The sequence below is a fragment of the Thalassophryne amazonica genome, chromosome 10 (assembly GCF_902500255.1).
Source record: "Thalassophryne amazonica chromosome 10, fThaAma1.1, whole genome shotgun sequence".
Lineage (NCBI taxonomy): Eukaryota > Metazoa > Chordata > Actinopteri > Batrachoidiformes > Batrachoididae > Thalassophryne > Thalassophryne amazonica.
This window is the reverse complement of record NC_047112.1, coordinates 108,660,330-108,804,508: the sequence shown is the minus strand read 5'-3', so window position 1 is coordinate 108,804,508 and position 144,179 is coordinate 108,660,330. Positions and strand designations below refer to the sequence as shown.

The 144,179-nt window shown below is 42.9% G+C and overlaps 1 protein-coding gene and 1 long non-coding RNA gene across 4 annotated transcripts; both read right to left on the bottom strand.

Moving 5' to 3' along the window:
* Positions 1-30,542: 30,542 nt before the first annotated feature.
* lmo4b (LIM domain only 4b) lies at positions 30,543-66,349 on the bottom strand. 3 transcript variants are annotated; one of them, XR_004563259.1, is made up of 6 exons: positions 66,069-66,349; positions 64,135-64,375; positions 56,470-56,566; positions 39,512-39,667; positions 38,104-38,193; positions 30,543-31,411 (listed from the first exon to the last, which is right to left on the bottom strand). XR_004563259.1 is itself a non-coding variant. In XM_034180713.1 (5 exons), exons 2-5 carry the CDS (start codon positions 64,368-64,370, stop codon positions 31,403-31,405), a joined length of 498 nt encoding a protein of 165 aa, XP_034036604.1. In that variant the 5' UTR covers positions 64,371-64,375; positions 66,069-66,346; the 3' UTR covers positions 30,543-31,402. The 3 variants fall into 3 exon arrangements, 1 of the variants encoding a protein (XP_034036604.1); XR_004563260.1 differs by lacking the exon at positions 66,069-66,349 and adding an exon at positions 65,474-65,495; XM_034180713.1 differs by lacking the exon at positions 38,104-38,193 and having other exon boundaries at positions 66,069-66,346.
* A 13,882-nt stretch (positions 66,350-80,231) lies between these two features.
* On the bottom strand, positions 80,232-93,263 carry LOC117518198. Its single transcript, XR_004562920.1, has 3 exons — positions 93,201-93,263; positions 90,887-90,895; positions 80,232-80,242 (listed from the first exon to the last, which is right to left on the bottom strand). It is a non-coding gene; the product is annotated as an uncharacterized LOC117518198 (long non-coding RNA).
* Positions 93,264-144,179: the final 50,916 nt, after the last annotated feature.

Below are 144,179 nucleotides of genomic sequence, written 5' to 3'. Positions count from 1 at the left end.
TGCTCTCAAAGCAGCAAAAGTAATTAAATGTTGTACAAATGTTCAAAAATGGAAGAAAATGTGTGAGGACAAAATAATGTGAGACGACATTATAAGAACAATGACTGTACTGTTTAAATGTAAGACAGTCATGTTACTGGTGATGTTTAACCTTGGTGACATAGCATATGGGTTCCACTGGGGTCTATCTTTGGCCCCCTGCTTTTCTCCCTTTATATAGCACCCCTCTGGCACATACTGCAGTGTTTTGGGATTACTTTTCATTGCTACACTGATGACACTCAGTTGTAAAGGCCGATAATTGCTGGCAATCTTGCACCCATGAAGTCCTTAGAGGATTGCCTTGCATCAGTGAAAAGATGGATATCCAGCAATGTCTTACTTTTAAACTCGGACAAGACTCAAAAACTCAGCCACATTGGGTGTGCAGCCAGTACATTCTGAGTGCCGGTCCCAAGTCCAGATAAATGAGGAGGTTGCGTCAGGAAGGGCATCCGGCGTAAAACAAGCCAACCCAACTATGCAGACTAAGAATCGAATTCCCATACCGGATCACTCGCGGCCCGGGTTAACAACGTCCGCCACCAGTGCTGTTGCCCAACAGGGTGCCGGTGGAAATTAAGCTACTGCTGGGCGAAGACGATGAAGAAGAGGAGGAGAACATTGCTACAAACAGCGGGAGAATAAGAAAACTAGAAGGGTGGAAATGAGAGTCGGGACTTTGAATGTTGGTAGTATGACTGGTAAAGGGAGAGAGCTGGCTGATATGATGGAGAGGAGAAAGGTAGACATATTGTGTGTGCAAGAGACCAAGTGGAAGGAAAGTAAGAGCAGGAGCATCGGCGGTGGGTACAAGTTGTTGTACCATGGTGAGGACAGGAAGAGATGGTGTTGGGGTCATTTTAAAAGAAGAGTATGTTAAAAGTGTGTTGGAGGTTAAGCGAGTGTCTGACAAGGTGATGAGTATGAAGTTGGAAATTGAAGGGTGATGATGAATATCATCAGTGCATATGCCCCACAGGTAGGTTGTGAGATGAAAGAGAAAGAAGATTTCTGGAGTGTGTTAGATGAGGTGGTAGAGAGTGTGCCCAAGCATGAAAGAGTGGTGAAAGGAGCGGACTTCAATGGGCATGTTGGTGAAGGGAACAGAGGTGATGATGAAGTAATGGGTAGATTTGGTACCAGGGATAGGAATGGGGAAGGACAGATGGTAGTTGATTTTGCAAAAAGGATGGAAATGGCTGTGGTGAATACCTACTTTAAGAAAAGGGAGGAGCACAGGGTAACATATAAGAGTGGAGGAAGGTGCACACAGGTGGACTACATTCTTTATAGGAGATGCAAGCTAAAAGAAATCAGAGACTGTAAGGTGGTGGCTGGAAAGAGTGTCGTTAGACAGCGTAGGATGGTTGTTTGTAGGATGACTTCAGAGGTTAAGAAGAAGAAGAGAGTGAGAGCTCAACAAAGGATCAGATGGTAGAAGCTGAAGGAGGAAGACTGTTGTGTAAAATTTAGCAAGCAGGGGAGAGAAGCACTGGTTGGAGGGGAAGCAATTTTGGACAACTGGAAAAGTACTGCAGATGTGGTGAGGGAGACAGCTAGGACAGTACTGGGTATGACATCTGGACAGTGGAAGGAAGACAAGGAGACTTCGTGGTGGAATGAAGAGGTCCAGGAAAGCATAAGGGGAAAGAGGTTGGCGAAAAAGTTTTGGGACAGTCGGAGAGATGAAGAAAGTAGACAGGAGTACAAGGAGATGCACCGTAAGGCGAAAACAGAAGTGGCAAAAGCGAAGGAAAAGGCATATTGCGAGCTGTACAAGAAGTTGAATAGTAAGGAAGGAGAAAAGGACTTGTATTGATTGGCCAGACAAAGGGACAGAGCGGGAAAGGATGAGCAGCAGGTTAGGGTGGTAAAAGATGCACATTGTAATGTGCTGACAAGTGAGTTGTGTGTGCTGAGAAGGTGGAGGGAATATTTTGAAGAGCTGATAAATAAAGAAAATGAGCGAGAGAAAAGGCTGGATGATGTGGTGAGAGTAAATCAGGACGTACAAGAGATTAGTAAAGCCCCTGTCACAGTGGCAGTGGATTGTCTGCAGCTAAAGAATGTATATTTGATATGCTCGGCCTTTAGCCCCTGTCACAGTGGCGTATGCATAGAGCTGGTCATTACAGCGTATCGTCTATGCTGTAATGAGCAGCTCTCCACCCAATTCATGTGGAGTTTTTTCTCAATACGCAGCAGTATGTTGAGGGCTACACGCATAGGACGGAAGAAATTAAACATGTTTAATTTTCTTCAGCGTACCGTACAGCATGGAGCCTTCACGCGAGTACACGCAGCACCGTGCTACTGTCCTCTATTGTGAGCCCGCCCACGCTGCAATATGGTACTGTACGCCATTTCACATCTCCCTGTTGTTCTTCTGGAGCTATAAATACTGCAAGATCGTTGCTTCACTTTATCATACTGGACTCATTATATGAGGACTGTTTCACTGTGTCGCATTGTTTCATAAAAGCGCTCTCTCGCGTGTGCTCTCTCGCGTGTGCTCTCTCTCTCTCTCTCTCTCTGTGACAGAGAGAGAGAGAGAGCGAGAGAGTGTCCTCTATCAGACTCCTTAAAATAAAAGCATTCTCTCTCCTTTATCAGACTCCTTAAAATAAAAGCGCTCTCTCTTCTCTATCAGACTCCTTAAAATAAAAGCGCTCTCTCGCGCGTGCATGCTCTCCCTCCCTCTCCCTCCCTCACTCTCTCTCTCTCTCTCTCTCTCTGTGTGTGTGTGTGTGTCTAATCCGAGCTGTGACTCTTTAAAATAAACACGCACTCCCTGCATAAAAATAAAAATTAAAAAAATAATAATAATGTTAAATGACTGTTTTTGAGCCACACCACACCATGCAGTAGAGAACAGAGCGCACTTCCACAGAGGCAGAAAATAGCACTGAAACTGGTGCGGCATGGCACACACAGCTGCAAGTATGAACGAACATTGTTAAAAGCTGATTATGCACATATTCGGGGTATTTATATGAAACACAACGCTGCAATGAGCAGCTCCTATGATATGCCACTGTGACAGCGCTTAAGGAAGAAGTGAGGGCTGCTATGAAGAGGATGAAGAGTGGAAAGGCAGTTGGTCCAGATGACATTCCAGTGGAGGCATGGAATGTCTAGGAGAGATGGCAGTAGAATTTCTAACCAGCTTGTTTAATAAAATCTTGGAAAGTGAAAGGATGCCTAAGGAGTGAAGATGAAGTGTGCTGGTTCCTATTTTCAAGAACAAGGGTGATGTGCAGACCTGCAGTAACTACAGAGGCATAAAGCTGATCAGCCACAGCATGAAGTTATGGGAAAGAGTAGTAGAAGCTAGGCTTAGAAAACAGGTGAAGATCTGTGAGCAGCAATATGGTTTCATGCCAAGAAGGAGCACTACAGATGCAATGTTTGCTCTGAGAATACTGTTGGAGAAGTACAGAGAAGGCCAGAAAGAGTTACATTATGTGTTTGTGGACTTAGAAAAAGCTTATGACAGGGTGACAAGAGCTGTGGTATTGTATGAGAAAGTCTGGAGTGGCAGAGAAGTATGTTAGGGTAGGCAGGACATGTACAAGAATAGTGTGACAGCGGTGAGATGCGCAGTCGGAATGACAGACTTATTCAAGGTGGAGGTGGGATTACACCAAGGATCAGCTCTGAGTCCTTTCTTGTTTGCAGTGGTGATGGACAGGTTGACGGACGAGATCAGACAGGAGTCCCCATGGATTATGATGTTTGCAGATGACATTGTGATCTGTAGTGAGAGTAGAGAGGAAGTTGAGTCTAGTCTGGAGAGGTGGAGATATGCTTTGGAGAGAAGGGGAATGAAAGTCAGTAGAAGTAAGACTGAGTACATGTGTGTGAAGAAGTGGTGAAAGTAGATGAGTTTAAATATTTGCGGTCAACTGTTCAAAGTAATGGAGAGTGTGGTAAAGAGGTGAAGAAGAGAGTGCAGGCAGGGTGGAGTCGGTGGAGAAAGGTGGCAGGAGTGATTTGTGACCGAAGAATATCAGCAAGAGTGAAGGGGAAAGTTTATAAGACAGTAGTGAGACCAGCTATGTTGTGCGGTTTAGAGACGGTGGCACTAACAAAAAGACAGGAGGCAGAGCTGGAGGTGGCAGAGCTGAAGATGTTGAGATTCTCTTTGGGCGTGACAAGAATGGACAAGATTAGGAATGAACATATCAGAGGGACAGCTCAGGTGGGACAGTTTGGAAACAAAGTCAGAGAGGCGAGATTGAGATGGTTTGGACATGTGCAGAGGAGGGACCCAAGGTATATAGGGAGAAGGATCAATCAATCAATCAATCAATTTTTTTTATATAGCGCCAAATCACAACAAACAGTTGCCCCAAGGCGCTTTATATTGTAAGGCAAGGCCATACAATAATTATGTAAAACCCCAACGGTCAAAACGACGGTCAAGGATGTCAAGGATGCTGAGGATGGAGCCACCAGGCAGGAGGAAAAGAGGGAGGCCAAAGAGGAGGTTCATGGATGTGCTGAGGGAGGACATGCAGGTGGTTGGTGTGACAGAGGAAGATAGAGAGGACAGGGTGAGATGGAAACGATTGATCTGCTGTGGCGACCCCTAACGGGAACACCCGAAAGACAAAGAAGAAGAAGAAGAAGAAGAAGAAGAAGAAGACAAGACTGAAATGATTGTTCTTTGTTCAGCAAGACATCAGTATCAGTTTGATCAGCTAATGCTTAACCTGGGTTTGTGTGTCATACATCACACTGACAAAGTGAAGAACCTTGGGGTGATTTTTGATCCCACGTTTTCCTTTGACCAACACATTAGAGATATTATGAGGACTGCTTTCTTCCAACTGCAAAACATAGGGAATATTCATCCCATCCTGTTTATGACTGATGCAGAGACCCTGATTCATGCATTTGTCTCTTTTAGACTGGACTACTACAATGTTCTATTTTATGGTTTACCGTAGTCCTGCATTAGGGGTTTCCAACTGGTTCAAAATGCTGCTGCCAGACTTTTGACAGGAACCAGAAAAGTTTGACCACATTACACCTATTTTGGCATCTCTTCATTGACTTCCTGTCCCTGTGAGGTCAGATTTTAAGGTTGTGTTACTAACCTATAAAATTATTCATGGACTAGCACCTTCCTACTTAGCTGTCCTAAATAAATTCTAGGTACCAGCCCAGGCTATGCGTTCTCAGGGTATAAGACTACTTTATGTCCCTAGGATGAATAAAAAGTGTTTATTATGCCCCTGTTTTGTGGAATGATCTCCCAATAGAGATAAAGCAGCGTGATTCTGTACAGACATTCCAGTCTAGATGTAAGATGGATGGATGGATGGATGGATGGATGGATGGATGGATGGATGGATGGATGGATGGATGGATGGATGGATGGATGGATGGATGGATGGATGGATGGATGGATGGATGGATGGATTTATAGATTTATTGTCATTGTCATTACACATGCAACAACAATTAGATTACGTCCACACTCAAATTGCCACAGACAAGATACAGCAATTAATCCACAATTATTACTTGTTTACCGTAATAATGGCACACATCAGAATTAAGGCAACACATACACATTTGACATTGTTTATGTGCTCTAAACTTGAAACAGTCCGTTTTCCAAATTGAGGAGATGTGAGTGTGTGGTAGCCACAGCAATAGGAGTTGTGCCGCCACCAGCTTGGGGGGAACGGGGACCTGCCGCAGCTAAAACTGCGCAGCCCCTGGAGGGGAAAAGGGGTGGCATGAGCGGTGGCCGGGTGGGGTTTGTGATGGGGGCAGGACGGGAGGTAGGGGGAGAGGTAGAGCATGCTTCAGTCTTTGTCCATGTGTGAGTCAGTCTCTGGCCTTGTGTACTGGAGTTAGAGAAATAAGGAGGCAGCCAATGTTCCCCAAGGCCATAGAGATTCTTCTGGAGGCAAACAACGGGGCATTTTATCTTCAGAGGCTGACAAGTCTGCCGTGTTTGTGGCTGAGCAGTGAAAAACACTTTTACAGTATCACATGAACAAACCAGATGCAAATTATGAATATTCCCCGGTCTCTGAAATCTTCATCTCCATCTGCAAGGTGCGAATTTAGAGCAAAAAGAGAAAGAAACAGTGCATCATGGGAACCCCCCAGCAGTCTACGTCTATAGCAGCATAACTAAGGGATGGTTCAGGGTCACCTGATCCAGCCCTAACTATAGGCTTTAGCAAAAACGAAAGTTTTAAGCCTAATCTTAAAAGTAGAGAGGGTGTCTGTCTCCCTGATCCGAATTGGGAGCTGGTTCCAGAAGAGAGGAGCCTCAAAGCTGAAGGCTCTGCCTCCCATTCTACTCTTACAAACCCTAGGAACTACAAGTAAGCCTGCAGTCTGAGAGCGAAGCACTCTACTGGGGTGATATGGTACTATGAGGTCCCTAAGATAAGATGGGACCTGATTATTCAAAACCTTATAAGTCTAGAGACTGCTGCTTTTTTCCTTGTATTTATTGCCCCTGGGCTCTATCCTGAAAAAGCATGGCATTTTTTTTTCATTGTTATGCAGACGGCATTTTTTTCTTCATTGTTATGCAGACAATATGTGCCACTGAAGAAAAAAAATGCTTTTCCCTCACGCCACTTCTGTCAGGTCTCGAAGACATCAAAGCCTGGATGGCCTTGAATTTTTGAAATTTTAATGGAAAAAAAAAAAACACAGAAGTGATGGTGTTTGGCCCCAGCAGCTCTCGTGGACTCTCACCCGTTGACTTCGGCCCTTTGGCAGACTATGTAAAGCCAGTAGTCACAAACGTGGGTTTTAAGATGGACAGTGATTTTAAATTGGATCGGCAAATTAGCTCTGTTTTGAAGTCTATCTTTTTTCATATTAGGCATCTGGCAAAAGTAAAAACAGATTGCACAAAAGTACTTTGAGACAGCTATCATCTATGCCTTCATAACATCTTGGCTGGATTACTGTAACGCACTCTGTTTTGGAGTCAGCCAGTCCTCCCGCACACGTCTCCAGCTGATGCAAAATGCAGACGCTCGCCTCCTCACTGGAGCACGTAAGAGGGAGCACATAACCCCCATCCTGGCCTCCCTCCACTGGCTGCCTGTGCATTTTAGAGTCCATTTTAAGATTCTTTTGTTTTTAATTCGTTAAATGGTTTTAGAGCAGGTAGATCCACTGCACTGGCTCTGCTCGATTCAGTAGAAGAGATCAGTAGTCATACGGACCAAAGGGAAATAGTAATAGGTTTATTTATTGATCTGAGAAAGGCTTTTGATACAATAGATCACAATATATTATTTCAAAAGATGGAACTGTATGGGATCAGAGGGGTGGCTTTGAGCTGGATTAAAAATTACTTACAAAACCGGAAACAGTTTGTTAAACTCTGGGATTGTTCTTCTTATCTGGACATCGTTTGTGGGCTTTCAGGGTTCTGTTCTAGGGGGAGGTGATGGTCTAGTGGTTAAGGTGTTGGGCTTGAGTCCAGAAGGTCATGGGTTCAAATCCCCCACCTGACTGGAAAATCACTAAGGGCCCTTGGGCAAGGCCTTTAATCCCCTATTGCTCCCGGTGTGTAGTGAGCGCCTTGTATGGCAGCACCCTGACATCGGGGTGAATGTGAGGCATAATTGTAAAGTGCTTTGAGCATCTGATGCAGATGGAAAAGCACTATATAAATGCTGTCCATTTACCATTTCTGTGTTGGGACCAAAATTATTTATTTTGTACATTAACAATTTATGTTAATGTACAAAATGTAAAGTTTTGGATCTGTTTAAGACAGTTCTGTTTGCAGATGATACCAACCTGTTTTGTTCAGGAGAAAATCTGCAGCAATGACTGTCCAATTTACATATTGGAATGATGAAGTTAAAGAGATGGTTTGATATTAATAAGGTATCACTAAATTGTCTAAAACCAAAATAATGTTATTTGGGAATTACAATAAAGACATACAAATTCAGTTAAATATACAAGGGGTAATCACAGAGCGTGTCAAAGAAAATAAATTCTTAGGTGTTATTATTAATGAAATAATTAATTGGAAAGCTCATATTCAAAGAAAGTGCCAAAAAGTATTGCATTACTAAATAAGGTAAGGCATGTACTTGATTGCAAAGCACTTCATACTTTGTATTGTTCATTGGGCAACAATTTTAAATCCACATTGCAATAATTATTCATTCTGCAAAAAAGAGCATTAAGAACAATTCACAATGTAGGTTATTGAGATCACACCAATTCATTGTTTATTAAATCTAAAATATTAAAACCTCACGATATGATTACATTTAAAAGTGTGCAATTAATGTATAACGTGAAAAATAAGCAACTGCCCCTCAGAATTCAAGAATTTTTTAAGGAGAAAGAGGGAAAATATAATTTAAGGGGCTTATATTAGTTTAAAATCGCTGGTGCTAGGATGACCAGGAAAGGCTTTTGTGTTTCTACTTAAATATAGAATAATTGTTGTGTGGGCCGCCAGAAGAGGAGGTACTGCTGGCCCACCAGCACCAGATGGCGCCCTGCTTGGAGTGCGGGCTTCAAGCACGAGAGGGCGTCGGAGCAACGGAGAGTGACAGCTGTCATTCATCATCAGCACCAGCTGTCACTCATTCACCACATCACCATAAAAGCCGGACTACAACTCCACCTCCCCGCCGAGAAATCAGCAACCAAGAGGTACTCTTCTCTGTGGTAATTTTCTCTGCTAACATAACATCTTCCTTGCAGCCGCTTGCCCTGTGGTGTTCTTATCGGAGCTGGAGAAGGGCATGACCGCAACGACTTCGCATCACGCTCCGTAGCAGATAAGTGGTTACACAGGAGCTGCACGAGTGTGTGATTGGAGGTGGAGGTGCTCCCTCCCAAAAAGAACATTGACTGTGAGTGGACTACTGAGTGTGCGGATTCACACTCACCTGGATTTTCTCTGTTCTCTGCCAGCAGTACCAGGGTCGACAGCCGAAGGCAGAGGCCACCTGGGGACTCGGGACTTGGCGGCTCCGGTGTTCTTCAGGCCCGCTGGTGGTGGAAGCTGTGTGGGAATCGGCTCTTCTCTCGCCAGAGGTCTTCTATCTTCGAGCCTGCCCACACGTCACCTGGTGTCTCGTTGGCAATCCATATCTCTGTCTGTATTCCGTTGTGTGTTTTCACAACATTAAATTGTTACTGGTTGGCTTATCCATTGTCCGTTCCTTAGCGCCCCCTGTTGTGGGTCCGTGTCACGACACCTTCCCAACAATAATCTGTCAAAGGAACTCAAGCGATGTCCAAATGTCAATCACTTTAAACGCCAATATAAGGAACTGATGTTCTCTGAGTATGTGAAAACTGTCTAAATTCTTTGAAAATTCAATTTATGGTTGAAGGACTATATAGCTGTTCATTAAAGTATGGACAATTAAGTTATTAATTTGTTTTTTTTGGGGGGGGGGGGGTTATGCGGTGTGTGCTATTATTGGTGTGGATATGATGAGGAATTTGAGTTTACTGATTATTTTAAGATGTCTGTGTTTGCTGTTCTGCTCACTTTGTTTTGTTTTGTTTTGGTTTTGCTGTGATAAGTAAAGTTGCTGAAGTAAAAGGGGTAGGTGTATATGAGCTTTGCTTCAGCCTACACCCTTTCGGTTGCATGGGTTGACTGGCTGAGAAATCAGTTTTGTTTTATTTTATTGCAAAGTGCCAAATAAACTTGAACTTGAAATTAAATATCTTGTCTTTGTGTTGTATTCAATTGAATATAGGTTGAAGAGGATTTGCAAATCATTGTATTCTGTTTTTATTTACATTTTACACAACGTCCCAACTTCATTGGAATTGGGGTTGTAGACAGAACACACAGAACATATTAATGTAAAAAAAAAAAACAAGTCCTGTGTACTGACCATTTCTGGGTTAGCATTTTGGAAACTAGACAAGAAGAAGAAGAAGAAACTTTTAATCAGAGTATAGTATCAAGTCAGTTCTATGTCTGTGATATTGATTTGGTCATTTAAGTAGCAGAGGGGGTTGTTAATCAGTTTCAGCTTGTGTGGTGTTAATGACGTTAACAACAGGTGCACTACAGAGGTAACAATGAGATGACACCCAAAACAGGAATGATTTTACAGGTGAAGCCGAATGACATTTTCCCTCCTTATCTTTTCTGACGGATTTTTCACTTGTTTTGCATTTAGCTGAGGTCAGTGCCACTACTGGTAGCATGATGGAGTACCTGGACCCTACAAAGGTTGTACAGGTAGTCCAACTCCTCCAGGATGGCACATGAATATGTCCCATTGCCAGAAGGGGTGCTGTGTCTCCCAGCACAGTCTCAAGAGCATGGTGGAGAGTCCAGGAGACAGGCAGTTTCTCTGGGAGAGCTGGACAGGAAGTTAGAAGGTCCTTAACCCATCTGCAGGACTGGTATCTGCTCCAACGTGCAAGGATGAACAGGATGAGCACTGCCAGAGCCCTACAAAATGACCTCCAGCAGGCCACTGATGCAAATGTCTCTGACCAAACAATCAAAAACAGACTTCATGAGGGTGGCCTGAGGGCCTGACATCCTGTGGTGGGAGCTTGGGCTCACTGCTGGCACGTGAAGCTCAATTGGTATTTGCCATAGAACACACAGAATTGGCAAGTCCACTACTGGTACCCTGTGCTTTCACAGAAGGTTCAACCTGGAGCACATGTGACAGATGTGAAAGGGTTTGGAGATGCCGTGGAGAAGAGTATGGTGCCTGCAAACATCATCAGTATGAGCAGTTTGGTTGTGGGTCAGTAATGGACTGGCAAGTAATATCCCTGGAAGGATGCATAGACCTCTACAGGCTAGACAATGGCACCCTGACAGCTATTAGGTATTAGGATGAAATCCGTGGAACCACTGTCAAGACTGTATGCTGGCATAGTGGGTCCGGAGTTCCTTTAGGTGCACAACAGTGGCAGGCAGTTCTTGGAGAATGAAGAAATTGATATCATTGACTGGTCCCCACTCTTGCCTGACCTAAATCCAACAGAACAACTCTGGGATATTATGTTTTGGTCCATCCAGTGCTGCCAGGTTGCACCTCAGACAGTTCAGGAGGTAAGTGATGCCCTGGTCCAGATCTCAACCTCAACTAAACTCAACTCAATTTATTTATGGAGCACTTTTCAAACAGCCAACTGAAAAAAGTGCTGTACATGGGGGTCATAAAAACAACAACAAAGCAACCCAATAACAATAAAAAAACAGCAATGAACAAATAAAAAGATTACACAGAGCAAAGTCAAAATGGATTTTTAAGATGGTTTTAAAAACAGACAATGAAGAGGCCTTCCTAATGTGTACAGGAGAGCATTTCAAATTTTGGGAGCTGCAACAGAAAATGCTCGGTCCCCCTGAGCATTCACATGGACCTCGGTACCTCAAGAAGCAAACTGATCAGCTGAGCGGGCGGTACGTGCAGGAGCGGTAGGGTGAAGAAGCTCAGAGAGGTAGGGTGGGAAAAGGCCATTAAAGATTAAAAACAAATTAAAGAATCAGTTCAATCCACACCGCCGTCCCAGCCACAAAGGTCCTACGGTCACAATTGGCATGTTGGCAGGATTCGACTCTAAGGCATTCAGGCATAATCTCACAGATGGTAGCTTCGCACCATTGGATCCTCAGCCAAGCACAACACCAATGTCTGAATCTGCGGTTCCTCTCGTAGCTGAGCAGGATTGCTATTGAAACAACACATCATCAGCAGGGTAAAACTAGTCTCACAATGGTCTAAACCCAGCTCACGTTCCCTTATCGCTTCATTGTGACCTTTGTAGCCGGGACGGTGGTGGGATCGAACCCTGGACTGCTCACACTAAAGACCAGAACTCTACCAGGTCAGCCAAAGGGGGAATTCCCCATTAGCCAAACTAGCGGGGACATCTTTTCAATCCGGACTTCATCTTGCTACATTATAATGAACCTTAAAGTGCACAGGCAGCCAGTGGAAGGAGGCCAGGATAGGTGTATTGTGCTCCCTTTTTCATACTCCAGTTAGCAGATGAGCGGCAACATTTTGTACTAATTGGGGAAGTGCAAGGAGGACTGGCTAACTCCAAAATAAAGTGCATTACAGTATCCATCTGATGAGTAATGGGAGCATGGATTACTGTTTCAAAGTGCTGATGTGTGAGAAAATGCTTCACCTTACCAAGGTGAAAGAAACTAGACCTAACTACTGTACTAATTTGGTGATCCAATTTGAAATTGCTGTCCATCTTAAAACCCAAATTATTAATAGTGTTCTTTGCATAAGCTGCCAATGGACCCAAATCAACAGGGGAGGGTATACAGGAGCTACTAGGGCCAAACACCTCTGTTTTCTTAGCATTAAAATTTAGGAAGTTTAGGGCCATCCAGGCCTTACTATTTTCAAGATATGACAGCAAGAGTTTGAGAGAAAAGGCAACACTTTTCCTCATGGGGACAACTATCTGGTTGACATCAGCATAACATTGAAAAGCCACACCATGTTTTCTGAGGCCAGATCTTAAGGCAGTGGTGCCCAAACTATTCCAGGTTTTCTTTGCAGCCACTGACTCCAGCAGGTGATTTCACTGATGAACTCATCCCACCTGCTCAAAGTGATGTTAATTAGTGAAATCACCTGCTGGAGTCAGTGGATGCAAAGAAAACCTGCACCCTCTTGGCCTTTTCTGGAATAGTTTGCACACCACTGTCCTAAGGAAAGCCTGTACAGGGTACAGGGAGAAAAGCAAAGTTCCTAACTTTGAACCCTGTGGGATCCCATGTAAAACTGCAGAAGAGGGAGGATTCCCAAACCCCACGACCAATGCTGATAGTCCTGTCTGTTAAGTAGGACCTAAACCAGCCCAGGGCACTACCGCCAATGGCCCATTAGCTGCTGCAAACAATTTAATAAAATACTGGATCTGGGAAAAGATACCCAGGACACCATCCAATTGTCCTCAATAAGCGAAATGTGCAACGCATCTGTGCATGCGTTGGTCAAACAGGGGCAAAAATTCCAACTACCAAACTCACACTGCTCTCATTGAATTTCATATACGGTAGCATTAGCAGACTGTAAAAGTTAAGGCTTACAGGGATTGTTTCAAAGGCTTTAAGCCTTAAGCGACGCATACAATAATGAAAGGTGCGCATTGTGCTGTTTTCAAATGCTCGAACGGACTTTATAGCTTGAAAAGTTGGGTGAAAACACATGATTGCAAAGCTCCACCGAGTACACGGAAAGATGGAAAGAAGAAGAAATGTGGTTGTAAACCTCCGTTCATTCTACACAATTTCCCCACAGAAAAGAAAGATCCAGACGGACGTAAAAGACGGACTAAAATTGTAAGTTTCTTGCACACATTTATTTTCTCAATATCCTGGAACTGCCAAATTGTAATGTGGCTGATGACACCGTTTTTGTGCATCGGCTTATGACTGTAATGTCGCGCCATGAATGACGTGGTGCGTAATATTGTAAAATTGACATATTCTATAAACGAACTGCATGCATGCACATATTGTATGTCTGTCAACTTATCAAAACAAACATGACACCAAAGAGGTTATATGTGAGACCCACCTTCCTTGTAGTCATTACGAAGCTGGCGGAGTAGCGATTTCTAATCCCTGCTAAGCAAATATTCTGCAATATTCACAGTTTCAGACTCTGGACTTCATCTAACCATCCGTCAGTTGCCTTCAAGGGGTCAGAAATTTGTTTGTCTCCAACTATCAACAAGCACTGGTCATTTTCAACAGCAGCGCTCTGTTCCTCCTTTGTCAACACCAGCGGTAGTTTCTGTACCAATGCAGCACATGCAAGCACAGCACTCCTCACTGCTTTCCGCTGTCATAGCTTTTGGATTGGTAGTCGAAAAATTTAGCGTACCCATAATGCACCGTGCGGCCTGAGATGTGCGCTTTGCTTATAGCAGCATGTGGGGGCCATACAAACTACTGAGTACCATTTTGAGTTGATGCAATCAAATTTTGGCTAAATGGACAAGCCTGCCGCATCATTCTTCTTTGTGTATTTGAATTCAGCCCTAGGTTATAGGTTAAGAATTTTAATTTCCATCAAACAATGTAGTGTCCTTTTGCTCACATTACAGCATGAGAACAGCATGATTTTTTTCTCATTGAGATTGGAAGTGTTTTCAAAGTGTTTCTTTGAGCAGTATTATGTATGGGTTTTTTTTTTTTTTTTGTATTTATAGGTTTGAATTTTTGAACTTTTGAACTGAATTTTTGGAATGTGATTGGATTTCATATGGCATATGGCCTGCTGCTTTGTGTAGTTTCTTTTGTCAGAAGTCAGCACTGCAGATAACAATTTGCACTTTAAGTATATGTGGCATTAAAGAACCAAAGAGTTCTGAAGGCAGGCAGTGCTTTGTTTCTCGCATTGCATTACGAGTGCATTTCCACCGTGAAGGACATGCGAGAGTAAAATGAGCCTCTTTTTGGCAGAAGGTAATCCTTTTAACAGTAAAAAGCTCTGCTTTAGCAGCTCTCCTTGCACCAGAGTTCACAACATACATAATGGGGTAGATAGAGTTACTTTCTACTTTGGTCCAACAATGACTGCCAATAATTGCCTCGCTAATATTTGCATGGCCCTCTCCGTGTTGCTGAATACCTCACTAAGTAACTGAGCACTGTGCTCATGCACTATTTTAAGTTGTTTGCTGATTCCAAGGTGGGCTGAAACAAGACAATTATGAGCCATATTCTGAACCATTACGGGTGTTTTAAAGGTCTCTAAGTTTCACTCGAGGCCAGACTGAGAGAGAGCCAACTGAAATAGAAATTATTTTAGTTTATTATGAGAATATGTATTTTTACATGCAAGAACATGTCCTTTGTTTTGTGTAAGAAAGAAACAAAAGAACCTCTTTTTTAAATTGAGAAAGTATTTGTTACATGTGATTTTGATATTGTTGGAATAATAAATTTCAGAACATGTTTTTTATATTACTTTTCAAACTTCCTTTTTCAAATCCCAGATTTAGCATATCAAAGTCAGTCTAGCAGTGTGACTGGCTGTAGGAAAAAGCAATATGGATATCCAAAATGTTATCTTGGCGTTAAAAGATAGCCTGTATAATTAACAAGAATGCAGAGAATTCATATTCCCACCCTGAGCCATCTCCCACAAACTTGTTGCAAACACAGTGGCAGTGATGGAAAATTATTATTGAGTTGATCACAACAAATCACAATCAAAAGAAGTGAGTAAAGTTTGTAATATAAATAGATTTGTACATATGATCATGCAGAAAAGGCTTACTGGTTTGTTGTCACAACAAACCCTAAAGCCCCCATCACACATAGCAACAATGTGCAGGAACCAGGCCCAACCAGCAAAACTTGCCATAATCGGATGCTATCGGGAGGGAAAGAGGCGTGGTCAGCCGTGTCAAAATGCATCCAGATTACCTTGTCCACACCTACACGATTGCATCCAAACCATATGTGGACAACAGGTAGAGGACACAGACTGCCATCAGATGGCAGTAAAAGGTGCTGAAGACTGGCCGCTGTCCAAATGTCTGGATGGAAAACAGGAGAGGGGCTGGAGTGGGAGGGAGCGCTCTGTTCTTCCCTTTGTACAGTCCCTGCTGGTACTAGACACCAGAGTACAACCAACATATGGACCGGACTCATGTCATATGTATCAAAGCTGCATCAGACACACAGTGTGATGGCTTGGCCCAATGACAGCAAACTTTCAACAAAGATGTCCAGTGGCACACGTGCAAGTGCGCTCTGCGTGCACACTTAGTGACTCCTGCAGCTGTCATGAACACACATGCACAGAGCTGTGTGTGTGTGTGAGTGACTGAACACCTTTGCTGAAAGTTTGCAGCAGTCACACCATGCGTCAGACGCAGCCTTCCCACTGAACTTTAATTTCTTTTTTGCTCACTTCAGGAGCACAATGCAAGTCTGTACACCGTGATGTCAGTTGGATTATCACATGGGATTTAATATTTGCCGTAGTTATTTACAGCACACAGCAGCCTGGTGAGAGGCTTTTCACCACAGGCTGTGGTTTGGATCCTCTGTGCTCTGTGCTGTCCTGGAGGTGAGATTCATGTTTAATAATCTTGTCATGGCCTGGCGACACAGTTCCACATCACACCTCCTACAGAATTTAGATGGTGATCAGGTAATAATATGTATATTTTGGCTTGGGACTCCGACGAGGGCGGTCGCATCTCCTCCACTCTCCCTTATCTCTGCTTTCTGCTTTAACCATCAAGTCCCTACTTTACCAGACTGTGAATTCCTCAAATTAGATTGGATACTGGATCTATTGGACTACTGTTGGATTTACCATGGAATTGATCAGCTGGTCTCTGAATGCTATTGACACCATTTTTTCTACAAGAAGGTAAGGACCAGGGGATCCTACCTGCCCAGATGGAACATATTCTGCGGGTTATGTTCTCGACTCCTGGGGGTCTTGGCGTGTTGCATGCTTGGCGCCTTTCTCCGTTGAGGACGTCGAGGATTTATTCATTTTTGGTCTTATGGTAGCAGGGCTGGTACTTTCTTGCTTATGTGCTGCCCTGATCTCATCAAGAACCACGGCCCTTCACTTATCCGTCATGATTAACGAGGTTGGCAAGGTAGTGCATTCTCAGACTGCGATGACTCTTGAACTCAGACACAAATTGGATGACATCTTGGAGCAGATGCGTGCCTTGCAGATGAAAATGAAGATGAAGATTTTGGAGGCCGGGGAATATTCTTAATTCATTATTGGGAATATTCTTAATTCATAATTGGGATTTGGGTGTTCTAGTGAAGCTGTAAAAAGTGTTTTTTCACTGCTCAAATCACAACACAGCAAGCTTATCAAGCCTGAAGGACAAAGTGCCCGACTGTTTTCCTCCAGAGGAAGGTCTTCAGGCCTTGGTGATAATTTGGCTCTTTTCTTATCTCAACTCACAAAGACAATAAACTGTTTTCATAGGACTGAAGCATGCTCCACTCCCTCCCCCCACCCAAATCACACACCCCCCACTCCGGCTTCTGCTCACGTCACCCTTTTCCCTTCTGCGGGGGCAGTGCGGTTTTAGCTGCTGCTGGTCCCCATTCCTCCCCCGAAAGCTGACGGTGGCGCATCTCAGGGTTGCTGCATGACCTTCACCCACTTGCCTCAATTTGGATAATGGACTTCTTCAAATTTAGTGCACATAAACAATGTCAAATGTATATCTGCTATCTTTAATTCTGATGTGTGCCATTATTACTGTAAACAAGTAATAATTGTGGACTAATTGCTGTCTGAGGTAACTGGAGTGTAAACATAATTTCTCCACTGTGAGATCAATAAAGTATATCTCATTTACAGCAGTGAGATCCATTCAGCTCCATGCCTGACATGTGCTATGACGCATTGCTGCACATGAGACCACAGAGAGGTGTAGTGGCACACGGTACTTTCGGTTTGATTGTGTGTTGTTCACATTCACTGTATGTGGTGAATGTGTGCCACATACATGTTATTATATATCAACATTTCCTTTGCCCTCCCTGGCCGGGGTCCAGTGGAGGTGGACATTCTGTGGCACAACATGCCGTCAGGCTTTGCTGTGACCAGTTCATCTCAGAGCTCAATCAACCGCGATCAGATCGTTTCAGATGCTGTTTTGATGCCGTTAGAATATGTAGACTGTGATCAGATGACGCAAAAACTGCATACAGACAGCTGTCAGATGTACGTCGCATCTCGATAGCGCCAAGGGTGTTTTGAACACGTTCAACACACTCGGTACAGCTGAGCGAATGGGAACAAATATGTTGACTGCTGTCCGTTGGTCTTCAATATTTCCCAATTGTGGCTGGATGTGTCATTCTGATGCATTTCAGCCTCAATCAGCATATGTGTGATGGGGGTATAAACATACAAGTTGTGTATCATAGACAAAAATGTGCAATGACAAGAAAAATAAAGTGAAAGTTTTATTATTAATAACTAGCAGTGGTGGGCACAGCTAACCAAAAAATTTGCTTCGCTAACAGATAACAGTTATCTTTAATAAAGGTAAACCGATAAACCACCAAAAATTTATCGGAAGCTACAGATAACCAATAACTTCCAGTGTTATCTTCAGTATACTTGCAATTACTAACAAGCTGATTTTTATTTTTACTACAGAACCAAACAATGAGTCAGCACTTCTGTCAGTGTGCACCCTGCCCACTGCTTAAAGCTCATGTTTATTGCATAGCTTCCAGCAGTGAAACAGTTGAGAGGAGCAGCCAAGCTCAACTCTCTGTTCAATAACAGCATTGCCGTGAGGCGGAGGTGTGGAAAATAAAGCAGTGCTGACTTATGGTTTGGTTTATCAATAAAATTCATACTGATAGAATAACTCCATTAATGTCAATTCTGTCATTTGTAAAAAGTTATAATATAACATATATCTTTTAATGTTGAATAATGCACTAATTCTGAAGTTTTGTAATAAACACAGACAGATGCCAAAAGGATTATGGGTAAATGTGTCTCTGCTAACACTGATTGGTTGACTCATTCATTCAATGTAAAAACCAACACGTTAATGTGACGTGACGTGTGTGTTGGTATTTACATATAAATGTGCTTTTGAAAAATAAGCCATTTTTTTATTTGTAAAAAAAAAAGCATTTTGAAAAAAAAAAAGGCAAGTTGTAATTAGTTGTGTATAACTGGTGTCAAAATAAAGAGAACACTGCCATGATCTACTGGTGCCCAGACGCTCAGTACTTAAGGTGGGCTTACACTGTACGAGGTATGGCCCTTTTTCAGCCAATTTTTCACTTGTGCAAGAATTTTTTGGATCGCGCCAAGTTTCAGCTTTTTTTTAATACTTTGATGTCTCCCATCGAGAGTTTTTGTAAAAATAAGAAATGTAAATAAAGTTTGAAAGAAAAAGCTTCTGATTACATTTTGCTTCTGGAAACACAAGTCCGACGTGTGGTTTTTGAACGTACAATGTGAGTAGTCAGATCACATCAGAGCATCGGGCCGTATAGTGTGAGAACATAAATCGTGTGCTCTGAACTTTTACACCGTGCAGTTTTGTCATACAGTTTGAGCTGGAGCCCAGTACAATGATTGAAAATATTGTACAGTGTCTGCCCAGCTTTAGGGCGAATACTGCCATGAACACTACTGCCCAGTAGATGGCAGTAGAGACCGTGAACACTTACCAAAACAAAAGTCCAGATAATCCGTGTCTGCTGCGTTTAAGATGCATGAAATTTAATAAACGCAAACTGAATTTCAAACATCTTATATATAACCGGAACAAAGACGACAGACAGTGTTTGATATAAGCAGGACACTAACGAGCAAACAGGAATCGATTGCAATGATTCCAATTGAAAATAATGTAGAAGCAACCTGAGCTTCTTCTGGGATTTTTACATAAAACAAACACAATAAAGTCGATGAACCCAGAGAATTTTTTCACAAAGGTTTTAGGCACAATATACAAAGAGTTTCATGCTGTTGTCTGTGTGGAGCCTGATCAGAGCGTCTCAAATGCATTTCTTCTGTCATGAATGTACTGAGATTACCCATAATGCACTGCAGGGCACAGCATGTATATAGTGCTGCCAAATGGACTGGAGAACAAGGTAAGCGGCTAACTGTACAATTGACTGTTTTAAAAAAGGTTTGTTGCATTTACAGAAGTAAAGGTGCACATTTAACCTTCATAGTGACCCTCTTCATGCTACCACACACTTTCCGTGACATCTTCACCTGTTCCATGGCAACAAGAAGCAGTTTATTGTGAGTGTTTTATGCTTGCCCCGTGCCATTATAATATTCAGCTGGTTATCTCAGAACAGTGTTTGCATGTTAAATCAATACGGCACAGAATAAAATAAATTTTGTCCGGAGTGAAAAAATGAACTTAAAAACATCTAAAAACAGAGCACAGGTTGAAAAATACCAGAGTTCCCCTTTAAAGGTGTGAGAAGATCTTATAAAGAATACAGTTCTTTTATAGAACTGTGTAAAGAAAGAACTATATAAAGAATTTCTTTATGTAGGATATTCTAAAACTGACATAAAGAAGCAAATGGATGAACCAGAAAACTGAACAGTGAATAAAACTGAAAAAATCTACAGTAGTGTTCAGAATAATAGTAGTGCTATGTGACTAAAAAGATGAATCCAGGTTTTGAGTATATTTCTTATTGTTACATAGGAAACAAGGTACCAGTAGATTCAGTAGATTCTCACAAATCCAACAAGACCAAGCATTCATGATATGGACACTCTTAAGGCTATGAAATTGGGCTGTTAGTAAAAAAAGTAGAAAAGGGGGTGTCCACAATAATAGTAGTGTGGCATTCAGTCAGTGAGTTTGTCAGTTTTGTGGAACAAACAGGTGTGAATCAGGTGTCCCCTATTTAAGGATGAAGCCAGCACCTGTTGAACATGCTTTTCTCTTTGAAAGCCTGAGGAAAATGGGACGTTCAAGACATTGTTCAGAAGAACAGCGTAGTTTGATTAAAACGTTGATTGGAGAGGGGAAAACCTATATGCAGGTGCAAACAATTATAGGCTGTTCATCTACAATGATCTCCAATGCTTTAAAATGGACAAAAAAAACAGAGACGCGTGGAAGAAAATTGAAAACAACCATCAAAATGGATAGAAGAATAACCAGAATGGCAAAGGCTCACCCACTGATCAGCTCCAGGATGATCAAAGACAGTCTGGAGTTACTTGTAAGTGCTGTGACAGTTAGAAGATGCCTATGTGAAGCTAATTTATTTGCAAGAATCCCCCGCAAAGTCCCTCTGTTAAGTAAAAGACATGTGCAGAAGAGGTTACAATTTGCCAAAGAACACATCAACTGGCCTAAAGAGAAATGAAGGAATATTTTGCAGACTGATGAGAGCAAAATTGTTCTTTTTGGGTCCAAGGGCTGCAGACAGTTTGTGAGACGACCCCCAAACTCTGAATTCAAGCCACAGTTCACAGTGAAGACAGTGAAGCATGGTGGTGCAAGCGTCATGATATGGGCATGTTTCTCCTACTATGGGTGTTGGGCCTATATATCGCATACCAGTATCATGGATCAGTTTGGATATGTCAAAATACTTGAAGAGGTCATGTTGCCTTATGCTGAAGAGGACATGCCCTTGAAATGGGTGTTTCAACAAGACAATGACCCCAAGCACACTAGTAAACAAGCAAAATCTTGGTTCCAAACCAACAAAATTAATGCCTCGCAGATGTGAAGAAATCATGAAAACTGTGGTTATACAACTAAATACTAGTTTAGTGATTCACAGGATTGCTAAAAAAGCAGTTTGAACATAATAGTTTTGAGTTTGTAGCGTCAACAGCAGATGCTGCTATTATTGTAAACACCCCCTTTTCTATTTTTTTTTTACTAATAACCCAATTTCATAGCCTTAAGAGTGTGCATATCATGAATGCTTGGTCTTGTTGGATTTGTGAGAATCTACTGAATCTACTGGTACCTTGTTTCCCATGTAACAATAAGAAATATACTCAAAACCTGGATTAATCTTGTTAGTCACATAGCACTACTATTATTCTGAACACTACTGTATCTTGTGTTTTATTTTTGTAGTTAAGTAGTTTTAGACATTCTTACCGACTATCCTGACATCTTGCTTGAAATACTATCATGCAGTATAATAGAGTTTGTATGTAAACTTATATTCACATTGTTGGTCATAAATTCATCCTGGGAGAATTTTAACACAATCTGAACAGGGCATTTGTCATTTCACTGCCTCTTGTTTTTAATCAGGGTTTGTTTGTTTTTTTTAACCCTGGCGATTTGAGTGAATATGAAACACAAGCCAAACCTGATATGAAGCTATGTGCCAAATCTAAAGATGAATCCACCAGATTGAAAGCAGTAATCCTGAAACCTCAGTGTTGCAGACATCATCTGGTATTACTGCTTAGATTTCTGAGCTCTCTTTGGGTCATTGTGTAACACTGGGCCACAATGATTTGGAACAAACTCTCTGTTGTACACAAACAAAATACATTGATTAACTGCATTCTCGTTATTATCACAAATCATCTGGAAGGTGCACAAATATTATTTCTGGAAAAAAAGGTGAAATTAATTAGCTGTTACTTTTGAAAATGAAACCAGTTTCATCTAATCTGTCATAAAAAAAAACAAAAACAAAAAATCAGAACCGTGCAGGATGAAACTGTAAAGTAATTAAGAATGAAACACAAAGTGAGTAATTAGATATAATGAAGTTGTGGTGCAGCAGCAGATTCCCCGTGTGGAACAGGGATGCAGTGATCTCCCTCAGACTGACGTGGTTGAATTCTGGTTTGGCCCATCAAGGCTTAGTCACATGTGGATTATCTGTTAGCAGGTTGATAGTTTTTCAAATGAATCATTTAAGCGAGAGTGAACCTGTGCAGCTGGACTTGTTCAAAACCTTGATTTTTGAAAGGCATCTGAATGTGTGCAAATGTGCACGCACACGGACATGCTTGCCTTGTGTATATTTCTGTGCATTCACGTGCATGGTGTTGACGTGCACAGACGTGTGTGAGTAAACAGCTTAATGGAAGAAAGCGGATTTTGCAATGGAAATGGTGGAGGCACTGCAGAATGTTGCTACCATGTGCATTAGTGAAGTCACTTTAAAGCAAAATCAAATTAAAGGATTTTTTTTTCTCCCCAATCTGATGTTGGTAAGTTTCTCTTCCTGATCAGTGTGTAAGAAGCAGGAGACAGTGCATGTCGTGGTCTGGTTTCTCATGTCAAACCTTTCACCCTGACTCAGTCTGTTTCATAATCATTCTGTTGAGCTCAAACAGGATGATGGCTTTCAAACCTTTTACAGTCATCAAAAAATTAATACGGATTACATTTTGTTGTTTACATTTCCTTCAAAGGCACTCGTTCCTTTGAGTTTTGGATGCTTTCTTTGTTTTATGCAAAATGTATTAAGAAAAAAAAATTGATTCTTATATTACCTCTCATAAATCTCTATATGGCAGAATTTAAATAAAACATGATGCTGAAATTCTTACATTAATTTCAAATGATGGATTGTCTCTTTTCCTTTTTGTGCATGGGTGCAATTTGGTGGGGGATAGGGGGGACATGTCCCCCCACCTTTTCAACCAGGGGGGACAGAATATGGTATGTCCCCCCCACCTTCTGACATATACGAGGTCTATTAGAAAAGTATCAGACCTTATTATTTTTTTCAAAAACCATATGGATTTGAATCACGTATGATTGCGTCAGACAAGCTTGAACCCTCGTGCGCATGCGTGAGTTTTTCCACGCCTGGCGGTTGCATCATTCGCCTGTGAGCAGGCTTTGAGTGAGGAGTGGTCCACCCCCACGGCGGATTTTCTTTGCCAGGAAATGGCGGAATGATTTGGGCTTTTTTTCCATCAGAATTTTTTCAGAAACTGTTAGAGACAGGCAGCTGGAAACCATTAGAAAAATTTATCTGGCTTTCGGTGAAAATGTTACGGGCTTGGTAGAGAATAAGGAGTGTTACTGTTGCTTTAAGGATGGCCCCCAGCGGCTGATGGCGCCCCGCGCTCCGAAGCCGCCATCAACAGGCTGAACGACCATTTCATTTCTAAATGGATGGCTGTCTGGATCTGTGGCCATCGTGTGCCATTTCTCTGGTTATCACAAGAGCTGGACATCAACCATTTTCTGGCAGATTTCACTTTTAACAAGAGATTTTGTCATGGAAAGCCGAGCGGAGGCTTCGCACGTCACGATGGATTCACTACTGGAGCAAGACAAAACCACCTCCGTTTTGGTCTCATAGGACGGCTTTGAGATGGCGTTCAGACAGCTGTCGGTGGTTTTTCCATCGAGTGATTATCCGAGAAATTGTGGATGTGCCTGGACATGCCAGATCATGTCCCGTGAGGCTTCATCACGGCGTTGCTTTGCGCCATGCGGCACTGCGCAATGCGCGAGGCCTCTGCTCCTCTTTCCATGACAAAAACTCCTGTAACAGTGGAATGTGCCGTTCATTTCCAAACTGGACGCTGTGTTTTATCCGGGACGTCATCTAACTAGCACAGGAATTGTGAAAAGACGTGGACATCAGCACTTTTTCGGCACATTGAGACAGACGTGCAGAGAAATTCCGCGCGTCGCGGCGGTGCCGCATGGCACAAAGCAACGCCGTGATGAAGCCTCACGGGACATGTTCTGGCATGTCCAGGCACATCCACAATTTCTCGGATAATCACTTGATGGAAAAACCACCGACAGCTGTCTGAACGCCATCTCAAAGCCGTCCTGTGAGACCAAAACGGAGGTGGTTTTGTCTCGCTTCAGTAGCGAATCCATCGTGACGCGCGAAGCCTCCGCTCGGCTTTCCATGACAAAATCTCTTTTTAAAAGTGAAATCTGCCAGAAAATGGTTGATGTCCAGCTCTTGTGATAACCAGAGAAATGGCACACGATGGTCACGGATCCAGACAGCCATCCGTTTAGAAATGAAATGGTCGTTCAGCCTGTCGATGGCGGCTTCAGAGTGCGGCGCGCCCCACAGCCGCTGGGGGCCGTCCTTAAAGCGACAGTAACACTCCTTATTCTCTACCAAGCAAGTAACATTTTCACCGAAAGCCAGATACATTTTTCTAATGGTTTCCAGCTGCCAGTCTCTAACAGTTTCTGAAAAAATTCTGATGGAAAAAAAGCCCAAATCATTCCGCCATTTCCTGACAATGAAAATCCGACGAGGGGGCTGGACCACTCCTCACTCAAAGCCTTCTCACAGGCGAATGACGCAACCGACAGGCGTGGAAAAACTCATGCATGCGCACGAGGGTTCAAGCTTGTCTGACGCAATCACACGTGATTCAAATCCATATGGTTTTTGAAAAAAATAATAAGGTCGGATACTTTTCTAATAGACCTCGTATGTGTGTACTTGAAACATGCTATGTGCAAACCATGTCAGAATAGTATCTTTGTTTCTGCAAGTTTGTATTTTTTAGCAGCATTGACTTGTTTACAACAGCTGTTTCTTGTTTGTCACATTGGGAATTTTCTGGGACTGCATTTGCCCAGATAGTTGCCTCTAGGGACTAGTGTCTACACATAAGTATCAAGGACCATATGCTAATTTACTAAATTCTGAAAGTTAGAAAAGGAAATCAGAAAAGCTATCTGGGACCTCAGAAAGTCCATCTGCTATTATTGCTTGATCTCCAAAATCAGTGTTGTCATTAGTGCCACTTCGAAAATTAAATTCATGATAAGTAATTTATCCTAAACTTCTGTTGTTTTTTCAAACTTATGCAAAAACAAATCTTGAGAAAAAAAATACAGTATGCGATAGTTAATAATTATTAAGAGCCTGTTCTTTCATATTTATGAATACATTTTACCACATTGCAGTTGTTTTTTTTAATGAAAACTCAACCTATCATTCTTTTGAGTTCTACACATGTGGTGATACCTTATTTACACCAGGATGTTAATAAAATCAGTGCTGGCCTATTCTCAGAATAAAGTACTTACTCAACAAAAATATAACGCAACACTTTTGGTTTTGCTCCCATTTTGTATGAGATGAACATCAAAGATCTAAAACTTTTTCCACATACACAATATCACCATTTCCCTCAAATATTGTTCACAAACCAGTCGAAATCTGTGATAGTGAGCACTTCTCCTTTGCTGAGATAATCCATCCCACCTCACAGGTGTGTCATATCAAGATGCTGATTAGACACCATGATTAGTGCACAGGTGTGCCTTAGACTGCCCACAATAAAAGGCCACTCTGAAAGGTGCAGTTTTATCACACAGCACAATGCCACAGATGTTGCAAGATTTGATGGAGTGTGCAATTGGCATGCTGACAGCAGGAATGTCAACCAGAGCTGTTGCTCGTGTATTGAATGTTCATTTCTCTACCATAAGCCGTCTCCAAAGGTGTTTCAGAGAATTTGTCAGTACATCCAACCAGCCTCACAACCGCAGACCACGTGTAACCACACCAGCCCAGGACCTCCACATCCAGCATGTTCACCTCCAAGATCGTCTGAGACCAGCCACTCGGACAGCTGCTGGAACAATCGGTTTGCATAACCAAAGAATTTCTGCACAAATTGTCAGAAACCGTCTCAGGGAAGCTCATCTGCATGCTCGTCGTCCTCATCGGGGTCTCGACCTGACTCCAGTTCATCGTCGTAACCGACTTGAGTGGGCAAATGCTCACATTTGCTGCCGTTTGGCACGTTGGAGAGGTGTTCTCTTCACGGATGATGCGAAGGAGATGTGTTGCACTGCATAAGTCAAATGGTGTCCACTTTATGGTCTTCTCAAAACATTAAAATTACTGTTTTGGATGCTCAGAATGCATCTGAGCTTATCTAGAAACCGCTGGCTTCTGGGCGCTGCTTTAGGCCTATGGGCTTCGGCCCTGCGGGCCTCGCACTTTGTCCCCCCAATTTCTAGTTCTAAATTGCGCCCTTGTTTTTGTGTATGTTAAAAAAAAAAAATCCAGAATGTTTGTATTGATTTGATGTAATAAATAAAAGATCAACATGTGTAAAGCTTTTGTAAAAACCTTGTGTAGTTATTCTGTAATTTATAGGAGAGGCTTTCTCAGGTAGTACACTGAAAATTTTTTAAATAAGTGAATCCTTAGACAGTCAATTTACACTGTATATTAACAAATGAATCCCAACATACAACCAAGACAAAAACAAATTCCACACTGAAAACAGCCTTTTTTGCTTTCTACAAAATTGTGCAGTAATGGCTTATTGTCCTTTCTGTTCCAATAGATTTACATGGCCATGGATATATCTGATTACTGGCTTATTGTAAATAATATGTTTACATGAGTTGTGTAAAGAATATTGCAATCATATCCCTGTTTACATGTTACAGTGTAAAGTCTGATCAACTCACAGCTGCAGTACATCTCCTCTGTCTTATGTGCTACTAAATGCTGGTAAAACTCCAGTGAACCTTTTAGTGAAGCGAGTCACAGCTTTGACACCAAACCTCGCTCCTCCTTTGGTCAGCTGTTACTACAAACAATAATGTTTCATGAAGTTAGCAGCTCCTGACTGCGATTTGAAGCACTGTTTCACAAATGCACACTTCAAATGTACAAATGTTGGGCTGCAACATGATGTGCAACTGCAGACTGGATATTTATTTAAAGCACAAACAGTTTGACACACGGCTAACCGAATAACATCAACACAAACTGAAAACGCTTCTTCTCCCAACAGATCTGGATCACAATGCTAAGGTCTGGATGCACTGTTGCACACTCGTCTGCTTGAACCATTGATTTCCATGTAATCCCCTAGATGGCAGATGCAACCTGTGAGCTGGTGCCAGGCAGCCTCCATCTTGCTTAGCGTTATTATGCGTAGTCAGGCATTAGATTAAATAGAAATAGATTGTTTGCTGACTTAAACTTGGGTTGAAGTGATCTGAAAATGGTGTTTTGTGCAGCGTTCGGGTGCAGCACCCAGCTGACAAAGGAGTATCAGCTGGTTAAATAAAGGTCCAATAAATAAAAATAAATATTAATAAATTGTGGAGTGAGCTTTCATAAGTGTGTATTATATGTAATATTAATGATGGGGGAAATTACTAAAATTTAGTTAGAAGTTTCACTTTCAAAAGTCTCAGTTTAGCCCTTTTTAAAGGTTTTCCATTCTGAGGTATTCTACGTATAAGTGTAAATTTATAGAATGGAAATGCTTTTTCTCTCAATTTGGTAGGTCACATGACAGTTGCTTTGACATTATATATTCTATTAATGCAAGAATATACGCAAATGACATTAATTTATCCATGATATAGTCTGTAGTGTTTTCAGATTTCTTTCAACTTGGTCTAGAAATGATTGAATAATCGTACTTTCACCCTGGCTGGCGTGGCCGTTTCATTTTAGGCAAAGGCTATTCGCCCAACCATTGGGCAGATAAGTCATACATTAAACATTACACGCCCAACCGTTGGGCAGATAAATATAATGTCTTACCTTATTCGCTCAATCGTGATCGTACATTTGACACATTTTGTGCATCTAAACTGTGTTTTACACCACTGTTTAAAGGCTCTATTGCAGCGTTCAAAGCGGTGTACGTTTGACACATTTAACGGCACCGTCTTCAGTTACTGCGAAGAAAAAAAAAAAAAAACACAGCAAGCAAACTTCATAAACATTTGAACGGAAGCCTGTTAACGACGACAAAACAGTTTTGATGAACAAAATGCTGCTTGTTGCCTGTAAGATGGTGTTAGTGTGACACAGTTCCCTGGGATTGATAAGCCAAACAGCACCATTTTAGATCACAGCCCCTCCACGGGCTGCGATCCCTCCTGCAGCCGGCGAGAAAACATCCATGCTTTTTCCCCCTCATCAAAACCGAAAGCGAACTTACAAGCGCGCTCATTGGTCAGTTGTGGTTGGGTGTATATGCTCGCATATTTACTTTATTGAGCTAATGGTTGGGTGTATAGTCACTCCGTTCATTTTATTTATTTTCGCCGAGAAGCACTCAAAAGGGGCGCTGCCGGTGTACTAACGGCAGTCTTTAATATTATCTTTAATATGATGCGAGCATGTGAAGTTACCTTCATCCATGCTTATGATTATTTCCCATCTTTAATTCAACTTCATAACGAAATTAATTAAGGATCAGACTAGTATCTTGTGTTGTAGCAGACATAGTGTGTTTGACAAACTGATGGTATTATTTTCTATCTGGACTATAACTTGTCTGATCCTCTTCTGTATTTGACAAATATTGGCAACCAAATTACATATCTGCTTTGTTTACAGCTTGACCAAATGATAAAAGGCTGAAACCATTCAATTTTAATCTTTCACATTTAGTAGATTGTATTTATATCCTCAAAGGCCACTTGATAAAACTTCCCGTTAAACGTTTTACATTCAAGTATTTTTCTATGTTCTCCACTCAGACTGCAATGGCTAATCACAGATTAGCCTTTCTGTCCATCATTTACCTGTATTTTGGCATGCTTGGCACCAGAATGTTATGTTGGATCCAAAAAGGCTAGGACCAAAAGTTATATTGGATCGGTTCCCACTGACCAATAGCAGAGCTTACCGCCAACAGCTAGGCAATCAGAGTGCGGCATACGAAAGTCGGGAACTAGCTGACAAACATGTCAACAACAGCAGAAAATCGTCTGCCAGTGAGGTTTGCTGAGTTCACAGAGGAGGAACAGGTGGAAAACACTAAGTTAGACAAGCACACTACTGACGTTTTAGAAGCATTCATCACATCAGAATCAATCATATGCTGTTCACAACAAAATAAATTGATCTACTTGACTCGTTTAATTTGGGTGGAGGGTGGAGAACATAATTGATGGATGGCAAGTTGTTCAATATAGAGAAATATTGGATGAAAAAAAGTTATAATGGACAAGGCATAAAATTACTCTCCACATGGTTTTTCCTCATTGCTTCTGTATCTTACCTGTGATGACATCAGCGTGTGCTGGTCTTTACAGTTGCAGAAATGTACCAGGTGAGTCACAGTACCTTTTGTTTTGGACGGGGAATAATAATTTATAGTCATTTTACACACGCAGCATGTTTGAGTATTTGCAGTAGGAGTTGCACACAAGGCAGAAGGGATCTGCAACGTCTGCCACTAAATGAGTGAGGTATTTGTGATAAAAATCTGACATTTTATTGAAATGGTGATGGATAGGTGGATGGATAGGTGTTCCAACAAACTCAATACTGGCAGCACATTTGTGCATTTGCCCACCCACATTTTCAGGCAGAATTTTGCCGCGAACACGCTGTGCATTCGGGAATTCAAATACCATAAAAAAAAAAATCTGCACTTCAATGAAACAAAGGGCTTACGACTAAAAATGTGAGCTGCACACCAAACACTCCAGATGTACAGGATATAGGCATGCTTGCTTCTTTCGGGATGTTTAGTTTAAAGGTTTGTTGTGTCCAGCGGCATTACTTCTGGGACAGCAGCAGGCTCATGAGAGGCCTGGACCCACAGATAAGTCCATCAGCCATTACTGGGTTCTTCCTTCAGACCTATTAGGTCTTACAAGGATTTCAAACAGCAATTTATTCTGCAAATAGCCCATTCAATTTGTGCCTGCCAAAGAGAGACACCTCTCTCCTAGTGTGCAGTAATTGAATCTTCAAAGGGACATTTTCCTCCATTTCTGTCAGGTATTAGAGCGATGAATAGCAACTGGTCAGTTGAACAGAAAGATGGGATGCATGTTTATCCATTTCCACTTAGACGCTCATCGTGCACCATAATGATTTCTTAGCTGGAAACTGAATGGCACTGTGCATCACCATTTTCACCACTGTTAAGTAACTACACAATTCAGAGTAAAAAACAAACACTAAAATAAGTCATTGGTAAAAACAAGAAACACACACAGGCTTTGTTATTATAATTATAATAATAATAATAAGTGAACTACAGCCTATCTCAGACACATTAAAACAAATATGCTTTTAAATCTTCAATATTTTTATTAATTAAATACACCATACTGGAGCAAATGTCTTGGAAAATATCACAAATAAATTTCTCTTTCATTCAGCATTTACATGTTGGTGATGAGCTCTACATTACTGACTATAAGCAAAATTCTTCTGTTTAGCATGAACTGGTTTGAAAAGGGGAGGAGAAAGGACCGGAGCAGAGTGCGGAGGGTCCAACGTACGGTAGCCACACCTGGACGACATTCACATGCATACTGTACATACATGGTAGTTTTACAAATACACCAAGAGTGTTCATGATTTGTTTTCCACAAAAAGCCACAATTTCTTTTTAAATCCCCATTTTTAATATACCACCAAAGGAGGGAGGGGAAGAGTATTTCCCTTCAACAACACTTAAAATATAGAAAGTGGGAACACTGTGTTGCTGGGAAATGAGGATACTAAAGAAAGACAGAAAATTAAAAAGGTTCCCAGTTTCCCCAAAATGTCTTTAACCAAAGAAAAGTAGACCGTATTTCCTCGACCTCATTTATATTTTACCATTCGTCTCGCTTCAGTTGCAACATCATTTCATTTTCTCTTCTTGAAGAGTCTCTCAGATTCTGATCAGTCTCCTTTAATTCCAAGGTCACCAAGTCCTCAGCATCTCAAATCAGGTGCATTAAGTGCAAGTATCCTCTCTTGTTAGGGGAAAGTCGTGGTTGTGGGCTGAGCGTTGGGCATGGGCTGCAAAAATCATGTTACAGGGGAAACGGGTGAGGGTTCCTGGGAGCAACGCTAAGCGGCTGAGCTGCTGATCCGCTCAGTTTCAGGTGATGATGAGTAAGGGCTAAAATGAAGGCACACATCCTGCATAGCTTCCACCTAGCACACCTGAAGAGTAGAAGATTAAAAAAATAAAATTTTTTAATTAGGAGTAGAGATGACAGATTGTTAATGACACAAAAAACAAGACAGCGTCCTTTGATAAATCAACGTTCTCCCAGCGCCAGTAAGGCCCTCATTTAATTTATTGATTAGACAGGCTTTGAAAGCCATCTGGTGTCCCATTTACTTTGCATTAACTTAAAAGTGCATTCATGAAGCGGCTCTCTTTGGTATAATTATAAGCGCGTGCATGCTAACATAGCTGCAGGAGGTGTTCAGTCCTGAGAAACTGAAAAATGCAGAGGAGTAAAGACAATTATCTGTCTGGTTTTTGCTCCAACTTTTATTTTGTTTAATCTTGTTCTACTTTTTTTGATGATTCAAAGAAATGATTTACTCTGTTCCCTTCATCCTTCAAACCACTAGGAGGGCTGCAGTCTATTAGTGATTGCAAACACCTACTCAGGGGCTAATTAAAGTGACTGACGCTGGGAGGGTCTCACTCCCCTGGGTCAAAGCGGCTCTGTAAGAGAGGTAATTTGCCAGTTGTGAACAAAGAGATTAGGAAGAAGCACCAAAGGAAGCTTAGTAAATGAGTATCAAATGTGTGATGGTGTGAATTCAGCAATGAAATCTGTCACGCCAAACATGCACACCATCTAAATGGTGGTCAGCAGGTAAGTCGCAGGATCTGACATCAACACTTGTCCCAGACAAATGTGAAACCTTCTTTGAGTTTGGGTTTTAAAGTGGTAAAATCTTTTATTTTGTAAAAAATAAATAAATAAATAAATCCCCAGTGGAAGCCATTGTACTTCTTATCTTATAACAATGCAACGTCAGACGGGGGGTGAAAAATGTGACCGAAATCTATATCATATTTTATATAACGGCTGAGTGGATCCTTGTCATTTGATTGGTCCCTTGTATGTCACATGACATGGATTAATTCATTCTATTTGTGTTGCATTGCATTTAGAGTGCAGCTTTGTTCCATTTAGAGTGCAAATTTGGTTTCATACGTTTGGTACCATTGTACTCTGCACACACACACACTCATTGTTCTGTCTGGAGGCTGTTAGCAGGAAGAAATAAGAAAAGCTGGACTAATTTTTGCCGTGAATTTTTTTTCCCCCCCTCGCTGCACTGAAGATGTACACAGGCTTTTTTTGGTACTACGCGCACGCACAAGCGCCAACCAGGTTGCGTGTGAGCGCGGTGGATAACAGCTCTACCGAGACGACGATTTGATTGAGCTAACTAACGCTGCTAATTCTTGTAAGATACACACTCACATCTACTGTGCTGTCTAGAGGCTGTTAGCAGGAAGAAAGAAAGACAAGCTGGACTCATTTCTGATGTGATTCAGATCAGGGAGACAGACACCCTCTCTACTTTTAAGATTAGGCTTAAAACTTTCCTTTTTGCTAAAGCTTATAGTTAGGGCTGGATCAGGTGACCCTGAACCATCCCCTAGTTATGCTGCTATAGACGTAGACTGCTGGGGGGTTCCCATGATGCACTGTTTCTTTCTCTTTTTGCTCTGTATGCACCACTCTGCATTTAATCATTAGTGATCGATCTCTGCTCCCCTCCACAGCATGTCTTTTTCCTGGTTCTCTGCCTCAGCCCCAACCAGTCCCAGCAGAAGACTGCCCCTCCCTGAGCCTGGTTCTGCTGGAGATTTCTTCCTGTTAAAAGGGAGTTTTTCCTTCCCACTGTAGCCAAGTGCTTGCTCACAGGGGGTCGTTTTGACCCTTGGGGTTTTACATAATTATTGTATGGCCTTGCCTTACAATATAAAGCGCCTTGGGGCAACTGTTTGTTGTGATTTGGCGCTATATAAAAAAATTGATTGATTGATTGATTGATGTGTTTTTTTTTTTTGCTGCACTGAGGACGTACACAGTTGACCAAGTCGATTGCGTGCGTGTGGGGGGGGGACAACGACACGATGATTTGATTGAGCTAACTGACGCTGCACACACAAAATCCACTCCACTGTAAGCCGTCTGGATGCATGAAGACCTGTTCACATGAAACGCTGACGTGATTTTTGGCTGGACTGAGGAACTACACAAAGTCTGTTTTTTTTTTTTTTTAAATGGAAGCCCGAAGTCAGTGCACAGCATCACTGGACTACACATTACAGTGGAACACCTAAATGTAAGTCCCTTTTCTGTTTATAAATTAATAAAATATCAAATGACAATTATCTATTTTAGCAGTTATATCAAACAAATTAATGTTTTTACATTCTTTCAATGGAACGAGTATTTAATTCAGTGAAAGCTGGAACAAACCATTCAACGAAGTGAAGCCGAGTTGAATGGTTTGTTCCAGCTTTCACCTCATGAAATATTTGTACCATTTAACTCATAAACATTCATTTGGATTTTATACATAAAATCCTTAGAAGATTGCCTTGCAGCAGTGAGAAGTTGGATGTCTAGAAACTTCCTACTTTTAAACTAAGACTGAAATGATGGTTCTTGGTCCAGTGAGACATCGGCATCTATTTGACCAGTTAACGCTCAGCCTCGGCTGGTGTGTCATACATCACACTGACAAAGTGAGGAACCTTGGGGTAATTTTTGATCCTTCGTTGTCCTTTGGCCTCCACATTAGAAATATTACTAGGACTGCTTTCTTCCACCTGCGAAATATAGCGAAGATTCACCCCATCCTGTCTATGGCTGATGCTGAGACCCTGATCCATGCATTTATCTCTTCTAGATTGGACTACTGCAATGTTCTATTTTCTGGTTTACCACAGTCTAGCATTAGGGCTCTCCAATTGGTTCAAAATGCTGCAGCCAGACTTTTGACACGAAGCAGAAAGTACAACCACATTACACCCATTTTGGCATCCCTTCACTGGCTTCCTGTCTCAGTGAGATCAGATTTTAAGGTTCTGCTACTAACCTATAAAATTATTCATGAACTGGCACCTCCCTAGCTAGCTGACCTAATTAAACCTTACGTACCGGCCCAGGCTTTACGTTCTCAGGGTGCAGGACTACTTTGTGTCCCTAGGGTGAATAAGAAGTCGGCGGGTCCCAGAGCTTTCTCTTATCATGCCCCTGTTCTGTAGAATGATCTCCCTGTGTCAATAAAACAGATTCTGTGGAGATTTTCAAGTCCAGACTTAAGACGCGCTTATTTTCCCTTTCTTATGGCTAACATACTGGTGCAGTTTTGTTTTACGCTTTTTACTCTTAATTCATTTATTAGTAATTGGCGTGGGCCGCGGCCTCAACTTTACTTAAATTCTGGATCTTTTAGTGAAGTTTAGGGCTAGTGGCCAGCGATCACCTTAGTATTTCTGTTTTTCTTGTTGTTTAATGCTGGCAAATTATACAGTATTTTTTGTCTTTCTGATGCCTGATTCTATTTTACTCTGTTTAAGGTGCAGCTCCATCCAGAAATGGGAGTTGTATTTGTGTTGGCGACCCTCCTGTCCTGTGCTCCAATAGTATTTCTTGTATATTCGCCCGTGAATTGTAATTTATGTTTGTAGCATGGCCCAAGCAGAGGGTCACCCCTTTGAGTCTGGTCTGCTTGAGGTTTCTTCCTCAGAGGGAGTTTTTTCCTTACCACTGTTGCTCTGGGGGTTGGTAAGGTTAGACCTTACCTGTGTGAAGCGCTTTGAGGCAACTCTGTTGTGATTTGGCACTATATAAATGAAAATAAATTGAAACTGAAATAATATTTCACTGTGACTGTATTCTATCGCTGTAGTCCTAGTTTTATACTATATTTCTTTATTTTTTTGAGCAAATATTTAACCTGAACGATTTTCAGATCTACTCCTTCCAAGGTTTAAATCTGGGTGAAAAACTTAAAATCAAAAAGGTTTTTACATTTCATGTTTAAAAAAGGTCAGTGGCTGTGATAATTAAATATTAACACTTAAACGAAGTGCTGGCTCTTTAACCCATTGTGCACCTATGGTAAGTATTCACAGCGCTTCACTTTTTCCAAGTCATGTTACAGGCGTATTCCAAAATGGAGAAAATTTATTTTTTCGCATCAAAATTCTACTCCCAACCCCCCATAATAATATGTAAAAAGTATTTTTGAAAATTTAGCAAATTTATTAAAAAAAAATAATAATAAAAAATCTAAGAAGTCACATGTACATAAATATTCGCTCAATACTTTGCTGATGCACCATTGGCAGCAATTACAGTCTCAATTCTTCTCAAATATTATACCAGAAACTTTGTGCACTTGTCTTTGGGCAGTTTTGCCCATTCCTCTTTGCAGCACCTCTCAAGCATCATCATTTTGGATGGGGCGTGTTGGTGCACAGCCATTTTCAGATTTCTCCAGAGATGTTCACTCTGATTCAGGTCTGGGCTCTGGTTGGGCCACTCAACGACATTCACAGAGTTGTCCTGAAACCACTGCTTTGATGTCTTGGCTGTGTGCTTAGGGCCACTGTCCTGCTGAAAGATCCTAGTCTGAGGTCAAGAGCGCTGTAGAGCAGGTTTTCATCCAGGTGGTCTCTGTACATTGCTGCATTTATCTTCCCCTCAATCTTAACTAGTTTCCCAGTTCCTTCTGTTGAAAAATATCCCAAAAGCATGATGCTGCCACCACCCTGATGCTGCCACCACCCTGCTTCACTGTAGGGATGGTACCTGGTTTCCTCCAAACATAACACCTGGCAGTCACACCAAAGACTTCCATGTCTGTCTCATTAGACCAGACAATTTTGTTTCTCATTGTCTGAGAGTCCTTCAGGTGCCTTTTGACAAACTCCAGGCAGGCTGCCATGTGCCCTCCGTCTGGCCACTCTGACATACAGGCCTGAATGTTGGATTGCTGTACAGATGGTTGTCCTTCTGGAAGGTTCTCCTCTCTCCACAGAGGAAAGATGGCACTCTGACAAAATGACCTTCAGGTTCTTAGTTACTGTTTAAGGACCTTTTCCCCGATTGCTCAGTTTAAATGTACAGCCAGCTCTAGGACAAGTCCTGGTGAATCCGAACTTCTTTCATTTACGGGTGATGGAGGCCACTGTGCTCAATGGTCTGGACAACAGAGATCCCAGACTTTTGAACAACTGAAGTCGTACATCAAGCATGAATGGGAAAGAATTCCACCTACAAAGCTTCAACAATTAGTGTCCTCAGTTCCCAAACGCTTACTGAGTGTTGTTAGAAGGAAAGGTGATGTAACACAGTGGTAAACATAACACTGTCCCAGCTTTTTTGAAAGGTCTTGTCTTTGTGGTGTATTCAATTGAATATAGGTTGAAGAGGATTTGCAAATCATTGTATTCTGTTTTATTTACATTTTACACAACACCCCAACTTCATTGGAATTGGGATTGTAAATCTCAAGGGTGATCAGTGGAAACAGGATGCACCTGAACTCAATTTCGAGCTTCATGGCAAAGGCTGTGAAAACATATGTACATGTGGTTTCTTTGTTTTTTGTTTGTTTGTTTTTTTTAAAACAAATTTGCAAAAGTCTAAAAACACACACACACAAAAAAACTTCACATCATCATTATGGGGTATTGAGTACACAATTTTGAGGGGAAAAAAAAAATAAATTTCATCCATTTTGGAATAAGGCTGTAACATAAAATGTGGAAAAAGCGACATGCTGTGAATACTTCCCGTATGCACCTTATACGGCATATAAAGTCTAATGGTATAAATTTAATTACAACGTGGTAACCGGCTGATTTTCTTGTCAAGTCTACACAAGAGAATCATCTTGAAAATGTGAGACCAACCAGCACTGTTTTTAAACTTGTCTCCAGTCTGAAAGCTCTACTGCCGAGTTTTGCTGCCTGTGCCACATTACAATGAGAACGTGTCATGAAAATGAGTGAGACGCAGCAGCGCTCGAACGAGCTACAGTGTGAATAACAAGCGTAACAACCTTCAGATAAAACATTGTGAATCAGAAATAAACGTTTTGTTCTTATTTCAAGGTGTGTGGGTGGGGGGGGGGGGGGGGGGGGCGCGCACAAATAAATATGGCTGCCTGATTGTGTGTGTGTACAGCTGCCCAATGTGGGGCCCACAATCGGCCACCTTCTTTGTTTTGGCCCTCCGTGGCAATTAACAAGCTCCATGGAATTGCAAAGTTACTTCAAAGGAAATTACAGAGAAGTGTTTATTACTTTGAAATTCTATTTTAGATTTCAAATGTTAGTTTTCTATAAAATATATAATACATTTCATCGTAATTACAAAAGCATGTAACTCACACCAGATCAACATTTACTTTTGGCCTGTGGCTCTCTATCGAGATCAATTTCTAGCTCTACAAAGTAATGAGTTTGAGTAACTTTTTAATAAAGATAGAGAGACTACCTCAATGATCCATTAGAAGAGCTTTCATTTTCTCACTTCACAGGCTGATTACTTTAACTGAAAAACAGCATTTTGTGTAGGAGTTTGAGAAGTGTTACATTGTGTAGCTGGAAAGTTTATTATGGCAGATGAAAGGTTTTGTATTTTTTCCTCATTTCCCTTAATCGCAGTTTTGCAAAACCAATGTTTGGAAATAATTGTGTACTACACCAGAAGTGTCCTAGTAATTAATTAATTAAATTAATTAATAATTAAAACTGCTACAATTTTAGGCCATAGTGGGCAAATCTAGGATGTTCCCCCAAGGGGGAAGTAATATTTTTCCACTTAACCACAAAATTTTTAATGCCGAAGCCTGACCTTGTGTTTGGGTTTGAACACTGCGTGCTGCTCTTGGGCAAACCATCGTTCTCTTCATCTGAACCAGTCTGTGTATTCACCTTTGTGCTGCTGAAAATACATGAGGTATATTGATTTTGAGAGGCCCTCAGCACCAGCTGTTATCCTGCTGTAACTCTGTTATTCAAGGAGGCCGTCTGCGTTCTGCTTTTGTAACGTCAAAAAGAAATGAGACTTTTTATGTGATAAAGTGCTTCACCAGCAGGATAATACCCCTTAATTCACTCATGGAGAGAACTAAGGCATCCTGAAACCATTGCCACTAAGGGATATGTCTGTTTATTTAATAATTCTCTCTCTGCTATAATTAAAGTACCATTCAGATTGCATTTTAGCATCAATAATTCAGCAGTTTTCACTACAATTGATGTTAGTGCATAAATAAACAATGAGGCTTCATATTTACTACACCAGTCATGGTACAAGAGACATGGTGGGGGTACGGACTAAGACATTTAAAATTAAGCTCCATAATGCAACAGCTTTCAATTTAGATGTGAGGAGCTCTAAGAGCTGATTTGTAAAAGTGACAAGCCCTTAAAAGGTCCATGACGTGAAGTAAGGGAGGCTTAATGGAGTTCTCGCTCTGTTCTACTCACAAAACCACTCAAGGTGAAATGCATGCTCCCTACAATGTAATTCCTCTTTCAGTCAGTCTCTGACACAAACCAAACACCTCCCATATCTGTGTGCACACAACATGCCAATAAAGCCCCTTGCTGTGCAGCAAAATATGATTCCAGCTTCTTGAAGATTGAGTTATGCTTTGTCTACGATTAGGCCTTCTGTTTCGTTTTCACTGAAGGCGTCAAGAAGCCGGAATTACACTGTTCGTGATCAACAAGCTGCTGCAGTGTTCAAACTGAGGGACGATTTCAATGTTTGTGGGCAACGAAGTAACAACTTTACACAGGTGGTCCAACCATGGGCAGCGAGAACTCAAATACTGTTTTACACATTCTGAGCTGAACAAAAGCCATTTTTCAACACAAATGTATGACAAAAAATGAATCCAACATGTATCCACAGCACCACAAATAATAATAGTCTCACTTTTTTCTTTTTAGGTGACTGTTATAGGTGATACAGACTGAGAAAACATTGTACAAGAATGATGGAAAAATCTATTGCAATCTAAAATTTAATTAATCTGTTCTGTATCTTCACTATGGTTTGCACTAAAGTCGAATCAATGACAAAACTCAAGAGAATGAAAAAAACTGAAAGTGTAATTTTCTTTTTTCCCACTCACGACTCTAGCTTTTAGCAATTCTACACCACCGCAGGCTACTTAGAAGTTATCAGGCACTCCTTTAAATACTCTGCAGTGAGACCACAATGAATTGTTCCACCAGAGAGAAGCTTTTACCTTCTGGTCAGGCAGTAGTGAGTTTGTCTGCAGTGAACTCAAATGGCCATTGATGAGCGCTGTGGGTCTGTCGTGTTCACAGAACAGGCTGCCGTTGATGTAGTGGAACCGATCCCCAGGAACAAGTCTGTTGCGGCAAGTGGAACATGTGAAACACTACAAAGGGACAAGACGGACAACTTAATATTAATATAAAACATGAACCTGGGCACAAATGCACAACGCTTCAGTTAAACCTACAAAAAACACACAGATGAAACCAAATTTTACTATATTTAGAAAATATGCCATCCATTTTACAGCTACAACTGATGTAAAAACAAATACAACACCAGTCAAGTTTGGATACAATGTCCCAAAAATATATAAAAAAAAGTTAATTGTCATTTTTCATTGGCATACCTGCTGTGAAGCTTGACATATGCAGACTTTATTCAGTTTCATTTCTCAATTATTAGAGTTACTTCACACAGTACCAGTCAAAGGTTTGGACACACTTTTCCATTCAGTTCAATGGAAAAGCATGTTCAAATCTTTGACTGGTAGTCTATATTAAACTAATTTTGTGAGCTAAAGAATTTAGTAAACTCATTTATAGCACCAAAACAGTTAATCCACAAGACTAAAGGTCTATTTTCAACAAAGACTTGGGAAGGGCCTTTATTGTCATTGTACATATATACACTCACTCACTCATCTTCAACCACTTAGTCCAATTAAGGGTTGCGGTGACTGGAGCCTATGTCAGCAGTCTGGCATCCTATCCAGGGTGTACCCTGGATAGGATGCTCTGTCTGTCGCAGGGCCACATATAGACAAACACCTATAGACAATTTAAAGTGTCCAGTCCACCTAACCTGAATGTCTGGATGTGGGAGGAAGCTGGCGCACCTGGAGAGAACCCACACAAACAGAGGGAGGACACCAAAACTCCACACAGAAAGGCCAGGTGGGAATCATACCAATGACCTTCTCGCTGTGAGGTAACAGTGCTAACCACTAAGCCACCATGCTGCCTTGTACATATATAGATACAACAAAAATTTGTCCCCTGCATTTAACCCATCCTAATGAGTTAGACACAATCCAACTACTACTAGCAGTAGGGAGCCACAGTCAGGCAGCTGGGGACCAACTCCAGATGTAGAGACGTTGGCTTGGTGAGGGACAGAGGAAGCAGCAGACCCTAAATAAGCTTGTTTTTGATTGCGGGAGGAAACTGGAGTGCCCGGAGGAAATCCACAAAGACACAGGGAAAATATGCAAACTCAACACAGAAAGGGCACGAAGTGATCCCACAGCCTTCTTGCTGTGAAGCATCAGTGCTAACCACTAAACTGCTGTTCCACCCACTTGAACTTGCTAAAACATTTGTTTTTTCCAGATTTAGAGCCAAGTTACTTCTCTATAGAGTGTTCAACAATATGTCACACATATTCAGAAGGCTGAGATTGTTCTGAACATTTTGATATGCACCACATGTGTATTATACAAAAAAAAAGGAAAAGTACCTTAATGGGGGATTACTGTGAGTGGGGGGGGGGGGGGGGGGGTATATATGTATAAAAAAAAAAAACCAAACAAACAAGAAGAAATACCACTGGACCCCAAAATGTTAAAATCAGTTCATCAGTACAAACAACCCAGCTCACAAAATGTAGCTCACCTGCCTTGACCAGAGATTTTATGGTCCAACATTTAAAATAGTTAATGTAAATGGATTCAAACAGAGCATATCCACAATTTTAAAAAATAAAATGAAACTAGAGATCTGTGATCAAGCTCACAAAATGATAGTAGCATGCTCTACCATACATTTCTTGAATGCATATCAATGGTATAATAATAACTAGTGCATTGCCCATGGGGATCCAGGGGCTCTAGATTGGGTAGTGTTTATAAACTAGGTAACTGACATTTTTCAAGGGTGTTAATAAATTATGCAAAGTTTCTGTAATGAGTTGAAATGGTGGGCTAGTCCAAAATGTTTTTACAACCCCAATTCCAATGAAGTTGGGACATTATGTCAAACGTAAATAAAAACAGAACACAATGCAAATCCTCTTCAACCAATATTCAATTGAATACACCACAAAGACAAGATATGTAACATTCAAACTGATAAACGTTTTTGAGCAAATATTTTCTCATTTTGAAATGGATTCCTGCAACACGTTTCAAAAAAGTTGGGACGGGGCAACAAAAGACTGGGAAAGTTGACAAATGCTCAAAGGACAACTAATTGGAAACAGGTGAGTATAATGATTGGGTATAAACGGAGCATCCCCAAAAGGCTCAGCCATTAACAAGCAAAGATGGGGCGAGGATCATCACGTTGTGAACAAATGCGTGAAAAAAAACAAAAAAAAAACAGTCCAATAGTTTTGAGCAGTTTCTCAACGTTAAATTGCAAGGAATTTGGGGATTCCATCATCTATAGTCCATAATAAAATCAGAAGATTGAGATCTGGAGAACATTCTACACGTAAGTGCAAGGGACGAAAACCAACACTGAATGCCCGTGACCTTTGATCCCTCAAGCGGCACTGCATTAAAAACCAACATTATTGTGTATAAAGGATCTTACCGTGTGGGCTCAGCAACACTTCAGAAAACCATTGTCAGTTAACATAGTTCATCGCTACACCTACAAGTGCAAGTTAAAACTCTACCATGCAAAGCGAAAGCCATACATCAACAACATCCAGAAACGCCACCGCCTTCTCTGGGCCCGAGCTAATTTGAAATGGACAGATGCAAAGTGGAAAAGTGTGCTGTGGTCAGATGAGTCCACATTTCAAATTGTTTTTGGAAATCATGGACGTTGTGTCCTCCGGACAAAGGAGGAAAAAGACGATCCAGACTGTTACCAGGGCAAAGTTCAAAAGCCAGCATCTGTGATGGTATGGGGGTATGTTAGTGCCCATGACATGGGCAACTTACACATCTGTGATGGCACCATCAATGCTGAAAGGTACATCCAGGTTTTGGAGCAACACATGCTGCCATCCAAGCAACGTCTTTTTCAGGGATGTCCCTGTTTATTTCAGCAAGACAATGAAAAGCCACATTCTGTACGTGTTACAGCGTGGCTTCATAGTAAAAGAGTGCAGGTACTAGACTGGCCTGCCTGCAGTCCAGACCTACTGCCCATTGAAAATGTGTGGTGCATTATGAAGCGCAAAATACGACAACAAAGACCCTGGACTGTTGAACAACTGAAGTTGTACATCAAGTAAGAATGGGAAAGAATTCCACCTACAAAGCTTCAACAATCAGTGTCCTCAGTTCCCAAACGCTTATTGAGTGTTGTTAGAAGGAAAGGTGATGTAATACAGTGTTAAATATACCACTGTCCCAGCTTTTTTGAAACGTGTTGCAGGCATCCATTTCAAAATGAGCAAATATTTACACAAAAACAATAAAGTTTATCCCTTTGAACATTAAATATCTTGTCTTTGTGGTGTATTCAACTGAATATAGGTTGAAGAGGATTTGCAAATCACTGTATTCTGTTTTTATGTACATTTTACACAACGTCCCAACCCAATGGTATTAAAAAGCTGACACACAAACGCCATACAGTATAATATATAAATGAATTTAAATTAAAAAAAGACATACAAGTGGTATTAAGCACATAAATGTACCGATATCATGATACATATAATCAGACATCCAATGATGCATACAGTAACACGTACGCACGACACACACACACACACACACACACACACACACACACACACACACACACACACAGTGTTCTTTCAACACACCTTGTTCAGCTCAATTTATTAGTTCTTCTCTGTAACTCCTGTAACCCATTCTATAAATCTACCCCACATAGTTCATACTCTTCATAGTTAGGGATGGGTATTGATAAGATTTTATCGACATCGGTCCATTATCGATTCTGCTTATTGATCTGAAGATTAGAGCATGCCACAGGTATTAAAGGCACTGCGCTGCGGTGGTTTGAATCATATTTATCTAATACATTACAATTTGTTCATGTAAATGGGGAGTCTTTTTCACAGACTAAGGTTAATTATGGAGTTCCATAAGGTTGTGTGCTAGAACCAATTTTATTCACTTTATACATGTTTCCCTTAGGCAGTATTATTAGAAAGCATTGCTTAAATTTTCATAGTTACGCAGATGACACCCAGCTTTATCTATCCATGAAGCCAGAGGACACACACCAATTACTTAAACTGCAGGAATGTCTTACAGACATAAAGACATGTATGACCTCTAATTTCCTGCTTTTAAATTCAGATAAAACTGAAGTTATTGTACTTGGCCCCACAAATCTTAGAAACATGGTGACTAACCAGATCCTTACTCTGGATGGCATTACCCTGACCTCTAGTAATACTGTGAGAAATCTTGGAGTCATTTTTGATTAGGATATGTCATTCAATGCGCATATTAAGCAAATATGTAGGAATGCTTTTTGCATTTGCACAATATCTCTAAAATTAGAAAGGTCTTGTCTCAGAGTGATGCTGAAAAACTAATTCATGCATTTATTTCCCCTAGGCTGGACTATTGTAATTCATTATTATCAGGTTGTCCTAAAAGTTCCCTGAAAAGCCTTCAGTTAATTCAAAATGCTGCAGCTAGAGTACTGAAGGGGACTAGAAGGAGAGAGCATATCTCACCCATATTGGCCTCTCTTCATTGGCTTCCTGTTAATTCTAGAATAGAATTTAAAATTCTTCTTCTTACTTATAAGGTTTTGAATAATCAGGTCCCATCTTATCTTAGGAACCTCATAGTACCATATCACTCCAATAGTGTGCTTCGCTCTCAGACTGCAGGCTTACTTGTAGTTCCTAGGGTTTTTAAGAGTAGAATGGGAGGCAGAGCCTTCAGCTTTCAGGCTCCTCTCCTGTGGAACCAGCTCCCAATTCAGATCAGGGAGACAGACACCCTCTCTACTTTTAAGATTAGGCTTAAAACTTTCCTTTTTGCTAAAGCTTACAGTTAGGGCTGGATCGGGTGACCCTGAACCATCCCTTAGTTATGTTGCTATAGACTTAGACTGCTGGGGGGTTCCCATGATGCACTGAGTGTTTCTTTCTCTTTTTGCTCTGTATGCACCACTCTGCATTTAATCATTAGTGATTGATCTCTGCTCTCTTCCACAGCATGTCTTTTTCCTGATCCTCTCCAATCAGCCCCAACCAGTCCCAGCAGAAGACTGCCCCTCCCTGAGCCTGGTTCTGCTGGAGGTTTCTTCCTGTTAAAAGGGAGTTTTTCTTTACCACTGTCGCCAAGTGCTTGCTCACAGGGGGTCGTTTTGACCGTTGGGGTTTTTCTGTAATTATTGTATGGCTTTCGCCTTACAATATAAAGCACCTTGGGGCAACTGTTTGTTGTGATTTGGCGCTATATAAATAAAATTGATTTGATTCCTTAGCGATTCCCTTATCAATACCTCTTGTGAATTTTCTGTGTACTAAAAGTTGGCTTTACATGTTTTCTATGTCAACAACATTTTAAATTGGTCACTGGATACTTGATCTCTGAACATAAATCAATCAATCAATTTTTTTTACACATTAGCAAACAGTTGCCCCAAGACGCTGCGTAACATGCATCTGCATAACAATGAAAATTTAAGCAATGCTTTCTAATAACACTGCCTAAGGGAAGCATGTATAAAGTGAATAAAATTGGTCCTAGCACAGAACCTTATGGAACTCCATAATTAACCTTAGTCTGTGAAGAAGACTCCCCATTTACATGAACAAATTGTAATCTATTAGACAAATATGATTCAAACCACCGCAGCGCAGTGCCTTTAATGCCTATGGCATGCTCTAATCTCTGTAATAAAATTTTATGGTCAACAGTATCAAAAGCAGCACTGAGGTCTAACAGAACAAGCACAGAGATGAGTCCACTGTCCGAGGCCATAAGAAGATCATTTGTAACCTTCACTAATGCTGTTTCTGTACTATGATGAATTCTAAAACCTGACTGAAACTCTTCAAATAGACCATTCCTCTGCAGATGATCAGTTAGCTGTTTTACAACTACCCTTTCAAGAATTTTTGAGAGAAAAGGAAGGTTGGAGATTGGCCTATAATTAGCTAAGATAGCTGGGTCAAGTGATGGCTTTTTAAGTAATGGTTTAATTACTGCCACCTTAAAAGCCTGTGGTACATAGCCAACTAATAAAGATAGATTGATCATATTTAAGATCGAAGCATTAACTAATGGTAGGGCTTCCTTGAGCAGCCTGGTAGGAATGGGGTCTAATAGACATGTTGATGGTTTGGAGGAAGTAACTAATGAAAATAACTCAGACAGAACGATCGGAGAGAAAGAGTCTAGCCAAATACCAGCATTACTGAAGGCAGCCGAACATAAAGATATGTCTTTGGGATGGTTATGAATATTTTTTTCTCTAATAGTTAAAATTTTATTTGCAAAGAAAGTCATGAAGTCATTACTAGTTAAAGTTAAAGGAATATTCGGCTCAAAAGAGCTCTGACTCTTTGTCAGCCTGGCTACAGTGCTGAAAATAAACCTGGGGTTGTTCTTATTTTCTTCAATTAGTGATGAATAGTAAGATGTCCTAGCTTTACGAAGGGCTTTTTTTTTTTATAGAGCAACAGACTTTTTCCAGGCTAAGTGAAGATCTTCTAAATTAGTGAGATGCCATTTCCTCTCCAGCTTAGCAAGCATTTCTGATTTAAGGCTCTCTTTTTCAGAGGAGCTACAACATCCAAAGTTGTGCTCAATGAGGATGTAAAGCTATTGACGAGATAATCTATCTCACTCACAGAGTTTAGGTAGCTACTCTGCACTGTGTTGGTATATGGCATTGAAGAACATAAAGAAGGAATCATATCCTTAAACCTAGTTACAGCGCTTTCAGAAAGACTTCTACTGTAATGAAACTTATTCCCCACTGCTGGGTAGTCCATTAAAGGGGATAGAGAATCAAAATCATCTTTTTCATGTTTTTGGTGTTAGTTCAGAGTCTCCCCGCTGTGGCGAATACACACGAAGTGCCAGCAAGTTTCAGAACCTTTGTTTCAAGTAATTCTCCTTTTTTGAATTGCCCCTAGAAAACAGGCCAATACATTTTTGAGAGAAAACTTACGTCACTTTTTCACCAATAGCCCACCCCCTTTCACACACGCCCCTTCGAAATTAATTATTCATAAGGTAGTGCCCACCCATTTGTAACACTCGAAGAGAAGCAATGGCGAGCTACAGGTGTGCTTTCCCAGGCTGTTTTAGCAGACTACGATCTTCCCACGGAAAGCAATGTACGCGATCAATGGCTTTTATTCATTTTTAACCGCTTCCCCAGTACATACAACCGCTGACTATTTCTTTGCTCTGCGCATTTCACGGAGGACTGTTTCACAAACCTTGCACGATTTCGAGCTGGCTTCAGTCAGCATTTAATACTCAGTAGAGGGTCAGTTCCGACTCTGCGACAAAATCAACCCCAGCAATCAGTACAGCCTGTGAGTATCACATTTTCTTTTGTTTTAAATTTGTGTTGGGCCATATTCCTGTTGTAAGAATTGCACGTTAGAATGGCACGTTAGCTCTGGTTTGTTCCTCTAAAGAGAATGAGCTAACCCCTTAGCAGCTAGGGATGTGTATCGAGAACCGGTTCCTTTTGGGTATCGTTAAGAAATGACTCGATCCACCGACATCAATAAGCTTTGTGCTTAACGATTATGTTATCGGTCCTTCAGAGTGGCCGTTGTTTTGGGGGGTGTTTGTCAGGAAAATGGTAATTTCTGTATTGATTACAGACCCTGCAGTGGGTCCGTAAACAACTTTTCTGCAGAGCGGCTTTGCTTTGAACCTTGAACCAATCGAAGCAGTGCTTCGCAGATTGAAGCAATGCTTCGATTATTCTTTCTTTTGCTTAATTTTCTCCTGCTAAAACCCTAAAGAGCATACATCTGTGAGTATTTACCTTTTCTATGTTAAGCCGACCTGTTATGTTCTTCTGAAACAGTTGATAGATGTATTTTATAACTTAAAAACAGGAGCGATGCTAACACATTAGCATGTCTATGGCAATTTCAATGTTAAAAGTTAGCATTGCAGCTGTCATCACGTACGGGTGCATTTGTTTTCAAATTGTAATATTTCTTAAATTTATTTTTGTTTATATATTAATAATCTAATGATTATTATATACAATTTTAGAGAAAGAGGCAAAAAAAAAAAACCCTGAATACAAACACAACAGAAAATATAAAAGCAATGAAAATAAATAAATAATGCTTTCTTTTCAGTGAGAGCAAGGGCAGCCAATCAAACAAAGGCAACCGATCAGCGCCACCTACTTGCATTTCATGATGAGGTTGCCAACGAAGCTCCGAAACGACACCATTAAAGGCAAATGAGGCATTCTAAACCCAGCATAGTAACATAGCTGTTTCAGAGAGCCTTTTAGGAAGGTTCTGAGCCATTACAGACCCAGCTAATGTTTTGGGGGCTACATATCACATCACAGAACAAGGATTAATGCCCCATTCAACCTCTCTCTATCACCTTTAAAGTAAATGTAAATGTTAAGAAATGATCAGACAACAGGGGGTTTTCAGGGAATACTGTTAAGTCTTCAATTTCTATGCCATATGTCAGAACAAGATCTAACGTGCGGTTAAAATGGTGGGTGGGCTCATTTACATTTTGAGCGAAGCTAACTGAGTCTAATAATAGATTAAATGCAGTGTTGAGGCTGTCATTCTCAGCATCTATGTGGATGTTAAAATCACCCACTATAATTATCTTATCTGAGCTAAGCACTAAGTCAGACAAAAGGTCTGAAAATTCACAGAGAAACTCACAGTAACGACCAGGTGGACGATAGATAATAACAAATAAAACTGGTTTTTGGGACTTCCAATTTGGATGGACAAGACTAAGAGTCAAGCTTTCAAATGAATTAAAGCTCTGTCTGGGTTTTTGATTAATTAATAAGCTGGAATGGAAGATTGCTGCTAATCCTCCGCCCCGGCCCGTGCTACGAGCATTCTGGCAGTTAGTGTGACTCGGGGGTGTTGACTCATTTAAACTAACATATTCATCCTGCTGTAACCAGGTTTCTGTAAGGCAGAATAAATCAATATGTTGATCAATTATTATATCATTTACCAACAGGTACTTAGAAGAGAGAGACCTAATGTTTAATAGACCACATTTAACTGTTTTAGTCTGTGGTGCAGTTGAAGGTGCTATATTATTTTTTCTTTTTGAATTTTTATGCTTAAATAGATTTTTGCTGGTTATTGGTGGTATGGGAGCAGACACCGTCTCTACGGGGATGGGGTAATGAGGGGATGGCAGGGGGAGAGAAGCTGCAGAGAGGTGTGTAAGACTACAGCTCTGCTTCCTGGTCCCAACCCTGGATAGTCACGGTTTGGAGGATTTAAGAAAATTGGCCAGATTTCTAGAAATGAGAGCTGCTCCATCCAAAGTGGGATGGATGCCGTCTCTCCTAACAAGACCAGGTTTTCCCCAGAAGCTTTGCCAATTATCTATGAAGCCCACCTCATTTTTTGGACACCACTCAGACAGCCAGCAATTCAAGGAGAACATGCGGCTAAATATGTCACTCCCGGTCTGATTGGGGAGGGGCCCAGAGAAAACTACAGAGTCCGACATTGTTTTTGCAAAGTTACACACCGATTCAATGTTAATTTTAGTGACCTCCGATTGGCGTAACCGGGTGTCATTACTGCCGACGTGAATTACAATCTTACCAAATTTACGCTTAGCCTTAGCCAGCAGTTTCAAATTTCCTTCAATGTCGCCTGCTCTGGCCCCCGGAAGACAATTGACTATGGTTGCTGGTGTCGCTAACTTCACATTTCTCAAAACAGAGTCGCCAATAACCAGAGTTTGATCCTCGGCGGGTGTGTCGTCGAGTGGGGAAAAACGGTTAGAAATGTGAACGGGTTGGCGGTGTACACGGGGCTTCTGTTTAGAACTACGCTTCCTCCTCACAGTCACCCAGTCGGCCTGCTTTCCCGGCTGCTCGGAATCTGCCAGAGGGTAACTAACGGCGGCTAAGCTACCTTGGTCCGCACCGACTACAGGGGCCTGGCTAGCTGAAGAATTTTCCACGGTGCAGAGCCGAGTCTCCAATTCGCCCAGCCTGGCCTCCAAAGCTACGAATAAGCTACACTTATTACAAGTACCGTTACTGCTAAAGGAGGCCGAGGAATAACTAAACATTTCACACCCAGAGCAGAAAAGTGCGGGAGAGACAGGAGAAGCCGCCATGCTAAATCGGCTAAGAGCTAGTAGCTACGCTAAGCTAGCGGATTCCTAAAAACACGCAAAGTGAATAATGTGTAAATAATTTAGAGGTGATTCAGCAGAGGGAGTGCTTTAGTTAAGGCACGTAAAGATTACACTGGGAAACAAATCGTAATCTAGATAACTAGATCAATCTAACTGCGCAGATTAAACAGCTAACAGATACAGAAAAACACCGCTGTGCTCCGGAACAGGAAGTGATACAATACCGCAGTGAGAGCCAACCACCAGTAGAGGCTCCAAATGCAATGCTTACTTGCTCATTACAGGTCTTTCTGCTCTCCACAAATGACCCTTCTGATAATTCTTTTCACTTTTCAGAAATCTTGTCAGGAACACCTGGACGTGGTCAGTTTATGGTGAAGTGATGTTCTTTCCACTTCCAGAATGTAGCCTCAAGAATGCTCACTGATCCAGAACTTTAGAAATCCTTCTGTAATAATGCCATCAATATGTTTTGCAACAATAAGGTTGCAGGGATCTTGAGAGAGCCCTTTGCTTTTACCAATCATGAGATGTTTGTTATTTGACACAGTTGTAATGAGGCTGTTTTTTTTTTATAGTTGGGACTGAACCAGCTGATGCTAATTTGCACTGACAAGGGGCAGGATTGCTTTCCAATTACTGATATTTCAGCGGGTGTCTTTGCTTTCAATGTTTTTTGTACCTCCCTTTCTTCAGGTGCTCAATACTTTTTCACTGTGGCATCTCACAATATTACACATGACATAATTTATGGACATGGGCAATTACAGCGTTACTCACATTACATTTAAAACAACAGATGCTTGAATAAAGGTGTCCCCCTCTTATGATTGGACTGAACATTCATATTTTTTCCACTGTAAATACTAAAGACCAGTCTACATCCACATAGCACAACATGAGAAAAATCTTTCTTCATTGTCCTTGCTGGGCACATTTTGTCACCGTTACTCATGTTATGCAAAAATCACATTGCTTTTTTTTTTAACTTAAGTTTGTAGTTTAACACTTTCTTGTTAAACTACAGAGGACAGAGCAAAATGATCTGTTATAGTTTGACCCTTTATTATTAAACTCTTCAAAAGAACAAACAAATTGAAACAGACATTTTTCTTTATAGACATTAAAAGAATAAAAGTTGTGTTACTTAACACACTGCAGTGCATTAAAACCTTGTGGTGTCAGATTTCTGAAGTGAAGACTGCCGAGTAAGCAATTAGTAAGTTACTATAAGTTTGTTATTTTACAACCTGATTTCCTGCACAGCAGTCAAATTTTAACTAGACAGGTCACTCAAAGCGTGCAAACCCCGCTGCTCGCAGGATGCTATACAATTAGGGATAATGAATTATCCTCATACAGGGTAGGAGTTATCAGAATTTGCATGACCTTGATCGTGACCTTCAGGGTGACCAAAGGTGAAATGCAATGGTATAGTCAGAAAGCCCATATATGACTTCCTATTCAGGTCCAATAGAAGTCATGGGTCTATTTGGCACCGTTTGGCTGTAAAAAGTGAGCAATGATTTTGTGACTTTGATTGTGACCTTCAGGGTAACCCAAGGTCAAAGCCGATAGTATATTTTGAAAGCCCATATATATGACTTCCCACTCATATTCAATAGTAACCATGGGTCTGTCTGGCACCGTTTAGCCATAATAAACAGGGCTCGAAATAGTACATGCATGTGCTAGTTTGTGCATGTATTATTCAAGCGGTGCACGTAATTTTATACTGCACTTGCACAAGTAACTTTATCCAAGTTTTATCAACTATAAGCACCAGTAAAATGAACCAATAAAGGAATAAATGAGGAAAAAAAACAAAACAATTTGCAGTGTGTTGTCTTCGTCTTCCCTGCGTTTTATGACACACGAAGCGAGTTGCTGTGTTCCATTTGTTGTGTTCGCGCACGCACATATAAAAGAAAAACTGGCTGGCTGCGGTTCCCTCTCTCTCTCTGTCCTCAAATTCTGTCATTGTGTTATGAACCAGTCACCATTTGTTTTATTATACATCTGTGTAGTTAATAAAATGATCATGGATGATTAGTTTGCGCACGCGAAAAAAAAAAGTGGCTGCCACTGCGGTTCCTTATGAAACCCAGGAGACATCACTTAAAGTGATCTTTTTTTCTGGCCATGATAATTCGTGCGCACGTTTTCCTTGAATTGAGCACACAAATTAATAAAACGTGCTCTCAAATTAATAGAACTTGCGCCGGTTTTCCTCGCCAGGATAATTCGTGCGCATGTTTTCCTTTAATTGAGCCCGCAAATTAATAAAACGTGTTCTCAAATTAATAGAACGTGTTCTCAAATTAATAGAACGTGCGCACGAATTATCACGTCCATGAAAACGTGCGCACATTCTATTAATTTGAGAGCACGTTTTATTAATTTGTGTTCTCAATTCAAGGAAAACGTGCGCACGAATTATCATGGCCAGAAAAAAAAAGATCACTTTAAGTGATGACGTTTTCTTTTAATCGAGCCCTCGAATTAATAAAACGTGTGCACGTTTTCCTTTCGTTCAAAATGAACTTCATAATATGACCTAAATTGTCATACTCACGACGCTTCGCCCTCAGCATCCTTTTTAATGTGCTTAAACTCCAGATGATGTCATGCTGGGCAGCTGGAGTTCTCTGTATGTCCTTGTGCGCCAAAACCATGATGATACACTCTGATCAGATCCATTTCTAACGGGGAAATGTATTACACTGTCTCCTGGTTTGTTGACTAATAGCCAACATTTATGTGTCAAGACAATATTGAGTGCACGTTTTACAAATTGTGGTCACGTTTAAGTAGATCGTACCCTTATTTTACTCAAAGGATGCTTAAAACAAGCGCACATTCTCTCCACATGCAAAGCATTTTGCGATGACACTTCCAGGGCTCTGTAGTTCCTCGCTCTCTCTCCCCTGAAACTCCGTCATAACTGTGTTATAAACCAGTCACCATTTGTTTTATTATACATCTGTGCAGTTAATAAAGAAATAAGATAATCTTCACGGACGATTCGTTCGCCCGCATGTGGGGGAAAAAAAAAAAAAAACTAAAAAAAAAAAAAACTGAGGGGAGAGCGGCAAACCCTCCCCAGAGAGGAAGTAAGAGTCTGACACATCAGAGGAGGAGTTTTAAGGTTGATATAAGACTGACTTTTGGCTGTGCAAGTAACTTTTTTTTGGTGAAGTAATTTTTTTTGTTACTAGCATCAGTGCAAGTAGGTTAGAAAATGTATTTCGACCCCTGATAAATGATCAAAAAACTGGATGACCTTGATCATGACCTTCAGGGGAGCCAAGGTCAAATGGAATGGTATATTTTGAAAGCCCATATATGACTTCCTATTCATGTTCAGTAGCAGCCATGGGTCTCTCTGGCACCGTTTGAGATATTTTGTACACACACACACACAGACGCAGGTGAAAGTAATAACCCCTCCGATGACTGTCGGCGGGGTTAATCAGATGCTGACAATTCATTTGAACTTAATTTCTTTAAACATGCATTTTAAATAAAAACCTAACTACCTGTTTGATGTTGCTGGATTCAAATTTGTTAGTGCATGACACATCAGATTTGATTCTGCCTCCATACAGGAAATGAAATGTATCACCTATTGCATTGTGGGACAACAACCTGCCACCTATATCTCAAAGTTAAAACAATAACTAATTAGCTGCCACCTAACAATAACTAGTTGGCTGACAGAGTAACTTAGTGGTTCAGTGTGTTTTGGCCTTGAAAGTTGCCGTTTTGTTGGGGCAAAAATGAGATGTACAGCACTTGGGTACCCAAAGGACATAACCAAGTGGTATCTGATGCGATATTTACATTGTGAAATTCTACTTGTCATGTTACCTTTTTGTTGGACTTGCCTACATCTATAGTTTGATTTCTTTGTATGTATGGATTAAGGCATTGCGCTGCGGTGGTTTGAATCATATTTGTCTAATAGATTACAGTTTGTTCATGTAAATGGGGAATCTTCTTCACAGACTAAAGTTAATTATGGAGTTCCACAAGGTTCTGTGCTAGGACCAATTTTATTCACTTTATACATGCTTCCCTTGGGCAGTATTATTAGACGGTATTGCTTAAATTTTCATTGTTACGCAGATGATACCCAGCTTTATCTATCCATGAAGCCAGAGGACACACACCAATTAGCTAAACTGCAGGATTGTCTTACAGACATAAAGACATGGATGACCTCTAATTTCCTGCTTTTAAACTCAGATAAAACTGAAGTTATTGTACTTGGCCCCACAAATCTTAGAAGCATGGTGTCTAACCAGATCGTTACTCTGGATGGCATTTCCCTGATCTCTAGTAATACTGTGAGAAATCTTGGAGTTATTTTTGATCAGGATATGTCATTCAAAGCGCATATTAAACAAATATGTAGGACTGCCTTTTTGCATTTACGCAATATCTCTAAAATCAGAAAGGTCTTGTCTCAGAGTGATGCTGAAAAACTAATTCATGCATTTGTTTCCTCTAGGCTGGACTATTGTAATTCATTATTATCAGGTTGTCCTAAAAGTTCCCTAAAAAGCCTTCAGTTGGTTCAGAATGCTGCAGCTAGAGTACTGACGGGGACTAGCAGGAGAGAGCATATCTCACCCGTGTTGGCCTCCCTTCATTGGCTTCCTGTTAATGCTAGAATAGAATTTAAAATTCTTCTTCTTACTTATAAGGTTTTGAATAATCAGGTCCCATCTTATCTTAGGGACCTCGTAGTACCATATTACCCCATTAGAGCGCTTCGCTCTCAGACTGCGGGCTTACTTGTAGTTCCTAGGGTTTGTAAGAGTAGAATGGGAGGCAGAGCCTTCAGCTTTCAGGCTCCTCTCCTGTGGAACCAGCTCCCAATTCAGATCAGGGAGACAGATACCCTCTCTACTTTTAAGATTAGGCTTAAAACTTTCCTTTTCGCTAAGGCTTATAGTTAGGGCTGGATCGGGTGACCCTGGACCATCCCTTGGTTATGTTGCTTTAGACGTAGACTGTGTTTCATAATTATTGTATGGCCTTGCCTTGCAATGTGGAGCGCCTTGGGGCAACTGTTTGTTGTGATTTGGCGCTATACAAGAAAAAAGTTGATTGATTGATTGATTGAATTGAGTCGTTACTGACACCTGGTGAAAATGTCAACACAGGGCTCGAAATAGTACGTGCATGTGCTAGTTTGTGCACATATTATTCGAGCAGTGCACATAATTTTATACCCCACTAACACTGGTGCAAGTAACTTTAGTTTTATCAACTACAAAACCAGTAGAATGAACCAATAAAGGAATAAATAAGGGAAAAAAAAAAATTCCAGTGTGTGTCTTCGTCTTCCCTGCGTGTGTTTTATGACTCGAGTTGCTGTGATGATTCATTCATGCGCACACGTGAAAAAAAAAAAAAAAAAAAACTGTCTGGCTGCAGGCTGTTAGTTCCTTGCTCTCCGCTCAAACTCTCTCACTGTGTTTAAAAAAAAAAAAAGGACGCAAGTCCTGCTCACAGACTACCAGACACAGGACATCTCCACACTTACTCACGGACGGTTCGTTCACACGCACGCATCTCGCTGTCACAGGAGGAAAGATAAACTATAACAGAACTCAGAGCGCAGACCTGCAGCTCAGCACAAGAACAAATATAAACTAGAAGAGAAGTCAGAGTGCACAGTCTGTCTGCAGCCAAACTGCACACTCTGATTCCTCTGTGCAGAGAACCTGCAGGCTGCATTCTCACCTCCTCTCCGCCCCCTGCTGCGCACACCTGATGCAGAAATTCCTGCGTCGTCATGATGCCACAGGAAGAAGCAACACGAAGTGGGCCCGGTGTGAAAGTGACTAAAGTGACTTTTGGTTGTGCAAGTAACTTATTTTTTGGTGCAAGTAATTATTTTGTTACTAGCACCAGTGCAAAACACCCCCCTTTCTACTTTTTTTTTTTATTAATAGCCTAATTTCATAGCCTTAAGAGTGTGCATATCATGAATGCTTGGTCTTGATGGATTTGTGAGAATCTACTGAATCAGATTAGAGTGATTTGAGAAATATTTGGTGTGTTTACAGTGTGTATAATTTTGGTGGAGTATTTAGCATGTGTGGTGGTTTTTTGTTTTTTTTTTGTAAAAATGAGGCGTCTTATGAATGTTGAGCAAGCGCTTCAGTTTATTTATTTATTTTTAAATCGGAGCAAGATGGAGCATGCAGCGTGTCGTCAGAGTCTGACCCAGACAGTGAGGATTCTGATGAAGGAGATGATCCCTCTTTTGTTCTGGAAGAGGAACCAAAGCAAGTGGATCCACAGACGTGCGCACAGATCTCCACAGTGGGTCAGATCACGCGCTTCTGTTTGCAGCTGAGCTCCATCCAGCACCAAGTCCAGATGCAGATGCACAATGCTCCAGCAGTGCCTCCAAGTGCGTTTTGTTTAAAGCGTCAAGATCAACGTTAGCTTCGGTTTTGTTTCTCTTTTGTTCCTTTTGCGCTCTTGATTTGCAGGCTATTTAGCGGTAAAGCTCGTTCATCTACCGTTTCGCAACGATTTGTGACTTTTTTTTTTACTTTTTCCCTTCGTTCAGGAATCATCGTATGCCGTGTGACCGGGCTATAAGATTTTCAATTAGGACACCTTGGTAGGGTTACCTTCAGATGGTACACATTGCCCTGCGCCCTCATCACCAGTTCGCTAGCTGGAATGGACTGACCGCAAGCACTGCAGGCGCCACTGTTTCCAAATAATCTGAAGAAGAAGAAAGAAAGAGCAAGTGTTATTGTGGAACCACCATGAAACAGACTGAGGTATCCAGACTGCCATGGCTGCTGGGTGCAGGACTGCAAGCAAACTATATACTGAATCCTGAAATCCATTGCAAAAGTGCTTCAATGTGGTATTAAATGAACGCAATGCATAGATTAAAACAAAATCAGGGGGAATGCATTTCATGGGGCAGGGGGGGAAAAAAAAACAAAAACAAAATGTGTGTACATGCACGCACAAAAAAATTCCACGTGATAGCAACAAGAAAATGAAATGTCCTCTGGTCTCTAGAAGCATCCAGCACTGCATATTACTTTTGGTGCATATTTTCTGCAACCTAATAATAACGTGGAACATAAGCAATCAGGACGAAAGAGGATTTCATTGTACTTCCAGGCGGAGACATAGTGCTTTTGCCATTAGGACTCTTGTGAATGCTCTGTCAGTGCCGTGTTTCCATTAGAAGCCTGTAGCTACTCGGGTTGATATATAATGTGCATCGGTTAACCTTTTCAATCATGGTGTCAACACTTTAGATTTGCTTCTGCTCATCTCTTTCGTCCCTAACCTTCTCCCTCTTTCTCCCCCCTCTGCCTCTTGATAATGAAATGCTGGCTCCAGCTTCCCTTCTATCTTCCTTCTGAGTCCACAATTTAGATTACTTCATCTCAGTGAGCAGCAAACTGAATGAAATTTCGATTTGAGCAGAAAGTAATTTACTGGGATCTGGACCCATTTGTCATCATATCTCACCGGGTGTTTGCTCTATCACTGCACTTTTCCTAAGCAATCAAATAAGACCACGGCATCTGACATGCTCCGGAGAGAGGGATGGAAAAAGAATAGGAGAAGGGGGAGTGGTTAAAACCAGTGCGTGAATCAGATAAAGTTGTTGGACTTAAAAATAACAAGGAAACAAGAGGAAAGCATTACAGCAATGACATTTTTGCCTTCATATCTTGTAGCAGACAATTTTTGAGAAGTATTTAACAAATTCACACAAAGAAAGAGGAAGCGAACACGCCGTACATTCCAGCTTAAACTGGAATTGCAAGACATATTGACAAACAAGTGAGAGCTCTTTGCAGACAGCCACAAAAATGGCTTTCAATGAGACAGCTGAGGCGGAAGCAAATTTTGTCTTGGCATCATTTGGAAAGGCTCCATCAAAACTCAATTTCAGAAACTAATTAACTGGAGACAGTCGTCACAACGCTGCCAAGTCTGCTCTTTCACTGGGACAAACACGATGGCAGAATCAACATATAGCTTTTGCTTAGACATTGTTGTGTTCATGAAATTTGGGTAAGGAAGCAAGCATCCTTCTCCCACCAAAGAAATCTACGTGCATCAAAGCTGCCTTCTCACCCATTTTAGAATTTAAAATTTAGAAAAGACAGAAGAGAGAGAAATAGTATAAATATATTACAGGATACCGTAAACATGGGCTTTCAATAGAAGGTGTCAGACATTCGTATCTGATAACTACAGATGTAGACACTTTTTTCACTAAATAAATATAACCTCCCCACTCTTCACTCCTGGAATACAGACTTCTTTTCTCGTACACTGTATCCTCCATGATCACATGACACGAGGTGCTGTTTGAATGGGTGAACCACTTGTTAAAACAGAGCAACACGAGTAAAGCCGAGTGCACAGCAGATCCGCTGTCTGTGTGCGTCGGCTGTCAAGTGTCTTGATATTTATTTCAGTGCACGTGCAACCAGGTCCAACCTTGCACAGTACTTCCACAAGACATGCATTTCAGGTGAGGGTCGTATCGGCCGTTACACACCATATGCGCTTGCGCACATGTAACGGCTGTGGAATGTCTATTTTTATGTTAGCACACATGTGACCAGGTTGCGACTTTCACACTGCATGCAAGAAAAGATATGCATCACAGGAGCAGCTCCAGCATGCAACTGCAGCAAGTCATGTCACCTGTTGCCGAGCGAATGCACCGGATGTGGGTGTATTCATGCAGGAAGCATTTCTGCTGCGGTGCTTGTTTATTCTCATTCAGACACAGAGCACCAGCCTGACTCAGATTTGATTAAGCTGGAGTTAAATATTCAAGACAAAAAGGAAGGCAACTTCTTCAGCTCCGAGATCCGTGATGTGATGAGTGGAGATATTCTGTCACTAAATAAGCACATTCAATTTTGCTTATACTGAAACACGTTGAGCCTGTGCAGCGTGTGTTTGGTTTTTTGTGGGTGGGTGGGTGATAGTTTTGCTGAAATCAAGTACTCCCACTCTTTGAATATTCTGTGATAAGCTCATGGGCTTTTTCTATGGGATATACATACATTTTAATTTCTGTGATCAATCAATCAATTTTATTTATATAGCGCCAAATCACAACAAACAGTTGCCCCAAGGCGCTTTATATTGTAAGGCAAGGCCATACAATAATTATGGAAAAACCCCAACGGTCAAAACGACCCCCTGTGAGCAAGCACTTGGCGACAGTGGAAAGGAAAAACTCCATTTTAACAGGAAGAAACCTCCAGCAGAACCAGGCTCAGGGAGGGGCAGTCTTCTGCTGGGACTGGTTGGGGCTGAGGGAGAGAACCAGGAAAAAGACATGCTGTGGAGGGGAGCAGAGATCAATCACTAATGATTAAATGCAGAGTGGTGCATACAGAGCAAAAAGAGAAAGAAACACTCAGTGCATCATGGGAACCCCCCAGCAGTCTAAGTCTATAGCAGCATAACTAAGGGATGGTTCAGGGTCACCTGATCCAGCCCTAACTATAAGCTTTAGCAAAAAGGAAAGTTTTAAGCCTAATCTTAAAAGTAGAGAGGGTGTCTGTCTCCCTGATCCGAATTGGGAGCTGGTTCCACAGGAGAGGAGCCTGAAAGCTGAAGGCTCTGCCTCCCATTCTACTCTTACAAACCCTAGGAACTACAAGTAAGCCTGCAGTCTGAGAGCGAAGCGCTCTATTGGGGTGATATGGTACTATGAGGTCCCTAAGATAAGATGGGACCTGATTATTCAAAACCTTATAAGTAAGAAGAAGAATTTTAAATTTTATTCTAGAATTAACAGGAAGCCAATGAAGAGAGGCCAATATGGGTGAGATATGCTCTCTCCTACTAGTCCTCGTTAGTACTCTAGCTGCAGCATTTTGAATTAACTGAAGGCTTATCAGGGAACTTTTAGGACAACCTGATAATAATGAATTACAATAGTCCAGCCTAGAGGAAATAAATGCATGAATTAGTTTTTCAGCGTCACTCTGAGACAAGACCTTTCTAATTTTAGAGATATTGCGCAAATGCAAAAAAGCAGTCCTACATATTTGTTTAATATGCGCATTGAATGACATATCCTGATCAAAAATGACTCCAAGATTTCTCACAGTATTACTAGAGGTCAGGGTAATGCCATCCAGAGTAAGGATCTGGTTAGACACCATGTTTCTAAGATTTGTGGGGCCAAGTACAATAACTTCAGTTTTATCTGAGTTTAAAAGCAGGAAATTAGAGGTCATCCATGTCTTTATGTCTGTAAGACAATCCTGCAGTTTAGCTAATTGGTGTGTGTCCTCTGGCTTCATGGATAGATAAAGCTGGGTATCATCTGCGTAACAATGAAAATTTAAGCAATGCCGTCTAATAATACTGCCTAAGGGAAGCATGTATAAAGTGAATAAAATTGGTCCTAGCACAGAACCTTGTGGAACTCCATAATTAACCTTAGTCTGTGAAGAAGATTCCCCATTTACATGAACAAATTGTAATCTATTAGATAAATATGATTCAAACCACCGCAGCGCCTTTAATACCTATGGCATAGGTGATAGGCATCTTTTTTAGCCAATGATCAAGCCTTACACAGTGATCATAGGATTGCACAAAGAATGACTGCATCAACTTAATAGGAAATGCTTTTTTTTGTTTAAAAAACAAAACAAAAAAACAAACAAACATTGAATTATGATCTTCAGTTAAAGCCAAAAGTGCAGGAAATGCCTTTCTTCACTTTTAAATAAATGCACCTCATGCTTAGACTAGCAACCTCACACCAAATTTAATTTACATCTTTGACCATTTGAGTGCTTACTTTTGTGGTGGTGGTGTGGAGGATTTGAGTTATTTTATTTATTATTAAAACTGAGCCGTGTTATTACTGCAAAGCTGCACTGATGTCATGTGTCGCTCACCCTTTGTTTGCCAAAGGTGGCAGAACCACAAAGACTACTGCTAAGTGCTGCACAGAAGACACCAGGAGTTTTCAGTCCATTAGCATAGCATCTTATTTCTATGTGCTATAATTCAAAGTTTTGAGATGTATAAATCCAACTCCACAGTTTACCCATAATTCTCTAATTTGTATCAGATAGAAGTGACACATATGACCAGTGAAGGAATAAAAATGGGACTCTCACTATGAAGGTACTGACACATTTCAAAACGTGTAAATTTCCATATTCCAAATTTCCATCACTATACTGCTCACCAGTAGTGGAAGTGTGTTACTTGTGTACATGTTTAATAACATAGGAATTTTTCCCCAATATGCCTGTGCATGAATGCTTCTGAAAGACACTGAAACAAAGAGTGCAGTTCACTTTTACCACTGTAATCACACCACATTACTTTACCAGAGGACAGCCCTTCACCTTTAGGCGCTCAATTAAGTTGCTGTATCAGTTGAACTTGGACACTAATGGGCTCTTCTGTCAGTGAACTGGAACACTGAGGTGAAAGACACACCCCAGGTCACTGTAATTAAGGCCAAGAGACTCCTTAAATACAATGACATCTGGTTTCAGCTTTTCCTCGCTTACAAAAAAAAAGAAAAAAGTTTGTCTCTTCCATGTTGTTCATACTTCAGACAGGATAGTGTTTTATCCCGATTAGTCTGTCTCTGTGAAAACCTCCAACTTGCATCTTTGCATTAATTAAATCAGAAACACAAACGTACATTTGGAAATTTCTAGTGTCGACAGACAATGACTATTGGATTTCATTTCAGTGCTGACTGCCACGTGAAATATAGCATGGTTTGCTGCGAGACTGTGTGGTAAATGCAGAGCTCATTCACCAAGGCCTTTGAGTAGGGTAAAATTACCCCACAACAATGATTTCTGCAACACAGTCCATTAAAAATGCCTCTCTACATCAGCAGCCAAAGCACCTTAAAAGCACAAGGCCATATTGATACTGAAGCGGGGCTTTGCATAATGGCAAGCGCTGCATTAGGGACAGGATGGGGGTGGGGGGGGAGCAAGGATGAGAGAGGGCGTGTGTGGAGCTGTGTTCATTATATACACACGTGTTTTCTGAGGAGGGGGATGGGTGGTTTGTGTAAGGGGTGGGGGGGCTCAGCCAAATTACACTTGGTTAATTCAGAGTAACAGATCTGGCCCCGAGTGAATTGAAGGCCTTGAATTAATTCCGTTATGACAAATCAAGATAAACGTTTCCCCTAAATTGCATGCGATTTAATTAATTTCTGAGATCCCGGGTTCTCCAAGCCTAATAGTTCACATTCTCTTGTGCTGTCATAGTGCTTGAGTGGGCAGACTTCAAAGTGATATTAAATAACCAACTATTAGATTTACCTCACACATTCTATTGGAAAAGTTCCATTTAATTACCTAGGCTTATTCAATTAAGGAGACAGCATTCTCCCTGAATCCAGCTGCCACAAGTAAATTAATTCCCCCTCTACTAGCAGCCCACAGAAATAATATCACCTCCAGCTTAAAACAACATGACCCCGACACCAAAAGCAACTTCGGCATTAAGTCTGACATTAAAGCTGGGGAAAGCTTTCGGTTGCTGGAGAGATGGTTCTTGCCCTGTGATGTTTGTGGCATGTGAATTTTCCTACTAGATTGATGAGAGATGGGTATCATCCCAGGCCAGGCATACATCCAATTACAGGCGTGATGTGATGCATTCCTACTCATCTGAACGGATCAATCAGATTAGCATTTTCTTATCACTTGCATTAATATCAGTGTGGAGCTATAGCTGTATATCTAGTCCTATGTTATGTGAGGAGTTTATAATCTATTACAAAAATGAGTCTGCCTCTTTAAAATGACGGGGGGGGGGGGGGGACTCCAGCAGCAAATGGCCTTTGCAATAATCCCTCTTCTCTATCTCTCCTGTTGTCTCTCAAAAGCCAATTTGGTTAATTAAATGTTTTGTTTGCAGTGTGGCTCTTTTTCATTTCGGACACGTCATTGGGTGCAGATACAAGCCAGGGACCAGATCTCATTAGATAAAACCCATCAGGACTAAAGGAAATGGAGGGGGACTATAATTAAAGCATTTAATTGTGTAAGCTCACTGTCACATGTTTCGCTGCCCCCCCCCCCCCACACACACCCCCACTCAACTCTTTATCTCTACAAAGATCGCATGGTTCCATAATATGCGTTTTAACTCTTCCACCAAGTGTGCTCTCATTACAAGTGGAAAGGTGTACCACATTTTCTTCCCCTTCCAGTTTTAATTACGTTACAGTCCCATTATGAATGAAGTACCCCATTGACTTCCTCATCCTTTTTATGAGGTGGGTGTGAGAGCGCACAGGCACACTTTAGATTCTAAATTATCCATGCACATTTAGTAACAGTGCTGCATGTTTGTGCAGATTTGCAATGAAGTTTTACAAATGCAAAAGAAATGAATTGTTCCTGTGTTAAAAACAAACATACATGGGTTCAATTACTAAATACTGAAAATGTGTTAGAAAAACTACACTGAAATAACTTATTCCTATACCTCTGGATGATTCAGTACAGCATCTCAACTCTTGCTTTCAGCCTTTTGTTTAGTAAACGGTGCAATGTCCTTCTACATATCAGAATAGCAAACAATCGAGCCGCCACATCAGACCGCTCCACATTACCAGAATGAGTGTTATCCATAAGATCTGCTTGGGTGTCTGGCACACCTACTAGAATATTTAAACAGGCTCACTCTGCTAATTAAACACAGACTTTTCTTCCCTGTTACAAAAATGACAAACATTACTAATTAGATGAAATAATAATAATAATAAAAATAAAAAAAAAAGACTCCTAATTCAGCGCATGTGCACCCTTACAGAGCAACTGTTACTCCTCACCTCACTCCTGGAGTTGACAAACAACAACAACATGCACACTACACATGCAGATGGCCTGCAGAAGAACCATTCTGCACTGTGCTGAGTCACCACGCCAGCATGTTTGACCTCTTCCAGCATAATCCTGACATGATAATGAGCCCCAATTATGTCCATGCAATTTGAGATGTGTTCATCAGAAACATGTTGTTGTGTAAGCAACAAAAAAAGTTTAAGAATTTTATCTGGAATGTGTAATTCAATGTGATACGCAGTAAAATCATGGCACATTTTAAACAAAACCAAGTAAATATGTTTTTTCTTAGCAATTCATTGAACATAATTAAACATAAAAACCAACATTATAACAGAGTGATTTAACATAATGTCTGATTATAACACAAATTACCATTGTCTGTAACCAGAAGTAACTCAAGCAACACATGGATTTAAGAGGAGGCCTCTCTCTTACCTGATATAGTCAGTTCGACAAAGGATCATGCCACTTTTTGTGTAGCACGATGTGCCTATTTCACCCAGTTGGGCCTGGCAGCATGAGCACTTGAGACATCGGCTGTGCCAGTAGCTGTCCATGGTGTAAAGGAGGAAGCGGTCTGCGATTTTACCTCCGCATCCTGCACATCGCTTCCAGGACAGCGAAGCTGTGCTCACTGGTGGTGGCTGGTTGCTGCCTCCAGGATTCACCATTGTCCCTGATAAAACAAACACACATACTAAAAACATCGCGTTGACAATTTGACTCTTGCAAATGTCACACCTACAAGACTGTAGTACATATGACAAATCTATTCATTTAAATATGGTGGAGACAAGACTCAAGATAGATTGAATCATGCATTTGTGTGAATAATAATAATAATAATACCAGTTAGTGAGTCAAACAGAATCCTAAACACTTTGACAATCAATTAGCCAGGTATAATCATCTTGTATCTCTGGGCCACCACAATAGACCATGTATGGGTCCACATTTTGATTTAAAAAGTTGTACATCAGATGCCCGTCCAGACATATCAGGAGAACAGACCACAGGTAGTCTTGAACCAAGGACCTTCTTTGACCATCATGCTGCTCAACATTTATATAAACAAAACTGCTTTCCAGATTGATGTGCAGACAAAAAAAGTAACTTTAAGCTGTCATGTTAGACTGTGCCCAACTACAAAACAATTAACCATAATAATAGTTGCAGAGCTGGAAAAATTAATCCATTATGTAAGTTTATGGACAACTACTTATGATAATATATTAATCATGCTGCATTTTTTTTTTTTTTTAAGTATTCAAATTTCATGATTTCACCTTCTACAATGTTGAAATTTCCTGGTTTATTTCACAAGCTGTTTTAAAGCCTGTCTGACAGTAACCTGAATATCTTCAGTCTGGACAACTAATCTAGAAAATAAGTGTTTATGAAAACCCTAGAATTCTCAGATTACTTAATGTACTCTAGCTCTTCAGGACAAAAAAACCAGGTAAACAAACTTCTTGCTTCGCCAGGAGGATCTACAAACAGTTCTACAAACTGCACCAAAAGCCGATCTCATTAGTGGAACCAGTTCGGAGTCTTGTTCTGCTAAAAGCCAGCAGTGGAATAATCTGCCCTTGATCTCTGTCTGTGAGCTGTTGCTTCATTGGTCCTCTCATGATTGACGCCTGTTAACTGATAGCAGGAACAATAATGCATCACAGGCTTTTGTGGAGCTGCACGGAGAATTTCTTAACAGAACAACAGTGCATTTGAAAGAGGTTAATGCAGTGAAGCACAATGCGAACAAGGGTCGAATTGCTTGTTGCTGTTGTGTTTCCCCAACACTTGGTACTGGACAGGCCTGTGTGATCTGCAGGATTTAGCTGCACCACATGAGGACAGGCAGAACGCAATGATGATCTCTAATCTTCCTCCCCAATTTGGTCAGGCAGACATGGCTGGATAAAACCGAATCTTTGTTGAAAGGCAGGTAGGCTAATTAGAGCTGGAGTTGGTTGGGGGGGGGGGAGTGCAGACACACAGAGGCGCATTCAGTCAGCCCATTAGTGATGCTCTGAGGGACAAACCACAGCCTGATTACAGCGAGCAGCCAGCAGGCCAATCAAAGAGGAGACCTGCTGAAAGCGACTCCTGGATAAACAACACTGACCGTCGTCAAGTTTCACAGGGAGGAGGCTTTCAATTTCGGCGGGCTAAGTCCGCTAATTACACAAGTCATGGACACGCAGAATACACACAAGCTTTTATTTTGAAAGAAAAAAAATGAACGCAGCGTCATATTTACGAGAGGCTATCAAATATCACAGCTGGTATTCAAAAAAAAAAAAAAAAAAAAAAAAAAAAAAGTGCAATAAATCAGCTTTAACGGCACAGAACAAAGCAGCGAAACCCACCTCTGTGTCTGTGAACTGACACGGAACCAAACGGCGACTCGGTCCCAGAAAAGTGCAGGTGAAGAAAACAAACACAACGCGGCTCCGTCAGGACGGAGCGCCGAATAGAGACTCTTCAGAGCGTATTTCCACCGCGAGGTCCCCGCTTTAGCGCGAGCCGAGCGAGTCCATGACGAATACACACGCCGAAATGTCCTCAGAAAGAGCCGAGAGCCTGCTAAATAAGACCGCTGCCGTCCTCAACTCTGCTCCTTCTACATGTGTCGTTGACAGGAAGAGACTTCCAGTTAAAAAAAGCTCTTCGGCCGCGTGACGTCAGCGCCAACACAGCCAATCTCCGCGGAGGATTTTTAAGCGGAATAGCAAGTCCAGCCAATCAGAGGCCGCAGAAATTGACTGGACTCGCACAGAGAGACTGTCCAAAGAGGTACAAAGACACACAAAAAGACAAACATTCTCCCCTTTGAAATCACCGAGGACCAGACGAAAAGTGCCAAAAAAAGAGCACATTAATTAGACTAATACAGTTTTATTAATCCTATAGGAATCGGCTGTTACTGATAAGGTGATGATGTTGATGAAGTCAGTTTGATTTGATAAGTTTGATTGATAAAGTTTGATTTTGTAGTTTCCTACAAAATCAAACTGTATTTTTTTTAAGGTGTTGCCTGGTGACATCTAGTAGTTTAATTAGTTAGAACTGGGAAAACAACTTAGTTTAATGAGGGTGACGTCGAGGGGAAAAACATGAGTTGTCAAATAGCTACGCAGTGGCGCCATCGTCTGTCGGTGGATATAATAGCAGGTGTCATGAAGATGCTCAGGTCACTGCTTTCAACATTCAACACTTACTGAAGATCAACTGTACGAAGGTGTATCACCCCATCCTTTCTTTAGCTGATGGGGAAGACCTCCAGTCAGACATAGATAGTCTCATGGCTTTGTCTGAAGAATGGTTACTTGGGTTTAATGAAGGAAAATGTAAAGCTCTCCGTATTGGTATAAAAACTCCATGTTACGATTATTTTATGAATGAAAAACAATTAGAAGCGGTTTCAGAAGAAAGAGAGTGGACTTATCCTTTTCCCGCCACATTGCTCTTTCGGCGGCTAAGGCCAATAGAATTCTTGGGATGATAAAAAGGGCGTTTTTGTTTATTGACAAAGACTCCTTTCTTCTTTTATACAAACGTTCGTTCGTCCTCACCTTGAATATTGTGTGCAGGCATGGTCACCATATTTGCAGAAAGACAAAAATATTTTAGAGAAAGTACAGAGAAGGGCCACTAAGTTGGTTCCAGAATTTAAAAATTTGCCTTATGAGGATAGGCCTCACAAGTCTTGAAGACAGATGAACCAGGTGATTTTATTGAAATATATACATTTTTTTATTGTATATATATATATATATATATATATATATATATATATATATATATATATATATATATATATATACATACACACACACAATTTATATATATATTATTTTATTTTTTAAAATGAGAAGGTATACTGGCCTTAGAGGTCATGAATTGTGCTTGGAAGTTAATAGATCTAGATTGAATGTGAGAAAAAAATTCTTTAGTAACCGAGCAGTGAAGATCTAGAATAGTTTGCCACCTCAAGTGGTCTTATCCTCGAGTACAGATATTTTTAAAGCAAATTATGATCTGTTTTACAGTATAATGAATGCCACCACATGTTAAAATTTTTAATAGCTGTTTTTATTGTTATGTTATGATTTGTTATGATGTGTCGTTATATACAATCATGTATAATATTTTACACAATAAAATAAATTCTGACTTATAATATAGCCAGGCCTGGGACTCTCCTTCAGGTTTGTGAAAAAGCACATAAAGACAATTCAGGGGCCGTATCCTTCTGCATCCTACGAAGATCTGGTCTTCCCAAACCACAGAGACCAGTGGTGTCCAAAGACATTCCAGAAAGGGCCAAGAGGGTGCAGGTTTTCTTTGCAGCCACTGACTCCAGCAGGTGATTTCACTAAGGAACTCATCTGCTCAAAGTGATGTTAATCAGTGAAATTACATCCCACTGAGATGTAGCCTTCTGAGACTGTGGAAGCAGAACCAACCATTCTGAAATGAGAGTATCAGTTTTTTTCAGTATCAGTTTTGATTATTCAGGATTGAGAAATTACAGTAACTTATTCTCAAAGATCCAAATATTTTTACATGTAATTCACACACTAGATAGTCACTAACTGACTTCACGGGCTGTCAAGGTGTGTGCCACCTCTCAGGTTAGCGTTTCCGATTTCAGTGTCAACTGTCCACTGAATTCGCACAAGCTCTATTAGCATGAGATCTCCTCTATTATCACTCCAGGAAAAGTTCAACATTTGGCATTTACAGTTTTAGTTTCAACTCAACATGTGGCATTTCCGGTTTCAGTATCGCTCTACCATAGATCGAACTTGCACCGGAGCTGCAGGCACCATTACTTCACTCATATTATCACTCCAGGAAGAGTTCAACATTTGGCATTTCCAGTTTCAGTGTTCAATGTCCACTGAATTTGCATGAGATCTCCGCTTTTATCACTCCAGAAAGAGTTCAACATTTGGCATTTCCGGTTTCAGCGTCGTCTGTCCACTGAATTTGTGTGAGATCTCTTCTATTATTGCTCCAGAAAGAGTTCAACATGTGGCATTTCCGGTTTCAGTATCGTTCTACCATAGATCGAACTTGCACTGGAGCTGCAGGCACCGTTACCTCGCCTAATGTCCACTGAATTCGCATGAGATCTCCTCTATTATCACTCCAGGAAGAGTTCAACATTTGCCATTTCCGGTTTCAGCGCCTAATGTCCACTGAATTTGCATGAGATCTCCTCTATTATCACTCCAGGAAGAGTTCAACATTTGGCATCTCCGGTTTCAGCGTCGACTGTCCACTGAATTCACGTGAGATCTCCTCTAGTATCACTCCAAGAAGAGTTTAACATTTGCCATTTCCAGTTTCAGCGCCTAATGTCCACTGAATGTGCGTGAGATCTCCTCTATTATCGCTCCAGGAAGAGTTTAACATTTGCCATTTCCAGTTTCAGCGCCTAATGTCCACTGAATGTGCATGATAGATAATTGGCAAAGCTTCTGGGGAAAACCTGGTCTTGTTGGGAGAGACGGCATCCATCCCACTTTGGATGGAGCAGCTCTCATTTCTAGAAATCTGGCCAATTTTCTTAAATCCTCCAAACCGTGACTATCCAGGGTTGGGACCAGGAAGCAGAGTTGTAGTCTTACACACCTCTCTGCAGCTTCTCTCCCCCTGCCATCCCCTCATTACCCCATCCCCGTAGAGACAGTGTCTGCTCCCAGACCACCAATAACCAGCAAAAATCTATTTAAGCATAAAAATTCAAAAAGAAAAAATAATATAGCACCTTCAACTGCACCACAGACTAAAACAGTTAAATGTGGTCTATTAAACATTAGGTCTCTCTCTTCTAAGTACCTGTTAGTAAATGATATAATAATTGATCAACATATTGATTTATTCTGCCTTACAGAAACCTGGATACAGCAGGATGAATATGTTAGTTTAAATGAGTCAACACCCCCGAGTCACACTAACTGTCAGAATGCTCGTAGCACGGGCCGAGGAGGAGGATTAGCAGCAATCTTCCATTCCAGCTTATTAATTAATCAAAAACCCAGACAGAGCTTTAATTCATTTGAAAGCTTGTCTCTTAGTCTTGTCCATCCAAATTGGAAGTCCCAAAAACCAGTTTTATTTGTTATTATCTATCGTCCACCTGGTCGTTACTGTGAGTTTCTCTGTGAATTTTCAGACCTTTTGTCTGACTTGGTGCTTAGCTCAGATAAGATAATTATAGTGGGCGATTTTAACATCCACACAGATGCTGAGAATGACAGCCTCAACACTGCATTTAATCTATTATTAGACTCTATTGGCTTTGCTCAAAATGTAAATGAGTCCACCCACCACTTTAATCATATCTTAGATCTTGTTCTGACTTATGGTATGGAAATAGAAGACTTAACAGTATTCCCTGAAAACTCCCTTCTGTCTGATCATTTCTTAATAACATTTACATTTACTCTGATGGACTACCCAGCAGTGGGGAATAAGTTTCATTACACTAGAAGTCTTTCAGAAAGCGCTGTAACTAGGTTTAAGGATATGATTCCTTCTTTATGTTCTCTAATGCCATATACCACACAGTGCAGAGTAGCTACCTAAACTCTGTAAGTGAGATAGAGTATCTCGTCAATAGTTTTACATCCTCATTGAAGACAACTTTGGATGCTGTAGCTCCTCTGAAAAAGAGAGCTTTAAATCAGAAGTGCCTGACTCCATGGTATAACTCACAAACTCGTAGCTTAAAGCAGATAACCCGTAAGTTGGAGAGGAAATGGCATCTCACTAATTTAGAAGATCTTCACTTAGCCTGGAAAAAGAGTCTGTTGCTCTATAAAAAAGCCCTCTGTAAAGCTAGGACATCTTTCTACTCATCACTAATTGAAGAAAATAAGAACATCCCCAGGTTTCTTTTCAGCACTGTAGCCAGGCTGACAAAGAGTCAGAGCTCTATTGAGCTGAGTATTCCATTAACTTTAACTAGTAATGACTTCATGACTTTCTTTGCTAACAAAATTTTAACTATTAGAGAAAAAATTACTCATAACCATCCCAAAGACGTATCGTTATCTTTGGCTGCTTTCAGTGATGCCGGTATTTGGTTAGACTCTTTCTCTCCGATTGTCCTGTCTGAGTTATTTTCATTAGTTACTTCATCCAAACCATCAACATGTTTATTAGACCCCATTCCTACCAGGCTGCTCAAGGAAGCCCTACCATTATTTAATGCTTCGATCTTAAATATGATCAATCTATCTTTGTTAGTTGGCTATGTACCACAGGCTTTTAAGGTGGCAGTAATTAAACCATTACTTAAAAAGCCATCACTTGACCCAGCTATCTTAGCTAATTATAGGCCAATCTCCAACCTTCCTTTTCTCTCAAAAATTCTTGAAAGGGTAGTTGTAAAACAGCTAACTGATCATCTGCAGTGGAATGGTCTATTTGAAGAGTTTCAGTCAGGTTTTAGAATTCATCATAGTACAGAAACAACATTAGTGAAGGTTGCAAATGATCTTCTTATGGCCTCGGACAGTGACTCATCTCTGTGCTTGTTCTGTTAGACCTCAGTGCTGCTTTTGATACTGTTGACCATAAAATTTTATTACAGAGATTAGAGCATGCCATAGGTATTAAAGGCACTGCGCTGCGGTGGTTTGAATCATATTTGTCTAATAGATTACAATTTGTTCATGTAAATGGGGAATCTTCTTCACAGACTAAAGTTAATTTTGGAGTTCCACAAGGTTCTGTGCTAGGACCAATTTTATTCACTTTATACATGCTTCCCTTAGGCAGTATTATTAGACGGTATTGCTTAAATTTTCATTGTTACGCAGATGATACCCAGCTTTATCTATCCATGAAGCCAGAGGACACACACCAATTAGCTAAACTGCAGGATTGTCTTACAGACATAAAGACATGGATGACCTCTAATTTCCTGCTTTTAAACTCAGATAAAACTGAAGTTATTGTACTTGGCCCCACAAATCTTAGAAACATGGTGTCTAACCAGATCCTTACTCTGGATGGCATTACCCTGACCTCTAGTAATACTGTGAGAAATCTTGGAGTCATTTTTGATCAGGATATGTCATTCAAAGCGCATATTAAACAAATATGTAGGACTGCTTTTTTGCATTTACGCAATATCTCTAAAATTAGAAAGGTCTTGTCTCAGAGTGATGCTGAAAAACTAATTCATGCATTTATTTCCTATAGGCTGGACTATTGTAATTCATTATTATCAGGTTGTCCTAAAAGTTCCCTAAAAAGCCTTCAGTTAATTCAAAATGCTGCAGCTAGAGTACTAACAGGGACTAGAAGGAGAGAGCATATCTCACCCATATTGGCCTCTCTTCATTGGCTTCCTGTTAATTCTAGAATAGAATTTAAAATTCTTCTTCTTACTTATAAGGTTTTGAATAATCAGGTCCCATCTTATCTTAGGGACCTCGTAGTACCATATCACCCCAATAGAGTGCTTCTCTCTCAGACTGCAGGCTTACTTGTAGTTCCTAGGGTTTGTAAGAGTAGAATGGGAGGCAGAGCCTTCAGCTTTCAGGCTCCTCTCCTGTGGAACCAGCTCCCAATTCAGATCAGGGAGACAGACACCCTCTCTACTTTTAAGATTAGGCTTAAAACTTTCCTTTTTGCTAAAGCTTATAGTTAGGGCTGGATCAGGTGACCCTGAACCATCCCTTAGTTATGCTGCTATAGACGTAGACTGCTGGGGGGGTTCCCATGATGCACTGTTTCTTTCTCTTTTTGCTCTGTATGCACCACTCTGCATTTAATCATTAGTGATCGATCTCTGCTCCCCTCCACAGCATGTCTTTTTCCTGGTTCTCTCCCTCAGCCCCAACCAGTCCCAGCAGAAGACTGCCCCTCCCTGAGCCTGGTTCTGCTGGAGGTTTCTTCCTGTTAAAAGGGAGTTTTTCCTTCCCACTGTAGCCAAGTGCTTGCTCACAGGGGGTCGTTTTGACCGTTGGGGTTTTACATAATTATTGTATGGCCTTGCCTTACAATATAAAGCACCTTGGGGCAACTGTTTGTTGTGATTTGGCGCTATATAAAAATTGATTGATTGATTGAATGTGCATGAGATCTCCTCTATTATCACTCCAGGAAGAGTTCAACCTTTGGCATTTCCGGTTTCAGCGTTGACTGAGTTTAACATTTGCCATTTCCAGTTTCAGCGCCTAATGTCCACTGAATGTGCGTGAGATCTCCTCTATTATCACTCCAGGAAAAGTTCAACATTTGGCATTTCCGGTTTCAGCGTCGACTGTTCACTGAATTTGCAAGGGATCTCCTCTATTATCACTCCAGGAAGAGTTCAACATTTGCCATTTTCAGTTTCAGCACCTAATGTCCACTGAATTTGCATGAGACCTCCTCTATTATCACTCCAGGAAGAGTTCAACATTCGGCATTTCCAGTTTCAGCGTCGACTGTTCACTGAATTTGCAAGGGATCTCCTCTATTATCACTCCAGGAAGAGTTCAACCTTTGGCATTTCCGGTTTCAGCGTTGACTGAGTTTAACATTTGCCATTTCCAGTTTCAGCGCCTAATGTCCACTGAATGTGCGTGAGATCTCCTCTATTATCACTCCAGGAAAAGTTCAACATTTGGCATTTCCGGTTTCAGCGTCGACTGTTCACTGAATTTGCAAGGGATCTCCTCTATTATCACTCCAGGAAGAGTTCAACATTTGCCATTTTCAGTTTCAGCACCTAATGTCCACTGAATTTGCATGAGACCTCCTCTATTATCACTCCAGGAAGAGTTCAACATTCGGCATTTCCAGTTTCAGCATCAACTCAACATTTGACATTTTCTGGTTTCGGCTTCGACTGTGCAGTGAATTCACGTGAGAGCTCCTCTAGTATCACTCCAAGAAGAGTTCACTATTTTACCGTTACAGTGCTGTCAACAGTTAAATATGAGGTCAAGAAAGATTACTTCATTTTATTTTGTATAAAACAAATGTTTATGTTCACTGAAGTCAAGAAAGGGTGACTATAAAGTGAGCATTTGCAAAACAGGTTATCATATTCATGTTGAGGTGGCGGGGGATGTTGTCAGCAGCTACTGAAAGTAGCTAATAAAGTAATGAGTAATCTAACTTAGTTACTTTTAAAATTGAGTAATCAGTAATCTGTAATTGGATTACTTTTTCAAAACGGAGACAACACTGCTCAGAATACAAGTGATACTCTTTATCTTAGTCTCTCTTTGATGCAACATCATTCCAGTGGTACCCAAGGATCCTCCAAAGAGACCAAGTACTAAAGACATCCATTTGAGTGCAGTGACAAAAATGAATAAATTGAGTTTATCACTGTAAAATGAAAAAGACAAATTTCTACAAATGGCACAGAAAAGTTGAGGTGAATGAACTTTTTTTTTCAGTGATTACAACCCAAAACTCGAATGTTTTCTGTTTGGTCTTAAAGTGAAATGAGACATCCTAGACGAGCCACTTATGAGGCTCACAAATGCATCTTTAGAAGGGTGCAGCCCCTGAATTGGGACAGCTTGAGACTGGAGTAATTTGTTACGGTAATTGTGGTGTTTGTGGTCTTTACCATGGTAACACTTCAGTTTCTGTCAAAGGCTGTGTATCAATTCAGCAGATGCACGCTTCTAAGGCTGTAATTGTCAGCAATTTATGTCATTTATGTGGTACAACTGGTTTGCTTGTGAAGCAGCCAACATTCACAGCTTCTTTCTCCCCAAAAATATTAGGATAAATCAGGTGGATCCTTCATGGCCCAAATACATTGCGTAATTTTTTTTTCAAGACCAAATGGCTGGTAAAATTTAAAAAAAGGGACACTATTAGGCTCTGTATGTATACTTGTAAATAATATTAGTATTATTTGTAAGTAAAGCATAAATATCTCTTAAAAATGATTATTAAACTACAGGTTTCTCCCACTGTACTAGCTTGACACGTGCAGCTCTCAAGGTTGCCAGAAGATAGGAGGTAGGGGCGGGGAAATATAATAACACAACAGGTGTAGACGTCTCATTTCAGAACAGTTTGTTCCGGCCTCTGCTCTGAAGGGCTGAAGCCTAAAGACTTTGAGGGATAGCTGCAGACCTTAGAAAGTTCCAGACCCTGAACTGGGACACAGCTAAAGTCTGCCATTAGAACCACTCATCCACTGTCAACCAGGGGGGGGCTGTAGCCCTTTCCAGCAGTCATAGGTCATGGGGCAGGGTACACCCTGGACAGGAAGCCAGAACAAAGGCAAAACAAAAAACAGTGTCATACAAACCCAATCCCATGGGTGGGACTCGATCCCATGACCTTCTTGCTTTGAGGCAACAGTGCTAACCACTAAGTCACCATGCTGCCCCCATTAGAACCAATAGAAACCAATATCTCGCAAATAATTTGACACATACATTTAGACTGTACCATCAGTGATTACTGAGATATGAAATAACAACTCTGTATTCACCACATGTATTTTCATTATTTTTTTCAGTCTAATTAGTCGGGTCTGAGTACTTTCTGTTCTTTTTTAGTTATTTCAATGCCAAATGCACATAATACTGAAACATCAACAACTTTTTACCCCACTAGCTTTCATTGGAAGCTCCAGCGAGGCTGATCTGTTTTTCCATTTCCAGTAACTCTCTAATTCATCAACAATTTTACATGTTTGTCTTTGTGTGCAGTGCATGATTTGTCATGTATATGTATTTATGTGTGCTTTGTAAGGAGGGTAATGCATCATAAGGTGAAGAGAGAGAAGTTTAGGGCTAGTGGCCGGCAATCACCTTAGTACTTCTCTGTTTTCTTGTTGTTTAATGCTGGCAAATTATACAGTATTTTTTTGTCTTTCTGATGCCTGATTCTGTTTTTTCTCTCTGTTTAAGGTGCAGCTCAATCCAGAGATGGGAGTTGTATTTGTGCTGGTGACCCTCCTGTCCTGTGCGCCAATAGCATTTCTTGAATATTCGTCCGTGGATTGTTCTGTGAATTGTTCTGTGAATTGTTCTGTAACTTATGTTGTAGCATGGCCCAAGCAGAGGGTCACCCCTTTGAGTCTGGTCTGCTTGAGGTTTCTTCCTTAGAGGGAGTTTTTCCTTACCACTGTTGCTCTGGCAGTTGGTAAGGTTAGACCTTACCTGTGTGAAGCGCTTTGAGGCAACTCTGTTGTGATTTGGCACTATATAAATGAAAATAAATTGAATTGAATTGAATTGCCAAAGCCTATGTAAAGTGTGTACAGCACACATGAATTTGAACACTAAAGGAGAAAATAACTTGTAGCAATTGACCAGACATAGAGACAAAGCTGGAAAGGATTTGCAGCAGGTTAGGGTGAAAAGTATCCAGACAGAAATTTGCTAACAAGTGAGGAAAGAGTGTTGAGAAGGTAGAGGGAGTGATTTGAGGAGCTGCTAAATGTGCCACATGCTCCAAACGTCATGTTAGCCATGTCCATAAACAGTTTGGGACTCATGTAAAAATTGTCCATGTAAATATGGTACCCAGTACCAAGCAAGGATGGCTGGATCAGGTTCATGACCACATCATATGACAGCCCGTGCTCACTTGTGGTCACAGTCTTGCCAGTGTAAATGGTGAACTTGAGTGTGTAGCCATTACTTGAAACAACCAACACAAAAACTTTCATGCCCCATTTGTTGGCTAGTCCTTCAAATATTGAGTCATTCCAGTTTTTGCCTTCATCACCACCATCTTTTCATTCATTGCCATCTCCCTCCTCAGGTGGTAATAAGCCTGGAAGGCACTGAGGATGTCATCATAAAGAGGCCTGACTCAAAACGGTTTGTCATGACCTGATGTTCTCTTTTTTCTATCATTTTCTACATCCTTCTGGATCACTTAGGTGGATGTTCAAGAATATCGATCTAAATCTGTCTCTAGACATTACTTTTGCTGGAAAGGGTGTAGACAAAATATGACTTTGTTTCCAGTAGTCCTGGAGACTTGGCAGTGACACCAATGACATGTATATCAGAAGTCCAAAAAATTGTACAGATCTTCCATTTCAATGTCTGTCCAGTTGTATTTTTTCTAGTATGCCTTCTTTTTTGCAGCAATTTTATTGGTGTTGGTGCAAATTGTTCTAATTGTGTCAGTTGCAAAAAACAAAAGAAAAAGGTCTTTTGGACTTTGGGTGGGAAATGTATCAACCTGGACTCCTGGTTCTCTGAGGCTGAAATCTGCTTACTGCTGGAGCGGTGTCTGCATCCTCCTCCATATTCCAGCAGTCAGTGCTGGGGTGTGTCTCTGCTGCATGTCCGAGCAGAGATCTGGATCTGGAAACAGAAGCGCAGGCTCCAACCCTCTCTTCAGATCTCCGTGTGCATGTTGGTGGATCCACCTGCTTTGGTTGCTCCTCCAGAACAGAAGAGGGAACATCTCTTTCAGCACCAGAATCCTCACTTTCAGACTCTGACGACGCGCTGCATGCTCCGTCTTCCTCCAGTTCAAAAATAACTGAAGTGCTTGCTCCACATTCATAAAATACCTCATTTCTACAAAAAACCCCCCAAACAACAACAAAACACTAACCACACATGCTTCCCACCAGTAACAAAGAGAAAACACACACACAATCAGATCCACGTGGGGTGGGTGGGCTGTGATCAAACACACGTGGGGTTAGTAACCACACGTGGGGTTAGTGACTTCTGATTGGTGGAAAATTTCAAGAGCCAACCAGTAAGGAAGCAGAAGTCATATTTCCTCCCACCGCTGTTGCTGCTGCAGTAGAGAAGGAAATGATGCTTTTGTCTGCGTGTGTGTACATAAATGCACAGTGAAAAATGACAATAATATTCATGAAAATGCATGGCGTAAAAAATACTCATAATTCAAATTATACTAGGCCCGTTAACAAAATTTAAAAAGTGCTATAAAGGTTGAAGTCTCCATGTTCAACACACACTTAAAGGGAGCCTCAGAGTGCAGCAGATTGAGTGTTATGTCCGCTTAATTAGGTCATGTGTGTCATTCGACTCCAGAGGGTTAAACATGAGCCTCGGGTGACTGCACTGCTGTTCAAGGTGCTGAAAGAGTCGAGTGAAATGTTGTGAGTCTGCGTTAATATGTGCACACATTAACCCTCTGGGGCCGACGCCGTCGTATACGATGACTAAGACCAAGCTTTACTAAATTATAAATAACTTTTGAATGATATGAGATAGAAACTTACTTTTTTTTTTTTTGCTGAAAAGTTAACTCAGCGGACTTTCAAGCCAGCCATTGGCCATCTTTGTACTCCTCATAGAGGCTGCGTCATGACGTGCGCAGTGTGAGTGTCCAATCAGAATTGGTTCACCGTCACATGGTTTTCCAAAATCCAATCGTAGGGCAGATTTACCTCACATGAAAAGCGAAAGATCGTTTTCAGGAGTGATGTGTTACTAGTTGGCCCGTTTGAATAGCCCCCTGGGTGCTCCAATGAGTACATACTATTCCAGTGTGCCCTGCGCCATTAGGCACAGCGATCAGTGAAAGCAGGAGCAGACAGAGAGCCTCTGATGACAATATCACGTGTAACACGAGTGTGTTACTATCAGGATTGCTTCACTAGTTTGCATGTTAATGTTACTGGATAACTCTGTGGCTTTCTCGGCGTAAAGCACTGTTTACATATCAAAATAACAAAATGCATAGACCATTTTGTATATATTGTTCAAAATGTGCATTTGTGTTTATTGTTTGAACCTTTTTCTTGTACAGTCTTTCACACAAGACCTCAAATTACCTTTATAAAGTGTCAAAACAGTTGTTTATTATAGTTTGCTGTGTGTTTTGAATAAATGTGTGTGGAAAATTATTTTTTGCTTTATTTTTTCCTTGCCTATTTTTGATTGTAAATCTTTATTACACTTATAAAACACAACAAAAACATATATATTCTGAGACATAAAACATAAAACTTGATTGTGGGATGCAGGGAGAGCTGTTAACAGCAACAATAAAACATTTATGCCAGGCGAGTGAACTGTCCAAAAAACGCCCTGTGACCCCAGAGGGTTAATGTATGCGCTCCAGAACACATCATCACGGATGTCACTCACATCTGATCATGTCTCCTCTTGTTAAAAAAACAAGAAAAAAAACATGTGTCATTAACTCATCCACTGTTACTGAATTTCTACTTTACTGAATTTCGCTGGCCATTGCATTCGCCTGTGGTAACCTGTATTGTTAATACAGCAACAACAGTACTTTATAATAAACTTCATTCATAAAAATGATGGCAAACAGCCCTGATCATTGTGCGCTCATTCAACATCCATTGGCCAACCAATGGCATTGTCTGTGTAGTCTTTGTGCTTTGTTTGTGCCTCCTTTGATCATCCTCCACAGTAAATTTTACAGAATAAAATTTGCTCTGCTGGGATAACATTTGGTCCCAGTCCAAATAGAGTTAAATATACTCTATCACAGTGCTAAATCAACTCTATCACAGTGTAAAATCAACTCTTATTGGAGTAGAAACACTTGATTTGACCGGATGGTACAGCTGATTTCACTCTGTAATAGAGTGTATTTTACTCTATTTAGACTGGGACCAAATGTTATCCCAACAGAGTATATTTTACTCAGCAAAATTTACTGTGTGCAGACTCTGCATCTCTTCTGTGTTTGTTTTGAACATGCTCAAAAATTCTGTGGCATCCTCCCCATGTTTCTGGCCGCAGAAAGGACGTAGAAGGGGCTTCATCCCCATGTAAGGGGGTTTTAAAAGTCTCTGACTTTTCACACCCATGACCAATGAAGAGGATAAATCTAAGCCATTTGTGGCCAGTACCAAACTTTGTACTCAGATTACATGCCTCTTAAGTTGCAAAAATGAGTGTAAGACACCCAAATGGATTGTGTGTTGCTCGCCTACTTCAAGCCCTAACAGCCCCACACTACTACAGAAAAGTTGTGTTATGGAAAAGTTGAAGATTGACTCAGTTGTGTGGTTTTACATGACAAAACAGCTTTATTATGTGATGCCCCTAGCTTCATTAGAAAGACATCGGATGTATAAAGATGATCTTTTTCTCAACTTTAATTGTTTAATTATTCCTGTAGCTCCAAAGAGATTGTGCTGCATGAAGCTGATTTCCCTTTGGCAAAGCCGCTGCTGCTCCGCTTTGGTTTGAGCCACATTCTCCTGACAGTCTCATCAAGCCTCTCACTCATCAGAACAAAAACACAAAAGATTGCACAGAATATCTTTTACACCAAGGAATAATTAATTGATATCAATGATTAAAAGTGAGGGAAATTATGAAATGAATTTGAAAAGGGGCCTCACAGGGAAAGCTTTGTTTGTTCTAGGCCTTTTTTTAATGAGATTTTCATAACTGGGCAAGAGAAACTACCCTACGTGTTCATTTTCTGGAGCTCTTTTGCAAAATAATTATGACTCCTTGAAGTCGGGGAGGAGGAGGGGTCAGGGAGATGGGGTGCAAGGTGCAGGGGGGGAGTGCTCCCCTTAGAAATTGATCATCTCCTTTCAACACTGGATTGAGATCTTTCAGGTCTGTGGCACTTTCCTGCATTATGAAGCAGGATGGAAAAAAATGTCCGGGAGGTGGGGAGGGAGCATTTCAACAATATGGTGGAACACTATTTCAGTGTTTAAACAGAGCGTCAGACGTGGCTCACAGTGTTGATATTCCCCACAGGGGTGATCTCACCAAGATGAAAAGGAGATCACGGTCCTTCATAATGAAGCTGCTTGTCCTGTGGGAAAGCCAAGAGAGCCACATTCAGCTCGGTGGTTAAGTTGCACAGAGATTCACTCCGTGGTGCATTCTATTAACGTGGCACTGAGCCACTCAGAGGCCTGTTCCAAGCTGTAAGTATGCATACTGCAAGCAATCCTACAACAAAACAACGTACAGGTCATGTTAGCCTGCTCTGTTTATAAGATCCCGTTTCTGCAGAGGTTTGGGTTGGTTTTTTGTGGATAATATAACATTGCACTCGCTTTCTTGCATGTGCTTGTGTGTGTGTGTCTTTCAGAATGATAGTCGGATAGCTGAGCCAACTGATGTAGAAGATTAGAGCTGAGATTATCTGCAGATAGAGATGAGCCACTCTGAGGCTGCATGCAGGAAAGCAGAAACATCTCCAAATGAAATCTACTGGCTGCTTAGCTAAAATGCATCAAATCATGCTGGAACATCTGGACAGTGACAACATGCCTACTAGAACTGGTGAGTTATTTAGATCACTATACCTGGAACAAATCACACATAAAAAAAAAAAAAAATTAAAATATGATTGTAAATTAAAAAAAAATGCCTAGAAGGGGCACTCATGTAAGGGAACACCTGCACTTTGTATGTTTGACACAGATTCATGCAAATTTATTCTTTTTTTCATAGTGGCCATGGCTGCATTTTTAATCCATTCCTGAAAACAACCATTCGAAATGACTTTGACCTTCCAAGATTAAGTCAAGTCTGGGAGCAAGCACATCCACCATGCTTCACCACCAACATGACACCACAGAACTTCCTTGGGTCCTCGATGGCAACCACCTAGGCAGACTACTGGTCTATCACTCCTCCCGAAATTAATACACAGCTTCCAGCGCACAAAGCGCAGCGTCCAGTGCATCAAAGCACAGCATCCAGCTGGAAATGCAACGGGTGGGATCATCACGGCGAAGTGCGTGCAAGTGCGTGGATCAAAGTCATGCAAGTGTCAGGACACCTTAAGTGTCCTCTCTGGGACCCTGGCATAGGCTTTACCCACAGAGGCCAAGAAGTGTGATTCCTCTATAATTTGAACACACTCTCCAGTCCCTTTTTTAAAGATGGGGACCACAACCCCATCTGCTAATCCGGAGGTACTGTCCATGCAACATTGCATAAGAGTGTCAGCCATGACAGCCCAACAACATCTAGAGATTTCAGCATCTCAGGACAAATCTTGTTTGACCCCAGAAACCTGCCACCACTTCTACTTCTGTGACTTCTGCAAGGGTGATGGCACCAGATCTGCTTGAGTCCTCCATCCGTGCCTCCTAAACAGGGGGCATGTCAGTAGGGCTAAAGAGATCTTCAATAGGGTAGGTTTCAGGCATTGGTGACATAAAAAAAAAAATAAATCTGTTTATCTTGGAGTGAGTGATGAATTTATGTCACACCAGTGATGTATTCATACTAGCACAGGTCACGTCACAAGGTCTTAAATTGTTTTAAATGTGTAGTTATTTATTATTAATAATTTATAATGATTTAAATAATAAAATCCATTTGGCTTCCTTGCTTCAAGGTCTTTTGAGGTCAAATTGAATTTGATCAATCCAAACCAATACATGTCACAAAACCCCTTGTGAAACAGTTTTGGCTTGAGTTTCTATTTTTATTTACAAATAAACATACATTTATTCAACATAAATACATTTGGACCTTTTCACATCAAACACGTATGATGCACTAGCCCAGTCAGACTTTTTTGTTTTTGTGATACTGTTGCAAAATGTGTTATGGTCAACCTTTGATCATTATTTTTAACCCTAACCATAACCCCAATAACACCCACCACCACTCGGCCATATCACCCCAACACAAAATATTTTCATGACACCATCATGAACTTGGCACGAGATCCACTGCTCTGTTTAATATTACTGGATAGCTCATTGGCCCACACACTCCGTACAATCCGCTGAAGCAAAGTGGCGGCCATCTTGCCACTCACAACTTATGCAGACCGCACATAGACAGCTTATTACAATGACAACAGTTTCAAGTAATAACTGAGCTGATTCTCTCATTTATTTATTTTTGTTCTTGGGATAATGTAAGATTGATCCTCCTAATCTATGCCTGCCATGATTAGCTCTTTGATTTATTTTCTTTCTTGTTTTTATTACTTTGACACTTTCTTCCCTTCTATTCTCACTTACTCATATCTCACAGAGACAACTACTCAATTCTAAACACACACACACACACACAAACTTTGATTAAGGAATGATAATTTTTAGAATTATATATACACACACATATATATATATATATATATATGAGGTCTATTAGAAAAGTATCCAACCTTATTTTTTTTTCAAAAACCATATGGATTTGAATCACGTGTGATTGCGACAGACAAGCTTGAACCCTCGTGCGCATGCGTGAGTTTTTCCACGCCTGTCGGTTGCGTCATTCGCCTGTAAGCAGGCTTTGAGTGAGGAGTGGTCCAGCCCCCTCGTCGGATTTTCATTGCCAGGAAATGGTGGAATGATTTGGGCTTTTTTTCCATCAGAATTTTTTCAGAAACTGTTAGAGACTGGCAGCTGGAAACCATTAGAAAAATTTATCTGGCTTTCGGTGAAAATGTTACGGGCTTGGTAGAGAATAAGGAGTGTTACTGTCACTTTAAGGACGGCCCCCAGCGGCTGTGGGGCGCGCCGCGCTCCGAAGCCGCCATCGACAGGCTGAACGACCATTTCATTTCTAAATGGATGGCTGTCTGGATCTGTGACCATCGTGTGCCATTTCTCTGGTTATCACAAGAGCTGGAAATCAACCATTTTCTGGCAGATTTCACTTTTAACAAGAGATTTTGTCATGGAAAGCCGAGCGGAGCCTTCGCGCGTCATGATGGATTTGCTACTGGAGCGAGACAAAACCACCTCCATTTTGGTCTCACAGGACGGCTTTGAGATGGCGTTCAGACAGCTGTTGGTGGTTTTTCCATCGAGTGATTATCCGAGAAATTGTGGATGTGCCTGGACATACCAGAATATGTCCCGTGAGGCTTCATCATGGCGTTGCTTTGCGCCATGCGGCACCGCCGCGATGCACGAAGCCTCCGCTCCTCTTTCCATGACAAAAACTCCTGTAACAGTGGAATGTGCCGTTCATTTCCAAGCTGGACGCTGTGTTTTATCCGGAATGTCATCTGGCTAGCACAGGAATTGTGAAAAGACGTGGACATCAGCACTTTTTCGGCACATTGAGACAGATGTGCGGAGGAATTCCGCGCATCGTGGCGGTGCCGCATGGCGCAAAGCAACGCCATGATGAAGCCTCATGGGACATGTTCTGGCATGTCCAGGCACATCCACAATTTCTCAGATAATCACTCGATGGAAAAACCACCGACAGCTGTCTGAACGCCACCTCAAAGCCGTCCTGTGAGACCAAAACGGAGGTGGTTTTGTCTCGCTCCAGTAGCGAATCCATCATGATGCGCAAAGCCTCCGCTCAGCTTTCCATGACAAAATCTCTTGTTAAAAGTGAAATCTGCCGGAAAATGGTTGATGTCCAGCTCTTGTGATAACCAGAGAAATGGCACACGATGGTCACGGATCCAGACAGCCATCCGTTTAGAAATGAAATGGTCATTCAGCCTGTGGATGGTGGCCTCGGAGCGCGGCGTGCCCCACAGCTGCTGGGGGCCGTCCTTAAAGCGACAGTAACGCTCCTTATTCTCTACCAAGCCCGTAACATTTTCACCAAAAGCCAGATACATTTTTATAATGGTTTCCAGCTGCCAGTCTCTAAAGCTGCATTCACACCGGGCGCGATGCGAGCGACTGCAGCCACAGGTTGCCATGTAATCCCTATGTAAGGATGCGTTTTGGCACCATACCGCAGAGCGCGACACGATGGAGGTGAGTGAAGTGATGCGAGTGAAGCGATTTTGAGCGTTTTGCGCGTTTGTGGCGCGATATTGCGTCGCGTCACGTCGCGTTGCCCTCCTCCCCAAGTTCAAAAATCTGAACTTTTTCGTCTCGTCCCGCCGCGATGACCAATCAGGGACTGAATATGTAGTGACGTGGAGATGTCTGGAGTTTGACTGAAGATGTGAACATGTCCTGTCTCTGGTAGCAGCCTGTGAGCAGGACTTATGTCTCTTTTGTCCTTTATTTCACAATCATGACAGAGTTTTTGGAGCGAACAGCAGCACCACAGCAGCGGGGAGCAGAGTTTCTTTTTATTTTTATTTTACGTGCGCGCGCGAATCGTCCTGGAGATTATTTTACTTATTAACTACACAGCTGTATAATAAAGCAAATGGTGACTGGTTTCTAAGCACAATTATGACAGAGTTTTTGGAGCAAGCAGCAGCCCTACTTGCAGCAGCGGGAGCGGAGCTTTTTCCTTTTCTTTTTTTTTTTTTTACGTGCGCCTGTAGAGAATATTTTATTAATTAACTACACAGATGTATAATAAAACAAATGGTGACTAGTTTCTAAACACATTTATGAGAGTTTTTTGGGGGAAGAGCCAGCTGCAGCAAGCAGCAGAGTTTCTTTTTTTTTTTTTTTTTTTTAATTGTTTACATGTGCGTGCGTGAACGGGACAGTTGGTCCTCAAACTGGGTCCCGCAGAGGCGGAAGGACCGCTGAAAGTGGCCGTCACCCAGACACAGCTCCTGCAGCAAATAATGATACTCTCTGTATTGGGAGCTTTCCACAGCAACTCGCTCCGTGTGATCAAGGTCTGTCATCTTAACCTGACTGAAAACCGGAGCCGGCGAGCGGAAGGGAAGCTCCTCATATTTGATGATGCACCGGGGCGAATTTTCGCAATGAAAGTCCACCCAAGCAGAGCGACACACCAGGCGAAGGAGGCGCGTCCGTCACCTGGCGACCCACGCGAATTTGTAGCATCTGATCGTGCCCGGTGTGAACGTGGCATAACAGTTTCTGAAAAAATTCTGATGGAAAAAAAAGCCCAAATCATTCCGCCATTTCCTGACAATGAAAATCCGCCGAGGGGGTGGACCACTCCTCACTCAAAGCCTGCTCACAGGCGAATGACGCAACCGACAGGCGTGGAAAAACTCACGCATGCGCACGAGGGTTCAAGCTTGTCTGACGCAATCACATGTGATTCAAATCCATATGGTTTTTGAAAAAAATAATAAGGTCTGATACTTTTCTAATAGACCTCTTATATACTCAACAAAAATATAAATGCAACACTTTTGGTTTTGCTCCCATTTTGTATGAGATGAACTCAAAGATCTAAAACTTTTTCCACATACACAATATCACCATTTCCCTCAAATATTGTTCACAAACCAGTCTAAATCTGTGATAGTGAGCACTTCTCCTTTGCTGAGATAATCCATCCCACCTCACAGGTGTGCCATACCAAGATGCTGATTAGACACCATGATTAGTGCACAGGTGTGCCTTAGACTGCCCACAATAAAAGGCCACTCTGAAAGGTGCAGTTTCGTCACACAGCACAATGCCACAGATGTCGCAAGATTTGCATGCTGACAGCAGGAATGTCAACCAGAGCTGTTGCTCGTGTATTGAATGTTCATGTCTCTACCATAAGCTGTCTCCAAAGGCGTTTCAGAGAATTTGGCAGTACATCCAACCAGCCTCACAACCGCAGACCACGTGTAACCACACCAGCCCAGGACCTCCACATCCAGCATGTTCACCTCCAAGATCGTCTGAGACCAGCCACTCGGACAGCTGCTGAAACAATCGGTTTTCATAACCAAAGAATTTCTGCACAAACTGTCAGAAACCATCTCAGGGAAGCTCATCTGCATGCTCGTCGCCCTCATCGGGGTCTCGACCTGACTCCAGTTCGTCGTCGTAATCGACTTGAGTGGGCAAATGCTCACATTTGCTGGCATTTGGCACGTTGGAGAGGTGTTCTCTTCACAGATGATGCAAAGGAGATGTGTTGCACTGCATGAGGCAAATGGTGGTCACACCAGATACTGACTGGTATCCCCCCCAATAAAACAAAACTGCACCTTTCAGAGTGGCCTTTTATTGTGGGCAGTCTAAGGCACACCTGTGCACTAATCATGGTGTCTAATCAGCATCTTGGTATGGCACACCTGTGAGGTGGGATGGATTATCTCAGCAAAGGAGAAGTGCTCACTATCACAGATTTAGACTGGTTTGTGAACAATATTTGAGGGAAATGGTGATATTGTGTATGTGGAAAAAGTTTTAGCTCTTTGAGTTCATCTCATACAAAATGGGAGCAAAACCAAAAGTGTTGCGTTTATATTTTTGTTGAATACACAAAACTTGTATAAACTGATTAAGGAATGATAATTTTTAGAATTATATATATATATATATATATATATATATATATATATATATATGTGTGTGTGTGTGTGTGTTGTGTTTGCATTGGTACCATATCATGAACAAAAGTCATGATGGATAATACAGAAATAGTGGATTTTTTTTTTTTAAATAGTTGTACTAAAAGAATAAAACACCACTTAACTAGCTACAGGAGAGTTAGTTTTTCCTGCAATGACATTTATTACACACAGCTCTATGAGCTTCAGCCTAATATAAGTAATAAAGCTTGTAACAACAACCCCTAAAGCTCCAAAACTATGCACAAGTAGACCTAATAAATGCCTTAAAGTAGTTTGTCCAACACAAAACACATGTGGCTACACCTTGTGTTAATAAGCCACTTATCATTATTATTATTATCTTTGCCTATATGCTGGAATAAGGAATAGAACTCTTCAAATTATTGTTCATTACTTCCCATTTCAATCATACTCAGAGGTGAAATGTTCATCCACAGTGTTTGATCTGGTGATTTGCACAGTTTATAGCTGCACATGAAGGTATTTTTTAACAAAATTACAAAGAATAAAGTTGCATGCACCTGGTTAAAGATCAATAGAAAAGAGTGTTCAGGAGCGGGACATCAGAGTGCTAATATGGCGGCCGGTTTGCTTCAAAAATATTGGCCAATGAGCGATCCAGTAATATACAAGGTCTATTAGATAATAAACCGACCCTTTTTTTTTTTTTAACTATATGGATTTGAATGACGTGCGATTACACCAATCATGCTTGAACCCTCGTGCACATGCGTGACGTGTCGGTGATGTCATTTCCCTGTGGGCAGGCCTTGAGTGAGATGTTGTCCCGCCCTCTCGGCTGAATTCCTTTGTTTCACACGCTGCTCGAGACGGCGCGCGTTGCTTTATCAACATTTTTTCTGGACCTGTGAGGAATATCTGAGTGGACACTATTCGAGAAATTAAGGTGGTTTTCGGTGAAAAGTTTAACGGCTGATGAGAGAATATGGGGTGTTTCTGTCGCTGTAAGGACTTCCCACAGAGCAGGACGTCGTGCAGCGCTTCCAGGCGCAGTTGTCGGCCTGTTTCGACCTGAAAACATCCTAATTTAAGGCTTAATTCACCTAGGACGTCGTGAGAGAACAGAGAAGAACCAGAAGAGGCCGGCATGAGGACTTTATGCGGACATTCCACTGTTTAAGGACATTTTTTAATGAAAGACTTTTCGCCGAGTCGTTTCCGTGACGACTTGGCGAATCTGTGTGAACCGCGACAGGAAAAACACCTCCGTGTTGAAAACCATTTGTAAAATTCAGGCAGCTTTTGATGGCTTTCAACAAGTGAGTAACTGAGAAATTGTTTAACAGCTTGGGCATGTTCCAACTTGCCCGTTAAGGTTTCCAACACGGAGGTGTTTTTCCTGTCGCGACCCCCCGCGGTCGGGTCCGGCCCGACATGCGACTCTGCCCGCACGTTCTTTCATTACAAAATGTCCGTTAACAATGGAATGTCCGAATAAACTCCTTATGCCGACTTCTTCTGAAAGTTCTCTGTTCTCTGATGACTTACTGGGTCAACAGAGCCTGAAATGTGGAAGTTTTCAACTTGAAATGGTGAGACGCTGCCGCCTCGAAGAGCAGATCGCCGTCAGGCGCCGTGGGCCGTCCTTATGGCGACACTACCAGACCAAAATCTCTCATCAGCCGTTAAAATTTTTACCGAAAACCAGCTGAATTTATCGAATGGTGTCCACTCAGTTGTGCCTTACAGTTTTGAAAAAAATTTGATCAAACAAAGCAGCAGTCTCTGAGCCATTCCTAAACAATGAAAAAACGACGAGAGGGTGGGCGACTCCTCACTCAAAGACTGCCCACAGGCGAATGACGTAACCGACAGGCGTGAAAAAACTCTCACATGCCCACGAGGGTTCAAGCATGTCTGATGTAATCACACGTGATTCAAATCCATATGGTTTTTGAAAAAAATAATAAGGTCGGATACTTTTCTAATAGACCTCGTATATAGAGATCAGTGACAAGATCATGTTGGATACACACACAGACATATGTCCTCAATGTTACACAAGGTCTCTTTCTTGTATAATACCCACTCCATAATTTTAAATAAAGTTTTAAATATAAAAACATCAAATAAATCTATTTAACTTCTTGACCTTTTGAAGCAAAAAGTGGCCTTGTGACCTCTATAGTTCTTGCAGTCTGTGCAGTCACCCTTTCCTTTCCAGACTGAAACAAAAAGTCCTCTCTTCTGGTCTGTAGGCATGATGCCCATCTCCCACAAGAACAGCATCTCCACCGCCTGCAGGGGCTCTGCTTTGATGCTGCAGATCCTTGGAGGTTTCCCTGCCCCCAGCTCTTTCACAGTCTTTGCATTCTCATCAACATTTGATGGTTCAGAGTTTACTGGAGAAACATCTCAAGCACCCATCCACTGTAGATGCTTAACATTCCAGCAGTAGCCAGGCAGTGTGACAGTACAGCAAAGGCAACTGTCAGGACTGAAGTGTATTGTGCCATAATTGCAGCGGAACAACGTGTAAGTAGGTCGACAGTCACTAGACCACAGAGAGTGTTTCACCTTGTTTGTCTGCTTTCAGGATGATCACAGCCCACTTTCTTTCCTCCCTGCACAGCCTGATATGTCCATCAATCCTTGAACTACAACTCTTCTGGAAGATATTTAGAGTACTATCAGATACAAAACACCTTCTCCTATGGATACTCCTATCTTCAATACAATCCACAGTAACTTTCAAGGTCTGGTTCTGGAACAACTCCCATAGTTCATTTGGATTGTCAGTTACTCGTATATTCCATGTCTGCAAGTCCTCCAGCCAGATTCTGCACAAATTCCTGAGAGACCTTTTGATCTGAAAGTCTGGCAAAATGTAATCAATGGTCACCTACGTAAAGTCAAATGTCATAGGACCAGAAGAAATGTAATATATGACTTCCTATTCGTGTTAAATAATGACATCATATGTATCCCTCAAAATAATAAATCTAAATGAGCTTGACTTTGAACGGTCACCCAAGGGCAAAGGTCACATGACCAATAGAAAGGTAATATATGTCTTCATGTTGCTGCTTAATAGCAACCATTGTCTTTTAACTTATTTTTCTCAAAATCAAATTACTGTGTAGTGGTTACCCTCATTTATTCTACAACCTTGGTACAAACAGGATCAAAACTCTTCAAGTTATTTCGTTCATGCATATGGAAAGATGGACACACAAAGCCAAAGCAATACTCCATATGTGTTGCTGCATATGGGTGTAAACACTTTTCTGAACTCTATCGTATTGTAAGACAACTAGCGTGTTGCCCATGGGGATCCACCGGCTCCAGATTAGGTAGTGTCTATAAGATAGGTAACTGGCATTTTTCAAGGATGGTAATAAATTAAGCAAAGTTTGTATAATGAGTTGGAATAGCGTGTGAGTCCAGAATGTTTTTAGAAGCTTAGACCTCAACAGTTTTTAGAAGAAGAACTCAACCCTTTTATTTCCTGTTAATTGCGTAATTTTTTAATGTTAATTTGATAATTTGTTTAGGCTTTTGTTATCATATACACTTTATTATTATTATTATTATTATTATTATTATTATTATTATTATTATTATTATTATTATTATTATTATTCTCAGTATTATCAGGAATGGTGGACAGAAATGTCTGGACACAATTGCAGGACTCGACAACGTAGATTTGGTTCGTAAAGGCATTTACTGAAGGATTCACTGTGGTCCGGTACACAGCAAGGCAGTCCAAAACAAGCAAACAGATAAAAACATCAGGCTTAAGGTGTGGTCAATACAAACAGGCAGGTGGTCGAAACACAACGTGGTAGCAGGACTTGGAGACGTGGAACACAAGGCTGGAAGCAAAGGCACAAGGTGCAATGATCTGGCAAAGGAGCAGTGCCACCAGTGGGACATAAATACACCCAGGTGATGAGATGCAGATTAGAAACAGGTGTATGGAAAGATCCAGAACTGGGTGTGGCCAAAACCAAGTGCAACGCCCACCACCAAGCACCAAGAGACACAAACAAGAGAGATAGGGACAGAAAATGAGCAGGCAGGAAAAACCCAGCACCAAGAAAACCATAAAAACCTAAAGCACAGGTACAAAGAAAGACAAGTATTATTATTATTTTATTTTATTATTACTTTTATTTTGTCATTTGATTTTTAAATGGACCACAATGGAAATAAATGGTTTCGCTTTCTTGTGTCATCCATGTATTTTTAACATATTTACAGTTATGTACTTACATTGAACTTACTAAATAAAATCATGGAAGCATGCACACTTTTCATGTATTGATGATTTACCGCTCCCTTCTGGAATGGCATGTAAGTCCAGAATTTAATTGTTAATGTCTGTTATTCAGTCTTGTTAGCTAATATCCATAGTTTCCCGAAAAATATTAGTCCTATCAATGTTCCGTTTTGGCGACATTCATCCTTGACCCAAAATACATAACCATACCAAATGACAAATGTCAGCCCAGCTTTCCAATTTCTCTTATACTCACTCGACTAGTAAGCACTGAAAGCCGAGATAGGCATGTCCCAACTTGTCCTCTGGCACTCCGAAAAGGAGGTGTTCCTTTGTCTCGTTCCATTAGCGGCTCCGTCGTGACGCGCGAAGCCTCCCCGCAGTTTTCCATGACAAAATCTCTTGTTAAAAGTGAAATCTGCCGGAAAATGGCTGATGTCCAGCTCTTGTGATAACTAGAGAAATTGCACACGACGGTCCCAGCTCCACACAGCGATCCGTTTAGAAATGATCTGGTGGTTTCTGCCTCTCGATGGTGGCTCGGAGCGCGGTGTGCCGTGCGCCATTGTGGACTGTCCTTAAAGCTGTAGTAACACTCCTTATTCTCTGTGAAGCCTGTAAAATTTTCACTGAAAGCCAGATAAATTTTTCGAATGGTTTCCAGCTGCTCGTCTCTAACAGATTCTGAAAAAATTCTGATGGAAAAAAAGCCCAAATCATTCCGCCATTTCCTTGTAATGAAACAACGATGTGGGCAGGCTCACTCAAAGCCTGCCCACAGGCGAATGACGCAACCGACAGGTGTGGAAAAACTCACGCATGCGCATGAAGGTTCAAGCTTGGCTGACGTAAAAACATATGAATCAAATCCATATAGTTTGTGAAAAAAAATAAAAAGGTACGATACTTTTCTAACAGACCTCGTATATGCAGTTTTGGTTGCAGTGCTACATTCTGCAGGCTATAGGAGGTATTTTACAGTTTTGGTGTGTGGTTTTGTGAATTGTGTTAAGCATTTTGATAAAACCACACTAGTTTGCAAAATTGTGTTTTAGCAATTGGAAAAAACTGTAAGAAAATCTATGCAAATAGTTACATCAGTTATTCTCTTTGAGATAGCTGTTCATTTTTTAGAGTGTGGACAAAGAGTCAACTCAAACCTCAACCAGCACACAGTGGGTAGTACTGTCAAGTGCAGTATCATTCTGATGTTACTGTACCATGTATGTAAACTGCAGTACTGTAAGCACTTGTTTTCATTGTTTTGTGTTTTGAACAGTACTTTATCTTTCTTTAGGTATTGTAAAAAATTTTGATTTCTTTGTAAAAAAAAAAAAAATAATAAAAAGAGGGAAATAACACTTTTTTTGCTAACTACTGTAGCTTTAAGTTCTTGTTTGACAAAAAGTTAAATAAAAATATACTGACTTCAGTGTTTTGTGTAAAATACATCAGTGTGTTGCTGTTGATTTGAAAGTGTTTCAAAATGGTGCGTGTATCATTTTGTTGCTAGAATGACATTTTTAGAAGAGACTGCTTGGTTTTGACTGTTGGGTTTCATTTTGACAGAGCTGTGAGGAGTTTTACAACAACTGTTGTGTCTTGTCTTGCTTGTGTGTAGAGTTTTGACACAGCAAACCGAATTTTGCTAAATGTGTGTAAGCAATTGGTAAAAACTGTAAGTAAACTGACTAAACCAAGTGAACTACAAAAACAATAAATCAGTAGCACTATCAACACTGCTAAACTAACATGAGTCACAATAACAGCATTTAAAACCCCAAAACCACAAACTCCCATGGTGCACTGCAGCACAATGACCACTGATCAAAGTTGTTAAGTAATACCACTAATTTCTCCAAAAATATTAGCCTTACCCACTTTCCATTTTCACAGCGTACATCCTTGGCCTAAAATACATAAGCATAGCAAACGGCAAATGTCAGTTCTCCCGTTTTTCCTTAATCGAAGCCATGCATGCATGCACGCACACAGAAGGCTATGATCATATAGATGATAAGAATATTTGCTTGAGTTGAAAGCTGCAACATACCATTCAGCAAGGTACCAGCCAAGCTGAATGGTACATTCCATCTTTCAAAGAATGAAAATATTTCCAGTTGCTTGAATGAAAAACATTCATTATTTCTTTTATATGTCACCTAAATAGATCCACATAATTTGATATTTTAGTTAAAATGACATTTATGTTTTTTCTCAGAGCAGGAAATGAAGTTCAGCAGTGACAAAGCCAACTTTAATTGTGATTTTCTCTTTATCTCCTATGTGCATGTCCTGATACATACCCCACTGCATGAAATATTGCACTGCACAAACCTGATAAAGAATAATGAGTTTTAAAGAAATCATGTGAAATACAAGGTATTTTGTTATGTGTCGACGCGGGTTGAGGAGCGGACCTGCGTCCGACGGAACCCAGCGCTAAAATAACCAGAAAGCGGTTCCAATAACAAAACAATTTATTACTTTCACCTCTGGTGCAAAACAAGGTGTATAAACAAAAGATGCGTCAGTCTGGTGGAGTGAAGGCTGGCACGCTCTCAAGCGCCTAAAAGGATCGAAGCCCGGCGCTTCTGGACTCACTTTACTGCCAAACACCCCCCAGGTGGACACGACAAACCGACTCTCTGCGAAGGATAGAAGAGGTGAGGTAAGTCAGCAGTTACAAGCAATATCCTTCAAAAGGCACACACTATCAGCAACACATTCAGGTCTGTATTTAAGCTTTATGTAAATGAGCAGCTTCTCACAACAGGTGGAGGATCAGTTGTCCGCACGCCACCGCAGTGAGAAGCGAGCTGCACAATTCTCATCACAATTCAAATATACTGCGTAACAAAATACCAAGTTACTATCAACAAGTAGCCAAACAATTAATCACCTCTGATGTGTGCTGACGGCATGTGTCCCTCACCCTTCCTGCTTCACAGGCACGATGTCCCAGACGCGGTCCTCAGCGTCTCACAAACGAACATCACAAGGTCGAGTTCCCGGCAATTCTGCTTGAATCACACATGGCTTAAATGCAGAACGCCATCTAATTATCTGCTTCAGCTGAAAGTCTTTAAGGTTGCATGTGAGCACCATTCACAGGTGCTGCACATACTGTTGATGAGGGTGAAGGACTCTTCTGCCAGCACCTTCTCCACAGACAAATCAGTTTTCATACCACCTGGAGAGCAAAGAAAAGAAAAGAACACCAAAATGTCCAGCCACACCCCCCCAACACACAACAGTATTTGTTGTGTTCTTTCTACTAACATCACTTTTTTCTGTTTAAATATGAGGAAGTAACTGGCGTGGACAACAAATAAAATTCGTAAAATCCAGGTTTTGGTTGTAAACCAAGTCAAGCGGCAAGTGCATGAGAAAGTGGAAAGAGAATGGAAAACATACCACAAGAAAAGTTGCGAGCTCAGATTGAAAGCTTTGATTAAGCCCCCATCACACATAGCAAGAATGTGCCGAAAGCATGCCTGATATGGCAAATATTGCCATAATCCAACGCAGTAGATTATGGCAAGAGGCGTGGTCTGCAGTGTCGGAGCACACAGACTGCCTCTTCCACACCTGTCACATCACAACTAGAGCGTATGTAGATGAGACAAACTGCTGTCAGACGGCCATAAAAGGTGCTGCAGACTGCCAGATCTCCAAATGTCTGCATGGCAAACACGGGACACACATGTGCGCACGTGGGGCTGCGATTATCACTCAGCTGTGAGTGTGTGTATGCATAAGACTGCATGGGCCACTAAGCGCATGCACGGGCCACTGGACAACTAAATAAATGGACAAAGACAAACACATTTCTTGTTTGTTTGCTGGCATTGGGCCATGCTGTCCCCTGCTTCAGATGGAGTGCCTTTCTAGGGAACTTTTGTTTTTCTTGTTTGCCCACTTCAGGAGCACAAATGCAACTCTAGACACCACGATGGTTGGATTATCACATGGAAGTAATGGGTGTTTTTTTTGGGGGGGGGGGGATTTTAACCACAGATTGCATCCCGGCTTCACGTCCACATCTGCTCTGTGAAACACTCCTGGACCGCTGTTGGAGGTGAGATTCATGTTTATTAACGGTATAACGGCCTGGCACTGCAGTTCTATGTCATATCACCTACAGAGTTAGAGGGTGATCATTTATTACATCGTGAGATCCATCCAGCTCCAAGCCTGACACGTGCAATGACGCATTACTGCGCACCACAGAGAGGCACAGCTGCCTGTGTTATGATGGAGACAATAGTTCACATTATTTACATCGCCCATGGGAAAGAATGGACAAATAGATGTACTGTAAGGTCTATTCTGGATATAACAGCCTGTTCAGATTTGCAGCTCATTGCAGGATGGATCGCCATCGGGTAGGTGTCCCATCTCGACCACACCGGGATAGTTTTGAACATGAAAATTCAGTAAGGTATGTCTTCTATAATATAGTCCAGTTCTAAGGTAGAACTATACTAGTGTATACTAAGGTATATCTAAATATCTAAAAAAGGAAGAGTAGAACAGAAGAGTAGAAGAGAGTAGAGTAGCGCCACTTAGGTGCCTGGTCTTGAGAACCAGGGATGGTTCATGTGCATCACACTTGGGGCTGCCAGCCGATTTTGACCAACTGTGTCAACTGTTTAGGAATGTTTTGGAACTGAAATCCAACACTTTTCAGATGTGCGCCGATTCATAAGTATGACACCACTCTGCGTGATTCCGGCTATGTGTGACGGGGGTATAACACACACTGAATCAATCAGATTGTATTCATTTTTCATGCCATTTACATAGCACATTACGTGTGTGATGTCTACTGTGCACTGGAGTCTATTGATTGCCAAGTATTGGCAATTCAGACAGATATTCGCAATTCACTGTTCGCTCTTACTTGGGACTGTTTACACAGAGACTGCTACCTGCTGCTTTGGACTTGAACTAACAGTCTTTTTCAAGACTTTTTTACTTTTTTTTTACTTTTTAATTTTTTTTAACTTTTTACTGTGCTCCAACGCCTAAGGAAGACCTCTAACGGTCGAAACATCGCGACGGAGCACTTTTATCAGCTAACTTTTATTAGCGTTGGCAGGCTAACTAGCTTGCTAACGCTTTCGTTTTTATTTTTTTTTTATTTTTATTTTATTTTAGCACCGATGTCGTGCGTTGCTTGTGCTGCTTCATGGCCTGTTTGGTGCCTTGATTGGGGCACTCCTTCTGCTGAATCACCTTTGGATTATTTGCACATTATTTACTTTGTGTGTTTTTGGGAATCCGCTAGCTTAGCGTAGCTACTAGCTCTTAGCCGATTTAGCATGGCGGCTTCTCCTGTCTCTCCCGCACTTTTCTGCTCTGGGTGTGAAATGTTTAGTTATTCCTCGGCCTCCTTTAGCAGTAACGGTACTTGTAATAAGTGCAGCTTATTCGTAGCTTTGGAGGCCAGGCTGGGCGAAGTGGAGGCTCGGCTCCGCACCGTGGAAAATTCTACAGCTAGCCAGGCCCCTGTAGTCGGTGCGGACCAAGGTAGCTTAGCCGCCGTTAGTTCCCCCCTGGCAGATCCCGTGCAGTCGGGAAAGCAGGCTGACTGGGTGACTGTGAGGAGGAAGCGTAGCCCTAAACAGAAGCCCCGTGTACACCGTCAACCCGTTCACATCTCTAACCGTTTTTCCCCACTCGACGACACACCCGCCGAGGATCAAACTCTGGTTATTGGCGACTCTGTTTTGAGAAATGTGAAGTTAGCGACACCAGCAACCATTGTCAATTGTCTTCCGGGGGCCAGAGCAGGCGACATCGAAGGACATTTGAAATTGCTGGCTAAGGCTAAGCGTAAATTTGGTAAGATTGTAATTCACGTCGGCAGTAATGACACTCGGTTACGCCAATCGGAGGTCACTAAAATTAACATTAAATCGGTGTGTAACTTTGCAAAAACAATGTCGGACTCTGTTGTTTTCTCTGGGCCCCTCCCCAATCAGACCGGGAGTGACATGTTTAGCCGCATGTTCTCCTTGAATTGCTGGCTGTCTGAGTGGTGTCCAAAAAATGAGGTGGGCTTCATTGATAATTGGCAAAGCTTCTGGGGAAAACCTGGTCTTGTTAGGAGAGACGGCATCCATCCCACTTTAGAGGGAGCAGCTCTCATTTCTAGAAATCTGGCCAATTTTTTTGGATCCTCCAAACTGTGACTGTCTAGAGTTGGGACCAGGAGGCAGAGCTGTGGTCTTATACACCTCTCTGCAGCTTCTCTCCCCCTGCCATCCCCTTATTACCCCATCCCCGTAGAGACGGTGCCTGCTCCCAGACCACCAATAACTAGCAAAAATCTATTTAAGCATAAAAATTCAAAAAGAAAAAAATAATATAGCACCTTCAATTGCACCACAGACTAAAACAGTTAAATGTGGTCTATTAAACATTAGGTCTCTTTCTTCTAAGTCCCTGTTGGTAAATGATATAATAATTGATCAACGTATTGATTTATTCTGCCTAACAGAAACTTGGTTACAGCAGGATGAATATGTTAGTTTAAATGAGTCAACACCCCCGAGTCACACTAACTGTCAGAATGCTCGTAGCACGGGCCGGGGCGGAGGATTAGCAGCAATCTTCCATTCCAGCTTATTAATTAATCAAAAACCTAGACAGAGCTTTAATTCATTTGAAAGCTTGTCTCTTAGTCTTGTCCATCCAAATTGGAAGTCCCAAAAACCAGTTTTATTTGTTATTATCTATCATCCACCTGGTCGTTACTGTGAGTTTCTCTGTGAATTTTCAGACCTTTTGTCTGACTTAGTGCTTAGCTCAGATAAGATAATTATAGTGGGCGATTTTAACATCCACACAGATGCTGAGAATGACAGCCTCAACACTGCATTTAATCTATTATTAGACTCTATCGGCTTTGCTCAAAAAGTAAATGAGTCCACCCACCACTTTAATCATATTTTAGATCTTGTTCTGACTTATGGTATGGAAATAGAAGACTTAACAGTATTCCCTGAAAACTCCCTTCTGTCTGATCATTTTTTAATAACATTTACATTTACCCTGATGGACTACCCTGCAGTGGGGAATAAGTTTCATTACACTAGAAGTCTTTCAGAAAGCGCTGTAACTAGGTTTAAGGATATGATTCCTTCTTTATGTTCTCTAATGTCATATACCAACACAGAGCAGAGTAGCTACCTAAACTCTGTAAGGGAGCTAGAGTATCTCGTCAATAGTTTTACATCCTCATTGAAGACAACTTTGGATGCTGTAGCTCCTCTGAAAAGAGAGCTTTAAATCAGAAGTGTCTGACTCCGTGGTATAACTCACAAACTCGTAGCTTAAAGCAGATAACCCGTAAGTTGGAGAGGAAATGGCGTCTCACTAATTTAGAAGATCTTCACTTAGCCTGGAAAAAGAGTTTGTTGCTCTATAAGAAAGCCCTCCGTGAAGCTAGGACATCTTTCTACTCATCACTAATTGAAGAAAATAAGAACAACCCCAGGTTTCTTTTCAGCACTGTAGCCAGGCTGACAAAGAGTCAGAGCTCTATTGAGCTGAGTATTCCATTAACTTTAACTAGTGATGACTTCATGACTTTCTTTGCTAACAAAATTTCGACTATTAGAGAAAAAATTACTCATAACCATCCCAAAGATGTATCGTTATCTTTGGCTGCTTTCAGTGATGCCGGTATTTGGTTAGACTCTTTCTCTCCGATTGTTCTGCCTGAGTTATTTTCATTAGTTACTTCATCCAAACCATCAACATGCTTATTAGACCCCATTCCTGCCAGGCTGCTCAAGGAAGTCCTACCATTATTTAATGCTTCAATCTTAAATATGATCAATCTATCTTTGTTAGTTGGTTATGTACCACAGGCCTTTAAGGTGGCAGTAATTAAACCATTACTTAAAAAGCCATCACTTGACCCAGCTATCTTAGCTAATTATAGGCCAATCTCCAACCTTCCTTTTCTCTCAAAGATTCTTGAGAGGGTAGTTGTAAAACAGCTAACTGATCACCTGCAGAGGAATGGTCTATTTGAAGAGTTTCAGTCAGGTTTTAGAATTCATCATAGTACAGAAACAGCATTAGTGAAGGTTACAAATGATCTTCTTATGGCTTCGGACAGTGGACTTATCTCTGTGCTTGTTCTGTTGGACCTCAGTGCTGCTTTGATACTGTTGACCATAAAATTTTATTACAGAGATTAGAGCATGTCATAGGTATTAAAGGCATTGCGCTGCGGTGGTTTGAATCATATTTGTCTAATAGATTACAGTTTGTTCATGTAAATGGGGAATCTTCTTCACAGACTAAAGTTAATTATGGAGTTCCACAAGGTTCTGTGCTAGGACCAATTTTATTCACTTTATACATGCTTCCCTTGGGCAGTATTATTAGACGGTATTGCTTAAATTTTCATTGTTACGCAGATGATACCCAGCTTATCTATCCATGAAGCCAGAGGATACACACCAATTAGCTAAACTGCAGGATTGTCTTACAGACATAAAGACATGGATGACCTCTAATTTCCTGCTTTTAAACTCAGATAAAACTGAAGTTATTGTACTTGGCCCCACAAATCTTAGAAGCATGGTGTCTAACCAGATCGTTACTCTGGATGGCATTTCCCTGATCTCTAGTAATACTGTGAGAAATCTTGGAGTTATTTTTGATCAGGATATGTCATTCAAAGCGCATATTAAACAAATATGTAGGACTGCCTTTTTGCATTTACGCAATATTTCTAAAATCAGAAAGGTCTTGTCTCAGAGTGATGCTGAAAAACTAATTCATGCATTTATTTCCTCTAGGCTGGACTATTGTAATTCATTATTATCAGGTTGTCCTAAAAGTTCCCTAAAAAGCCTTCAGTTGGTTCAGAATGCTGCAGCTAGAGTACTGACGGGGACTAGCAGGAGAGAGCATATCTCATCCATATTGGCCTCTCTTCATTGGCTTCCTGTTAATTCTAGAATAGAATTTAAAATTCTTCTTCTTACTTTAAGGTTTTGAATAATCAGGTCCCATCTTATCTTAGGGACCTCGTAGTACCATATTACCCCATTAGAGCGCTTCGCTCTCAGACTGCGGGCTTACTTGTGGTTCCTAGGGTTTGTAAGAGTAGAATGGGAGGCAGAGCCTTCAGCTTTCAGGCTCCTCTCCTGTGGAACCAGCTCCCAATTCAGATCAGGGAGACAGATACCCTCTCTACTTTTAAGATTCGGCTTAAAACTTTCCTTTTCGCTAATGCTTATAGTTAGGGCTGGATCGGGTGACCCTGGACCATCCCTTGGTTATGTTGCTTTAGACGTAGACTGTGGGGGGTTCCCATGATGCACTGTTTCTTTCTTTTTTTGCTCCGTATGCATCACTCTGCATTTAATCATTAGTGATCGATCTCTGCCCCCCTTCTCGGCATGTCTTTTTCCTGGTTCTTTCCCTCAGCCCCAACCAGTCTCAGCAGAAGACTGCGCCTCCCTGAGCCTGGTTCTGCTGGAGGTTTCTTCCTGTTAAAAGGGAGTTTTTCCTTCCCACTGTGGCCAAGTGCTTGCTCATAGGGGGTCGTTTTGACCGTTGGGGTTTTTCATGGTTATTGTATGGCCTTGCCTTGCAATATGGAGCGCCTTGGGGCAACTGTTTGTTGTGATTTGGCGCTATATAAGAAAAAAGTTGATTGATTGATTGAAGTATGTAGGTTATCTAAGGACAATATACAGCATCAGTTTTTTTCTGAATTCATATGTCTGGGCGGTGGAAATGATCATATGAAACCATGTTTCAAAAACAGGAAAAGGAAAAATTTAGAGGAAAATTAGCTTTTTTGATGCATGGACTGAAACACTATTTTTACAGTGTGCATGACAACATCACAATTAGAAGTCTGCACTTCAGTGCAGCAGGTAGCACAGAGTTTAGACAGCTGCCTCTCTGTTTTTGTCTGCACATGTCTGACTGTTTGTCTGTTTCTGTTGGTTTTTAATCACAGCCTCTCTGTCTCTCTCTCTTTAAGTCTGTCTGCTACATACTTGGTCTTTTACCTACAATTTCCGAGTTGGCCAGTGATCAGGTTTGTGAGTGTTAAAACATGAACAAGCAGCACAGAACTTGCAAAAAACAAAAACAAATTATAAAAATAGTGCATATTGTCCATTTAGTACATTTGTCTTCATGAATATGCAATTTAGGGTTTGCCCACCCGAGTGCACAAAGTTCTGGAGGGGAGCACGTAGTTTGCACATGCAACATGATTTATCAAGGTCAAAAGAGGTGGTAAAGTCAGGCATATTAAAGAGTTAAATTTTGCTTTGTGCTTGTTTCTTTAAGAATAAATGTTTCCATGCATGTGGATCACACAGATGCACATGTCAGAGTGGTTATGGGACATCACAGCGTATGAACATGCTCATGTGCTGGCGATTAAAAAAAATCTCCTATTTCAGTCATTTAATTATTGTTCTATCCAGAATTCATAAACAAATTGGTGAATAATTGTGCTGCGTTCTTCTGGTGGAACACAGAGAACTGTGTGCACAGCTGTCTGACTCATGAGTCTGTGTGGAATGATCACCGCTGATGTGATCCATTTTGTGTGCTTAAAGCATGCAGACTACAAGTGTGTGCATTCTACCGGCAGACTGCAACATAATTATTACGAAGCTGGCTTAAATACTGTTCATGGAGCAATAATTAAATTTCTGAAATGTCAGATTGTTTTTCTTTATTCTTTTTTTAACTGCCAACACATGAACGTGTTCATTTGTGTGGCAGAGTTTCGTGCGTAATGAAGCACAAGATGCGGATCTAATCCAATTTTGCTCATTAACATGAGCAAAAATCTCATTTACATACTGCTGTTTACATCACTTTACTGCCGCTCTCAAATGTGCAGTTAGTCAGTCAGTCTTAGTCAGTCACCCACAAAACTGTCCATCCCAGTGTGCAAAATTGATTGCTAATGCAATTTACTCGTAATATACGATCTTAATCAGTCAGATCCTTTCCCTTGTTAGAGTTTTCTAGCAATGATGTTGTGACTCATCATTTTCAGTTGCTCTCCTTTATTGTATTCTGTGGCAAATGTGATCAAATTAGTTTCGGAACACCAACTTTTTCCAGTGACAAAATTATTTAATATCGAGCAACAACTTTGAGTGCTGAAGTCAAGGCAGAAGTGTCAGAACCTGCATTTCCACAAATGACCACTTGAGGCTGGCTCCAAAAACTGAGTGAATCACCTTGTTAAAATGTCCAAACTTACATCACAAATAAATATGTTTATAGTCTGTCATGAACATAAAAACTAGCTAGTTTTCCTGTTCATGATACTGTATTAAGAGGTGAATTTTCATTATTTATTAATATAGGCCATTTTATGCCATAACGTTAAGCATATTTAGAGCTGTGGTTGATTTGAGTAACAGCAATAGAACAGCCAGAAACAGGATGCTACCTCTCTTCTACAGCATAAGTAATTTAATACAAATATCAGTTATTATGGCTTACGATGCAGTTCATTGTACTTGCGGAACATTTAAAAACTCTGTGCTTCTTTAAATTTGGTGACTGAAATTTGGGGACAAAAACACACAGAAAAGCAAATGGTCAAACTGGCTCACTACAGTAGGTATTTGTCATCACATGGCTGAAACCCACACATTTACTGCTGCAGTTCTGCATCTAAAATATTAGGTTTCCTTTCACATGATCATTTTCAAAGCACAAATGTGTGAATTAAAAAGGTAATGTGTAAGTTATGCTTTCAATGATTATCTATATGATACTATATAATGGCTGAGTGGATCCTTGTCATCATGATTGGTGCTTTGTATGTCACATGACCGTGTTGAATTCTCACAGGACATGCTGGACTCCGAAAAATGATGCCCACCTCTTCCACCATTCGGAAGATTCAGATGGCTTTCGGTGGCTTTTCAGTCGTGTGACTATCCGAGAAATTGTGGAAGAGCTTGGCATGTCACAACATGTCCTGTGAGACTTCAACACGGTGGTGCTTTTGCTCCGCCATCAGCTTTGTGCCGAAGCCATCGGCATGAATTTCGCTGCAACTCTTTTCATGGCCAAATCTTCTGTCACAGTGGAATGTGCCGAAAAAATGCTGATGTCCACCTCTTCTGCAATTTCTCGGATAGTCACACGGCGGTCCCGCATCACCACAGCGTTCACTTTGGAAATGATCTGGTCATTTCAGCATGTTAATGGCCGCCCGGAGCGCAGCGTGCTCTCCACCGTTGTGCGGACGTGTTTAAACCAGTTGTACCGCTCCTTAATCTGTGTGATGCCCATAGGATCGTCACCGAAAGCCGTCTGAATAATCCGAATGGTTTCCACCTGGCTGCCGCCCAGTTTCTTGCAAAATTTGATGCAGTCGCGCTGCTCAAGTCGTTCCACCATTTTCCTTGCAAAGAAAAAAACGACGAGAGACTCCACCCAATCAACGGGCGTGAAAAAACTCACGTATGCGCACGAAGGTTCAAGGTTGGCTCATGCAAGCACACGTGATTCAAATCCATCAGGTTTTTGAAAAAAATAAAAAGGACCTCGTAAATGTATCTAAATGTGTATCATTTTGGATGTTACTCCATCTACATACAGTCAGGTCCATATGCATTTGGAAACTGACAATTTTTGTCATTGCATCGGTGCACCACCCCAATGGAGATAAAATGAAACAATTGGAATGACAATCAGAATGTATTGTAGTGTAGAGTTACAGCTTTAATTCAAGGAATTTCACAAAAATAAAACAACAACAAAAAAACATTAACCATTTAAGAATGCCAGAAGGAGACAAGTGAGGGAAACCCCCGAAACACCCCTGACAATTCTGAAGGAGTTGTTCATTCCTGTGGCTGTGCACAATCTACATTTTGTATGTTTCCTCAGTAATACAGTTTCATGGACTTCACACACTCTCAAATGATTTGACAGTAATGACATCAAGTGTTATTTATTTAAAAACCTCATTTCTCACTGTGTTTTCCTTAGTTACTATTCTTTCATACTAACCATAAATGAAAATTTCTCAGGAATTAGAACCTAGATGCAAGACGCACACAAATGATTTTTGCAGGTGAAAAGTATTTAGATAATGTAACATTTTTTCTGCAGTTCAGGGGTAGGGCTGGATAACAGAGATATGCTCCTGGGGATGACAACACAACTAAATTTGGATTAAGAGATAGTTAATTTGTTCTTGAATATGACTATTGTTGGCAGCACGGTGGTTTAGTGGTTAGCACTGTTGCCTCACAGCGAGACGGTTGTGGGTTCAATTCCCGTGGCCTTTCTGTGTGGAGTTTGCATGTTCTCCCTGTGTTTGCGTGGGTTTCCTCCGGGTGCTCCGGTTTCCTCCCACATCCAAAGACATGCAGGTTAGGTGGATTGGAATCTTTAAAATTGTCTGTAGGTGTGTGTGTGAGTGTGTCTGTGTTTGTTTGTTTGTTTGTGGCCCTGTGACAGACTGGCGTCCTGTCCTGGGTGTACCCCACCTCGCGCTCTATGGCTGCTGGGATAGGCTCCAGCCCCCCGTGACCCTTAAGTGGACTAAGAAGATGAATGAATGACTATTGTTGATGCACACACAGTACTACAGTTGTGCCCAAAAGTCTACATACTGTGGCAGAATTATTTTTTTGGCCATTTTTCAGAGAATATGAATGATAACACAAATAGTCCATGGGCCAAGCAGGTTTTAGGTACCACTTAAGAGGAAAAAAACGACACTTAGAATCCAGCCTCAGTGTATCATGGCCTACACAAAAATGTATGATAGTCATCCCAGGGTGGTAGCTGTAGCCAGGTAGGGGTCAATGAAAAATTACACAGAGGTCAAACTTTAAAAATGCTCCAATCATGTTATATCACATTATTTGTCTGATCATAACAATTCCATAAAGGTATAGTTTGGACCATCTATGACGGAATGTTCTGTTACAAAGGTCAATTTCAGTTTGTACAGGGGGCAAATATTAAAGTTGCTCCAATTTCAGTAAAAAATATGCAAATTATTGTTTGGGTTAATAAGGTTCTAAAAAGGAATAGTTTGCACCATCTGTCATGGTCAGTTATCATGTTACAGGGTAACATATGTCACATGTCATAGAATTCAATGGATGTTGACCTTGTTTGACCTTTACTTTGGAGACAAAGCATTCAACACAGTCAAAACTATTCCATTTATTGATCCTTTTATTTCAACCAATAATTTGCATAATTTTTGCTGAAATTGGAGCAACTTTAACTTTTGACCCCTGTACAAACTGAAATTGACCTTTGTCACCATTTTTGCTGTTTTGACCCCAAAACATTCCATCATAGATAGTCCAAACTATACCTTTTTGGAATCGTTATGATCAGACAAATAATGTGATATAGTTTTCAACATGATTGGAGCATTTTTAAAGTTTGACCTCTGTGTAATTCTTCAGTGACCCCTATCTGGCTACAGCTGCCACCCTGGGATGGCTATCATACATTTTTGTGTAGGTCATGATACACTGAGGCTGGATTCTAAGTGTCGTTTTTTCCCCTTAAGTGGTACCAGTTAGGTCAAAATTCATGACTGGCTCATGGACTAAAAACTTTTTTCACTCATGGTTAGTGGTTGGGTGAAGCCATTTATTATCAAACTGTGTTTGCTCTTTTTAAATCATAATGACAACAGAAACTATGCAAATGACCCTGATCAAAAGTTTACATACCCCTGTTCTTATACCCATGTCACATTAGAGCACGAATGAGCCCGAATGCTGTACGAATGAGGATTCCAGCCACATTCAGGCAAATTCAAGCAGCGTTTGAACTCCTCATACAGCAGTCTTACAGCAGCATTTATGCAGACAGAGCACACACACACTACACTCCTGTTGTGTTCATGTTGGAAAACAATCAAATAGTGGTCGAGGTGCAGTCATACCACAATGTTACTGCAGTCGTGATATTCTTACGGCAATTTGTACGCAGTTCAAAGCAGTTGGAGCTCTTTCAAGGGGCTGTTCAAATTGTTTGAGCAGATGGAATCCTGGCTGAATGTCCCGACTGTGCCCATACGCACCTCCCCATCACACTAGTGCATGAATGAGCCCAAATGCTGCACAAATGGACATTCAAACTACTTTCGGCCAAATCTCTGCAGCATTCGAAAACCTTGAACACTTGAGTACAATCCATATGGGTGCATTCACACGGCCAGTTGAAATGTGGAGCACATGCACACCTGCGCCCCTCCTACGCCTTTCAGTCCAGCTGTAATAACAGCCGATTGAAGCACTGCACGTGCATGAGGCTGGATCATCCACATATCTCGCTGTGCGTGTGTGTGGTTACAACAGGTGATCACACTGCAGTGCGTGTGTGCTCATAATAGCTGATCAAAGCACTGGATGGGCATCAGGCTGGATCTTCTGATCACTTGTTACATATCATCTAATCACTTTACTGCTTGTGCATGAACCCATCTGGTCAGCAGAGCATACAGCCCCCACCCCCACGACACACATACACACAATTTCAAAATCGTGTGTTTCTTTTTATTCTTTTACACATCTTAAACATATTTTAAAAGTATTTGTGCATTTTTAAGGAACAGTCTATGCATTTGCACATTTTACAGCCTTTGTAAACATTCTAAACATGTTTTTAAAGAAGCTTCTATTCTTTTACACATTTAACTTTCTATTCTTCTATTTTTACCTTTTGTCATATTTTAAACATTTTTTTAAACATTTAAACATCTCTGTGTTTTTAAATGTCTTTGGCATAACTAACACATTTTAACATAAATAATATTAATTCACAGGGATGGGTATTGATAAGATTTTATCGATATCAATGCCACTACTGATTCCGCTTATTGATCCGATTCCTTATCGATTCCTTTATCGATACCTCTTTTTCTCTCTATTTTCTGTGTACTAAATGTAGGCTTTACAGGTTTTCTATGTCAACAACATTTTATTGAGTCTTAAAGTAAATAAATATGAAATTGGTCACTGGATTCTTGATCTCTGGACATAAATAGAAATAAACAAAATCTGTAGTTTTTCTCAAAAGCATTTCCTTTCAGACATTAATGGCATGAATGTCACTCCATACCTCTGAGTTGAGCTCAGCTGGCTGCTGCACGTCAGCATTAATGTAATTCATAAAGAACGCAGGACGTCTCATTCTGGGAGGAAAAAAATGTTTTAGTCTGTTGTCTCTGTTACAATGTTTGGAAAGGTGTCATTTGATTTCAAACGGCAATTTGCTTTGAAGTTATTAATTCCGGACTCTAACATGACTCGGCAGAGAGCAGCGCAGCGTTTGGAGCTGTGCGAACGGAACAGAGGACGATTCTTGTTTCTTGTTAGTGACTTTAATCCACACAAAAGTGACTCAAGATTGACATTTTAAAATGGCTTTGAGAGGGGTTAAGAAGCAGGCTTGTCGCTTCTGAAAAGCATCAAAGCAGCAAAGCAATGAACCAATGAAGCAGTGGGTCAGAGCACTGCTTTGTTGCTTCAAACTTCAAGAACAGCCGCTGCAGAAGTGATTGATTACAGACCCGCTGCAGTGTCTGTAATCAACGTAAAGAAATGATCATTTTCCCAATAAAACACCCTCAAAAACAGCAGCCGCTCTGAAGGACTGATGAGGGAATTGTTAAGCAAAAGACTATTGATGGTGGATCAAATCAGTTCTTAATGATTCTCGAAAAGAACTGGTTCTTGCTACCATCCCTTGCACTCCCCCTGAAGAACTTTGGCACCCCCCGGGGGGCACCTCACAATTTGAAAACCACTGTATGAAATTGTCTGATGGCACTGGGTAGGAATGATCTCCTGTACCGTTCCCTCAGGCAGCGTGGTTGTACAACCCCAATTCCAATGAAGTTGGGACATTGTGTAAAATGTAAATAAAAACCAAATACGATTTGCAAATCCTCTTCAACCTATATTCAGTTGAATACATCACAAAGACAAGATATTTAATGTTCAAACTGATAAACTTTATTGTTTTTGTGCAAATATTTGCTCTTTTTGAAATGGATGCCTACAACGCGTTTCAAAAAAGCTGGGACAGTGGGATGTTTACCACTGTGTTACATCACCTTTCCTTCTAACAACACTCAATAAGCGTTTGGGAACCGAGGACACTAATTGTTGAAGCTTTGTAGGTGGAATTCTTTCCTATTCTTGCTTGATGTACAACTTCAGTTGGCCAACAGTCCGGGGTCTCCATTGTTGTATATTGCGCTTCATAATGCGTCACACAATTTCAATGGGCGACAGGTCTGGACTGTGCAGCCAGACTGTGCACTGTGATTTTTCTTCTAGTTTATATTTGTTCTTGAGCTGCAGGTCTGTGCTCTGAGTTCTGTTATAGTTTATGTTTCTTCCTTTGACAGCGAGCTGCGTGCACATGTGAATGACCCCCCGTGAGTAAATGTGGAGATGTTTGGAGTTGTACTTGATGTGGACATGTCCTGTCTCTGGCATTCAGTCTGTGAGCAGGACTTATGTCCTTTTTTGTCCTTTATTTAACACAGTGATGAGAGAGTTTAAGGGGAGCGTGAGGACTGCAGTGACCAGACAGTTTTTTCGTTTAATTGTTCACATGTGTGCACGCGAACGAATTGTCCGTGAGTGGACTGGAGATGTCCGGACTTTTTACTGGATGTGGACATGTCCTGTCCTGTCTCTGTCTCTAGTCTGTGAGCAGGACTTTTATGGACTTGATTTAAACACAGTTGTGAGAGAATTTAAGAGTGAGTAGCTGCAGCAGCTGTCAGGCTGCAATTAGCAGCTATTTTTTTTTCTGTGCTCTTTTTGGGTGTGTAGTTTTTAACTGCATTGTGTACGTGCTATAAAAAATTCTGCGCGATTTATACTGTGGGAACAATGGAACACAGCAGGAATCATAAATCAGCGTCGGGTAACGTTGTATTGTGAGGGTGTGGCTTCCAGTCACGTTGAGTACCATCACGTTGCCCTGACTTGCGCTGAAACCACTTAATTTCTGCGTCGAACACAGGATGCAAAAAAAAAAAAAAAAAATTAAACATGTATAATTTTTGGCATCCGATTCTCTTCATCCTTTGCATCCCTCATGCTGTTGTGGTGTTGAGCTGCATCATCTCGGCACTGGGTTGCTTCCACGTGGTGTCGTCATGACGCCGCACAATGCAACTCGAAGTGGGCCCGGTGTGAAAGGGGCTTAAGATTATCCAGTGTCTTCTGGAGGTAGTGGGAGGCATTGTCCTTAATTGCCAGTAGTGTAGCCAGCATTCTGTCCTCAACCACCTCCTCCAGGTTGGTGAGCTTGGAGCCAACAACAGACCATGCCTTTTTGACCAGTTTATTCAGTCTGCTGGCATCCTTTGCTGTGATGCCTGTACCCCAGCAGACCACAGGAAAGAAGATGATGCTCACAACAACAGTGATAGAACATCTAAAGCATCCATTACATACATGAAAGGATCTGAGCCTCTTCAGGAAGTAAAGCCGGCTCAGGCTCTTCTTGTGGATGGTCTCTGTGTTCGTAGACCACTCCGGTTTATTGTCCAAATAGATGTCCAGATACTTATATGATGGGACTATGTCCACAACAGTCCCACTGATGCAGACGAGCAACGGCAGGAGCTTGTTCTTCCTGAAATCCACAATCTCCTTCATTTTTGCCACATTCAGATGTAGATGATTCTCCCCACAACACCTCACAAACTGGTCAACCAGGTCCCTATACTCATCCTCCTGACCATTTTCCACACACCCAACTATGCCTGTGTCTTCAGAAAATTTCTGTAGATGACACATCTGCAGTGTAGGTGGTGCAAAGGAAGGGGTATAGAACACTTCCTTGTGTCACGAAGTGTGGTCTGCCTGTCAGATAGTTAGTGATCCATGTGGTCCGCCTGTTTTCTCAGTTTCACCTTCAGTAGTCTAGGCTGAATGGTGTTAAAGGCACTGGAGAAATCAAAGAACATGACTCAGATTGTGGTGTCGGGTCTGTCCAGGGCAGAGTAAGCCTTATGCAGCAGATATATTACAGCATCATCCGCACTTAGATGGGGCTGATATGCAAACTGCAGGGGGTCTTGTGTTGAGGATACCAGTGATTTGAGGTGTGCCAGGACCAGTCTCCTTCATAATGTACAAGGTCAGTGCTATTGGCCTGTAGTCATTAGGAGTCACAGGATGCCCTTTCTTAGGCACTGGGACTAGGCAGGATGTTTTCCACAGCACTGGAACTGTCTGAAGGTAAAGGCTCAGGTTGAAGAGATGCTGTAGTACTCCACAGATCTGGCTGGAACACGCTTTCAGCACCCGAGGGTTGATACCATCCGGTCAAGCAGCTTTCCCCTGGTTTAGTCTGTCCAACTCTCTCCTCACCTGTCTGGCTGTGATTTGTAGTCCGGTCTAAGGCACTAAAGATGTGGCAGAATCTATGGTGGATGTCAGCAGGGGTCGAGGAGTGGAAAAGATTTAAAGAGATGTCTGCTGCAGGAGTTGGTGGGTGGCTGTGAAGGTTGTGAGAGAAACCTGGGGTCATTACTCAAGAGCAACAGTCAGGTGGGAGTTGAGATGGTCAAGCTGGAGTCAAAAATCATTGAAAAATCAGTCAGTAAAGATGAGGAGGAAAAAATGTCAGTGGCCTCCACCTGTAAAACCATTCCTGTTTTGGATGTCAATGTCAACTCGTTGTCCCTCTAGTGCACCTGTTATTAATTTCATTAACACCAAAACAGCTGAAAGTGATTAACAAACCCACCCTGCTACTTAACTGACCAGATCAATATCACATAAGTTGAACTGACTTGATGCAATACTCAGATTAAAATGTGTTGCTTTAATATATTTTAGCTATATAGCCAGTAAAATAAATATTGAACACATTGCCATTTTTCTCAGTAAATATATTTCTTAAGGTGCTATTGACCAGAACTTTTTTACCAGATGTCTGTAACAACCCAGTTAATACACAGATGCAAAGAAACCAAAGCACATAAGTATAGAAATAAAGTTATGAATTTAATAAAATGGAATGACACCAGAAAAAAATTATTGATCACACTTACTGAAATGTATTCAATACTTTGTACAAAAGTCTTCCTTGGTAATAACAGCTTTGAGATGCCTCCTGTATGGATAAATTTGTTGCATGCATTGCTAAGGTGTGATTTTCAGAATCAGAATCAGAATCAGAAGAAGTTTATTGCCATTGCCAGTGAACAGGATTCACAGACTAGGAATTTGCTTCGATATAATGGTGCAACATTAAACAGAGAGCAATATAAAATGCTAAGATAAAATATAAAATATGTGCCAAAATAAGACAAAATATACGATAAAAAAAATGACATATGAAATATGAAAGAAAGAGAAACAGAAAAAAACAGTGCAGTGGGAGGAGTGCAATTAAAACCAAAGTACACTGTCTAAAGTGACCGGTGATAATCAATCAATCAATCAATCAATCAATCAATTTTTTTATATAGCGCCAAATCACAACAAACAGTTGCCCCAAGGCGCTTTATATTGTAAGGCAAGGCCATACAATAATTATGTAAAACCCCAACGGTCAAAACGACCCCCTGTGAGCAAGCACTTGGCTACAGTGGGAAGGAAAAACTCCCTTTTAACAGGAAGAAACCTCCAGCAGAACCAGGCTCAGGGAGGGGTAGTCTTCTGCTGGGACTGGTTGGGGCTGAGGGAGAGAACCAGGAAAAAGACATGCTGTGGAGGGGAGCAGAGATAGATCACTAATGATTAAATGCAGAGTGGTGCATACAGAGCAAAAAGAGAAAGAAACAGTGCATCATGGGAACCCCCCAGCAGTCTACGTCTATAGCAGCATAACTAACGGATGGTTCAGGGTCACCTGATCCAGCCCTAACTATAAGCTTTAGCAAAAAGGAAAGTTTTAAGCCTAATCTTAAAAGTAGAGAGGGTGTCTGTCTCTCTGATCTGAATTGGGAGCTGGTTCCACAGGAGAGGAGCCTGAAAGCTGAAGGCTCTGCCTCCCATTCTACTCTTACAAACCCTAGGAACTACAAGTAAGCCTGCAGTCTGAGAGCGAAGCGCTCTATTGGGGTGATATGGTACTACGAGGTCCCTAAGATAAGATGGGACCTGATTATTCAAAACCTTATAAGTAAGAAGAAGAATTTTAAATTCTATTCTAGAATTAACAGGAAGCCAATGAAGAGAGGCCAATATGGGTGAGATATGCTCTCTCCTTCTAGTCCCCGTCAGTACTCTAGCTGCAGCATTTTGAATTAACTGAAGGCTTTTTAGGGAACTTTTAGGACAACCTGATAATAATGAATTACAATAGTCCAGCCTAGAGGAAATAAATGCATGAATTAGTTTTTCAGCATCACTCTGAGACAAGACCTTTCTGATTTTAGAGATATTGCGTAAATGCAAAAAAGCAGTCCTACATATTTGTTTAATATGCGCTCTGAATGACATATCCTGATCAAAAATGACTCCAAGATTTCTCACAGTATTACTAGAGGTCAGGGTAATGCCATCCAGAGTAAGGATCTGGTTAGACACCATGTTTCTAAGATTTGTGGGGCCAAGTACAATAACTTCAGTTTTATCTGAGTTTAAAAGCAGGAAATTAGAGGTCATCCATGTCTTTATGTCTGTAAGACAATCCTGCAGTTTAGCTAATTGGTGTGTGTCCTCTGGCTTCATGGATAGATAAAGCTGGGTATCATCTGCGTAACAATGAAAATTTAAGCAATACCGTCTAATAATACTGCCTAAGGGAAGCATGTATAAAGTGAATAAAATTGGTCCTAGCACAGAACCTTGTGGAACTCCATAATTAACTTTAGTCTGTGAAGAAGATTCCCCATTTACATGAACAAATTGTAATCTATTAGACAAATATGATTCAAACCACCACAGCGCAGTGCCTTTAATACCTATGGCATGCTTTAATCTCTGTAATAAAATTTTATGGTCAACAGTATCAAAAGCAGAACTGAGGTCTAACAGAACAAGCACAGAGATGAGTCCACTGTCCGAGGCCATAAGAAGATCATTTGTAACCTTCACTAATGCTGTTTCTGTACTATGATGAATTCTAAAACCTGACTGAAACTCTTCAAATAGACCATTCCTCTGCAGATGATCAGTTAGCTGTTTTACAACTACCCTTTCAAGAATTTTTGAGAGAAAAGGAAGGTTGGAGATTGGCCTATAATTAGCTAAGATAGCTGGGTCAAGTGATGGCTTTTTAAGTAATGGTTTAATTACTGCCACCTTAAAAGCCTGTGGTACATAGCCAACTAACAAAGATAGATTGATCATATTTAAGATCGAAGCATTAAATAATGGTAGGGCTTCCTTGAGCAGCCTGGTAGGAATGGGGTCTAATAAACATGTTGATGGTTTGGATGAAGTAACTAATGAAAATAACTCAGAACAATCGGAGAGAAAGAGTCTAACCAAATACCGGCATCACTGAAAGCAGCCAAAGATAACGATACGTCTTTGGGATGGTTATGAGTAATTTTTTCTCTAATAGTTAAAATTTTGTTAGCAAAGAAAGTCATGAAATCATTACTAGTTAAAGTTAATGGAATACTCAGCTCAATAGAGCTCTGACTCTTTGTCAGCCTGGCTACAGTGCTGAAAAGAAACCTGGGGTTGTTCTTATTTTCTTCAATTAGGGATGAGTAGAAAGATGTCCTAGCTTTACGGAGGGCTTTTTTATAGAGCAACAGACTCTGTTTCCATGCTAAGTGAAGCTCTTCTAAATTAGTGAGACGCCATTTCCTCTCCAACTTACGGGTTATCTGCTTTAAACTACGAGTTTGTGAGTTATACCACGGAGTCAGGCACTTCTGATTTAAAGCTCTCTTTTTTAGAGGAGCTACAACATCCAAAGCTGTCTTCAATGAGGATGTAAAACTATTGACGAGATACTCTATTTCACTTACAGAGTTTAGGTAGCTACTCTGCACTGTGTTGGTATATGGCATTAGAGAACATAAAGAAGGAATCATATCCTTAAACCTAGTTACAGCGCTTTCTGAAAGACTTCTAGTGTAATTAAACTTATTCCCCACTGCTGGGTAGTCCATCAGGGTAAATGTAAATGTTATTAAGAAATGATCAGACAGAAGGGAGTTTTCAGGGAATACTGTTAAGTCTTCAATTTCCATACCATAAGTCAGAACAAGATCTAAGATATGATTAAAGTGGTGGGTGGACTCATTTACTTTTTGAGCAAAGCCAATAGAGTCTAATAATAGATTAAATGCAGTGTTGAGGCTGTCATTCTCAGCATCTGTGTGGATGTTAAAATCGCCCACTATAATTATCTTATCTGAGCTAAGCACTAAGTCAGACAAAAGGTCTGAAAATTCACAGAGAAACTCACAGTAACGACCAGGTGGACGATAGATAATAACAAATAAAACTGGTTTTTTGGACTTCCAATTTGGATGGACAAGACTAAGAGTCAAGCTTTCAAATGAATTAAAGCTCTGTCTGGGTTTTTGATTAATTAATAAGCTGGAATGGAAGATTGCTGCTAATCCTCCGCCCTGGCCCGTGCTACGAGCATTCTGACAGTTAGTGTGACTCGGGGGTGTTGACTCATTTAAACTAACATATTCATCCTGCTGTAACCAGGTTTCTGTAAGGCAGAATAAATCAATATGTTGATCAATTATTATATCATTTACCAACAGGGACTTAGAAGAGAGAGACCTAATGTTTAATAGACCACATTTAACTGTTTTAGTCTGTGGTGCAGTTGAAGGTACTATATTATTTTTTCTTTTTGAATTTTTATGCTTAAATAGATTTTTGCTGGTTATTGGTAGTCTGGGAGCAGGCACCGTCTCTACGGGGATGGGGTAATGAGGGGATGGCAGGGGGAGAGAAGCTGCAGAGAGGTGTGTAAGACTACAACTCTGCTTCCTGGTCCCAACCCTGGATAGTCACGGTTTGGAGGATTTAAGAAAATTGGCCAGATTTCTAGAAATGAGAGCTGCTCCATCCAAAGTGGGATGGATGCCGTCTCTCCTAACAAGACCAGGTTTTCCCCAGAAGCTTTGCCAATTATCTATGAAGCCCACCTCATTTTTTGGACACCACTCAGACAGCCAGCAATTCAAGGAGAACATGCGGCTAAACATGTCACTCCCGGTCTGATTGGGGAGGGGCCCAGAGAAAACTACAGAGTCCGACATTGTTTTTGCAAAGTTACACACCGATTTAATGTTAATTTTAGTGACCTCCGATTGGCGTAACCGGGTGTCATTACTGCCGACGTGAATTACAATCTTACCAAATTTACGCTTAGCCTTAGCCAGCAGTTTCAAATTTCCTTTAATGTCGCCTGCTCTGGCCCCCGGAAGACAATTGACTATGGTTGCTGGTGTCGCTAACTTCACATTTCGCAAAACAGAGTCGCCAATAACCAGAGTTTGATCCTCGGCGGGTGTGTCGCCGAGTGGGGAAAAACGGTTAGAGATGTGAACGGGTTGGCGGTGTACACAGGGCTTCTGTTTAGGGCTACGCTTCCTCCTCACAGTCACCCAGTCAGCCTGCTTTCCCGGCTGCTCGGGATCTGCCAGGGGGTAACTAACGGCGGCTAAGCTACCTTGGTCCGCACCGACTACAGGGCCCTGGCTAGCTGTAGAATTTTCCACGGTGCAGAGCCGAGTCTCCAATTCGCCCAGCCTGGCCTTCAAAGCTACGAATAAGCTACACTTATTACAAGTACCGTTACTGCTAAAGGAGGCCGAGGAATAACTAAACATTTCACACCCAGAGCAGAAAAGTGCGGGAGAGACAGGAGAAGCCGCCATGCTAAATCGGCTAAGAGCTAGTAGCTACGCTAAGCTAGCGGATTCGTAAAAACACGCAAAGTGAATAATGTGTAAATAATTTAGAGGTGATTCAGCAGAAGGAGTGCTTTAGTTAAGGCATGTAAAGATTACACTGGGAAACAAATCGTAATCTAGATAACTAGATCAATCTAACTGCGCAGATTAAACAGCTAACAGATACAGAAAAACACCGCTGTGCTCCGGAACAGGAAGTGATACAATACCGCAGTGAGAGCCAACCACCAGTAGAGGCAAGCAAGAGCCTAACGGCAGAGGGGAAGAAACTGTTCTTATGGCGGGAGGTTCTGTTCCGGATGGACTGTAGCCTCCTGCCCGAGGGGAGTGGTTTGAATAGACTGTGTGCAGGGTGAGAAGGGTCAGCTGTGATCCGACCTGCTCGGCCCAGAGTCCTGGAGACGTGCAGATCGTGGAGAGATGGAAGGCTACAGCCGATCACCTTCTCAACAGAGGCCACAATGCGCTGCAGTCTGTGTCTGTCCCTGGCTGTGGCCCCGGCGTACCACACCGTGATGGAGGAGCAGAGGATGGACTCGATGATGGCCGTGTAGAACTGCACCATCAGCTGGACAGGCAGCTTGGCCTTCTTCAGCTGCCGCAGGAAGTACATCCTCTGCTGGGCCTTCTTGATGAGGGAGCTGATGGTTGACTCCCACTTGAGGTCCCGGGTGATGGTGGTGCCGAGGAAGCGGTGACAGTCCACAGTGGTGATGGGGCTGTTGGTGAGGGCGAGGGAGGGCGGGGGGCTGTGGCTTTCCTGAAGTCCATCATCTCCACTGATTTTGGCCCATTCTTCCACACAAACAGTCTTCAAATCTTGAAGGTTCCTTGGACCTCTTCTATGAACATGAAGAGCCAATCTTTAGTTCTTTCCATAGATTTTCATTGGATTCAAGTCAGGTGATTGGTTTGGCCATTCTAGCAGCTTTATTTTCATTCTCTGAAACAAACTTCAAGTTTCCTTGGGTGTGTGTTTGGGATCACTGTCTTGATGAAATGTCCACCTTTGTTTCATCTTCATCATCCTGGTAGACTTTTTTTTTTTATCAAGAATGTCTCAGCACATTTTTCCATTCATCCTTTCTTCAATTATATGAAGTTTGTCAGTGCTGGATGCTGAGAAACAGCCCCACACCATGATGTTCTCAGCTCCAAACTTCACTCTTGGTATGGTGTTTTTGTGGTGATGTACAGTGCCGTTTATGGTGTGTATTTTGGCATCCAAAGAGTTCACTTTTGGTCTCATCTGACCAGACTATATCTCCCTGTATTTCACAGGCTTGTCTAAATGTTGTGCAGCAAAGTTTAAACAAGCTGTTGTGAAAGTGTAGTGACACAGACCCACATGGGGCGCAAATGAACGGTCAATAGATGAGCCAAAAAGTAACAATTTAATGTTGTGAAATGTGCACAACGAATATACAGACAATCTCAGAATATGATTACAGTCAAATTACAAAGGTGACGTGTGGGCAGGCTCGAGGATAGAAGACGTCTGTCCTGAGAAGGGCCGGAACCACACGATTTCTGCCACCACCGAACCTGGTGAATACTGGAGCCGCCAAGTCCCGAATTCCCAGGTGATCACCGTCTCCGACTGTCGGATCTGGTACTGCTGGTGAGAACAAAGACAGTCAAGTGTGGGTGTGTGTACACCCAGTAACAACAACGGTGGGAATGCCACCTCCACCTCTCACTCAATATGTGATGAGTACCGCAGTGATTCCTCAGGGGAAAAGAGTGCCGTCCTGCACTCACTCAGCTTCCACAGATAGAGGAACCGGTACTCCTGCAAACACTCACAATATACAGATATATTGTAACACAAAACGGCTGAGGATATTACCTTCAATGAAGTACGATATCTCGGCGATGAGGTGGAGATGACGTCTGGGTTTTATGGAGTGAGGTGATGAAGAATGAGTGACAGCTGTCACTCTCGGCTGTGTCCGTGGCGGCAGCGCCCTCTCGTGCCTGAAGCCCGCACTTCAGGCAGGGCGCCCTCTGGTGGTGGGCCAGCAGTACCTCCTCTTCTGGCGGCCCACACAACAGGACCCCCCCCCCTCAACGGGCGCCTCCTGGCGCCCGACCAGGTTTGTCGGGGTATCGGGTGTCGGCGGTAGAAGTCGGCCAGGAGGGCCGGATCCAGGATGAAGCTCCTCTTCACCCAGGAGCGTTCTTCGGGTCCATACCCTTCCCAGTCCATCAGATATTGGAACCCCCGGCCCATTCGACAGACGTCCAGGAGCCGGCGCACTGTCCAAGCCGGCTCCCCGTCAATGATCCGGGCAGGAAGCGGCGCCGGACCGGGAGCACAGAGGGGTGAGGTGTGGTAGGTTTGATCCTGGAAACATGGAAGACCGGGTGGATCCGCAGTGAAGCTGGGAGCTGGAGCTTCACCGCGGCAGGGCTGAGGACTTTGAGGATACGGAAGGGGCCGATGAACCTGTCCATCAATTTTGTAGACTGTACTTGCAGGGTGATGTCCTTCGTTGACGGTCTGCATGGGTCTTGGCCCTCGTCTGGGCTTTCAACTAGGCAGAACGGGCGGTGCGCCACACCCGACGGCACCTCCGAAGATGGGCCCAGACTGAGGGCACACCGACCTCTCCCTCCACCACGGGAAATAATGGGGGCTGGTACCCCAAACACACCTCAAATGGGGAGAGGCCGGTGGCAGAAGACACCTGGCTGTTATGCGCATACTCGATCCAGGCCAGATGGTTACTCCAGGCCGTCGGGTGCGTGGATGTTACGCAGCGGAGGGTCTGTTCCAGTTCCTGGTTGGCCCGCTCTGCCTGTCCGTTCGTCTGTGGATGGTACCCGGACGAGAGGCTCACGGTGGCCCCCAGTTCCCTGCAGAAGCTCCTCCAGACGTGTGAGGAGAACTGGGGACCACGGTCAGAGACGATGTCGGTGGGTATCCCATGCAGACGGACGACGTGGTGGACCAGGAGGTCTGCTGTCTCCTGGGCTGTTGGGAGCTTCGGGAGGGCCACGAAGTGGGCCGCCTTGGAGAATCGGTCCACTATCGTGAAGATGGTGGTGTTGCCCTGGAACGGCGGGAGGCCCGTGACGAAATCCAGGCCGATGTGGGACCAGGGGCGATGAGGCACCGGTAATGGCTGGAGAAGTCCTTGGGACCTTTTATGGTCTGCCTTGCCCCTGGCACAGGTGGTGCAGGCCTGGATATACTCCCGGACGTCAGCCTCCATAGACGCCCACCAGAAGCGCTGCCGGATAACTGCCATGGTCCTTCGCACCCCTGGATGACAGGAGAGCTTGGAACCATGACAGAAGTCCAAGACTGCAGCTCTGGCCTCTGGTGGGACGTATAAACGGTTCTTCGGACCTGTTCCTGGGTCCGGGCTCTGTGCCAGGGCCTGCCGGACGGTCTTCTCCCCGTCCCAGGTGAGGGTGGCCACGATAGTGGACTCCGGCAGGATGGGCTCCGGTGGATCCGACAGTGCAGTTTTGACCTCCTCTTCGTGGCATCCGACCTCTGGTTCTTGGTCCCGGGGCGATAGGTGATCCGGAAGTCAAAACGCCCGAAGAACAGTGACCAGCGGGCTTGCCTGGGGTTCAGCCGCTTGGCAGTCCTGATATACTCTAGGTTCCGATGGTCAGTGAAAACCGTGAACGGCACAGACGCTCCCTCCAACAGGTGTCTCCACTCCTCAAGAGCCTCTTTCACCGCAAGGAGTTCTCGATTGCGGACATCATAGTTCCGTTCAGCCGGGGTCAACCTGCGTGAAAAGTAGGCACACGGGTAAAGAACCTTATCGGTCTCTCCACTCTGGGACAGCACGCTCCTATCCCTGAGTCAGAGGCGTCCACTTCAACCATGAACTGGCGGCTAGGGTCGGGCTGCACCAAAACTGGCGCAGTAGAGAACCATCGTTTCAACTCCTTGAACGCGGCTTCGCACCGATCCGACCAGGTGAAGGGGACTTTTGGAGAGGTCAGGGCTGTCAGGGGGCTAACTACCTGACTGTAGCCCTTAATGAACCTCCTATAGAAATTAGCGAAGCCGAGGAACTGTTGCAGCTTCCTACGGCTTGTTGGTTGGGGCCAATCTCTCACCGCCGCAACCTTGGCCGGATCAGGGGCGACGGAGTTAGAGGAGATGATAAACCCCAGGAAGGACAAAGACGTGCGGTGAAACTCGCACTTCTTGCCCTTCACAAACAGTCGGTTCTCTAACAACCGCTGCAGGACCTGACGTACATGCTGGACATGGGTCTCAGGATCTGGAGAAAAGATGAGAATATTGTCCAGATATACGAAGACGAATCGGTGCAGGAAGTCCCGCAAGACGTCGTTAACCAAGGCTTGGAACGTCGCGGGGGTGTTGGTGAGGCCGAACGGCATGACCAGGTACTCAAAGTGACCTAACGGGGTGGTAAATGCTGTCTTCCATTCGTCTCCCTTCCGGATCCGAACCAGGTGATACGCATTTCTAAGATCCAGCTTAGTAAAGATTTTGGCTCCATGCAGGGGGGTGAACACGGAATCCAACAATGGCAACGGGTATCGATTGCGAACCGTAATCTCATTCAGCCCCCTGTAATCAATGCATGGACGGAGTCCGCCATCTTTCTTGCCCACAAAGAAGAAACCTGCCCCCATCGGGGAGGTGGAGTTCCGGATCAGCCCGGCAGCTAATGAGTCCCGGATGTAGGTCTCAATTGATTCGCGCTCAGGTCGTGAGAGGTTGTACAGCCTGCTGGACGGGAACTCAGCGCCTGCAACCAAATCAATGGCACAATCGTACGGACGGTGCGGGGGAAGGGTGAGTGCCAGATCCTTGCTGAAGACGTCAGCAAGATCGTGGTACTCAACCGGCACTGCCGTCAGATTGGGAGGGACTTTGACCTCCTCCTTAGCCTGTAAACCGGGAGGAACCGAGGATCCTAAACACACCTGATGGCAGGTTTCGCTCCACTGAACCACCACCCCAGACGGCCAATCAATCCGGGGATTGTGCTTCAACATCCATGGGATGCCCAAAATCACGCGGGAGGTAGAAGGAGTTACAAAAAACTCAATCTCCTCCCGATGGTTTCCAGACACCACCAGAGTTTCTGGTTGTGTCTTGTGTGTGAGTAACGGGAGGAGGGTGCCATCTAGTGCTCGCACCTGCAATGGCGAAGGAAGAGCCACCAGAGGGAGCCCTACCTCCCTTGCCCATCTGCTGTCTAGCAGATTCCCTTCTCACCCCGTGTCCACCAGTGCTGGGGCTTGAAGGGTTAAATCCCCGCTCAGGATTGTGACTGGGAGTCGTGTGGCAATCTGTGTGTGTCTCACTTGAATGTTTTGACCCCCCCTTAGCCCAGTCTCTAAGGGCGAGTGTTGTCGTTTTGGCCGTTTGGGGCAGTTTCTCTGTGTGTGCTCAGTTGAGCTGCAGAGAAAACACTCTCCACGGATCAACCTCCTCATTTTGGCCCTGTGCATTTCCCTAACAACGTCAGCAGGGGGAGCTGTTGCCCCACAAAGCGCTGCGGCTGTGGAGCGTGGGGAGGGCGGCCCCTTTTCGAACCCGGAAGGGAGAGGGACGACGCGTATCCGGTCACGTCCTTCGCCTCGCTCCCGACGGCGTTCCTCCAACCGATTGTCTAACCGTATAACGAGATCGATAAGCCCATCTAAATCCCGCGGTTCCTCCTTAGCTACCAGCTGCTCCTTCAGAACCAACGACAGTCCATTTATGAAGGCGGCGCGGAGCGCAACGTTATTCCAGCCGGACCTCGCAGCCGCGATGCGGAAGTTGACTGCATAAGCGGCTGCGCTCTCGCGTCCCTGTCTCATTGACAGCAGCACAGTTGAAGCGGTCTCTCCTCTGTTAGGGTGATCAAACACTGTTCTGAACTCCCCCACAAACCCAGTGTATGCTGATAACAACCGTGAGTTCTGTTCCCAGAGCGCCGTAGCCCAGGCGCGTGCTTTACCCCGAAGCAGAGCAATCACATAAGCTATTTTACTAGCATCTGACGCGTACATGACGGGACGTTGTGCGAAGACGAGCGAACACTGCATAATAAAGTCCGCGCACGTCTCCACACAACCGCCGTACGGCTCAGGAGGGCTTATGTATGCTTCAGGGGATGGTGGGAGGGGTTGTTGAACCACCACTGGAACGTTCATATCCTGCACAGGGTCGACAGGAAGACGAGCTGCAGCAGCGCCCTGAGCGCTCGCCGCCATCTGCGCGGAGAGAGCCTCCACCCTGTGGTTCAGGAGGAAGTTTTGCTCGGTCATTTGATCCAACCGAGCCGTAAAGGCGGTGAGAATGTGCTGCAGCTCACCAATCACGCCTCCTGCAGACGCCTGCGCTCCCTGCTCTCCCATTGGTCGTTCAACAGCTGGGTGACGCCCCTCGGAGTCCATGACGCTGGCCGAGATATCCTGTTGTGAAAGTGTAGTGACACGGACCCACAACAGGGGGCGCAAATGAACGGTCAATATATGAGCCAAAAAGTAACAATTTAATGTTGTGAAATGTGCACAACGAATATACAGACAATCTCAGAATATGATTACAGTCAAATTACAAAGGTGACGTGTGGGCAGGCTCGAGGATAGAAGACGTCTGTCCTGAGAAGGGCCGGAACCACACGATTTCTGCCACCACCGAACCTGGTGAATACTGGAGCCGCCAAGTCCCGAATTCCCAGGTGATCACCGTCTCCGACTGTCGGATCTGGTACTGCTGGCGAGAACAAAGACAGTCAAGTGTGGGTGTGTGCACACCCAGTAACAACAACGGTGGGAATGCCACCTCCACCTCTCACTCAATATGTGATGAGTACCGCAGTGATTCCTCAGGGGAAAAGAGTGCCGTCCTGCACTCACTCAGCTTCCACAGATAGAGGAACTGGTACTCCTGCAAACACTCACAATATACAGATATATTGTAACACAAAACGGCTGAGGATATTACCTTCAATGAAGTACGATATCTCGGCGATGAGGTGGAGATGACGTCTGGGTTTTATGGAGTGAGGTGATGAAGAATGAGTGACAGCTGTCACTCCCGGCTGTGTCCGTGGCGGCAGCGCCCTCTCGTGCCTGAAGCCCGCACTTCAGGCAGGGCGCCCTCTGGTGGTGGGCCAGCAGTATCTCATCTTCTGGCGGCCCACACAACACAAGCTTTAACATGCTTTTTCTTCAGCAATCTTGCGTGGTGAGTGTGTGCATACAGGCCATGGCCTTTGAGTGCATGACATATTGTTTTCTTTGAAACAATTGTTCATCTGAACTCCACAAATGGTTCTTAGCTGTTGGACAACTCTTCTGATAGTTCTTTCACTCCTATGTCAGAAATCTTGTGAGAAGCACCTGGTTGTGGCCAGTATATGGTGAAATGATGTTCTTTCCACTTTCAGATTATGGCCCCAATAGTGTTCACTGAAACATTCAGAAGTTTAGAAATCCTTCTCGAACCAGTGCCATCAGTATGTTTTGAAAGGTTGCAAAGATCTTGAGAAAGCTCTTTGCATTTTCCCATCATGAGATGTTTCTTGTGTAACACCCTGGTAATGAGACACTTTTTTATAGGCCATTCGTTGGGACTGAACCAGCTGATATTACTTTGGACTGACAAGGGGCAGGATGTCTTTCTAATTACTGATAGATTTCAGCTGGTGCATTCCATGTCTTTTTGCACCTCCCTTTCTTCATGTGTTCAATACTTTTTCGGTGTCATTTCACATAATTACACATAGCTTATTTCCTATACTTATTTAATTTGATTTCTTTATATGTGTGTATTACTTGGGTTGTTACTGACATCTGGTGAAAATTTCCTGTCAATAGCACCTTTAAAAATATATTAACTGAGAAAAATGGGGACATATTAAGAGCTTCTGACAGAGTAAATCAATCATTTCTAAAAATATGTGGAAAGTGGTAATCAATGTATCTTGCCTATTCTTTGGGGGTTGGCACCCATGACCTAACAACAATGTCCATGTATTGCATTGGCTGATGTGCTCCCTGGTTACCATGGAGGATGGTGTCACAGAAGTGGTAGAGGCTGTGACCTCGAGTTTGAAGGTTACCCATCCCATAGTTTTCCAAGTTGGTGACAGTGAGTTTAACCTTTGTGACCAGTACACCAGAGGCGGTCTGTCAAAGTTCTGCATTGCTGATCTGAGGTCTGTTTGTGAGAACTTTGATATTGAGGTGACTGGGTCAGGCAAATGTAAACAGCCTTACATTGCAGCTTTGCAGGACTTTCTAGCAGTGTGTGAATGCCATGCACTTTCTTGAAATATTTAGTCTTGGCACCAGAGAAGGACTTCTGTGTAAGTATGTACTGTAGTGATCTATCTGCATATACATGTATTGTATATGTACAAGAGTTGTCACTTTGACTCAAGGGCTGTTCTGAAATTATCATCAGGAAAATACAAGGTTTTGCCTATCTGAAGAATAGTGAACCATTGTTACAGAACGTACCCTTGCAAAATTATTCACTTTCTCCAGTCCCCACTTCTCACTTGACCCAATGGACAAAACATAATGCCACCGACATCGCCTCAGAATAATTTCTGGAACAGCCCTCATAATCTTGAGTTCTGTGCAATATTGATGTACTCGCCAGAGAACATTGTGGATTTCTGTTAGTAATGATATAAACTAAATTGTTTTGGAGTAGAGATTCACTATAATTAGCTGATCACATGATGGGAGATAAATTATTCCTTACTGTCAGACCAGCTCAAGATTGGACATCATTAAATTTGGATTTTCTTCACGTCAAAAATCAATCAACTTCAGTATTTTGAATACTGTTTTTAATAATAACATGTGAAATATATATATTTGGTGTCAGTCCATGACCTTGATGACATTAGGGTACGTTTAACATCAGTGTTGGCAGAGACTGCCAAATATGCTTATTTAGATATTGTCCAGACCCAAATTATGGTAAAAATAAATTTGCGTGTACCAACTCTTAATGTCGAGGGCAACCAATTTTTTTTTTTGCTATATATACTGTATAGGTATCCTCCTTCATACACAGCCTGATACCACACTCTGAGAATGATCTCCATTTTTGTGGTCTTGTTGTCAATATGATCATTTTTTCCTGAAAACTCACCAAATTGAAAATAGTGTAGAAGTGCCTGATAGAAGTGTCTAAAATGTATAATATGCCCATAAATACTCAGAAAATGTTGTGTATGTAATAAAAATACATACTTTGTTCTACACCATGATATGTGTCTATTTTCTCTTGTTTCAGTATTTACAGAGAACTTGAATGCTAAAAAGTCACTAAAACCTAGTCAAATCCTGGTCTGTAATCAGCCATTTTGGGGGGGTTTGGGGGGTATTTACATGTAAGGGCTTGTTACTATGGGAACCAAGATGAATTCAGAAGAAATCTTTTGTGGTTTGTGTAAAATTTTATCCAAATACGCCAACCCCCACTTTCCACCCCAAGATTGATTTACTCTGTCAGAAGCTCTTAAATACTTACTTTATCCACTGTGTGTGTGTGTCTCTCTCTCTCTCTCTCTCTCTCTCTCTCTCTCTCTCTCTCTCTCTCACACACACACTGCTTTAATTCTAATTTATGCTTCAGCTATTTAAAACTATTTAAAACTGTGTTGAAGAGTCCTGATCACCCCGAGCTTGTGTTCAAGGGGGTAGTTTGAGCCAGAGAGCAGATATTGGTCAGTGTGAGTGGGTTTTCTGTAAACCCCTGTCTGGAGCTGCCAGACAGGGATCAACACAGAGCCCTACAGGTGCCCACAACTGCAGAGGGAAGGGCTAAAGAACAACAACTTGTACGGAAAGCCCTCACAGTATGTGGGTACCCACAATGGTCCCTGGACAAAGTGCAGAAGTCCCAGAAAACAAAGAGACCAGATAGACAGGAGACAGAGACAAGAAGAAGAGTGTCTCTCCCTTATTTAGCAGGAGTAGGGGAAAAACTACAGAGGATCTTCAGACAGCACAAAATCCCAGTTTACTTTAAACCGGTTAACACCTTGAGACAGAAATTAGTTCACCACAAGGACAGGATCCCTAGTTACAAACAGAGCAATGTAGTGTATTCTATCAGATGTCAGGAAAACTGTAATGAACACTACATAGGTGAGACTAAGCAACCTTTAAACAAAAGGCTATACCAGCACCGCAGAGAGGGTGCAAATGGACCTCAGTCTGCAGTTCATCTCCACCTGTAAGACACTAACCACACGTTTGAGGACAAGGAAGTTAAAAACTTAGCCAGAGATAAGAAATGGGTTGAGAGAGGTGTCAAGGAAGCATTCTTTGTGAAACAGTTGAAACCCAGCTTTAACCGGGGAGGGGTCTGAGACACACTTTGTCCCCTGTTTAAAACGGGGTACTCAGGTCAAAGCAGTTTCAGACTTTTGTTCATGGTAATGAGTCATTCACGTCATCAGGAGAGTCATCAAGGGAGCCATTAGGAGAGGCTTCGTCCCATCATTAGGAGGGACAGCTGCCCTGTCATTAGGAGGGTGCTAACTACAGCACAATAGGTGCTAATTAGAGCTATTGTTTAGTCACTAGCCTATAGCAGTCTGCCTCTCGGTAGGAGGGGTCTGGTTAGGTTAAAAAACTCTAGCTTTTGTTGGCTTCTGTATTTTCTTCTCTACAAGAGTCAAGACAGAAGTCAGACTACCAGAGCAAGAATTGTAGCTGAGGAAGCTTCTGTGATTTGAAGTGAAACGTCCTCGCGTCAAGCAACCCAGTCCAGTCGAAAATTCAAGCTTCTCTACTATGGAAACCACCTGGACAACTGAGAGCCTACACAGAAACAATTTAAGAGAGACAATTAAATAAAAGAAGTAAAAGGCAAGAAAAAATTGTAATGACATAAAATGCTAATCATAAGCATGGGAGAACAATTACATTTTGAGCCTAGACTGAAAAGTGTCCACAGAATCACACTGCCTCACTGACACAGAGAGACTGTTCCACAGAGTAGGGGTCCAATAAGAGAAGACTCTTTGACCCGCTGATTTTTTCTTCACACTGGGAACACAAAGTAGTCCCTCAACCTGCGAACGCAGAGCCAGGACCGGTATGTGGGGTTTCACCAAATCGGCCAGGTAGCAAGGCGCCAATCTGTGAACAATTTTGTAGGTTAGCAGTAAAACCTTAAAGTCTGCTCTCACAGATATAGGAAGCCGAGAAGAGATGCCAGAATGGGGTAATATGGGCAAACCTTCTGTTGTGAAAGTGTAGTGACACGGACCCACAACAGGGGGCGCAAATGAACGGTCAATAGATGAGCCAAAAGGTAACAATTTAATGTTGTGAAACGTGCACAACGAACATACAGACAATCTCAGAATATAATTACAGTCAAAATACAAAGGTGACATGTGGGCAGGCTCGAGGATAGAAGACGTCTGTCCGGAGAAGAGCCGGAACCACACGATTTCCGCCCCCACCGAACCTGGTGAATACTGGAGCCGCCAAGTCCCGAATTCCCAGGTGATCACCGTCCCCGACTGTCGGATCTGGTACTGCTGGCGAAGAACAAAGACAGTCAAGTGTGGGTGTGTGTACACCCAGTAACAACAGCGGTGGGAATGCCACCTCCACCTCTCACTCAATATGTGGCAGAGTACCGCAGTGATTCCTCAGGGGAAAAGAGTGCCGTCCTGCACTCACTCAGCTTCCACAGAAAAAGGAACCGGTACTCCTGCAAACACTCACAATATACAGATATATTGCAAAAGACACAAACGGCTGAGGATATTACCTCCAATGAAGTATGATATCTCGGCGATGAGGTGGAGATGACATCTGGTCTTTATGGAGTGCGATGATGAAGAATGTGTGACAGCTGTCAGGAATTAATGAGTGACAGCTGTCACTCCCGGCTGTGTCCGTGGCGACAGCGCCTTCTCGTGCCTGAAGCCCGCACTTCAGGCAGGGCGCCCTTTGGTGGTGGGCCAGCAGTACATCCTCTTCTGGCGGCCCACACAACAGGACCCCCCCTCAACGGGCGCCTCCTGGCGCCCGACCAGGCCTTTCCGGGTGTCTGCGGTAGAAATCGGCCAGGAGGGCCAGGTCCAGGATGAAGCTCCTCTTCACCCAGGAGCGTTCTTCGGGTCCATACCCTTCCCAGTCCACCAATACTGGAACCCCCCGGCCCATTCGACGGACGTCCAGGAGCCGGCGCACTATCCAAGCCGGCTCCCCGTCAATGATCCGGGCAGGAGGCGGCGCCGGACCAGGAGCACAGAGGGGTGAGGTGTGGTGAGGCTTGAGTCTGGACACATGAAAAACCGGGTGGATCCGCAGTGAAGCTGGGAGTCGGAGCTTCACTGCAGCAGGACTGAGGATTTTGAGGATCTTGAAAGGTCCAAAGTACCGGTCCTTCAACTTGGGGGAGTCCACTTGGAGGGGGATGTCCTTCGTGGACAGCCACACCTCCTGCCCGGGCTGGTAAGCAGGGGCCGGGGATCGCCGGTGGTCTGCATGGGTCTTCGCCCTCGTCCGGGCCTTCAACAAGGCAGAACGGGTGGAGCGCCACACCCGACGGCACTTCCGCAGGTGGGCCTGGACCGAGGGCACACCGACCTCTCCCTCCACCACGGGGAACAACGGGGGCTGATACCCCAAACACACCTGAAATGGGGAGAGGCCGGTGGCAGAAGACACCTGGCTGTTATGCGCATACTCGATCCAGGCCAGATGGTTACTCCAGGCTGTTGGGTGCGCGGATGTGACGCAGCGGAGGGTCTGTTCCAGTTCCTGGTTGGCCCGCTCTGCCTGTCCGTTCGTCTGTGGATGGTACCCGGACGAGAGGCTCACGGTGGCCCCCAGTTCCCTGCAGAAGCTCCTCCAGACGTGTGAGGAGAACTGGGGACCACGATCTGAGACGATGTCGGTGGGTATCCCATACAGACGGACAACGTGGTGGCCCAGGAGGTCTGCTGTCTCCTGGGCTGTTGGGAGCTTCGGGAGGGCCACGAGTGGGCCGCCTTGGAGAATCGGTCCACTATCGTGAAGATGGTGTGTTGCCCTGGGACGGCGGGAGGCCCGTGACGAAATCCAGGCCGATGTGGGACCAGGGGCGATGAGGCACAGGAAGCGGTTGGAGTAGTCCTTGGGCCTTCCTGTGGTCAGCCTTGCCCCTGGCACAGGTGGTGCAGGCCTGGATATACTCCCGGACGTCGGCCTCCATAGATGCCCACCAGAAGCGCTGCTGGACAACTGCCATGGTCCTTCGCACCCCTGGATGACAGGAGAGCTTGGAAACCGTGACAGAAGTCCAAGACTGCAGCTCTGGCCTCTGGTGGACGTAATAAACGGTTCTTCGGACCTGTACCTGGGTCCGGGCTCCGTGCCAGGGCCTCCCTGACGATCTTCTCCACGTCCCAGGTGAGGGTGGCCACGATAGTGGACTCCGGCAGGATGGGCTCCGGTGGATCCGACAGTGCAGTTTTGACCTTCTCTTCGTGTACCCGGGACAAGGCATCCGACCTCTGGTTCTTGGTCCTGGGGCAAACGGCTGATTTGATTTGATTTGATCCGGCAGTCAAAACGCCCGAAGAACAGTGACCAGCGGGCTTGCCTGGGGTTCAGCTGCTTGGCGGTCCTGATATGCTCCATGTTCCGATGGTCAGTGAAAACCGTGAACGGCACAGACGCTCCCTCCAACAGGTGTCCTCCACTTCCTCAAGAGCCTCTTTCACCGCAAGGAGTTCTCGATTGCCGACGTCATAGTTCCGTTCAGCCGGGGTCAACCTGCGTGAAAAGTAGGCACACGGGTGAAGAACCTTATCGGTCTCTCCGCTCTGGGACAGCACGGCTCCTATCCCTGAGTCAGAGGCGTCCACTTCAACCACGAACTGGCGGCTAGGGTCGGGCTGCACCAAAACTGGCGCAGTAGAGAACCGTCGTTTCATCTCCTTGAACGCGGCTTCGCACCGATCCGACCAGGTGAAGGGGACTTTTGGAGAGGTCAGGGCTGTCAGGGGGCTAACTACCTGACTGTAGCCCTTAATGAACCTCCTATAGAAATTAGCGAAGCCGAGGAACTGTTGCAGCTTCCTACGGCTTGTTGGTTGGGGCCAATCTCTCACCACCGCAACCTTGGCCGGATCAGGGGCGACGGAGTTAGAGGAGGATGATAACCCCAGGAAGGACAAAGATGTGCGGTGAACTCGCACTTCTCGCCCTTCACAAACAGTCGGTTCTCTAATAACCACTGCAGGACCTGACGTACATGCTGGACATGGGTCTCAGGATCTGGAGAAAAGATGAGAATATCGTCCAGATATACGAAGACGAATCGGTGCCGGAAGTCCTGCAAGACGTCGTTAACCAAGGCTTGGAACATTGCAGGGGCGTTGGTGAGGCCGAACGGCATGACCAGGTACTCAAAGTGACTACACGGGGGGGTTATTAAATGCCGTCTTCCATTCGTCTCCCTTCCGGATCCAAACCAGGTGATACGCATTTCTAAGATCCAGCTTAGTAAAGATTTTGGCTCCATGCAGGGGGTGACCACCGAATCCAACAATGGCAACGGGTACGATTGCGAACCGTAATCTCATTCAGCCCCCTGTAATCAATGCATGGACGGAGTCCGCCATCTTTCTTGCCCACAAAAAAAGAAACCTGCCCCCATCGGGCAGCTAATGAGTCCAGGATGTAGGTCTCCATTGATTCGCGCTCAGGTCGTGAGAGGTTGTACAGCCTTGCTGGAACGGGAACTCAGCGCCTGGAACCAAATCAATGGCACCAATCGTACGGGACGGGCGGGGGAAGGCTGAGTGCCAGATCCTTGCTGAAGATGTCAGCAAGATCGTGGTACTCAACCGGCACTGCCGTCAGATTGGGAGGGACTTTGACCTCCTCCTTAGCCTGTAACCGGGAGGAACCGAGGATCCTAAACACGGATGTAGGTCTCAATTGATTCGCGCTCAGGTCGTGAGAGGTTGTACAGCCTGCTGGACGGGAACTCAGCGCCTGGAACCAAATCAATGGCACAATCGTACGGACGGTGCGGGGGAAGGGTGAGTGCCAGATCCTTGCTGAAGACGTCAGCAAGATCGTGGTATCACCGGCACTGCCGTCAGATTGGGAGGGACTTTGACCTCCTCCTTAGCCTGTAAACCGGGAGGAACCGAGGATCCTAAACACACCTGATGGCAGGTTTCGCTCCACTGAACCACCACCCCAGACGGCCATCAATCCGGGGATTGTGCTTCAACATCCATGGGATGCCAAAATCACGCGGGAGGTAGAAGGAGTTACAAAAAACTCAATCTCCTCCCGATGGTTTCCAGACACCACCAGAGTTACTGGTTGTGTCTTGTGTGTGGTAAAGGGAGAGGGTGCCATCTAGTGCTCGAACCTGCAATGGCGAAGGAAGCGCCACCAGAGGGGAGCCCTACCTCCCTTGCCCATCTGCTGTCTAGCAGATTCCCTTCTGACCCCGTGTCCACCAGTGCTGGGGCTTGAAGGGTTAAATCCCCGCTCAGGATTGTGACTGGGAGTCGTGTGGCAATCTGTGTGTGTCTCAATTGAATGTTTTGACCCCCCCTTAGCCCAGTCTCTAAGGGCGAGTGTTGTCGTTTTGGCCGTTTGGGGCAGTTTCCTGTATGTGCTCATTTGAGCTGCAGAGAAACACTCTCCCGCGGATCAGCCTCCTCATTTTGGCCCTGTGCAGTTTCCTAACACGTCCAGCAGGGGGAGCTGTTGACCCACAAGGAGCGCGTGGCTGTGGAGCGTGGGGAGGGCGGCCCCTTTTCGAAACCCGGAAGGGAGAGTGACGGCGCGTATCCGGTCACATGTCCTTCGCCTCGCTCCCGACGGCGTTCCTCCAACCGATTGTTAACCGTATAAGCAGATCGATAAGCCCATCTAAATCCCGCGGTTCTCCTTAGCTACCAGCTGCTCCTTCAGAACCAACGACAGTCCATTTATGAAGGCGGCGCGGAGCGCAACGTTATTCCAGCCGGACCTCGCAGCCGCGATGCGGAAGTTGACTGCATAAGCGGCTGCGCTCTCGCGTCCCTGTCTCATTGACAGCAGCACAGTTGAAGCGGTCTCTCCTCTGTTAGGGTGATCAAACACTGTTCTGAACTCCCCCACAAACCCAGTGTATGCTGATAACAACCGTGAGTTCTGTTCCCGAGCGCCGTAGCCCAGGCGCGTGCTTTACCCCGAAGCAGAGCAATCACATAAGCTATTTTACTAGCATCTGACGCGTACATGACGGGACGTTGTGCGAAGACGAGCGAACACTGCATAATAAAGTCCGCGCACGTCTCCACACAACCGCCGTACGGCTCAGGAGGGCTTATGTATGCTTCAGGGGATGGTGGGAGGGTTGTTGAACCACCATGGAACGTTCATATCCTGCACAGGGTCGACAGGAAGACGAGCTGCAGCAGCGCCCTGAGCGCTCGCCGCCATCTGCGCGGAGAGAGCCTCCACCCTGTGGTTCAGGAGGAAGTTTTGCTCGGTCATTTGATCCAACCGAGCCGTAAAGGCGGTGAGAATGTGCTGCAGCTCACCAATCACGCCTCCTGCAGACGCCTGCGCTCCTGCTCTCCCATTGGTTGTTCAACAGCTGGGTGACGCCCCTCGGAGTCCATGACGCTGGCCGAGATATCCTGTTGTGAAAGTGTAGTGACACGGACCCACAACAGGGGGCGCAATGAACGGTCAATAGATGAGCCAAAAAGGAACAATTTAATGTTGTGAAATGTGCACAACGAATATACAGACCATCTCAGAATATGATTACAGTCAACTTACAAAGGTGACGTGTGGGCAGGCTCGAGGATAGAAGACGTCTGTCCTGAGAAGGGCCGGAACCACACGATTTCTGCCACCACCGAACCTGGTGAATACTGGAGCCGCCAAGTCCCGAATTCCCAGGTGATCACCGTCTCCGAGTCGGATCTGGTACTGCTGGCGAGAACAAAGACAGTCAAGTGTGGGTGTGTGCACACCCAGTAACAACAACGGTGGGAATGCCACCTCCACCTCTCACTCAATATGTGATGAGTACCGCAGTGATTCCTCAGGGGAAAAGAGTGCCGTCCTGCACTCACTCAGCTTCCACAGATAGAGGAACTGGTACTCCTGCAAACACTCACAATATACAGATATATTGTAACACAAAACGGCTGAGGATATTACCTTCAATGAAGTACGATATCTCGGCGATGAGGTGGAGATGACGTCTGGGTTTTATGGATGGTGATGAAGAATGAGTGACAGCTGTCACTCCCGGCTGTGTCCGTGGCGGCAAGCGCCCTCTCGTGCCTGAAGCCCGCACTTCAGGCAGGCGCCCTCTGGTGGTGGGCCAGCAGTATCTCATCTTCTGGCGGCCCACACAACACAAGCTTTAACATGCTTTTTCTTCATCAGCAATTGCGTGGTGCGTGGTGAGTGTGTGCATCAGGCCATGGCCTTTGAGTGCATGACATATTGTTTTTCTTTGAAACAATTGTTCATCTGAACTCCACAAATGGTTCTTAGCTGTTGGACAACTCTTCTGATAGTTCTTCACTCCTATGTCAAAATCTGTGAGAAGCACCTGGTTGTGGCCAGTATATGGTGAATGATGTTCTTTCCACTTTCAGATTATGGCCCCAATAGTGTCACTGAAACATTCAGAAGTTTAGAAATCCTTCTCGAACCAGTGCCATCAGTATGTTTTGAAAGGTTGCAAAGATCTTGAGAAAGCTCTTTGCATTTTCCCATCATGAGATGTTTCTTGTGTAACACCCTTAATAGACACTTTTTTATAGGCCATTCGTTGGGACTGAACAGCTGATATTACTTTGGACTGACAAGGGGCAGATGTCTTTCTAATTACTGATAGATTTCAGCTGGTGCATTCCATGTCTTTTTGCACCTCCCTTTCTTCATGTGTTCAATACTTTTTCGGTGTCATTTCACATAATTACACATAGCTTATTTCCTATACTTATTTAATTTGATTTCTTTATATGTGTGTATTACTTGGGTTGTTACTGACATCTGGTGAAAATTTCCTGTCAATAGCACCTTTAAAATATATTAACTGAGAAAATGGGGACATATTAAGAGCTTCTGACAGAGTAAATCAATCATTTCTAAAAATATGTGGAAAGTGGTAATCAATGTATCTTGCTATTCTTTGGGGGTTGGCACCCATGACCTAACAACAATGTCCATGTATTGCATTGGCTGATGTGCTCCCTGGTTACCATGGAGGATGGTGTCACAGAAGTGGTAGAGGCTGTGACCTCGAGTTTGAAGGTTACCCATCCCATATTTTTCCAAGTGGTGACAGTGAGTTTAACCTTTGTGACCAGTACACCAGAGGCAGTCTGTCAAAGTTCTGCATTGCTGATCTGAGGTCTGTTTGTGAGAACTTTGATATTGAGGTGACTGGGTCAGGCAAATGTAAACAGCCTTACATTGCAGCTTTGCAGGACTTTCTAGCAGTGTGTGAATGCCATGCACTTTCTTGAAATATTTAGTCTTGGCACCAGAGAAGGACTTCTGTGTAAGTATGTACTGTAGTGATCTATCTGCATATACATGTATTGTATATGTACAAGAGTTGTCACTTTGACTCAAGGGCTGTTCTGAATTATCATCAGGAAAATACAAGGTTTTGCCTATCTGAAGAATAGTGAACCATTGTTACAGAACGTACCCTTGCAAAATTATTCACTTTCTCCAGTCCCCACTTCTCACTTGACCCAATGGACAAAACATAATGCCACCGACATCGCCTCAGAATAATTTCTGGAACAGCCCTCATAATCTTGAGTTCTGTGCAATATTGATGTACTCGCCAGAGAACATTGTGGATTTCTGTTAGTAATGATATAAACTAAATTGTTTTGGAGTAGAGATTCACTATAATTAGCTGATCACATGATTGGGAGATAAATTATTCCTTACTGTCAGAACCAGCTCAAGATTGGACATCATTAAATTTGGATTTTCTTCACGTCAAAAATCAATCAACTTCAGTATTTGAATACTGTTTTTAATAATAACATGTGAAATATATATATTGGTGTCAGTCCATGACCTTGATGACATTAGGGTACGTTAACATCAGTGTTGGCAGAGACTGCCAAATATGCTTATTTAGATATTGTCCAGACCCAAATTATGGTAAAATAAATTTGCGTGTACCAACTCTTAATGTCGAGGGCAACCAATTTTTTTTTTTGCTATATATACTGTATAGGTATCCTCCTTCATACACAGCCTGATACCACACTCTGAGAATGATCTCCATTTTTGTGGTCTTGTTGTCAATATGATCATTTTTTCCTGAAACTCACCAAATTGAAAATAGTGTAGAAGTGCCTGATAGAAGTGTCTAAAATGTATAATATGCCCATAAATACTCAGAAAATGTTGTGTATGTAATAAAAATACATACTTTGTTCTAACACCATGATATGTGTCTCTTTTCTCTTGTTTCAAGTATTTACAGAGAACTTGAATGCTAAAAAGTCACTAAAACCTAGTCAAATCCTGGTCTGTAATCAGCCATTTTGGTGGGGGTTTGGGGGGTATTTACATGTAAGGGCTTGTTACTATGGGAACCAAGATGAATTCAGAAGAAATCTTTTGTGGTTTGTGTAAAATTTATCCAAATACCCAACCCCCACTTTCCACCCCAAGATTGATTTACTCTGTCAGAAGCTCTTAAATACTTACTTTATCCACTGTGTGTGTGTGTGTCTCTCTCTCTCTCTCTCTCTCTCTCTCTCTAGAGAGAGAAGAGAGAGAGAGAGAGACACACACACTGCTTTAATTCTAATTTATGCTTCAGCTATTTAAAACTATTTAAAACTGTGTTGAAGAGTCCTGATCACCCCGAGCTTGTGTTCAAGGGGGGTAGTTTGAGCCAGAGAGCAGATATGGGTCAGTGTGAGTGGGTTTTCTGTAAACCCCTGTCTGGAGCTTGCCAGACAGGGATCAACACAGAGCCCTACAGGTGCCCACAACTGCAGAGGGAAGGGCTAAAGAACAACAACTTGTACGGAAAGCCCTCACAGTATGTGGGTACCCACAATGGTCCCTGGACAAAGTGCAGAAGTCCCAGAAAACAAAGAGACCACATAGACAGGAGACAGAGACAAGAAGAAGAGTGTCTCTCCCTTATTTAGCAGGAGTAGGGGAAAAACTACAGAGGATCTTCAGACAGCACAAAATCCCAGTTTACTTTAAACCGGTTAACACCTTGAGACAGAAATTAGTTCACCACAAGGACAGGATCCCTAGTTACAAACAGAGCAATGTAGTGTATTCTATCAGATGTCAGGAAAACTGTAATGAACACTACATAGGTGAGACTAAGCAACCTTTAAACAAAAGGCTATACCAGCACCGCAGAGAGGGTGCAAATGGACCTCAGTCTGCAGTTCATCTCCACCTGTAAGACACTAACCACACGTTTGAGGACAAGGAAGTTAAAAACTTAGCCAGAGATAAGAAATGGGTTGAGAGAGGTGTCAAGGAAGCATTCTTTGTGAAACAGTTGAAACCCAGCTTTAACCGGGGAGGGGTCTGAGACACACTTTGTCCTGTTTAAAACGGGGTACTCAGGTCAAAGCAGTTTCAGACTTTTGTTCATGGTAATGAGTCATTCACGTCATCAGGAGAGTCATCAAGGGAGCCATTAGGAGAGGCTTCGTCCCATCATTAGGAGGGACAGCTGCCCTGTCATTAGGAGGGTGCTAACTACAGCACAATAGGTGCTAATTAGAGCTATTGTTTAGTCACTAGCCTATAGCAGTCTGCCTCTCGGTAGGAGGGGTCTGGTTAGGTTAAAAAAACTCTAGTTTTGTTGGCTTCTGTATTTTCTTCTCTACAAGAGTCAAGACAGAAGTCAGACTACCAGAGCAAGAATTGTAGCTGAGGAAGCTTCTGTGATTTGAAGTGAAACGTCCTCGCGTCAAGCAACCCAGTCCAGTCGAAAATTCAAGCTTCTCTACTATGGAAACCACCTGGACAACTGAGAGCCTACACAGAAACAATTTAAGAGAGACAATTAAATAAAAGAAGTAAAAGGCAAGAAAAAATTGTAATGACATAAAATGCTAATCATAAGCATGGGAGAACAATTACATTTTGAGCCTAGACTGAAAGTGTCCACAGAATCACACTGCCTCACTGACACAGAGAGACTGTTCCACAGAGTAGGGGTCCAATAAGAGAAGACTCTTTGACCCGCTGATTTTTTCTTCACACTGGGAACACAAAGTAGTCCCTCAACCTGCGAACGCAGAGCCAGGACCGGTATGTGGGGTTTCACCAAATCGGCCAGGTAGCAAGGCGCCAATCTGTGAACAATTTGTAGGTTAGCAGTAAAACCTTAAAGTCTGCTCTCACAGATATAGGAAGCCGAGAAGAGATGCCAGAATGGGGTAATATGGGCAAACCTTCTGTTGTGAAAGTGTAGTGACACGGACCCACAACAGGGGGCGCAAATGAACGGTCAATAGATGAGCCAAAAGGTAACAATTTAATGTTGTGAAACGTGCACAACGAACATACAGACAATCTCAGAATATAATTACAGTCAAAATACAAAGGTGACATGTGGGCAGGCTCGAGGATAGAAGACGTCTGTCCGGAGAAGAGCCGGAACCACACGATTTCCGCCCCCACAGAACCTGGTGAATACTGGAGCCGCCAAGTCCCGAATTCCCAGGTGATCACCGTCCCCGACTGTCGGATCTGGTACTGCTGGCGAAGAACAAAGACAGTCAAGTGTGGGTGTGTGTACACCCAGTAACAACAGCGGTGGGAATGCCACCTCCACCTCTCACTCAATATGTGGCAGAGTACCGCAGTGATTCCTCAGGGGAAAAGAGTGCCGTCCTGCACTCACTCAGCTTCCACAGAAAAAGGAACCGGTACTCCTGCAAACACTCACAATATACAGATATATTGCAAAAGACACAAACGGCTGAGGATATTACCTCCAATGAAGTATGATATCTCGGCGATGAGGTGGAGATGACATCTGGTCTTTATGGAGTGCGATGATGAAGAATGTGTGACAGCTGTCAGGAATTAATGAGTGACAGCTGTCACTCCCGGCTGTGTCCGTGGCGACAGCGCCTTCTCGTGCCTGAAGCCCGCACTTCAGGCAGGGCGCCCTTTGGTGGTGGGCCAGCAGTACATCCTCTTCTGGCGGCCCACACAACAGGACCCCCCCCTCAACGGGCGCCTCCTGGCGCCCGACCAGGCCTTTCCGGGTGTCTGCGGTAGAAATCGGCCAGGAGGGCCAGGTCCAGGATGAAGCTCCTCTTCACCCAGGAGCGTTCTTCGGGTCCATACCCTTCCCAGTCCACCAAATACTGGAACCCCCGGCCCATTCGACGGACGTCCAGGAGCCGGCGCACTATCCAAGCCGGCTCCCCGTCAATGATCCGGGCAGGAGGCGGCGCCGGACCAGGAGCACAGAGGGGTGAGGTGTGGTGAGGCTTGAGTCTGGACACATGAAAAACCGGGTGGATCCGCAGTGAAGCTGGGAGTCGGAGCTTCACTGCAGCAGGACTGAGGATTTTGAGGATCTTGAAAGGTCCAAAGTACCGGTCCTTCAACTTGGGGGAGTCCACTTGGAGGGGGATGTCCTTCGTGGACAGCCACACCTCCTGCCCGGGCTGGTAAGCAGGGGCCGGGGATCGCCGGTGGTCTGCATGGGTCTTCGCCCTCGTCCGGGCCTTCAACAAGGCAGAACGGGTGGAGCGCCACACCCGACGGCACTTCCGCAGGTGGGCCTGGACCGAGGGCACACCGACCTCTCCCTCCACCACGGGGAACAACGGGGGCTGATACCCCAAACACACCTGAAATGGGGAGAGGCCGGTGGCAGAAGACACCTGGCTGTTATGCGCATACTCGATCCAGGCCAGATGGTTACTCCAGGCTGTTGGGTGCGCGGATGTGACGCAGCGGAGGGTCTGTTCCAGTTCCTGGTTGGCCCGCTCTGCCTGTCCGTTCGTCTGTGGATGGTACCCGGACGAGAGGCTCACGGTGGCCCCCAGTTCCCTGCAGAAGCTCCTCCAGACGTGTGAGGAGAACTGGGGACCACGATCTGAGACGATGTCGGTGGGTATCCCATACAGACGGACAACGTGGTGGACCAGGAGGTCTGCTGTCTCCTGGGCTGTTGGGAGCTTCGGGAGGGCCACGAAGTGGGCCGCCTTGGAGAATCGGTCCACTATCGTGAAGATGGTGGTGTTGCCCTGGGACGGCGGGAGGCCCGTGACGAAATCCAGGCCGATGTGGGACCAGGGGCGATGAGGCACAGGAAGCGGTTGGAGTAGTCCTTGGGCCTTCCTGTGGTCAGCCTTGCCCCTGGCACAGGTGGTGCAGGCCTGGATATACTCCCGGACGTCGGCCTCCATAGATGCCCACCAGAAGCGCTGCTGGACAACTGCCATGGTCCTTCGCACCCCTGGATGACAGGAGAGCTTGGAACCGTGACAGAAGTCCAAGACTGCAGCTCTGGCCTCTGGTGGGACGTATAAACGGTTCTTCGGACCTGTACCTGGGTCCGGGCTCCGTGCCAGGGCCTCCCTGACGATCTTCTCCACGTCCCAGGTGAGGGTGGCCACGATAGTGGACTCCGGCAGGATGGGCTCCGGTGGATCCGACAGTGCAGTTTTGACCTTCTCTTCGTGTACCCGGGACAAGGCATCCGACCTCTGGTTCTTGGTCCTGGGGCAATAGGTGATCCGGCAGTCAAAACGCCCGAAGAACAGTGACCAGCGGGCTTGCCTGGGGTTCAGCTGCTTGGCGGTCCTGATATACTCCAGGTTCCGATGGTCAGTGAAAACCGTGAACGGCACAGACGCTCCCTCCAACAGGTGTCTCCACTCCTCAAGAGCCTCTTTCACCGCAAGGAGTTCTCGATTGCCGACGTCATAGTTCCGTTCAGCCGGGGTCAACCTGCGTGAAAAGTAGGCACACGGGTGAAGAACCTTATCGGTCTCTCCGCTCTGGGACAGCACGGCTCCTATCCCTGAGTCAGAGGCGTCCACTTCAACCACGAACTGGCGGCTAGGGTCGGGCTGCACCAAAACTGGCGCAGTAGAGAACCGTCGTTTCATCTCCTTGAACGCGGCTTCGCACCGATCCGACCAGGTGAAGGGGACTTTTGGAGAGGTCAGGGCTGTCAGGGGGCTAACTACCTGACTGTAGCCCTTAATGAACCTCCTATAGAAATTAGCGAAGCCGAGGAACTGTTGCAGCTTCCTACGGCTTGTTGGTTGGGGCCAATCTCTCACCACTGCAACCTTGGCCGGATCAGGGGCGACGGAGTTAGAGGAGATGATAACCCCAGGAAGGACAAAGATGTGCGGTGAAACTCGCACTTCTCGCCCTTCACAAACAGTCGGTTCTCTAATAACCACTGCAGGACCTGACGTACATGCTGGACATGGGTCTCAGGATCCGGAGAAAAGATGAGAATATCGTCCAGATATACGAAGACGAATCGGTGCAGGAAGTCCTGCAAGACGTCGTTAACCAAGGCTTGGAACATTGCAGGGGCGTTGGTGAGGCCGAACGGCATGACCAGGTACTCAAAGTGACCTAACGGGGTATTAAATGCCGTCTTCCATTCGTCTCCCTTCCGGATCCAAACCAGGTGATACGCATTTCTAAGATCCAGCTTAGTAAAGATTTTGGCTCCATGCAGGGGGGTGAACACCGAATCCAACAATGGCAACGGGTATCGATTGCGAACCGTAATCTCATTCAGCCCCCTGTAATCAATGCATGGACGGAGTCCGCCATCTTTCTTGCCCACAAAAAAGAAACCTGCCCCCATCGGGCAGCTAATGAGTCCCGGATGTAGGTCTCCATTGATTCGCGCTCAGGTCGTGAGAGGTTGTACAGCCTGCTGGACGGGAACTCAGCGCCTGGAACCAAATCAATGGCACAATCGTACGGACGGTGCGGGGGAAGGCTGAGTGCCAGATCCTTGCTGAAGATGTCAGCAAGATCGTGGTACTCAACCGGCACTGCCGTCAGATTGGGAGGGACTTTGACCTCCTCCTTAGCCTGTAAACCGGGAGGAACCGAGGATCCTAAACACACCCGATGGCAGGTTTCACTCCACTGAACCACCACCCCAGACGGCCAATCAATCCGGGGATTGTGCTTCAACATCCATGAGAAGCCCAGAATCACGCGGGAGGTAGAAGGAGTTACAAAAAACTCAATCTCCTCCCGATGGTTTCCAGACACCACCAGAGTTACTGGTTGTGTCTTGTGTGTGAGTAAAGGGAGGAGGGTGCCATCTAGTGCCCGAACCTGCAATGGCGAAGGAAGCGCCACCAGAGGGAGCCCTACCTCCCTTGCCCATCTGCTGTCTAGCAGATTCCCTTCTGACCCCGTGTCCACCAGTGCTGGGGCTTGAAGGGTTAAATCCCCGCTCAGGATTGTGACTGGGAGTCGTGTGGCAATCTGTGTGTGTCTCAATTGAATGTTTTGACCCCCCCTTAGCCCAGTCTCTAAGGGCGAGTGTTGTCGTTTTGGCCGTTTGGGGCAGTTTTTCTGTATGTGCTCCTTTGAGCTGCAGAGAAAACACTCCCCGCGGATCAGCCTCCTCATTTTGGCCCTGTGCGTTTCCTTAACAACGTCAGCAGGGGGAGCTGTTACCCCATGGAGCGCTGTGGCTGTGGAGCGTGGGGAGGGCGGCGCCTTTTCGAACCCGGAAGGGAGAGGGGCGGCGCGTATCCGGTCACGTCCTTCGCCTCGCTCCCGACGGCGTTCCTCCAACCGATTGTCTAACCGTATAACGAGATCGATAAGCCCATCTAAATCCCGCGGTTCCTCCTTAGCTACCAGCTGCTCCTTCAGAACCAACGACAGTCCGTTTATGAAGAGAGCCTCCACCCTGCGGTTCAGGAGGATGTTTTGCTCAGTCATCTGATCTAACCGAGCCGTAAAGGCGGTGAGAATGTGCTGTAGCTCACCAATCACGCCTCCTGCAGACGCCTGCACTCCCTGCTCTCCCATTGGTCGTTCAATTGTATTCGTGATGTAAAGCAGTGGCTGTCCCGAAACTTCCTTTACCTGAATGATGGTAAAACTGAGATCATGGTGTTTGAGCGCACTGGCATACCAAATGTGGTAACACCAAATTTTGGTGCTTTGGCTAACTATGTAAAACCAGCTGTCAAGAATTTGGGAGTGATATTTGACAGCTGTTTGAGGTTCGATCAACAGATAAATTCTGTTGTCAAAGCTAGTTTTTTCCAACTTCGCCTCTTGGCTAAAATAAAGCACTTTCTCAGTAGACGTGATCTTGAGACGGCCATTCATGCTTTCACCAGCTCCAGACTTGATTATTGTAATGCACTTTATGCGGGCATTAATCAGTCGTCTCTTGTGCGTCTCCAGTTGGTGCAGAATGCTGCTGCTCGTCTTTTGACAAACACTTCTAGACGTGAGCATATTGCGCCCATCCTATACTCACTCCACTGGCTTCCAGTTCGTTTTAGAATTGATTTTAAAATTTTAATGTTTGTTTTTAAAGCTATTTATGGCCTTGCACCTCCCTACTTGTCTGAAATTTTAACTTTGCGCACCTACAGTAGGACGTTAAGGGCGTCTGGCCAGCTTTACTTAGATGTTCCAAGGTCAAGATATAAACGCTGGGGTGATCATGCTTTCGCGGTAGCTGGCCCCAGACTGTGGAATGAGCTACCTCTTGAGTTACGTACTATTCCTGACCTAGCACTTTTTAAATCTAAGTTAAAGACTTATTTATTTAAACTGGCTTTTAACACTTATTGGGGAGGTGACATGTTCTGTTATTTTTATGTTCTTTTTTTTATGTGTTGTTTTAAAATTTTATTTTATATGTGTTTTATTTTGTAAATTTGTGTTTTTAATGTTAAGCACTTTGGACACCAGTCGGTGCTGTAAAGCGCTTTATAAATAAATGTTGATTGATTGATTGATTATCAGAGTTTAAAAGTAGGAAGTTACTAGACATCCACCTTCTCACTAATGCAAGACAATCTATAGATTTTAAGTGAATGAGATTACCAGCAGTTATCAGCATGTACAACTGAGTATCATCAGCATAGCAATGAAAGGCAAAATGCAGCAGTATATTCCCAAGGGGTGCTACATAAAGGGAGAAAAGCAGGGGGCCTAAGACTGAACCTCCCATTATATATAACATTTGAACGTCCCACCACCAGCTTCCCACTGAGCACCAAACCTAAAATACGTCACTACGTGTAGACCGTATCGGCTTGCACGCTTGGCAGCCGTTGTTTACACTTTTTTAGTGGCAGAAACTTTGATTAAACACAGCTCTCAGGGACTTGTTTGTCTATATGCCTGACCAGTATGTGGCAGCATATTGCACAAACACAAGGGCGAAAGGTTTTAGCCTTTTCAAGTCCAGGCAGATTGATCGAAAGCCGCGGTGTTGTGTGATGCATGAAATGTCAGGCTGCCGCTCCCTCCGCTCGTACACCCGCATTTGCTCCCGACAGCAGACACTTTACCGTCTCCATGTTCTCGCACCGCTCACAGGAACACATAAAATGTCAATCCCAAATAATATGTTCACAATAATCTTGAAATGGTCAAGGAACTTACATAGTAAACACGGCGGCGGCATGTAAATTTAAGGTGGCAGTAATTAAACCATTACTTAAAAAGCCATCACTTGACCCAGCTATCTTAGCTAATTATAGGCCAATTTCCAACCTTCCTTTTCTCTCAAAGATTCTTGAGAGGGTAGTTGTAAAACAGTTAACTGATCACCTGCAGAGGAATGGTCTATTTGAAGAGTTTCAGTCAGGTTTTAGAATTCATCATAGTACAGAAACAGCATTAGTGAAGGTTACAAATGATCTTCTTATGGCTTCGGACAGTGGACTTATCTCTGTGCTTGTTCTGTTGGACCTCAGTGCTGCTTTTGATACTGTTGACCATAAAATTTTATTACAGAGATTAGAGCATGTCATAGGTATTAAAGGCACTGCGCTGCGGTGGTTTGAATCATATTTGTCTAATAGATTACAGTTTGTTTATGTAAATGGGGAATCTTCTTCACAGACTAAAGTTAATTATGGAGTTCCACAAGGTTCTGTGCTAGGACCAATTTTATTCACTTTATACATGCTTCCCTTAGGCAGTATTATTAGACGGTATTGCTTAAATTTTCATTGTTACGCAGATGATACCCAGCTTTATCTATCCATGAAG

Bases quoted from the DNA above. Each gene is read 5' to 3' on its own strand.
- lmo4b (XM_034180713.1), bottom strand. From the start codon at position 64,370: ATGGTGAATCCTGGAGGCAGCAACCAGCCACCACCAGTGAGCACAGCT. The intron at 56,567-64,134 runs GTAAGAGAGAGG...CTTCTTCTTCAG, and splicing joins TGTCGAACTGACTATATCAG to ATTATTTGGAAACAGTGGCG. The intron at 39,668-56,469 runs GTAACCCTACCA...GTCCCTTTGTAG, and splicing joins GCAATGTGTACCATCTGAAG to TGTTTCACATGTTCCACTTG.